The sequence below is a fragment of the Myotis daubentonii genome, chromosome 18, assembly GCF_963259705.1.
Source record: "Myotis daubentonii chromosome 18, mMyoDau2.1, whole genome shotgun sequence".
Classification (NCBI taxonomy): domain Eukaryota; kingdom Metazoa; phylum Chordata; class Mammalia; order Chiroptera; family Vespertilionidae; genus Myotis; species Myotis daubentonii.
In genome coordinates, this window is record NC_081857.1 from 30256523 (window position 1) to 30362051 (window position 105529).

General features: G+C 50.9%; 16 protein-coding genes and 2 non-coding genes across 30 annotated transcripts; 11 read left to right on the forward strand and 7 right to left on the reverse strand.

Annotated features, from left to right (window-relative positions):
• Positions 1-6917: 6917 nt before the first annotated feature.
• On the forward strand, positions 6918-9951 carry LOC132220456 (protein S100-A7-like). Of its 4 annotated transcripts, none has more exons than XM_059673572.1 (3): positions 6918-7074; positions 8639-8796; positions 9706-9951. In XM_059673572.1, exons 2-3 carry the CDS (start codon positions 8656-8658, stop codon positions 9886-9888), a joined length of 324 nt encoding a protein of 107 aa, XP_059529555.1. In that variant the 5' UTR covers positions 6918-7074; positions 8639-8655; the 3' UTR covers positions 9889-9951. The 4 variants fall into 4 exon arrangements, with proteins under 4 accessions (XP_059529555.1, XP_059529558.1, XP_059529556.1 ...); XM_059673575.1 differs by lacking the exon at positions 6918-7074 and adding an exon at positions 7079-7103; XM_059673573.1 differs by lacking the exon at positions 6918-7074 and adding an exon at positions 7399-7520.
• A 1400-nt stretch (positions 9952-11351) lies between these two features.
• LOC132220453 (ral guanine nucleotide dissociation stimulator-like) lies at positions 11352-18105 on the forward strand. 3 transcript variants are annotated; one of them, XM_059673557.1, is made up of 5 exons: positions 11352-13885; positions 15121-15314; positions 15893-15952; positions 16798-17392; positions 17662-18105. In XM_059673557.1, the coding sequence occupies exons 2-5, from the start codon at positions 15160-15162 to the stop codon at positions 17899-17901; spliced, it is 1050 nt and encodes a 349-aa protein (XP_059529540.1). In that variant the 5' UTR covers positions 11352-13885; positions 15121-15159; the 3' UTR covers positions 17902-18105. The 3 variants fall into 3 exon arrangements, with proteins under 3 accessions (XP_059529540.1, XP_059529541.1, XP_059529543.1); XM_059673558.1 differs by having other exon boundaries at positions 16798-17338; XM_059673560.1 differs by having other exon boundaries at positions 16798-16991.
• Positions 18106-19248: 1143 nt separating this feature from the next.
• Positions 19249-22418, forward strand: LOC132220530 (protein S100-A15A). Of its 2 annotated transcripts, none has more exons than XM_059673709.1 (2): positions 19249-20188; positions 22075-22418. In XM_059673709.1, exons 1-2 carry the CDS (start codon positions 20018-20020, stop codon positions 22249-22251), a joined length of 348 nt encoding a protein of 115 aa, XP_059529692.1. In that variant the 5' UTR covers positions 19249-20017; the 3' UTR covers positions 22252-22418. The 2 variants fall into 2 exon arrangements, with proteins under 2 accessions (XP_059529692.1, XP_059529693.1); XM_059673710.1 differs by having other exon boundaries at positions 19249-20167.
• A 2633-nt stretch (positions 22419-25051) lies between these two features.
• TRNAN-GUU (transfer RNA asparagine (anticodon GUU)) lies at positions 25052-25125 on the forward strand. The gene has a single exon. It is a non-coding gene; the product is annotated as a tRNA-Asn (tRNA).
• Positions 25126-31846: 6721 nt separating this feature from the next.
• On the forward strand, positions 31847-41152 carry FCGR1A (Fc gamma receptor Ia). 2 transcript variants are annotated; one of them, XM_059673782.1, is made up of 6 exons: positions 31847-31958; positions 32592-32612; positions 33366-33620; positions 38431-38673; positions 39694-39978; positions 40735-41152. In XM_059673782.1, exons 1-6 carry the CDS (start codon positions 31928-31930, stop codon positions 40914-40916), a joined length of 1017 nt encoding a protein of 338 aa, XP_059529765.1. In that variant the 5' UTR covers positions 31847-31927; the 3' UTR covers positions 40917-41152. The 2 variants fall into 2 exon arrangements, with proteins under 2 accessions (XP_059529765.1, XP_059529766.1); XM_059673783.1 differs by lacking the exon at positions 38431-38673.
• On the reverse strand, positions 35304-35494 carry LOC132221467 (U2 spliceosomal RNA). Its single transcript, XR_009450009.1, has one exon. It is a non-coding gene; the product is annotated as a U2 spliceosomal RNA (small nuclear RNA).
• LOC132220572 (histone H2B type 2-F-like) lies at positions 40441-51647 on the reverse strand. 4 transcript variants are annotated; one of them, XR_009449816.1, is made up of 3 exons: positions 42868-43658; positions 42321-42436; positions 40441-40781 (listed from the first exon to the last, which is right to left on the reverse strand). XR_009449816.1 is itself a non-coding variant. In XM_059673784.1 (3 exons), exons 1-2 carry the CDS (start codon positions 51493-51495, stop codon positions 44379-44381), a joined length of 477 nt encoding a protein of 158 aa, XP_059529767.1. In that variant the 5' UTR covers positions 51496-51647; the 3' UTR covers positions 40441-40781; positions 44333-44378. The 4 variants fall into 4 exon arrangements, 1 of the variants encoding a protein (XP_059529767.1); XM_059673784.1 differs by lacking the exons at positions 42321-42436; positions 42868-43658 and adding exons at positions 44333-44478; positions 51119-51647; XR_009449815.1 differs by lacking the exon at positions 42321-42436 and having other exon boundaries at positions 42868-43659.
• A 1703-nt stretch (positions 51648-53350) lies between these two features.
• On the forward strand, positions 53351-54093 carry LOC132220576 (histone H4). Its single transcript, XM_059673789.1, has one exon. The coding sequence runs from the start codon at positions 53473-53475 to the stop codon at positions 53782-53784; it is 312 nt and encodes a 103-aa protein (XP_059529772.1). The 5' UTR covers positions 53351-53472; the 3' UTR covers positions 53785-54093.
• Positions 54094-59472: 5379 nt separating this feature from the next.
• LOC132220578 (histone H3-like) lies at positions 59473-73152 on the forward strand. The gene is made up of 4 exons (XM_059673791.1): positions 59473-59846; positions 62684-62695; positions 64059-64075; positions 72607-73152. Exons 1-4 carry the CDS (start codon positions 59561-59563, stop codon positions 73033-73035), a joined length of 744 nt encoding a protein of 247 aa, XP_059529774.1. The 5' UTR covers positions 59473-59560; the 3' UTR covers positions 73036-73152.
• On the reverse strand, positions 61538-75152 carry LOC132220577 (histone H3-like). The gene is made up of 4 exons (XM_059673790.1): positions 74844-75152; positions 71995-72006; positions 70612-70628; positions 61538-62083 (listed from the first exon to the last, which is right to left on the reverse strand). Exons 1-4 carry the CDS (start codon positions 75127-75129, stop codon positions 61655-61657), a joined length of 744 nt encoding a protein of 247 aa, XP_059529773.1. The 5' UTR covers positions 75130-75152; the 3' UTR covers positions 61538-61654.
• LOC132220574 (histone H2A type 2-A) lies at positions 63122-63670 on the reverse strand. The gene has a single exon (XM_059673786.1). It carries the CDS (start codon positions 63596-63598, stop codon positions 63206-63208), a length of 393 nt encoding a protein of 130 aa, XP_059529769.1. The 5' UTR covers positions 63599-63670; the 3' UTR covers positions 63122-63205.
• LOC132220575 (histone H2B type 2-E) lies at positions 63897-64404 on the forward strand. The gene has a single exon (XM_059673787.1). It carries the CDS (start codon positions 63951-63953, stop codon positions 64329-64331), a length of 381 nt encoding a protein of 126 aa, XP_059529770.1. The 5' UTR covers positions 63897-63950; the 3' UTR covers positions 64332-64404.
• On the forward strand, positions 71021-71594 carry LOC132220573 (histone H2A type 2-A). The gene has a single exon (XM_059673785.1). It carries the CDS (start codon positions 71089-71091, stop codon positions 71479-71481), a length of 393 nt encoding a protein of 130 aa, XP_059529768.1. The 5' UTR covers positions 71021-71088; the 3' UTR covers positions 71482-71594.
• A 2801-nt stretch (positions 75153-77953) lies between the features above and the next one.
• LOC132220673 (histone H2B type 2-E) lies at positions 77954-80175 on the reverse strand. The gene has a single exon (XM_059674032.1). It carries the CDS (start codon positions 80116-80118, stop codon positions 79738-79740), a length of 381 nt encoding a protein of 126 aa, XP_059530015.1. The 5' UTR covers positions 80119-80175; the 3' UTR covers positions 77954-79737.
• Positions 80176-80377: 202 nt separating this feature from the next.
• LOC132220672 (histone H2A type 2-C) lies at positions 80378-80882 on the forward strand. The gene has a single exon (XM_059674030.1). It carries the CDS (start codon positions 80440-80442, stop codon positions 80827-80829), a length of 390 nt encoding a protein of 129 aa, XP_059530013.1. The 5' UTR covers positions 80378-80439; the 3' UTR covers positions 80830-80882.
• A 126-nt stretch (positions 80883-81008) lies between these two features.
• LOC132220670 (histone H2A type 2-B) lies at positions 81009-81754 on the reverse strand. The gene has a single exon (XM_059674027.1). The coding sequence runs from the start codon at positions 81447-81449 to the stop codon at positions 81009-81011; it is 441 nt and encodes a 146-aa protein (XP_059530010.1). The 5' UTR covers positions 81450-81754.
• A 5457-nt stretch (positions 81755-87211) lies between these two features.
• Positions 87212-88463, forward strand: BOLA1 (bolA family member 1). 2 transcript variants are annotated; one of them, XM_059674028.1, is made up of 2 exons: positions 87212-87362; positions 87720-88463. In XM_059674028.1, exon 2 carries the CDS (start codon positions 87728-87730, stop codon positions 88139-88141), a length of 414 nt encoding a protein of 137 aa, XP_059530011.1. In that variant the 5' UTR covers positions 87212-87362; positions 87720-87727; the 3' UTR covers positions 88142-88463. The 2 variants fall into 2 exon arrangements, with proteins under 2 accessions (XP_059530011.1, XP_059530012.1); XM_059674029.1 differs by lacking the exon at positions 87212-87362 and adding an exon at positions 87369-87622.
• A 914-nt stretch (positions 88464-89377) lies between these two features.
• Positions 89378-104184, reverse strand: SV2A (synaptic vesicle glycoprotein 2A). 2 transcript variants are annotated; one of them, XM_059674025.1, is made up of 13 exons: positions 104045-104184; positions 98654-99572; positions 97353-97533; positions 96368-96519; positions 96121-96254; positions 95395-95484; positions 95048-95158; positions 94786-94874; positions 93959-94123; positions 93620-93753; positions 92371-92577; positions 91618-91777; positions 89378-91204 (listed from the first exon to the last, which is right to left on the reverse strand). In XM_059674025.1, exons 2-13 carry the CDS (start codon positions 99273-99275, stop codon positions 91021-91023), a joined length of 2229 nt encoding a protein of 742 aa, XP_059530008.1. In that variant the 5' UTR covers positions 99276-99572; positions 104045-104184; the 3' UTR covers positions 89378-91020. The 2 variants fall into 2 exon arrangements, with proteins under 2 accessions (XP_059530008.1, XP_059530009.1); XM_059674026.1 differs by lacking the exon at positions 104045-104184 and adding an exon at positions 103467-103605.
• Between the last annotated feature and the right edge of the window lie 1345 nt (positions 104185-105529).

The window sequence follows — 105529 nt, forward strand, 5'->3', positions numbered from 1 at the left end:
CGTGGTGTTCGGCCCTCAGGCTAGTGTTGTTCACCGTGAGGTTACACACATCGCTTCCTCCACTAGGTTGTTTCTTTAGCAGAGGAACAGTGTCTCCCACGTCTTTCCATCACACAAAACCCTTGCATCATGAGCCTGGCACTTGGCACATGTGATTTTAAGATAGTGAAAACATTGGCACATCTGAGCTCCCTTCCAGGGTGTGTCTTCCAGAATGTTCTAATTATAATTTCTATAATATGTTCGAGCCCTGGCATCAGGAGGCCCAACTCTGGGTTTTTTCTTTCCTGGTGACTCCAGGGCAAGGATTGGTGCAGGAGACTCAGGGGAAGAGGTTGGTGGAAGGGAGTGTCATTCTACCAACACAGACGGATAGCTGGCCTCTCTCACTCCCAGTGATTTGTGAAGAGCTGTCAGCTCGGTGCTCTTGGTGTTTCTGGTGACGAGCACGTGGATGGGGTAAATACCCCATTCTTTAGATGAGATTTGCTTCCTCCTTGGTTTTACCTCAGAGACAGAGAAGGCAATATCTGTTGTAAGGTATACACGTGTGGATTTCTAGGTAGCAGCCCCTGAGACACTGACAAGGAGAGCGTGACCAGACCTCATCTCAGATGGTCTTAGAAAAGCAGGAGGAGCAAAGGAAGACGTATGCACACACCCACCACTCCATATAACAGATGACACAAGGATGCCCGGATTACCCACCAGCTTAAGATACAAACAATTTCCAAAGACCTAAATGCAAGTGCTGAAACGATAAAACTCGTAAGAAAACATGGGAGGAAATCTTCCCGACATTGGATTTGGCAATGATTGTTTGGATACAACACCAAAAGCTCATGCAGCAAAAGAAATAGATAACTGAACTACATTAAAATAAAACGTTGCCATGGTTGGTGTTGTTCACAGTGGTTAGAGCATCAGCCCACACAAATAGCCTCGGGTGAGGATTAACACACACACACACACACACACACACACACACACAACAATAAAACTGTGCATCAAAGGACACAATCAAGAGAGTGAAAAGGCAACCTATGACACAGGAGACAATATTTACAAATTATATATCTGATAAGGGGTTAATATATGCACGATATATAAAGAACTATCAGTTAACAACAACAAGATAAAGAAGCCAATTTAAAAAATGGGCAAAGGACTTGAATAGACAAGTCTTTAAAGAAGATACACAAAGGGTCAATATGCACATGAAAAGATGGTCTACATCACTAGTATTTAGGGAAATGCAAGTGTAAATCAAAACCACAAGGAGATATCACCTCACACTATTAGGATGGCTAATGTTAAAAAAACAACAACAAGTGTTGATAAGGATAGGGAGAAATTGGGACTTTTGTGCTCTGTTGGTAAGAATGTAAAATGGTGTAGCTGCTGTGGAAAACAATATGGCAGTTCCTCAAAATATTAAACATATAAAAACCATATGATTCTATAATAGAAAATAGTAAGTGTTGGGGAGGATGTGAAGAATTGGAACCTTTGTGCACTGCTAGTGGGAATGTAAAATCGAAACAGTATGGAGTTTCCTCAAAAAAAATTAAAAACAGAATTGCCATATTATCAGCAATTCCTATTTTCAAAAATAATTGAAAACATGGTTTCAAAAAGTTATTTGTACACCCATGTTCATAGCAGCATTCTCCACAATAGTCAAAAGGTAGAAGCAACCCAAGTGTCTATCAATGGAGAGATAAACAAAGCAGAGTACATACATGCAATAAAATATCATTCAGCCTTAAAAAGGAAGGAAATTCTGACACATGCTACACCATGGACTTTGAGGTCATTATGCCATTAGTGACCAGGAACGTGGTGGAGGACGAGGGGGTGGGAGAGTGAGGCAGTGAGGGAGCTGGATGAGAGAGCTGGAGAGATTTTTGTGCCGAGACTGTGAAATTTCCAGGAGAGGAAATGGCTTCTGGTAAAACTTTCTGGAGATTTCTTTATGATATTTTTATTAAATCCCTAGGTTGAGCCCTTTAAGAAAAGCTTAGCTGCCACTGGAGTCAGATTTGTGCCTCTTTTGACTGTAGCTACGTGCAAATCCAGCTAAATTGCTGAGGTGAGGTTGTGGGAAGAGTCCATATTAGTTGGATTAGACCTGGCTCTGAGAAGCTTACCAATAATTGCCAGTTGAGGAATCACACCATGCCAGCTCTTGGCAACACTTGAAAGCTGACCTGCTCATCTCCTTTCTTTGCTGGCTTGTTGGGATCCTCCCCAATCTTCGATCCCTGAGGAGCTGGGATGAGGGCACATGTCTCCCTTCCTCTGCATTCTGGGCCTGAGGTCTGAAGCAGGGTCTAGAGATAGACTGAGGCAGGAGAGGCCCCCAGGGAGCCCCCACTCTGAGTGGGAAGACTGAGCCCTGCCCTGAATCAGTGCCAGCGGTGAAAGTGCACAACCTCCTCCCAAGGACCACCCAGGGAGAAAGGAGAGCTCTCACCCTCAAAGGCGGTACAGTCTGAAGGAGGAGGACACTCACGGCCTCTGCTGAGAAGGCAGGAGACACTCTGGGTAGCAGATCGGGGGTGAAGTTCTGGGTGGCAGGGCTCTGAGATGGGGGTGGTGTGGAGGGACATCAGGGGTAGAGCTGTGGGGGGAGGGGGCAGAATTTGGGATGGGGAAAGGCTTGAGCAAGGCCTAAGCGGAGGGAGGAAGGGCCTGAGGCCGGGCTCCACAGCTGCAGGTTGTGCCCCGGCATATCTAGGCAGTAAGATCATCGGACTCACCTGCATTGGTTGGTGCCAACATCCAAGTGCTAACCGTTCGCAGGAACCCTTCCCCAGCGGGGCAGTGCCTATGGTATGGCAGGTGTAGCCAAGATCCTGGGCTGAGAGCAGGGGTGTGGAGGGTGAGGTTCCTGGTTCCCAGGGTAAGGAGGGGCTTTAAGACATGCCTAAGGCTGGTAGTGGTTTCTCTGGAGTCCTCCCTACAGGGGAGCTGAGGAGGAGACAGAGTATCACCTAGGACCTCTCCCATCCCTCCCTCCATCCAACTCCTCTTCAAATCTCACCTGTCTTTCCCAGGGCCTTGCTCTCAGCTGGATGCTAATTAGTCACCCCCAAGTGTCAGCAGGTAATAAAGGAGTATTTACATTGTGATGACTTCCTAAAATTGAATACAGTTCCTCATGTTGTGGTGACCCCCAATTTCATTGTTACAAATTGAACATAATTAAAGTATAGTGATTAATCACAAAATCAATATGTAATTATATATATGTGTTTTCCGATGGTCTTAGGCGACCGCTGTGAAAGGGTCGTTCGACCCCAAAAGGGGTCGCGACCCACAGGTTGAGAACCGCTGCTCTAGGGCATCTGAAAGGAACATGGCCCTGCTGACACCGTGATTTTAGCTCATTGGGACTTATGACGTCCTGAACTATTATATATTTGCATTGTTTTGAGCCATCAAGTTTGTGCCAATTTGTTAAAGAATAGGAAAGAAATACAGGGAGCTATGCTGTCTCTGGTCCCGACCTCTCATTCTCTGTCTAGTGTTACATTCCGTCCAGCCTTCCGTCACTCTCCTGACTCCCTCTTTCTACCCCGCTCAGCAGGAGCCCATTCTTGCCCCGAAGCAGTGAGACTTGAAGTTCTTTTCTGCTTATGGCATATCCCCTTTCATAAAACCACTGTCCCAGCAACTCCTCTTGTGGTTGGCCTCCTGCTCAGCTCTGAGGTTCAAGAGAGAAATGACACTCCCATACCAAGGCTGAGTAAGGTATTTTGTCCCTTCAGACTGATGGTACAAAAAACAAAACAAAACAAAACAAAAAACAGAAACTTCCATGAAGCAAATAAAGACACATCTGATGAATGCTATTATTGATGGCAAGGAATTAGAGGAGGCTCACGTGATAGGTGGGGCTTGATAGTGACATTACGGGAAGGAACATTTCTCTGATGACTGCCTGTGTCCCAGGCCAGCAACCCAGGCATGGATTGAGGCATGGCAGGGCCAGCTCTCCCTGTCCCCTCCTGTCAGAAAAGCAGAGTCCCAGAAGCCTGGCCCAGCATCACTCAGTTTCAATGGGCAGAACTGGTGGGACACATGTTCACTCTTGGTTGCAAGGGGCACAGGGAAGGCAAGGACAGGACTCTCCGAATGGCTTAGAGGAGACCAGACACACATGGGGGTACTGGGCATCCTAAACCCCAAGCAAACTGGGCTCTGTTAGTTCAGAAGAGGGGTTGGGTACTGGGTGGGTCATAGTTGGTGCCTGTCCCAAACCTCTCACTTTCACACTCTTGGCTCTAGACGTGTTTCTGTCCTGATGTCATGTCTGTTCTGTGCTGTAGTTTTACTCACATGTCATGGTCTGGAATCTCTTTCCCTGGTTTGCTTGCTTGAACACTAGGTGTTGACATTCATTCAAATGCCTCATCTAAGGTATCTCGGTCCGCCTCTCCTCCTCAGAAAGTTACCCCTCCCTCCTGGGGTTATACTGTGTGTCACTGTACACCTCCAGCATCCACAGTTTCTATTTTATTCTTTTTTTAAAAAATATATTTTATTGATTTTTCACAGAGAGGAAGGGAGAGAGATAGAGAGTTAGGAACATCGATGAGAGAGAATCATCGATCAGCTGCCTCCTGCACATCTCCCACTGGGGATATGCCCGCAACCCAGGTACATGCCCTTGACCGGAATCGAACCTGGGACCTCTCAGTCCGCAGGCCGACGCTCTATCCACTGAGCCAAACCGGTTTCGGCCTATTTTATTCTTTTTGTCTTCACTTCTAAAGTGCGAGCATTAAGAAGAGATACAGCCCTAACCGGTTTGGCTCAGTGGATAGAGCGTCAGCCTGCGGACTGAAAGGTTCCAGGTTCGATTCCGGCCAAGGGCATGTACCTTGGTTGTGGGCACATCCCCAGTAGGGAGTGTGCAAGAGGCAGCTGATCAATGTTTCTCTCTCATCAATGTTTCTAACTTTCTATCCCTCTCCCTTCCTCTCTGTAAAAAATCAATAAAATATATAAAAAAAAAGAAAAAGAAGAGATACATACGTAATAAAATTTTCTTGCCATATGTTCATCCTAAAGCACAGTGAGTGCTTAAATTTTGTACCTTGAACAAATGGTCCAGGTCTCAGCTCCAAACAGCCAAGGACAGCTGGGGTCCAGAATCCATTGGGATGAATGAAAGAGAGGCTCAGGATAAACAGTGAATGCTTGCGAGATGGCTCCAAGTGATGGACCTGGGTGTGTAGCCCATGTTGCCAAAGGACTTTTGGCTCAGGGAATGGAAGATACCTGCAGCCTTTCTGGTGGTGGTGACTGATAAGGGAGATGCTGGGGTGGGACTTGGCTGTTAGTCACAAGAGTTGGAAACACTAATGTCTCTCACAGCAAAGAGAGTTGTTTTGAAGTTGGTCCCTGGGACCTGGGCTCATCCCCCTCTCATTCATTAAACACCCAGGACGTACAGAACCAGGGCCTGCCCTGGGCCCTTTCCACATACCTCACCAAACAGGATGGCTGATCCCCAGGGGAACATGAGGTCAGAGGTCAAAATCCCCGGTCACCTGAGCTGGAAACCATCCAAAAGACAAGAAAATGAAGAGCATGTGGTATCTGAAGCAGAATTATAGAAAATTATGTCACATCCACACAAAGGAATACTACACAATTAAGCCAGTGACCAGAGAGGTCTGGTGCTGGTGCAGATGTGGACATAACTAGGGACAGAAAGGAGCTGCCTGGAGGCCCAGTGCATTGGGAGGGCCTGGCCTGGGAGCTCAGCAGGGGGCCTGGTCCCAGGGTGCCCGATGCCTGAGCAGTCCCCTCACTCAGGGGAGGATGTTCTAAGGGGAGCCGAGAGCAGGAACAAGAAGTCCTCAGTGAGTCAGCAGGGCCGTTCCCCAGAGGTTCCCAGGCCTCATCCTGAACTCCAAGCTCCTGTCTCCTGCACCTGAACTAGAGTTTCCACAGCAGGTTGGGACACAGCAGACCCCAGGGCATGGCCACTGACTCCTAAGCAGACTGTTTTGCATAAGGGAAAGAGGGACATCACTGAGGAATTTATAGGAAGGCATCATCATGGGTGGGGAGGCAACTTTGCCTAATTTCCTCCTGGCTCATTTCATGGTGGTCACCATCCCTGAGTCTCTAGACAGTGGCTTCCTTGGTGGGCCCAGGCAGCCCCTGGAGCTGCAAAGTGAAGTTCAAGAGTGTGGGGCTAACGCCAGAGCTCAGAGCTCTGACTTCGTGTCTCCCCTCACCTGCAGGTGACGTGCTGTTCTCTCTGTGTTCCCTGGTCTGTCACTATGGGTCATGCCACCTCTTTCCCTCCTAGTGCTCCAGTGAGGACCCCACACGAAGACAACCCTGCCTCCCTCTCTGGACTTGGAGTTCACCGGCCCTGCAGTGACCCTAGAGGTCTTGTAGTGGGGTTAGGAGTGAGGTTTTGAATCAGGCTTTTCTGGGATCATATCTTGACCTTGCTTTCTATTAGCCTCATGCACATAGGAACCTTGCTTACCTCAATTCCACATCCTTGACATGAGAGTAACAGCACCATCTCATAAGGTTATGAAGGTTTAAGAGGCATATCAATACAGAAGGTAAGGTGATGCCTGGCACAGGTAAGGACTTATTAACCACTGGAGAGAGTTTTGTTAGATGTCAGAATAAACTGTGGAAGGACTGGGTGATGAGTAAACACAGACCGTGCAGCCTTTCAGAGTCCCATCCTTTTTATGTTCAGAAACCCAGTTTTCTCTACCAAATTTTCTGTCCTATTATGACACATCCCACTGTGTTCCCCACCCTAGCCCCAGGTTAAGTGAGGGACAGAAGAAAGTTCTAGGTGTTGTCCTTTGGGAGTTGCCTGGGATTTTACTGGGACATGCTGAACACACACTCCTAGGTGTGTCACACTCACCTGAGTAGGGCAATGGTCCAGGAAGGAGACAGAAAACATGACTCCAGGGCTCCCAGATCCTGGGATGAGCCAGATGGAGCCTTATAAAAGGACCAGTCTTTGCTCAAATTCATAGCACGCTCATCCTTCTCCTCAGTGATACCTTGTCAGCTCTGGTAAGTATGCACCTGACTCGTTGCCGGGGGTAAGAGGGGGTGCTCAGGGCCCAGTGTGTTCTGCTGTCTGTAGGAGTAAGGAAAGCAGTGATGGGAGAGGATTCAGGAGCCTGGGTCCAGATGTAATGGGGCTCTGCCTGTTATGGGGCCGTGTGACTTCATCCCACGGGGTCCTGAGGTCCTCATCTATACGATGACTGCACCGATGCTCCCATTGCTCTGTTGGCTCCTCTGTGACAACTCTTTGGAAACGTCCCAGGTGGGAGCGGAGAACATGACTCTCCCTCTCCTCCTTGTCTTCTTTTCTCTCTGGACTCACCTGACTGTCAGGCCCCAGTTTGGTGAGGACCCACTGTGCATCCCAACCTTGGGAGAGTGGGTGTCTCTACCAAAGTCTTGAAGTTTCTCCTCAACCCAGGCCAGTGATACCCACTCACCTTGCCCTGGTGAGAAGACCTGCCACTACATGGTCAGAGACCCATCAACTAAGGTTTTGGACCTCCTCCTCAGCTGAGGGAATGACTGATGACCTTCTGTGCACAAGGCTCAGCTCTGGACTTGGTCAAGTTGACAGAAGGCCTCAGGTGGTTCCACTTAGGGACATAGCAGCAAGGATCTTTCTCCCAGATCAGGAGACAATGGTAGTTTTTGTTAGATGCCCACATGTGTGATCCATGCACATTTCTTGGGTGCTTTGGAAAGTCTGGGGTGTGAGGGCTGCACTGTCCCATTTCTCTGCTTGGGGTCCAGACTGTTGGTGGAGGTACAGGCTTTGAGAAATCAGACCTCTTTACTTAAATGTGGTCTAGCCTTGGGGTTCCAGAGAGCAGGGAGGTACAAAGGTCATCTGAAGGAGCCTATCTCCCCACATTCCCCCCAAGAGTCTAAAACTGAAGCAGGTATTTCTGTTTATTTCAAACATGATGCCAATTCTGGTCAGCAGTCCCTTCTTCCCACTGGTGGGTGTGGTCCAGAAAAACCTCGGTGGGAGCTCAGGACAGGGCTGTGCTTCTCTGCTCACACTCACCATCCTCCTCACACTCCCCGCTGGGAGCCTCCAGGGCCCGTTTCATTTAGAACTTGCTTTATGTTCAGGATGGACTCCTCTGGGATCTTGTTCCAAGAGCAGCCCAGGGCGAGTCAGACCAGACTCGTCAGGAAGTTATTCTGTCTCGGTGACTCCAACCCTGATGTTGACCCTGGAGGAGATGGATTTGATGTTCTTTGAAGAGTGGAGTCATCCTTAGTTGGCTCAGGTCCCAACTAAGACTTCAGTCCTTTTCCGTGTGGTTGACCCCTACCCTCTCTGCTTCTGCCTTCTGTGGTTCCGTCCACAGTGGGCTTCTGTGCTCTCCCCCATCTCTTCTGGGCCCTGACCTGCATGGCCTTGGTCATGCTCTCCTCCTTGTGAGTGTCTCATCCCACCTCCTAGAGTGATACAGTTCCTTCTGCTCCTACCTGAGCCTCACTTCACTGGATGCTCAGTTCCCACCCTGTTGTTCTGACTTAGGGTCCCTCACCTGGGGGGAAGGATAACAAAGGTCCCCATCTTTCTCTCTGGCAGCTTCCTCGAAAACCAAGATGAGCCAAACTCAAGTTGAGAAGTCCGTGATGGACTTGGTCGTCCTGTTCCACAAATACACCAAACCTGATGACAAGATTGACAAGCGGGGCCTGCTGAAGATGCTGAAGGAGAATTTCCCTATATTCCTCAAATCCTGTGTAAGTCTGGGTGACCTCTCCAGGTCCTGGCATGCCAGAGGACACTTTGCTGTGGGACCTTAGACAAGTCAACCCCATTCTCTGATCCTCAATATTCTCATCTGCAAAAAGGCCTAAGAGGACTTTCCTGACTTATTATCAGGATGAAAGAGATGGTACATGTGGCCAAGTTTAAAGGCATCTGGAGATGAAGGGTAGTTATCAGGTGGTGAAATAGGAGAGTAAAGAACGGGTCCCCTCCCACTTGTCACTCTCCATCCAGGAGACTGAAGCCCAGAGGCTCAGGCTCTGCCTCCAGAAGCCTCCATTCGGTTCTCTGAGATCCAAGGGAAGGTGATAGAAATTCTATGGCTGATAAAATTTAACACCTTTCATTACAATGAAAGAGCTCATTCAGAGACCTGATTTAGTCTGACAGTTAGAATGCACTGAACTGATTACAAAAAGAGAGGCTACTAGGTGACACAGAGTGTAGGTGAGCAAAAGAGGGCACTGAGCATGGAAGATTTGGGAAGGCAAATAGGAGATAGGAGAGGAGGGTTAGGAATGAAGAGATAAGGATAGGACCTATCTCTAGTTTCTGGATAAAACAGGTAGATGGGGTCCTGGAAGTGGATGGGGGGAGTGGGTCTGGGTCTAAAGACCACCCACCCACCAGCTCATTGATCAGAGCCTCACCACTACTAGGTCTCTCATTCATGTTGACACTTGGGCCAAGGAATCTCCCTCAGTGACCTTCAGGGTAATGCTAATGTGCCCCCCCCAGCATCCCCAGGACCCCCACTGACTCACACCATCTACACCTGTGCAGCCCCAGGTCTTCTCTCCCCCTCTCTGCCTCCTTCTCCTCCTATTCTACCCATAACACTTTTGGGATTGAATCAGTCTTGTTTCGTGTCTTCCCCACAGGACAAAAAGGGCAATGATTTCTTGGACCATATCTTTGAGGAAAAGGACAAGAATAAGGATAAGAAGATCGAGTTTTCCGAGTTTCTGTCGGTGTTGGGAGTCATAGCCACCGACTACCACAATCAGAGCCACGGAGCCCCACCCTGTTCTGTAACCCACTCCTGTTCCGATGGAGGACACTGAGCCCAGCCCAGCCTGAGGCCCCCAGAAACCACAAGAAACAATAAAGTGTCTCTTTTGCCCAGATACAGCCTGTTTCCTGCTTTTCTTTGGCTACTTATGCTGTCAGAACTGCCCCTTCTTGGTGAATGTAATTGTGGGTTCTCCATGGGGGGACTTTCCCAGGAATGTGCCAGGAGGGTGCCCTCCCTTTGGCCCCCAGCATAACTCACCACCTCTCTCAGCAGGGTCTCTGTCCACCTCTGCCCCTGCTCCCTAGTGCAGCCAGCGTGCCAGGTCCCAGGGTCCGCAGTGCAGAGCATTCTGCTGGCCCAGCCATGCTTTTCCTTCTCAAGCCGCGATCAGCATCGGGCGATCCAGGACCTGCAGGGAGCAGGAGCCGAGGGAGGTGTGAACACGGTGCCTCATATCCACGCACTCCTGCCCAGCATGACCCCAGGGACAAAGGGGAGATGGCACCACTGAAGTAGACACTCTGTGGAGGGCATTGGGGGCACATGGGCACTGGTCACTGAATGGGACACTCAGCAGTGCCCAGAGGACTGGATCCCTTGTCCTGTGTCCTGTGGCCTATCCCTGGGCGTGTGTGTGTGTGTGTGTGTGTGTGTGTGTGTGTGTGTGTGTGTGTGTTAGCCTGTGTGGTGTCCCTGTGGAGGTGATCCAGCCACCCTATCTGCTGAGCTGATCCTCTAATGGTTTGCTAAATGCTGGGAGCTGGGTGTCTGGGGAAAGCACAGAGTGATGGCTGCTCCAGGCATGAGGAGTAAAGCTAGTGCTGGAGTCCAGAGAGTGTCTGGGCAGCAAGTGAGAAGACAGGACTGAAGAGGAGCGGGGAGGAGAGGACACGAGGGAGGAGCGGAGAGCTCATGCTGAGTCATCAGCGACCGTCCACTCCACTAGCCGTGAAAAGAGACGTGCCGTTACCCACAGGCTCTTTCAGGCCAGGCAAGGTGGTAGAGGCCGAGCATTTAGAAAGAAGCAAGACACAGGGGCTGCCTGAGCAAGCGCTGGCTCTCCCACAGATGGGGCCTCTCCAGGTGCCAGGAGGCCAGTCAGCACTCACCTGCACATCCGGGGCCACCTCTAGGCACATACCTGCTGCTTCAGTAGCTCCCCTCCTTGAGGATCCCATCATCCAGCTGGGTCACTCCCTACCTCTACGCAGTCTCCCGCTAACCCCTCAATCAGGCCACATTCTTCAGGGAGAAATTAGGCAACTGCCTCCAAAATCTCCTCTGTCCCACCTGCAGGAAACTCGGTGGGCGAGTCATTTGTCCATGTGGATGACTCCTTCCGCGGCTCCCTGATACTCAGGCATATTTCTCCTGACAGAAGGCACAACTGTGCAGACACTTGCAGGCCGAAGGTGTCTGGACAGAGAGGAGCTTAGAAAGGAGGTGGGTGTGGCTGGAGGGAGCCTGGGAGGAGATAGGGGAGGGAGGGTGGGAGGGAGGAGGACTGGTCCAGGGCTGGTGCAGGGGCAACCGTATTAGTGATCTATTGCCGTGTGACAACGTTACCCATCACTTAGCGACAATCAGGAAACACTTATTATCTCACAGTTTCTTGGACGGGGAATCCCGAGTGGCTCAGCTGAGTATTTCTGCCAGTGATTCCCAGGAGGTTGGGGCTGCGGTCTCAACTGAGGCAGGATCTGTTTCACTCAAGATCTGAGCCCTTTCGGGGGGTCTTGGCAGGATTCAGCTTGGATTGAAGGCCCGACTTCCCCTCGGTGCGAGGCCATGTGGGTCTCTTCAGACAGCAAGTCATAGCACAGAGGCCGGGTCCCCAGAATGAGGGACCTGAGAGAGATAGAGAGGCACAGATCAGAGTGAGCAAGTGGTTAGGCACTGATATTTTATAAGCAAATCTTGGAAGTGACCTTGGGTCACTTTGCTGTCTCCTAGGGAGTCACTAATGGAGGCCACACTTAAGGGAAGGGCACCATCCACATCACAGGAGGATGTGTCCTCCAGGAGGTGTGAGTCGTGGGGAGCCACTCGGGGGAGAAGTGGACGGTTCTGAAAGGCCCCTGCTCTGCCCAGAATCACAGAGATAACGGTGTCCTCACATTTGGGGTCCTGGCTGCACCCAGGCTTTCTCAGGGGCTCTGGAAAAGACTGTGCTGATAGAACCATGTGCAGCCATGGAGATGGCACAGGGGAGAGGGTGAGCATTTGGCAGTCCAGACGAGCATTTAGCCAGTCCTTGTCTGAGGAGAGGCCCGGTCAGGGAATATGGGGTGCCTTCCTCTCCACAGTCACCAGGGTGGAGGAAGCTGGGGGCTCCTTTATGCAGAGCTCATGCTTATGCAGGTTTGAATGTCACTCTAAATTGAATGATTGCGGCCCATAGTGAGGTGAGACTGGCCAAGGTGAATGACAGGCAGAGTCCAGAGGTCAGGAGTATTGTGACCTTCCAGGCAAAGGCTCCAACCTGTCCCATAGGGTTGGTTTGAAAATTAGAAATCCTAACATTTGGGAAACTCTTGCCTATTCCTGCCTATGTGAGGACTGTGTTTTGTTTTGTTTTTCCTGGGATCCAGTAAGTGAACACTGACATGTGTGCGAGTGTATACACACACACACACACACACACACACACACACTCTCTCTCTAGGTCAGGGGTGGGGAATGTCCAGCCCGCGGCCTGTATAAGGCCCACGAAATCATTCGGCCTGGCCCTGCCAAGGCATGAGGGGCGAGTTAATTAAATGTTTGACCAAATACAGCAGGCTGATTTTTAAGGTGACATTTTGCATGGCCCTTGGATGGTGTTGTAAGTATCCAGATGGCCCTTGGCTTTAGCTGTAATGACTATGGGAGGGATACTAAGAAGAGCAGACATAGAAGAGGTGACAAGAGAAAGCAAAGACAGGTCGGAGGCACTTCTTCCACACGACAGCACTCCTCCAACTTTACAGCTGCTCTCCCACCTGTGCCTGACATTATTTCCAAGACGTACATGCTGCATAATCCATTGTGCCGGCAGGAGACAGACAGGCCCTGACAGCCACCGTGGCTTGTCCAGGATCAAGAAGAAGAAAGAATGAGGGGTTGAGTCTGAACCCAAGTCTATCTCCTCAAATCTTGGACCCTGGCTGTACCCAGGCCTCCTAGGGGGCTGTGGAGGAAGGCGTGTTGGTGTCAGTGGGGACCGGTATGTATTCCATGGAGAAGGGGTGTGAGCAGTCAGCAACCCTGAGGACTATTTGGATATCTGTTATTCGAGGAGGGGACTCAGGGAAGGGGGTCACAGGAAGTGAGGTCACTTCCCTAAAGAACTTAGAACCCCCCGTAACCAGGCAGCCACAGTCTAGCAGCAGCCCAACAGCCACTTCACTTGGCAAGAGACACTTGAGAGTTGAAGATGTCCTCTTGCTGGAGCTCTTGTTATCGGGGCTCTTGCTCCCGGAGACCCCACAGTGGGAGTTTTTCGAAATTCTGGAGACGTTGGTTCAACCCTCATCCCCGGCGTCTCTGGCCATTCTCCAGGAGGTCCCCTCAGGTAACACAGGCAGCCTCAGGCAGCCCAGTTCAGGCCGGGCCACCTCTGGGAGCCATCCCTGGGCAGCCCCCATCCCCTCCTCTCCACGTGGGGGAAGGGGAACCTGAAGGGAGGACCCCTGGGCAGGTTGCAGGGCGGGGCATATCCTAGTGAGGCTGTCATGACCACAGCCAGCACGGAGAGGGGCTTTCCAAGGGGCCTTTCTGTGCCAATGACAATCCTAGGCCCTCAGCCTGTCACGTCTTTTCTGTCCTTCGTGGGGGCCTGAGTAAAATGTGTATGTGTCTGGAGTGGAAAGAACCACAGGGTCTGCGAAGCACAGGCCGGGCTCTGAGGCTTTCCGCCTGGCGGCTGGGCACTGTCTCCACAGAGCTCCCCACAGGAGGTCAGACAGGAGGTCAGACAGGAGCCGACTGATGGGGTTCTCAATGCCATCCCCCAGCAGGAGGCACAGGGGCCCCACGCTGCCAAAAGAGTGCCGCTCGGTCTCAAGGTGAGTGCAGAGGCCCAGGTGGCCTGACCTCCAGGACCCCAGGAGTCAAAGGGGCCCGGGTTCCAGAAGCCACCCTGCTACCCCCGGAGCCCCTTCCTAGAGTCCTGCTCCCAAAGGGACCTGGGTTTCCATCTTCTCCCTCAACCTACCCTCTCTGTCCAGCACCTTCCTGCCAAGAGCAAAGTCACTGTCTGCATATTTGTAGGAATATCAGGAAGGAGGCTTTTGTATCATTTCACCTCACGTTCAGTCAAGAGTATTTCTGCATTTTTCTACAGATTTTCTTGTTTAACACCCATCCCCAAGTGTCCATGTTGGCCTGACAATCCTTGCATGCCTCTCTCAGCCTTACCCACCATCATGAGTAGTAGGGATGCTTGTCCCCAAAAAGACACAGGGCTGATGGTACCATGTCTTGTTGTGTTGCCACTTTCTGCCCCGGAGGAATATATCCTGGTGGCCCCTCCAGGGCAGGAGCTGGGGTCTCCCAGGGCTGTATATCATATCCCGAGGGGGACCAGTTACCATGGCGATCCAGCCCTTCACTGCTGTGGGGCCTGGAGTGATCCCCTTCTGTTGCCACGTCAACAGTGCTGCCTTGAACATCTCACATGTCCTAATATCCTGACCCCTCCCACTCCATGAAAAGCCTCTGTGTTCTCATCTTAGCATGGGATGCTCTGTCAGAAATCCCAGGGATGACACTGTTAACACAGGGACGTGCTGTCCATCCTCAGCTAGCAAAATATGACCTAAGATACTAATGTGCTTCATTGTCCCACACCTCCAGTTCTACTTTGCTGCTGTTAATACTCACCTGAGGATATTTTTTTCATTGCTTTTCAAAGAGAGTGGAAGAGAGGAAGGGAGGGGGAGAGAGAAACAATGATGTGAGAGAGACACATCAACTGGTTGCCTTCCACACATGCCCTGACCGACAGGGGGCATGGGAAGCAAATGCGCAACCCAGTAGGTGCCCTTGACCAAAATTGAACTGAGAGATTTCGGAGAGGCCGGGGGGGGGGGGGGGGGGACGGACTCTAACCACTGGGAATACCAGCCAGAGGCAATTCTACTTTTCATGCCAAGAACATTTTCCTTCCTGCAAGCATTGGTGTCCCCCCTTGCCACCAGTCACTGAGGGCTTGTGGGTTAGGTCTGAGCTGCAGCTGCCAACCCACCTGGTGGTCCATGATGCTGTTTTGACTGCGTGTCCCTCCTCTGTCCCACCCCAGGGGCAAACCGCATCCACCGGGAACACAAATAAGCTCTGTATGGTGCCGACCGCCCGGGCACACCGGCTGGCCAAGCTGGTGGAGTACCTGGTGCCTGCCTTCCTGGGCAGGGACCCCACCTTCGTCCCCACCTTTCTCTGGAGCTACAGAGCTTTCGCCACCACCCAACAGGTGTTGGACCTACTGTTGACAAGGTGAGCACCTGCCCCTCCACAGCACAGTGGTCATCCGGGCACTTGCTAGCTGTGAGTCTTCAGAAGGTCACTGCATCTCCCTGAGTCTGTGTGCTCCTCTGAACAGCGGGGTAAACCCAGGAGCAAACTCATAGGATTTTTATAGAAACCTGGTGAGGTCCTCCCTGTAACGTGCTCTCTGGGGGCCTGGCCATTGGAGAGGTCTGCGGGAGGGGTGGTGGTTGTGCTAACAGGTCATTTTCTCTTCCTCATGACGAAGCCTCTGCCTCATCCTTCACTTTCCTCAGGGCCTTGGGCTGAGCTGTTCTTTTCATTTGAAAAGGAGATTGGAGATTTCATTAGGGTTCTGGGTGAAGCCAGAGCAGGAATCCCAGGGGTGAGCAGCGGGCTGAGATACCTGTGATATATCGGCAGGTGCAGGCATGTTCTAGGCACTGACCATAACCCAGTGCACAGAGCAGACCCCAGCCCTGCTTTCCAGAGCTTCCTTGTAGTCGGAGTGAGACAGTCACACTAGACTTCACAGGCAGGTGGTGTCCACAGGGCAGTCGGTGTGACGTCCTCCTGGCCTCCTCTAGGTATGGCTGCATCTTCCCGTATGCTGAAGAGGATGGTGGGCCTGTGGACCAGCAGAAAAAGTGAGTGGGCTTTGGATCAGAGCCGGGAGGGGAGTACAGGGACTAAGAGTTGGAGGTGCTGGCAGAGCCCTGCATCCCACACATCATGGGATTTCTGCAGGAGGGCCCAGGTCTGAGGACTTTACCTAGAAAAAAGGGAAGGAGTCATAGCGTTGGATGTGGATTGGGTGGTGGGAGAGCATTGGGAGGTTAGTGGACAGAGTCAGCCCCTCAGAAAATCCATCCCCATCCCCTCCCCACCCAGCCCTGCATCCACTCCCCCACCCTGGGACCCAGAACAAGGGGTGTGGGGGGCACCCTGCTCACTAATCTGGCAGAACCTCCACAGTGGGTGCTTGGCTGGTGCTCCCCGCCTGTGGGAGTTGAGTGTCAGTGGGAGGAGAAGAAGTACACGGGGCACCTAGTGAATTAGCAGCATGTCGGTGCAGGAGCTAAAGTCTGAGGTGCCAAGACATCTCTAAGAGCCAGGGCTGGAAACAGAGACCTTTTGTTCTCCTACTGATCAGATATTTATGGAGCCCCTACTGTGCGCCAATGAGGGCAATGAGCAGAGGAGACACCACCCGTTCCTGCCCGCATGGAGTTGACATTCCGGTGGGAAGGGGCAGGGACACTGACTGTCAGGCCTCCCTGAAGAAGGGCCAGGTAGTCTCACTATTGATCAAGAGCTCTCGGTTACGAAGGCTTCAGCCAGCCCCTCCTTGGTGGCCAGGTGTACCTCTGCGGATTGAAGGGGGGCAGGAGCAGGAGGCACAGGACCCCAGGCTCCGAGCCACAGGGATCCTGGGGAGTTAGTGTGGAAGGAGAGGCCAGGCTCAGACTCTGCTGCCCACGTCTCTCCCCAGGGCCATCATCTCCATCCTGGGCATGTGGCTGGACCAGTTCCCTCAGGACTTTTTCCAGCCCCCAGACTTTCCGGGCCTGGTGACGCTGCTGGCCTACCTGGAGCTCAACTTCCCGGGCTCAGCCCTGGAGCGCCAGGCCCAGCTGCTCCTTTCAGAGCCGGAGAGCCGCGAGCCCACAGACGCGGAGGCGGAGGGTGAGGAGGACTCGGAGCCGGAGAGCCGGGAGCCCACAGACGCGGAGGGTGAGGAGGACTCGGAGCTGGAGCGCCGCGAGCCCACAGACGCGGAGGCGGAGGGTGAGGAGGCTCGGAGCCGGAGAGCCGGGAGCCCACAGACGCGGAGGGTGAGGAGGACTCGGAGCCGGAGAGCCGGGAGCCCACAGACGCGGAGGGTGAGGAGGACTCGGAGCTGGAGCGCCGCGAGCCCACAGACGCGGAGGGTGAGGAGGACTCGGAGCTGGAGCGCCGCGAGCCCACAGACGCGGAGGGTGAGGAGGACTCGGAGCTGGAGCGCCGCGAGCCCACAGACGCGGAGGCGGAGGGTGAGGAGGACTCGGAGCCGGAGAGCCGGGAGCCCACAGACGCGGAGGCGGAGGGTGAGGAGGACTCGGGGAGGTGATGGGGGCGTGTGGGGAGGTGATGGGGGCGTGTGGGGAGGAGATGGGGCTGGGCCACACAGAGAAGAGCGTTTAGAGGCCGGGGCAGGGCCGGCTCAGATCACTGTCCCCACGGCCTGCAGTCTGGGAAGACCTCCTGGGGTGGCTCTGGCACTGGGACTCCATGGATGGACAGGAGAGATGTTCCGTCTTTGGAAGGCACCTGGAGGCAGTCATGGGGGTAACATGTTCTCTTCTGGGACCTACAGAACCAGCTCCAGAGCCAGATAAAAAAAGACCTCAGGAGGCAACGCCGACACCCGTGGCCTCTCCGGAGCCAGAGTGGGCTCCGGGCACAGCTTTCACTGACCTTCACGAGGCAGAAGAACCACCTGCTGCGTGTGGGCCGCTCCCCTCAGCTCCTGCGAGGCCTGTGGTCCCCGGTCCTGGGCTGCAGCCTGTGTAGCTGCCACGGCAGAGGGGGCTCCCCCTGCCGCTCACCCCTTTAATTGCAGCTTTTACATTTTTGTGTTTATATTAGATATACTTAAATTTTTACTGTAGTTTCTGTAATATTCAGTTAAAATAAAATGTATTTCAAATATAATAAAATGTTAATAAAATTATATTTAATAAAATCTAATAAGAGATGTCAGTGTTAAGAAAGAATTAACCTTGAATAGTATGAACCTAACATAATTTAAATGGCTACTGGTAATGGATTAAAGAACAGATGTTGACATATGCAAGTAAATGATCACTATGCACTCGTTAAAAATCAGGCTACATTGACAGTGTGTGAGCAGATGTCCACAGCACAGTATTAACGGAAAGACTAGTTACAGCACAGCTGTGGAAGATCATCACCGTGTATTGGGACAGTGTGTGTGTGTGTGTGGCGGGGGTGTGTGGAACGCGGGGGTTGTTTTTGTCCCAGGTTGAAAAAAAGGCAGGGTGAAGGGAGTACAATATGAAACCTCTACGCCCAACAAGCTCTCTGTTGAAAATGAATTATTTTTAAGTGATAAGTTATATTGGCACACCAAATTCCTTAATTAGGTGGTTCCTAGGTTGTTTTTAAAAAATATATTTTTATTGATTTCAGAGAGGAAGGGAGAGGAGAGGGAGAGAGAAACATCAGTGATGAGAGAGAATCATCCATTGGCTGCCTCCTGCATGCTCCCTACTGGGGTTCAAGCCTGCAACCCAGGCATGTGCCCTGACCGGAATCAAACCATGACCCTCTAGTTCATAGGTAGGCACTCAAACACTGAGCCAACACGGTTTCTAGGTTTTTATCTTCCCTATATGGCTATAGACATTGCTGTGGTCAACACCTACTTATTGCTTTTTTACCAGATTTATTGCTGTTTAATTACTTTCTTGGGATAAATTCCCAGGGGAATGATGGCTGAATCTAAGGTAGTCCATAAATTCTCTGTGACTCTAGCTTGGCATTGCCAAATTGTTTGACCTCTTAGACACGTGAGCCATTTTTATTTCATTTTAGTGTATTGATGAACCAATTATTTGCCGAGGAAACCATTATGTTGGGTAGATGAAGGCTCACCCTGTAAACTGGAAGAAGTTTGGCTTCAGTATTTACCTGTTTCTCTCAAACCTTCAGGGATGTGGAGGCTTAATCTCTGGTTCAATAACCTGCCCTTTGGCGCCCCCTTCTGGGAGATTCACTCCCCCACTGCGTGCCCCTCCCAGAGGAGAAGCAAGGCAGGGGTAGAAGGGCTGGCTAGCTGACAGAAAGCTGGAGATGGGGGAAGGAAGGATAAGGCCCAGGTGGTAGCTGGATGGAGGCCAACCTTTGACCATGCGGTCCCTCGTCTGGAGTGCTGGTCCTCCGTGCTTCTCTTCGAAACAACCTCTTTTCTTCAATCCCACCTAAATGTTGCCTCCTAAGGAAGTCTTCCTCAACTCTCCAGGCAGACGGTGTCCCTTCCTGGGTGCCCAGGGTGCCCTGTTTGTGCCACTAAATCAGCAGTGTTCACAGTGTGTGACTGTCCCCTCCACTCGTTCCCGCCCTGTGAGCTGGCCACGTGTCCTACTCATATTGCCTGGAGAGCCCGCACGCCTGCGGAGCCTCGAGAAATATTTGTCGGATGAGTGACTGTCCTTCATGACTGTGGAGTCTGGGGGTTCACTGATTGAGGTAGGACATGCCAGGAGATGTATTGGAGCTGTGTGTGTAGCCCCACCCAAGCCCTGGAGCTGGGAGGATGAACTGGAGGCAGGGAGATGGATAACCTTGTGACCTCGTGTGGGTCTGAGATGCGTCAGATCAGGCTCTGAGGGAAGGTGGGTCCCTGAAGCTGGCTGAGTGCATCTTAGGGAGCAAGCGAGTGTGATGTCATCCCAGGAATGCAGTGAAGGCTCAGCCGTGCTGCAGGGGAACCTGTGAGGATCACAACACTGGCTGCCGTGATCGGAGGCACCGAGGATGGGCAGGGAGGGGCCTGAGACCAGGGGGGCAGGGAGGGAAGGGCAGAGGATTCTTGGGCCGGCCCAGAGGAGGTGCTGCTCTCTCCCCGGTTCTCCGCTGTCCGCAGCTGCTCCACGTCCCCATCTCTGGAGTTGGCCCTTGTCCCGCTGCCATCAGAGGGTCCCGCTGCCATGACGGACACGCCAGTCGAGGAATCCCTCTTCCAAATCATCCACAGCTACCACCAGTACGCGGCCCGGGAGGGGGACGTGGAGACCCTGTCCCTGGAGGAGCTGAAGGCCCTGCTCAGGGACAACGTGCCCCGCTTCATGGAGAGCCTGGTGCGCGGGGCCTGGGGGCAGGTGGGTGGAGTGGAGGGTGGGTTGTGGGGTTTGAAGTGAGGGTTTGGTACGGGGCGGGGTGGGGGGGGAGGCATCTCCCATGAGCATTTGAACTTAGGGGAGGGGAGGGCTGAGGCAGGATCGGCGGGCAGAGGGAGGACGGCCCTGGCGGCTTTTCCTCCTGAGACTCCCTGCCCGGCCCCGCTCCAGCCCAAGCATCGCTAATCCCTGAGACGCCATCCGAACCCCAAAGCCGGTTGTTGCTCTGCTTGTTTTGCTTCCCCTGAGAACAGGTCCTAACCCTTCCCTCGGCCCCTCGCCCTGCCCAGCCTGCCCCTCAAGCCCAGCCACTTCTCCTGGGGTCTAGCACAGCCTCCTCCTTCCCACCCCCACACTGGGGAGGATCGCTGGGTTAAAGGGGAGCCAGGATCGCTGGGTTAAAGGGGAGCCAGGAGGGACGAGGTGTGGGCAGGTTGGAAATGGAGCTTCCCCTCCCCCTCTTGTCCCAGGTTGTCTCAGACCAGCCTAGGGGCCCAGCCCCGAGTCTAGGCTGCTCAGCCCCCTGCTCAGGCCTGGAATCTCCTCTGCCATCAGGACCAGCCATGTGATCACCCGGCTCCTGGGGAGGCAAGGCCAACCCGAGTGTCTGCCCTCGGTGCCATGCCCTGCCCCTGGGTGTGCCAAGGCTGCTCATCCGGGACAAGCACCCCTCGTCCCTGCGGGTCTCCCTTGCCTCCCTTTGGGGAACATCAGAGGAGAGTCTGGTCCTGGGCTTATTGGAGCTCAGCCACCAGGTCACAGAGGGGGAACGGGGGGGCGGGGGACTGTGATTAGGCCCCTGTTTTTAGGGAAACCTTTCCACCTGGGTATGGGGCCCATGGGGCAGGCACCTGGGCACAGGGCGGAGATGGCGGCCTGGGCAGGTGGGCTGAGTGAGGGGAGCCTGGGAGAGCTGCCCCAGGCTGGAGGCCTGTGCACTGTGGGGTCAGCCAGCTCTGTGGAGCGGACAGATTAAAGGAAGTAGCTGGTGGTGGGTGTTGGGGGGGACAGAGGGTGCCAGTCTGCCCCAGGGTGGGAGCTGCCCTCCAGGCCCCCAGCTGTTTCCTGATGCAGTGACTTCCCTCCCCGGAGGCTTTCTGAGGGCTGCACCCTGGGTCCCCCGCCTCCAGCCCAATCCTGCTGAAGCCTGCTTCACTGCCCCTGCCCTGCCCGGGGCTCTTCTCATCGTTGCCTGTCCTGTCTCCTCCATCACTCTGACCATTGACCTCCTCCCTGCTGTCCCTTCCACCTCAAAGCTCCTTTGCTCTCCTTCCTACGCCACCCCCAGTCCGTAGCCCTCAGGGCCACTGCTCTGGGACATCGGACAGTCCCAGGGCCATGGCGGTAGCCTTCCCCCATTCTGCACTTCCCTGAGGACACAGGCCAGTTGCCATGAACAATCCTGGGTGGATGGCACGCCCTGCGGGAATCCGACCCACTGGGTGCCACCTGCCATGGTGCTGGAGGTGCAGGCCTGAGGGACAGGTGGGCGGTGACTGGCAGCTCCCCGTGTGCAGCCCCAGGCTGGGCGGCCCCTGCAGGGTGTATGTGCAGCTGGGAAGACGGCTTAAAAGCCCCCAGCAGAGGTTCAGGCGCTCAGCCCCGCTCAGCCACTAGCCAGCCAGCCAGCAAGCGGTGCCCAGTCTGCACCACCTGTCTGCCCATGCGGCCCAGGTCCAGGTGCCCGGCTCCCTGTGCCCCTTCTGCCTGATTCTGCCGCGCAGTGTCCTGGCCACCGAGTGAGCGAGGAGCTGTTTGCCGCGAGCCCCCGGCAGGCAGGGCCACGTTCCTCACCAGCTGGCGGTGGAGCCGGACCATCTGCCAGGGCCGAGTGCCTGGGGGCTGGCTGACCCTCCGCCCCTCCTCAGGGTCGGGAGAAGCCGTACTTCGTCACCGAGCTGTTCCGGGCAGCGGACAAGGACAAGGACAACCAGATCTGCTTTGACGAGTTCCTGTACGTCCTGGGCCGGCTGCTGAGGGACTACCACCTGCAGTACCACCGGCAGCTGTGCGCCCACTACTGCGCCCGGCACAGCCTCTACTAGAGGGAGCGGGCAGCCCCCAGGCCTGCCCCAGGAGCCACGTGACCCAGCCGGGCAGCCGAGTGGAGCTCTGCTACGCGTGTCTGCATGTGCCCGATGTGTGTGTGCACGCATGTACATGGGTGTGGAAGGACACCCGGGAGGGAAGAGAATAAAGCAACTTCGCAGCAGTTTCTGGTGTCTCTCTCTTCATGGTTAGGGCGTCAGCGATGGGTCCAGGAGGGGAGGTTTCGATCCTCCAAATAGGAGGTCGTCTATTTTGGGTGACAGACAGAACCCATGCCCCCAGGAGCCCCTGTCCGAGGGGGGGAGGCAGCCCCTGCTCTCAGCCTCTGTCTGAGAGAGAGGGGTCTTCTCTTTGGGGAGCTGACCCTCTGACACAAGATGCTGATCACTCCTTCAGGCACCTACATGGGGGGACAGGACAGGAGGACAGGGGCACCCTCGACATGGACCCTGGCTTGAAGGTCTCTGTCTTTGGATGAGAGCCCCAAGGATCAGTGTGCAAAGGGAGCGCCTGGGAAGGGGCCAGGACGGGTGGGAAGGTGATGCTGGCAATTGCCTGGGGTGGCGGGGTCAGGGCCAGTCTGGGAGGTGGACAGTGAGGTGGGTTTTGTGCCGCTGAGTCAGACGGGGACCAGGGCAGAGCCAACAATCCAGCCTGTTAGGGGAAGAGCGATGAGTGGCACTTGGGTGACTGTCAATCAGGGAAGTCTTCCTGGAGGAAAGAGGGCTGGGTCTGGTTTTACTAATAAAAAATGATGATAGATGCGGTGTCACTCCAGCTCAGGGCTGCTGGTGACTCACGGATCCCAGTCCTCCCTGGCCCCTGACCCCTCCCAGCTGAGCCCCGCCCCGCCCTGTCTGTGTTGTCTGTTTTTCTCCGAGAGCGCAGGAATCTGACGCAGGATCTCTCTGGGAGGGTCTGCTCTGCCTCGGGCCCTGCGAGGCTCATCTTGGTGGGTTTCTTCTCTGAGGATTGTCTGGGAACCACGCCCTAAAGTTACTGTGGTAGAAACAAGGAGTTTTAAGGGAATGATGGGCCGTCATCCTCGTTGCTCCCCGTGCAGATGATTGGGGCGGGGGTGGGGGGGTGGGGGGGGTGAGGGGTGGGGTGGGGGGGGGGGTATGTGTCATTTAAGGGCCTTGGCTGGCTCTCTCCCAGCTGGCTCTGTGTATCACAGAGGAGCAGGAGTGCCCTGCAGGTTGAGCGGGGACCTTTGTGTCTGGTCAGCCAAGCTCTGAAGGGGGGATTTGCCCTGCTGCTCCCTGGTGGGGCCCCGTCGCCATCCCTTCCACACTTGCCCGTCTGCCAACACTTGCCTTTTGGGACTCAGCTGGGCCCCCACCCATTTCCCTCTGGACCTTCCTGCCCCCTGCCTCCCCCCCGCCCCCGGCCTGAACTCCCCGTGGAGGTGTGTGTCCTGCTGCACCGAGGTGGGGTTGCTGTCTGTCCTCCACCAAGCCAGGGGCCACCCTTCCCACCGGGCCAGTGTCAGCACACAGCGGGTGGTCCGTGTCGGAGGGAGGAATACAGGAACCTGCTTGGAATCCCCGTGGGCCTCGTCCTCACGTCCAGAGACCCAGGCCGTCCTTCCCCGGGCCCAGGGAGGGTGCTTCCTGCCCGTTTCATCTGAACCGAGTTGGGTTTCACAGGCCATTGAGTACTAAGGGGGCATCTCAGCCCCGTCCTCCTCGCCTTCCTCCAGCCCTGCCTGCCGGTCCTGATTTCGTCAACCTGGGCGGGGCCTGCTCGGATCTGCTCGGACACACACACAGGAAGGAGCTCCTTCCTGTAAATGGGGCCCCGTCGCCATCCCTTCCACACTTGCCCGTCTGCCAACACTTGCCTTTTGGGACTCAGCTGGGCCCCCACCCATTTCCCTCTGGACCTTCCTGCCCTCCCTGGGGCCTGAACTCCCCGTGGAGGTGTGTGTCCTGCTGCACCGCGGTGGGGCTGCTGTCTGTCCTCCACCTGTCACCTCCATGTCCTCCCAACAGACCCAGTTGGGAGGCACTGTTGTAAGCACTTTAAATAGTTCGACTCCTTTAATGTAACAAAAAAACAACATGTGGTCACTCTTATTATTATCTCAATTTGGAGAAGTGGAGACACGGATATATTAACTAAAAATGTTTTATCGATTATTTCTTAAATCTATTTACATGGACACGTTTTCCTTTCTTTTTTTTATCCATCTGACCTTCTTCAGGTCCTTGATTTTTTATTCCTAAGAAAATATTTTCCTCCTTAAAAAAAAATCTCAAAAAAAAAAAAAAAAAGCTTCATTCACATCAGTTGACTCTGAAAGTAGCTTTGGGAGCTTATTTTGGAAGTCAAAAGCTGAGCACGGCCCTTTCTGCATCTCAGCACCCCTGGCAATGGATGGTGATTCTGGCTGTACAGGGGGAAAGTCACAAATAAGTGAGAAAAGTTCGCGACTATATTTCAAAATATTTCAGAATAGAATCTGGTTAATGAGATAAAAAACAACAACACACTAAGCCAAGTGCAGAAAGGACACGAGTACAGTTGGGAACAGGAACTGAAGTGCCACCAGGATTCTGTCTTTCCAGCTCTAAACGGTGAGCTCCCCTCGCACTGTGGTCTGGGTTCCTTCCCGCCGGGCGCCCCGGGGCGCTGGCATCTGAAGCAGAAGCGGAGCAAGGCCGGGCACCACCTGTCACGCCTTCGAGGTTTTAGAGTCTACACGGCATCGGTCCCGCAGCAGGGGCGGCTCCTCGTAGCGGAGTCTGAGAGTCTGCTTGCTCTATGCTGCCCTGAGGCCAGCTACTCCCGTGGGTCTCTGTGGCGCAATCGGTTAGCGCGTTCGGCTGTTAACCGAAAGGTTGGTGGTTCGAGCCCACCCAGGGACGCCTTTGTTATTCTTACATTAGGCCTTGCTGGCTGCCCTCCACACCTTCTCGCTCACCCATTACCCGATAGAAGCCGTTTGTCTTCTCTGTCTCTTGCACAACAGGACATCCGCAGCCAAGGTTTTTTTAAATTAAATTGTGTCCGTCATTGTGGGGTTACAAATAATGCGTCTGAGTCTCAGGCATCTCTGCCCCCCTCCCCACTAGACCCCCTCCCCCAGCAGTGTGGACGCCTCCCCTCCCAGGCTTCGGACCCGCGCCGCGAGGGCCCTCGGTGCTCTGGGGTCTGGACCAACGACCCAGAAACCGCTCTCCACGCCCTCCCTCCCCTCTGCGCCGATGTGCCCGACCTGTGCGCACAGGTCAAGCTCTTTTGTCTCCGAGCTTCTTCGGTGTCCTCCGGTTCCTGCTGTGGTCGCTTATTTTGTTCGATTCCATTCAAGTTTAACACTTTAATCACACTTTCACGCTTCAGCAGGTACCGTAGCAAAGGCTGACGTCTCCAGGCATTTTTCTGTTTGAAAATATTGAACGTTCAACACAGGCCCCAACCCCATGCTTTCTGAAATGAACTGTTGAGTTCACGTGAAGATCACCCAATATAAACCACCAGGATTTCAGGACCACCACCTGGTGGAGGACCTAGAGCAGTGGTTCTCAACCTTGGCTGCACATTAGAATCACCTGGGAATCTTTCTAAAATCCTGATTTCTGGGCCTCATCCTCCGGAAATTCTGTTTCGTTGTTACTCATGTTGTGGCCCCACCCCATAACAAAGAAACAGAATTTCCGGACGATGAGGCCCAGAAATCAGGATTTTAGAAAGATTCCCAGGTGATTCTAATGTGCAGCCAAGGTTGAGAACCACAGCCTTAGAGATAGATTTTAAAGCATTGCAGCTGCGGCCCTCAGTTAATTAAGCTCCACTTATTAGGAAGGTCTGCAAGGCAAATTCTCATGGCGTCACAGCAGCCAAACCCAGAAGAGATGTAAGGCCGCACAAAAGTATTAGCAGTCAGCAAGTATGGGGAGTAGAGGAAAGAGCAATGATGGAGCTGTTGCTTCTCCTTTCAGTTCTGTGAAAGCTCAGGTCACGCCACCGCTTTTCCCCTGTTTTCAGTTTGAGTCATAAGTGGCAATCAGGAATGAAGTGGACTCAAGAGCCACAGGTGTGAGTACCTCTGTGCCGGGGGCTTGTGAAAATGAGCGTCCTGCAAATGCTATTGGAAATGGTCTTTCCCCATCTGAGTTTTTTCTTCTTCTTTTTAAAAAAGTATACTTTTATTTATTTCAGAGAGGAAGGGAGAAGGAGAAAGATAGAAACATTAATGATGAGAGAGAATCATTGATTGGCTGCCTCCTGCACGCCCCACACTGGGGATTGAGCCTGCAACCTGGGCAGGTGCCCTGACTGGGAATCCAACCTTGACCTCCTGGTTCATAGGTTGACGTTCAATTACTGAGCCACCTTGGCTGGGCCCCATCTTAACTTTCTAAACTGAGCCAAATGCCCTCTGTTTGAGCTAGGATAACCATATTCCTAAATAAAGCCAGGAGAATGTGGACGAAAGGGGCCACATGCTATCCTGACAACCTCAGAGGAGGCCTGCATGGCAGTCTTGCAAACTCAGAGACCTAAATGAACCACAAAAGATGGTCTGGAAATTAAATATTTAACTACAAACAGGTTATAGTGGGTAGTCATGTCCTAGGCCAGTATTTTCCCTGACATGAACTTAGACCTTCACTGAGCCCATTTATCTTTTTGCCTCTAAGATAACATATCTGTCAAATGTCTGGGTAACTTGTAACTTCCCTTCCCCTCCCTCCCCCCGACCTCTCAGGGCACAGCAAATGGCACCAGGACATTCCCTCATTGTTATCAAGTTAATCATCAGCAACTGTTAATTATGTTAAACTAGCCTGTATCCATCTGTGTAAAAGAAGCATCTGTCCATCATTTCACTTTTTATCCCATCCCAGAGGTCTCTCCCCTGCCCCTTTGCTTTATCCCACCTCTTTAATCTGTTACCAATGAATTTCATGTAACCCACCTACGTATTTTCCTTTTGATGGTAAATTTATAAAAACAAGGTATGAACTCCCCATTCTCCAGAGCATTATCTCAATTCGTTGAGGTTCTGCTTCCTGGCGTATGTCGACAGTTTGGCTCAAATAAACTCACAAAAATTCGTTACAGGTTTCAATTTTTTTTTTATGTTAACAAAAATAATGATATGATCTTAGGAAATTCTTGAACTCTTAGACTTCTAATCTCATTTGTTTCATTTAGTCTCATAGACCATAGTTTTTGAAACTGTAGAGACCGGACTAAAGTGTGGGCCATGTTGGGGACTGCAATGTCTCTAAGATCAAAAATACCAACACTTGAATCTAGAAAGTGAAAAGTGGAATGGGAAAAGATATGGTTATGACTTAGGAACCACCTCAATGCTCCCTTCCTTCCTCCCTTCCTTCCTTCCAAGACAGTGTTCAACAGAAAACCTTGACATAAACCACGAATTAACACCTGTGTTGTAGCTTCCTCATGGAGTCAGGTGCGAAGGAGGGAGGTCAGAGGATCCAATCTGGAACGCTCTCTTGAACAGGGCCTTACGGAGTTCTACCCTGATGTCTTAAATTGTAAAGAAAATTTGTTCCTTTTGACTACACAAAGCCTGTGCTCACCCTCTGACAAGTCAGAAGATAATACAACACTTACTACCCCTACCAAGTGCTAAGCCACTGAATATAAATGCTTTATTTATTGCCTCTCACTACATCTCTATTGCCAGGAACAAATTTTCCCCAGAAAGAACCTGGCTTTGACTAAATTTCAGCTGCTTCCACTTCCACATGATAAAGCTGCTAATTACCTGAGAAAAGACTCCTGAGTTGCAGTGCAGAGGGAAGCATACTCGGGTCAATTAGCAATAATTCTGTTTCTATTAAATCTTATAGTTATTATATCACTACTGCACAAAACCAGACTTGGTTCTAGTTTATGTCTCTGCACCATTAATTAACTTTTTGACAATAATCAAGTTACTTGATCCCTTTTAGCTTTATTTCTCAAAGATAAAATGGAGGTAATAGTAAGATGTTCTCATCTAGGTAAAATGTTGGAGTATTCCAGCCCTGTTTAGATGGATGACTCTACTTAAATTTTTGTTATTCTGCCTTTAAAATAAGTTTTGTTTTCACTTCCTGCTAAGAATCACCCTAGAGGCTGTTTCAGGAAGAGAAATTAAGCTGTGGTGGCAAGAAACAAGTTACGCTATGAGTAAAAGCCAACCTTACCCATGTAGACTGGATACAACCATAAAAAACAAAGTCACTGTGCAGAAATTTGCAAGGATTAAGGCCACTTATGTGCTTCTTATGATTTTCACAAGTGTAAGATTTTCATTCAAATAACTTTTCCCATGACAAAATTTTGCTGAGCCCATCAATCCACACGCACCCACCCCTAGTATTTCTGTGAGTTGAGAGCTTTTGCAAGTTCAGAAAAACTGGTCTGACTTCCACAAACCTTGATCACAGAGTGAAGGTTACTTATTGTCTGGATGGTGTGGGAGGAACTGTAGTCACGAGAGTGGAAGCTTCCAGCTGAAAAATAGTATTGCATTGTAAAATGTTCTTCAAACTGTCCATTTTACTCACAGCAACATTTCCTTACCAGCACTCCAATATGCCACCTCTCATTGGTTATTACAAGGAAAATATCACCACTATTTTCAGCATCAATTCCTCAGAATATTGAGGGACAGAGCTATATTACTCACAGTAAAGTTCTTAGAGAAATTCTGGGTTATGTTGTTATAAAGGAGGTTATTATTATTTTTGGGGGGGCATATCTGTCCAATGTTGAAAGAATTGATAGTGTGCAGATAGTCAGCATATTCATAGATAGATTTGCCATAAGTTAAAATAGTTTAGGGGAAAAGATGACAAAACAGAGGTACAGAAAACATTCTACACGTTAGGATTCCACAGCCGTGAACTTTTGGTAACATGCCGTTGCTACTGCCGAGAGCGTGGAATTGGTGAAAGGATTCTCCTCTATTTCATCTTGGTGATTATCTTTATAATTTCTTCTATGAAAAACATATAAGATACACTTGTAGGAGAATCACTAAGAATAGAAATAGTGTGTAAAAATTACAAATGACGAGAAGAGGGAAATGGAAAAAAGAAAAAATCGCAAACAATATAAAAAACTTAATTTAAAAAGTCAAGGAAATTTAAAACACTTATTAGTAACCAATAATTGAGACATTATAAATCCAGATTTATGGGTTTGGCTAAAATAGTACTTAGGATAACAAAGAAACTCTTATATTAAAAGTGAATACAGGCTAAAATTGATCACCTAAGCATGAAACTTAAAATTAGAAAAAGGATAGAAAAAAATCCAAAGAAAGAAGAAGGAAGATAATAAAGATAAGAACAAAATAATGAAAATATAAAACACAAGATACAATATATGTAATCTGCAAAGTTTAAAGTTGGTTCTTTGAAAAGACTAATAGCATTGACAAATTCTGGTGAAATTTATGATAAATATAAGTGCAGAAATATTAAGTACAAAACACTAACAAGTCAAACCCATCAGCACTGAAAAATTTCTAATAAGTCATGATAAAATTAGATTTATTCAGAAATGTAAGTTTTTTTTTAATAGCAGATACGCTATAAATATAATTAGCCAGATTAATAGATTTAAGGAGAAAAAGTATCTTCTCAATTTTTAGAGAAAAAGCATTCAGTGAAATGATTTAGCAAACTGAGAAAGCATCATTTCCTAAAAAAATGTATCTTCCAAAATCCTACAGAAAATAGTCATATATGTATTGAAAAGGAAGAAATAAAGCTTTATAACAATTAAAGATAATATGAATGTCTACCAAAAAGACATGAGAATCTGCAATTAAATAATCTGAAAAACATTTTAAGTATTCTATATAGTAAAAGGCTAATATGCAAATCAACCTAACAGTGGAACAACCGGTCGTTATGAGGCACACTGACCACCAGGGGACAGACACTCAATGCAGGAGCTGCCCCCAGTGGTCAGTGTGCTCCCACAGGGGGAGCACCGCTCAGCTAAAAGCCTGGCTCACGGGAGCACAGTGGAAGTGGCGGAGCCTCTCCTGCATCTGCAGCAGCACTAAGGATGTCAGATGGCACTAAGCCGTCAGTCAGATATCCCTTGAGGGCTGCCGGACTGCAAGAGGGTGCAGGATTGAGGGGACACCCCCCCAGGGCACGAATTTCATGCACCGGGCCTCTAGTCTGGATATAAAATCATTGCTCCCTAAATCAACTGCATTTCCATTACACCATAAGCAGACATTTAGAAATTACAAATTTTAAATTACCATTTGAATTAGCAAAGATCACACACACACACACACACACACACACACACACCTCTAAGAAGAAATCCCATAAGATCTGTCCAAGACATATATGGAGAAAACTATGCAACTTATGAATGCTATGAAAGGAACACCAAAAAATTGATTAGATATACCAAATTTATGGTTTGAAAAACTCAATGACATAAAGATACAAATCCTCCCCAAATTAATTTACATATTAATGTTATTCTAATTCAAAGCCCAACAAATATGTTTAAATGAGCAGAAACACAAGAATAACTATGATACTCCTGAAGATGGGTAAGTTAGAGAGACAGGCACTACCAACCATAAGTTAAGTTGTCCTGTAAAGCCTGTCAACAAAAGGTCACTGCCACCAGCCCAGTGCCTGTAGGGAGCAGCTATGGGGTTAAGCCTCAGACTGACCTGTTGGCAAAGCCACAAACAAGTCCCAGCTTAGAGGGCACAGCCCTCTTAGCATAATTAGGCTTGACCTTATGATGCTCCCTAGATCTTATCTGGGCTTGATCTTATGATGCTCCCTAGATCTTATCTGGGTAGCTAATGGGCTGCCGGGTGAGGGGGGTGGGGGGAGGGTGGGGTGGAAGGGGGGGATGCAGCAAATGCTGCCAAAACAAGTGAAACTCACAAGACCATTGTAACTATGGTGACCACTACCTTGTTTACCTCTGGCTATAAAATAAAGGCTCAGCTTGCTGGCTGGGTCTCTCTCTGTGGCCTTAGCCAGGCACAGGAGATCCACCTAGACCCAGCTTATTCTCTTTGTCTGTCTTTTCTACATCCTTCACCGCCCGCCCCCCTCCTCCCCCGCAGGCTCACCAAACCCTTGGCTGTGCTGGCAAGGCACATGCCAACAGGAGTCCCCAACTTAGGACGCAGTAAAAGGAGAGACTTTGTTCAGGCAGGTAAACAGTTTGCAAACCCAGGAGGCAGCAGCCTCTGGTGTAAACTTTAAGTACCACCCCTTAGAAAACAAGGAGGCCCACTTATATAAAGTGCCCACCCTGGTGGACTTTTGGAGGGCTCAGCCAGGCTTAGAACCAATTTTAAAAATGGGGATTTGCTGTATCCTAGCCCCAAGAAACATAATTAGTAGAAGGAGAATATAATCAGAATAGAATGTCAATAAAACATTAGACCTTCCCTTAGATTCTTAGAGATTCATTAGCCCAAAACCGAGACTTTCTAAGTAGGGAAGGTAGGCTAAGAAGTGGGAGAAAGGGGGGAGCGTGCTTCAAGAACTCTGGATGTATTTCCCAGAAAAGGAACATGATGAACATGGTCGGGAGGAGTAACTTCCTTCCTCTTTTCTAATCGTGGCTCAAGATCGCTCAGCAGAGTCTTTTCAGTGTCTTACATGTTACAGTTTTCACTGCTCCCACCACCTTGGGGATAACATGTGGCTCTTAACAGCTCTGCTCCTTTGGGGTAAGTTGGGCATAGAGAGGGTAACTAGAAGGGTACAGGCACTGGCTAAGGGAACTTGGGATTTATGTTAAAATAAACTTTTATTGATTTCAGAGAGGAAGGGAGAGGGAGAGAGATAGAAACCTCAATGATGAGAGAGAATCATTGATTGGCTGCCCCCACAGGGGATTGAGTCCGCAACCCAGGCATGTGCCCTTGACCAGAATCGAACCTGCGACTCATTAGTCTGCAGGCCGGCATTCTACCCACTGACCCAAACCACTAGGGCGGGACTTGGGATTTTTTTTTTTTTTTAACTTTCTTTAGTATCTCAGCTAGAACTCATGAATATGGAGACGGCTATGGCTGTGCTTCCATGGTTTATTGGTGTTCATTATAACCAAAGGATGGGAAGAGAGACTCTGGGGTAACATTAAGCCTGGCAGCATCATTTCAGAATAAAGCCCCATCAATAACCACCTGTTGACTCTTCAGTACCATTGGTACCTGATTTTGGGAAAGGAAGTAGAGAGAAACTAAAGAAACCTAAGCTGGCCCCTTAGAGTTTTTATTAATTCTGTCTCTCTAATTCTCCCTTCCTTGCCATCTTCCGCTGGTGAGCTGATGATATCTCTATTGTTTGGTCTCTTACAGTTCCAGCTTGTGGGCAAACACGTGAGTAATGTCTAACTTAACTTCTCTTCCTCTGGCACATTTCTGCTTCCAAAAGATAGGTTTCATTATCCTAAAGAAGAGAGTATGGAGAGAGGATAGAAAGGAGAAAGATTTATAAATTATATGAAGTCCCCAACATTCAGAGTATGATTTTGATAAAATCCTGGTTTGTAAAGTTTCTCACTAAGATTTTCTAAGTGAGCCCTGACCTCTGGACTAAGTGCCTAAACAGCAGGAAATGGCCAAAATTGCAAACATACAGAAGTAGTTCTGCTGGGTTTTGCAGTATTCCCCAAACTAGTCCCTTTTATGAGAAAGCGAAGGTGTTTTTTTTCTTCTCAGAGAGAATCAGGCAGGCACTAAGAGGCTTTGAAGTGGGGAGTTTGAAACTTATTTCCAATATAGATGCTAATTAAGGCTTGAAATGAACCCTCAGAGACAATATAGCAAATCGGCTCCAATTGAGTTGCAACCAGTTTAAAACCCTGTTTTACTGTTTACCAACAGTGATCACTAAATTGGTCATTTAATTCTCAGGAACCCAAATCAGCAACACCCAGGTTTAATAACGACAGATCCCTCTGCAGTTAGGTCTGGACATTCTTAATGGCTCGCTTTTGTAGGGTTTCACTTGCCTGTTTTACAATCTAATCTAAATATACATTGTTTTCCTTGCGCGAGCCAGAAAACCTCGCCCAGTGTTCAGAGCCTTTCCTTTCACTCCATTTGTTTGCGATTTTGTTCCCTCCACAGACACTGCAAAGTCCATGATCACTTTGCAGCCCCCGTGGGTCAGTGTATTCCCAGGGGAAAGTGTAACCTTACGGTGTGAGGCATCCCACCTGCCTCGGGACAATGGTACATGGTGGTTTCTCAACGGCACAGCCATTGAGACCCTGACTGCCAGCTACGTCATCGCTGCTGCCGGCGACAATGATAACGGTGAATACAGGTGCCAGAGAGGCCTCTCAGCGCCAAGTGACCCGGTGCACCTGGAAGTCCGCAGAGGTACGTAGGGCATGGAGCAGGAGCGCTGGAAATTACGTCTTCCTTTGTGTGTTCTCCTTTTGGGATGTCAGGGGTGTGTGTGTGTGTGTGTGTGTGTGTGTGTGTGTGATTGGGTTGGTTTATCTGAATATGAGTCTCAGCTCTATGAGCCTATCAGGTGCAATAAAGTCAAGATAATGAAAAGATCACCTTAGAGTTCGTTACCTGTGTCCCCAAAGCACCCCAACCGGGGCAGGTGTGAGTAGGGTATCTAGAGTAAAACTCACCCTATGATTTTATCATTCAAAATTATCTAGTTTTCTTGAAAAAATGTTATACCTGCCCATAGCAAATGATACCAATTTGGAGAAATGTACAAGGACGAACAATAAAGTCTCCCTTCCACCCCAAACTCCTAGTCCTGCAGTCAACTTCCACAGAAACAAAATTGTTAATAATATAAACTTAAAAGAAAGTGGTTGGTAGAATGTTCTATAGACTATTCTACACCTTACTTTTATTGCTTAAAATACTGTGAAGGTCTGTTTATATTAAGACATCTACCTCATACTTTTCAATGTCTGCCACAAGGCTGTGCTATAATTGATTGAACCATTTTCCCTAAACTTCTAGTGTGTTTCCATTCTTTGCTTTTACAAGCAATGCTGCGGTAAACATCTTTATACAGATCATCTGGACATGGAATTACTGAGAGACTTTAATCATTATTATTATTATTATTTTTTTTTTTACTGCTTGATGAATAGAAGCAGATAAAACCCTACCTTCCGCTTTAAATCTGTAAGAAGTTTCTACTTGTCAAGAGATGGAGACTGCAATACTCCAGAGGGCAAAATGTTTCATTACTCAGTATAAACCGTTCAAATGGGTTATTTAGTTATTCAAAAGCATTAAGCTAAAACTTCTGTGTGATTGATAACCAAAAGCGAACCCATGCTGGTGGCAGAATTAGATTTCTGTGGACTGGTCTGCTTTTGGAGGAAATGTGGTTTAGCTAAGGAAATGTTGAGAATGTCAGAGGAAAAGCTCACTGTTTCTCAAGTCTCTTCGGACTCTAGGAATCGGTTCCTATGCTGGAGAGGCGAGGGGAGCTGGCAGCTGCTTAAACAAGAGACTTCGAGTAGTTCCAGCAGAAGCAGAAGTGCTTCTTAGTTTAGGTGACAAAAAACGAACTAGGGCTGAGTAGAGGTCATTTTCTTTGCCTCTCAAATCCCCAGTGGATTCCAGGAACTGCTGTAGATGGGGCCTGCTTAGCCAGCAGGAGCACCGCGCAGGAAGCTGGCACTCAGTCTGTGGCTTTCCCCTGAAAGGCAAAGAGTATGAGAGGCCCCCGTTCAGCAATGGCTGTTAGACCATGATTATGAATTGGAGCCCAATTAACCCCAAAGAGTTTTCCTGGGCAGGTATTTTACATTTTTATATGATATTTTAATGTGAATTTTAATATACAGTAAACCTTAGTGAATACCTTAGTGTATACCTTAGTGAATTTTCACAAAGTAAACTGCACCCAGATAAGTGTTTTCAGAATCACAGAAACTCCCTCTAGTTCATTTCTAGTCACTACTCCCAAACTGACTTCTAACACCATAGGTTTTCACCTGTTTTTGTCTGTTTTTGAACTTCATAGAAATGGGTATAGTATGTATTCTTTGTGTGTGGCTTCTTCTCCTCCTACTTTTTTGTGTGTGCATTGTTCCCAGAGGTACTGCAATACCGGGATGATGTGTGGAGTGGACGGTTCAAGCTCCTATACCATCTCCCTATCCCCAAAATACATTTCATATAATGTCCTCAGATAGAGGACATATCACGTATTAAACCGATAAGAACAGATACTACACTTGATCTTAGCCAAAAGGCCGAGAAGTGATGTGTCTGGCTTCTTTTACTCACGTTGATTGTAAGATTCATAAATGTTGTAAAGTTGCAGTTTGTTCTCATTATTGTATAATATTCCACATTTACCCATTTTATTCATGGACTTGGGTTGTTTCTAGTGTGGACCTCTTACAAATACTGTTAATGTGGACATTTTTTTGTACATTCTTTTGGTGCACATGTATACACATATTTGTTGGGATGTGCCTAGGAGTGGAATTGCTGGGTCACAGAATATGCAGCCTTACTTTACCAAGGTAGTTAGGCCACATCACACTCCCAGGGTGAGAGTTGTGGTTGTTCCTCAAGAGTAGGTGTTTTCTGTATTTTTCACTGGAGCCGTTCTGGTACATGTGCAGTGGTATCACACTATGATTTCAATGTGCATTTCCCTGATGACTAATGATATTGAGCATTTTCCACATGTTTATTATTTATTTGGGTATCTTCTTTTATAAAGTATTTGTCTAGTTTTTTTTTTTCCCCAATTAAAGAAAATGATGGTTGCCTGCCTTTTCCTTATTGACTTGTGGGAGCTCTTTATATATTCTGGCTATGAGCCCTTTTTCAAGTGTAACAAATAACTTCCACTCTGTGGCCTGCCTTTTTGCTATGTTATCATGTTGTTTCCTGTTGCAATGAGCAAAGGTTTTAAATTTTACTACAGTACAACGCATCAAGTTTTTTTGGTTGATGTTCTCTATACCTTATTTAAAAATGTTTGCCACAGTCAGCAATGGAAGATTTAATTGCAGTTATATTAGCTCTCAGTCACTTCCATTAAATCTGTGTGTGCTGAGACCAAGAGAATACAGCTGGTTCGTGGCCCCAAGTCCTAATTCTGTGGTTTAAAATGAGCGTTCCCATCCTACTGCAAAGTGATAAAAACAGGAAGAAGGCGTTTTTTATTTTTTTAAATATATATATTTTTTATTGAGTTCAGAGAGGAAGGAAGAGGGAGATAGAAACATCAATGATGAGAGAGAATCATTGATGGGCTGCCTCCTGCATGCTCCACACTGGGGGTCAAACCTACAACCAGGGCTTGTGCCATGACTGGGAATTTAACTGTGACCTACTGGTTCACAGGTCAGCCTCAACCACTGAGCCATGCGGGTCAGGTGAGAGAAGGGTTTTTGAATAGAAATGTCTGCTAAAAGCTGCATCCCCCAATTTTTAATATGTAATAGCCTTGTTATCTTTTAAGGCTAAATATTTTAAATTTCATTTATAACTTTCTTTCTTTGATTCATGATTTATTTCAAAGTGTGTTTGGAGGGTGTTTTTGTTATTGATTTCTACTTTTATGGTATTTTGGTCAGAATTTGTGTTAAATATATCAGTTCCCTGGTATTTGTTGAAAATCGCTTTGTAGCCTGATATGTGCTCAACTTGTATAACTGATGCACGTGTATTTGGGAAGTATGTGCATTTTCTCTAAGGTACAGCATTCTGTGTAAATCTATGAAATTAAGTCTACTGATTTCATTCAAATCTTTTATATCATCACTAGTATTTTGTATCTTAGACAGTTCCTGGTGGAGGTTAAAATTCCCCACTGTTTGTGAATGTATAAAGCAAAGGTGCCTGTGTTTGGGTAGGGCAGTCTTTGAGCACCTCTTGGTTGAGAACAGGAATAGGGAGAAAAGAGTATTCATTATGTTTGGAAGCAACTTATGACAGCATCCGAGACTGAAAATCATGCTACACGTAGCACTGAATGCCTGTCTTCCGTTCTTGGATGAGTTCTAGAGGAGGGGCAAGCACTACCGTCTCTTCTCCACTTTTGTCCTTTAAGAACCTCATTCTCACTTAGCCAAACCCACTGCCCAGGGAAGGAAAAAGTAAAGGAGGCATTTCTGGTTATGTGTAGAGGTATCCATCAAAAGTGAGCCCCCCCCCCCCCCCCAGGCTCCCGCCAACCCTCCCCGCCCCCCCAAAAAGAAAAAAAAGTGAGGGCCCATTTGACTTGGAGCTTGTTTTTATCAGCTATATCACTGATCTGCACATATGAGAATATTTCTATCAATTTAGAAGCATAAATACATCTGGATGTGTTTGCCATTTTGTGAGTTTGGTCTTAGCATGTATGATCCCATTAACGAATCAGTGAGGAATTAGTGTGTATCTGTTTTCTGTTGCTATATAACAAAACACTTAGCTTAAAACACTATACATTAATGATCTTCCCATTGGAGAGGAGTCTCTGTATATCCTAGCTAGGTGTTCTCCTGAGGCACCATTGGGTGTTGACTGGGCTGTGGGCCGTCCTGCAGTTCTTCCAAGCTCACATGGTCATTGGCAGAATGGAGTTCCTTGTGGTTATAAGACTGAAGTCCCTGCCCCCACCCCCATTTTTTTTTTTTTTTGAGGGAGGGAGATAGACGATAGATAGATATCTGAAGGCCCGCCTTTTTGCTGGCTGTCAGCTGGAGCCGCCCTGCCATATGCCTCTCATAGGCCTTCTCACAACATGCCAGCTTACTTCAAGGCCAGCAGGAGACTCTCTTTGTCCACACAGCCGAGATGGAGTCTTAGATAATTTAACATCATCATGGGAGTGACAACCCATAACCTTTGTCATATTCTGGTTCTGGAAACAAGTTATAGGTTCCACCCACTCTCGAGGGGATTATATAAGGGTGTGACTTGTTGGGGCCATCTTAGAACACTGCCTACCACGTAGGATAAACTGTTTCTGTCCCAACCAACTTCTAAGATCTGAAAAGGGGAGATAGCAGGGGCTGTGTACAGGGCTGCAGGTAAAGATTACTTTTCTTCCCAGCAAAGCTGAAGATATTTGAGGAATAGGAGACAGGCTTCTGATTCAGCAGGGCTGTAGGTTGGAATGTTCAAGGAGAAAAAGCAAGCTCTAGCTTCCTTGTACCTCTGTCACTGTACATGTACATGTTGGCTCCACATTTTCCAGATTGGCTACTACTCCAGGTCTCTAGCAGAGTCGTCGTTGAAGGAAAACCTCTGGCCTTGAGGTGTCATGGATGGAATAATAAGAAGGTGTACAATGTGCTTTTCTACCACAATAGCAAGACCTTTCAGTTTTCTTATCATTCTGAATTCACCATTCCGAAAACCAACCTGAGTCACAATGGCATCTATCACTGCACGGGAAACAGGCACTTCACATCAGCAGGAGTATCTATCACTGTGAAAGGTATGGTATCTGAATAATCACAGATCGATAGTTTTAAGGACCAGTGAAACCATCATCAATCATCCCTGTAATTTGCAGGTAAAGAAACTGAGCTCCAGGGAGGTAAACTGCCTTACCTAGAGGCCACAAGACGACCAGTGGCTGGGTGGGGACCAGAACTGAGGTTCCCTGGGTCCCAGGCCATTGCTCTTTCCAGCATGCCATGGTGCCGCTTTAATAATCCCAGGAGCTAATGTCAAGGCCAGGGCATAGTGAGGAACCATTTCATCAATTTTATTTTAGCTGTAAGGAATAGAGACTCACTCAAGGTAGGTAGGGAGTTATTAGAAAATCACCCATGGAATCTCATAAAAGCTCCATAAGAAACAGAGGCCAGGAAGACATTGGGACTTAGTTATATGTTCCATCTCTCTCTCAGGGAAAACGGCCTCTCTGGTTCCACTCCTTTCTGAACCTCTGCTAACTAATTAGCTTCCTGTTCCAGTTACCTGTGGCCTTTGTTGTGACTCTTTAATGGCCTTTCATCTCAGTACTCATAACCACTGTCTGAGAAAAAAAAAAAAAGGGCAAGAAATTATTGTCCTCCGTGGTCGGCAAACCACGGCTCGCAAGCCACATGCGGCTCTTTGGCCCCTTCAGTGTGGCCACGAAGTTTCAATCGCACTGTACGTGCGCACCCGCACGTGGTATTTTGTGGAAGAGCCACACTCAAGGGGTCGCAGTTTGCCGACCACTGGTCTACACGATCATTTGAGACACTGAACTGGCTAGTGTGTGGGTGTGTCCACAATAAGTCACAGTCAGGGAGGCATGAATCATGTGGAGGATTTTCCCCGGTAGGGTGTGAGCAAGCTGGTCGCTATATCTATGCGGAAACCCCAAAAATGCCTCTCTGCTGGAAGTGGGGAAAATTATGTTTGATGGATGCACTCTCCAGGGACTGGTTCCCAAAGGAGGGGGTGTATCTTCTGCAAAAAGAACCTTGAGTCCGAGTCAGGTAACTGTCAACGTTTTCTTTAGAGCTATTTCCAGCCCCCGTGCTGAGAGCATCGTCTTCATCCCCCCTCCTAGAGGGGGATTCAGTCAGCCTGAGCTGTGAGACAAGGGTGCTCCCACACAGCCCTCTGGTGCAGCTCTACTTCTCCTTCTACATGGCGAATAAGACCTTGGTGGACAGGACCACGTCTTCTGACTACCAGATACTAACTGCGAACAGAGAAGATGCCGGGTCCTACTGGTGTGAGGCTGCCACAGAAGATGGAAATGTCATCAAGCACAGCCCTGAGTTGGAACTTCAAGTGCTTGGTGAGTGAGAACGATGGGAACTGACAGGCACAAAAGATGCTTCCTTTTCTCCTATGGGACTGAGGTCTGTTTCAGGGGATTCATGGCCCGGACAGGACAAACCTATGAACAGGCCTTTCCACCCTTGATTCAAAACTTCACTATTCTCCTTATAAACATCATTGCAACCCCTCCCCTCCCCTCTCCTTCCCTTCCTGTTTATTTCCTTCTTTCTTTTCTCTCCTATATTTTCTCTTTCTTTCTCTCTCTGCCTCCCTTTTCTCTCCCTCTCTTTCCCAGACAATCGAATCAGCAATATATAGAGTCCCTCCTATTGTCACAGGTTTTGGAATACAGTTCTTACTTGAAGGAACTCACTTGATAGGTTGGCGGCTGGGGATTTCGTGGATTGCACACGAATTCCCAAATGTCTGTATCTTCTGAGGTGAAGGGATTGTGAGCTCCAGAAGAAAAACTCCTTGGGGGGAAAATGTTTATCTTCAATCCAAATTCATTTCAAGTATTATATAGAAATAGCCGTTGTCTCTGTCCACTGACAGGGCCCTGGCAGTTCAGGTCTTATGAGGAGCCTGCCCCTTGTCCCTATGCCATGTAGCCCAGCTGGAGCCACCTCCAGCTCCTTCCTGCCCCTGAAATGATCAGTGTCTCCACTGGGGACAGGCATAGCAGGTCTCAGCCAGCCTTGTCTTCCACATAACTCAGTCAGATCCCTCTGGTTTCTGAATGGCATTTCTTCTTTGTCATTTTCTTTTACAGGCCTCCTCCAGTCACCAACTTCTGTCTGGTTTCATGGTCTGTTCTATCTGTTAATGGGAATAATATTTTTGGTGAACACTGTTTTGTGTGTGATAATACATAAGAACCTGCAAAGGAACAAAACGTGGATTTTAGAAATTCCTTTGGACTACGATCATGGGAAGAAGGTAACTTATCGTTGAGAAGATAGACATTTGGAAGAAGAGCTGAAACAGCGGGAACAAGAACAGCTGCAAGAAAGGGCATTCCAGAAGCTCCAGGAGCAGCAGCAGCAGCTCAGCGGGTGCCCATAAACCAAGGCAGTCCCTACCTCTTCCTCTTTGTGTGACCATTGGGCACAACCTCCAAAAGTGAAAAGACACTAGAACTGTGAGTCCCATGGCACCTAACTCTTAAATAAAGCAAATAAATGAGCTGACATCAATGATGATAAACTCGGAAATTTTATAATCGGATGATTTGATGTGAGACCTCCTCTAAAGCAATCTTTCAAAACTAGAAGTCAAGTCTAACCCAATTATCCTATTAAGTATTTTGAGCAATATTCCTGGGGACAGGGTGAAAAGGTAAGTCTTTTGCACATGTACAAGAGATTAAGCCAGAAAGAGACAAAATGAGAGAGAGAGAGAGAGAGAGAGAGAGAGAGAGAGAGAGAGAGAGAGGGGATATGAGGGATACAAGCAGGAATAGTAGACCACAAAGGAAACATAACTTGCAAATGACTTCTGAGACACTGTGGAAATGAGAACTCACATCTCTGTGGGGCTCAGGATGGCTACTTGATACCTTTTCTTCTTTAGCGCGCCAGCAGGAAGGTGTCCATGCATCTTACAGGGATATGAGGGAGTAACCCATGAGAAATGGGCGCATTATTTTTGCCTTTTCATTTGAGGCTTTCTCATAACCTCCAAATCCAGAGATAACCAGGGTTCTTGCTTGTCTGTCCTCATTCCCTGCGCTGTGGAAAAGCAGAATGGAACGGCTGCTTTTCCTAATAAATTAAATGCAGAGCTCCAAGCTTGGCCCTGCAAGGAGAAGCTTCAAGTAGGAAGGGCCAGTGACATCAAGTCCCAATTCTTACCCCCAGATTTACTTTATCTTCCTGATTTCCTGGATGAGTACGAACTGGCTTCAAGATACACTGCTCTGACCATGGCCAGTGTGGCTCAGTTGGTCGGAGTGTCATCCTGGGCACGGGACGGTCGCTAGTTTGATTCTCTGTCAGAGCCCACACCTAGCTGGCTGGTTCAATCTCCGGGCGCGAGGCAACCGATCTCACACTGATGTTTCTCTCAAGCCTCTGCCCTCTCCCGTCCTCTCTCTAAAATTAAGATATGCTGCTCTCTCACTTGGGCTCTAGTTTTGGATACAAGATGTTTCCCTGCTACTCCACAGCACAGCTGAGAGAAAACTGAAATATGTGACTACGACTTAACTAAAGCTCAGAAAAACACACACACAGAAGGGTATAAACAAACCTAGCAACATAATTCTAAATTATTTGGTTGAAAAAAATGTAGCCTATCAGCCAAACAAGGACACATTCCTGCCTTGCCCCTGGTCTGGCTCCACCGGACAAGGCTCACCTCCAACACCCACCACCTGGCAGCACCTTCGAGCAGCTTGGGACGGGAAGTGGATGGAAGAGCAGCTGGGTCCCCTGCTTCCCTCACCTGTGGACGAGAATGTCCTCTCCCCTTCACTTTCAGAAGAAAAGTACGAGAATTATCATCTCCATCGAAGCCCAACGACTCCGACATTTTTATTAAAGGATATGGTCATATATGATAGCTGAGGTTTCACTGATTGCACGGAAGATTTTGTCTTGTGGACCAGAGAAACAGAAATGAGAACTGCTGGAAAGAGGCCTGCAGACGCTCTGCAGGGACCGTGTGCAGAAGACCAGCCCGAGGAACTGGGAAGTGGCGCCGGAAGTGACAGTCACACGGAGGCAGCGCGCCGCACCCTCACGGGGAGGAGAATTCCAGGGAAAGGGCCCTAGACCTGCTGATGCCGCAGCTTCTAGGGCGTTGGCGGGGCATCAGCAGGGCGGGCAGAGGAAAGCAAAAAAGGAAAGTGCGTGTCCGAGGCCCCCGGTACCGAAAAGAGCACCCCCCGGTGAGCGGGCCCCACCTCTCGCCGTGGGCGCCGGTGTGAGACGCTGGCTCCGCAGCGGGAGGAAGGAAGCATCGCCGGAAGCCAAAGGCAACGGCTGCAGCCTCGGGGCCGCGGAGTTGAAACACCCTCCCGAGGCCAGGGCGGGAGGTGGGTGGGAAGGGCGGAGGCGGACCGGGGGATAGAAACGGGGTAGGGCCGACCCGCCTCCTCACCGACCCGGCGGCAGCGCCACCCCGCGGCCGCCTGTAGAGGTTGCAGCCTCGGCCGCCGCCTCGCGCGCGGGGGCTGCTGGGAGGCAGGGAGCGCGCGGGATGAGCGCTCCGCCCGCCCCGACTCCGCGGAACCCCGGCCTGGCGATCGCAGGAAGGGAAGGGGCGCGGGCCCTCGGACCGGGCCCGGGGAGTGACCCGAGAAAGAGGCGGCAGGGAGAGAGCGAGATGGCGGTCAAGTACAGGAAGGGCGGCCTTCCTGCTGTTCTTCCGCCCTCGGAGCCGGGAAGGGACTCGGCTGCCGGAAGCTGCCGGCCCCCGTGCAGGGAGCCTCCAGGCTCTGCAAGGTCTGTTCCGAAATGCATCGGGGAACCCCGGGCCTGCACCCTCAGGGGCCCCAGGCCCATTTTATCCCGACGACAGGAGGTCCCAGGACTGAGAACAGGATCCTGGAGGGGACTGACTGATGCAACTAGGAGGGAGGAGGGTGGGTTTGGGTTTGGGGGAAGGAGGTGAGTTCTTCCTTAGCTGACAGATTTAGCAGGGCTTGCCAGGGCTTGCCAGGGTCTGTTGGACCTACCACGGCTTCATTGGAGAGGCTCTTGGGTCCCCTCCCTAGGGCCCCCTCCCCAGGGTGCCCAGGCCCAAGTACCACACCTCAGAGTAGACCGTTATGGAGAACAGGCAACTGGTTAGGAGGGCGGGTCAGGGGAGTGTGAGGGGTGGGAGGAGGATTTGTTTCCCATGTTCCAGGCCCCCTAGGGAGAGCCCTAAAACTCATTCCATGACCACCGGTGCTTCTGCAAGAGTCCATTGGGTTCTTAGCCCCAGGAGGAATCTCCAAAGTGGGATTCCTAAGAGAAGACCCTAAGAGAACTGTATATTAAGCTTTGGCAAGATGCTAAAAAAATAAAATAAAATGCTGGAAGCTGAAAATCTGGGCTGTCTTTTAGGTACAGACTTTGCTAATGCACATTAGCAGTAAAATGGGAGACAATAAAGTGTTTGCTGCGCTTCCTTTATTCCTTACTCCTTGCTTTGTTTCTAAATATGGGGTCAAAACCCCCAAAGGGTAAGTAAGCAGCTCATCTTCATGCCTTCCCCTTTCATCTCCATATCACACTAAGCACTTACTACTCTTTAACCCTTAGAGAGGATAGGAAATAAATTGTGGAGAGGGAGCATAGGCTAACGGGAGAGATTCCCAAACATGTTATGTGAGTTAATGGAGGTATAAAGTCTCTAAGAACCACTAGAAAGAATTGGCTCACACATTCTGGAGAAATACATTTCCCAAATGTATTCTCCGATAAAAATTTAGTTTTGAGGAAGCACTGACATGATCCCCAGGGAAACAGCAATCATCTGGAGTCTGGCTGTGACTTTGAGGCCCACTTCTGGAAGGGCAGAATAAAGCCTTGAAAAGAAGAAATAGGCATTTACAACAGGTTTGTATATTGTGACCTATAACATCTTTTATCATCTTGATCAATTTATATAATACTAGAGGCCCGGTGCACAAAAATTTGTGCACTCGGGGGGTGGGGGTGGGGGGGGGGTCCCTCAGCCCGGCCTGTGCCCTCTCGCAGTCTGGGACCCCTTGGGAGATAAGGACCTGCTGGCTTAGGCCTGCTCCCGGGTGGCAGAGGGTAGGCCCAATCCCTAGGTGGAGCCCCTGGTTGAGCTCAGAGCAGGGCCGATTGGGGAGTTGGGGCGCTGCCCCCTGTCATGCACAGAGCAGGGCGATTGGGAGGTTGTGATGCCACCCTCAGTCACGCTCAGGGTAGGGCCGATTGGGGGGTTGGGGCACCGCTCCCTGTCACGCTCAAGGCAGGGTCGATGGGGAGGTTGCGGTGCCACCCCCTGTCACGCACAGAGCAGGGCCTATCGGGGTTGGGGCACCACCACTCTCACACTCAGGGCAGGGCCGATGGGGAGGTTATGGCTCTACCCTGTCACACACAGAGCAGGGCCCATGGGGGGGTGGGTTTGGGGCGCTGCACCCTGTCACACACAGAGCTGCAGGGCGATCAGGGGGTTTGGGAGCTCCCCCCTATCAGGCACAGAGCAGGGCTGATCAGGGGGTTGGGGCGCCTTCCCCAGTCACGAACAGAGCAGGGCTGATAGGGAGGTTGTGGCCCCGCCCCCTGTCACACACAGAGCCACAGGGCGATCAGGGGGTTTGGGCGCTGCCCCCTGTCACGCTGATCCTGGTGCCGGGAGGCCTCTCGGCTCCGCTGATCCCGGTGCTGGGAGGCATATTACCCTTTTACTATATAGGGTAGAGGCCTGGTGCATGGGTGGGTGCCGGCTGGTTTGCCCTGAAGGGTGTCCTGGATTAGGATGGGGGTCCCCACTGGGGTGCCTGGCCAGCCTGTGTGAGGGGATGATGGCTGTTTGCAGCTGGACACACACCCTTCAGGGTGGGGGTCCCCACTGGGGTGCCTGGCCAGTCTGGGTGAGGGGCTGAGGGCTATTTTCAGGCTGGGGGTGACTGAAGCTCCCAACCGCTCCTTTTTTTCTTTTTTCTTTTCTTTTTTTATTCTGGGCCAGCTTTAGCTTTGAGGCTTGGCTCCAGCTCTTAGGCCTCCGCTTCTGAAAGTAGGTTTCTGGCCTTTGCTTACAATGTTGCGATCCTGCTGGCTGAAGCCAGGCGTGGACTAAAGTTTAGCTTCTATATTTGTTACAATGTTCAAACTGCAGGCTCAGAGGCAGGCGGGGAATGTTGGAGTCCTCCGTCACTGAAGCAAGCAAGCCTCATGTTAGTTTCAAGCTGCCTGGCTGCGGGTGGCCATCTTGGCTGTCAGTTAATTTGCATATCTTGCTGATTAGCCAATGGGAAGGGTAGCGGTCGTACGCCAATTACCATGTTTCTTTTTTATTAGTGTAGATAGTCTCTCCCCTTAAGGTCTGGTAAAACTATCTGGGTCTGCTTTTTAAAAAAAGTATTATTTAATCCTCACATGGGGACACGCTGAAAGAGAGAGAGAAGGAAACATCAAAGTGAGAGAGAAACATTGATTGGTTGCCTTTCGTAGGCACCCCAACTGGGGATCAAGCCTGCAGCCAGGTATGGGCCCTGACCAGGAATTGCTGGTTCAATTGGTGCATGGGAGGACACTCCAATGAGCCACTCGGGCCAGGATTAAGGGTAGATATTTGCCTATCTTTTCAGTTTCTCCTATAGTTATATTTTATTCAGACAGTCTATTTTCCTTACGTCAATTTGATCATTTGTATTTTAAATTAAATATTTTGTTTATATTTGCAAATATATCAAAATATACAGTTTCAGTATTTTCTATATCTAATGCTGCTGTAATGTTTCTCTTTCAGTACTCAATTAACCGAAGGATTAACCTTTTTTCTTTTTAAAGAACCAGATTTTGGTTTAATTGTTTAATTCTATTTTAGGAGCATGGGAAAGTATGATCTATTCCATTGATTTCTGCTTCTTTCTTAATTCATTTCTTCTACTTTCCTCAGGTTTTGTTGTTCCTTTATCAGCTTTTAAATTAAAAGCTTAATTCATTACTTTTAATAGTTCTATTTTCTCATAATTATATTTTAAAGCTATGATTTTCCTCTGATTTCTTCATATAGGTTTTAATATATAATGCTTTATTTCTAAAAAGTATTTAATTTTATTTTGATATCTTCTTTAACTCATGTTTCTCCCTGATAGTATAGGTCAAGGAGAACATTTTCAATTATTTCATTACATTATGATTAGTAAATATGTCTTGCATGGTTTCAGCTTTTTCAACACTTGTTGAACTTTCATTTTTCATTTCCCACATGGTCAGTTTCCACCTGTATTCCATGTGAATTTCAAAATAATGTTTTTTTTCTATTTTAAATATGGTTATGATTAATCTTGCTAATTACATTCTTCAAATCCTCTATATCCTCAACAATTTCAGTTGACTTGATCTAATAATCCCTGAGAAAGGTGTATCTATGTTAACAATCACCATTATGTTTGATTAAAAGTCTTTGTATGTACAATTCATGTGAGTATATGCATGTATATGTCTAAGTTAAGTGCAAACAATTTATGATTACTCCTTACTGGATTGCTGCTTTGGGGAATTTGAAATATCCTTCTTCTAGTGATTTTTATACATATACATATTTTTATGTATACTAAAACCTATGCTTTTCAAAGAACTTCTAGAGTAATAATATGTGTATTCTCTTTCTGAATATAATATAATGTAAATTTTACTAGTTTATTTCTCTTCATCCTCTCCGGGCAGAATCACTGGCTGGGCAGAATCTTTTCTTATTCTTGCTGGAGTATAACTCCAGAAATCCTTCCATAAGGGTTTTAAGTGCTACCTACACTTAGATGATAGTTTTATTGGATATAGAAATTTAGTTTCAAAATTATTTCCCCTAGATTTTAAAAAACATTGTTTCATTATCTCCTTATGTACAGTGTCCCCAAATGAGAAGTCTGATATAAATTTGATTCCTATTTCTAAGAATTTTCTCTGGGTGTTTTCTCCTTAACTCTTGTGTTCTGAAAATTATCATTATATCTGTGGTGAAAGTTGTTTTAATCCATCTTTATATGCTCAGCATTTAATGGGACTTTGCAGTCTGAGGATACTGGTATATTGTCGTACTTGATCCTACCACCCTCAGATCAATTTGGTTTGGGCTATCAGTCAACAAACTTTCACTGAGAAGCTTGTTTATCTCTTCTCCCCCTCCCCCCTTTTTAATGTTTTTATTGATTTTTGGAGAGAGAGAAGAGAGAAACATCAAGGTGAGAGCAAAACATGGATCTGCTGCCTCCTGCAGGAGCCCCGACCAGGGATGGAACCCGAAACCCAAAACAGGCAACCTTTTAGTGCATGGGACAACGCCCAACAGGCACTCGGATAGCCTTTGTGGAAGATCCCAAGTACAAAAGACAAAACAAAAACACCTCAAAAAACCCACACCACAAACACTAGAAAATTTTAAAACAATGAAAAAGAAGGTAAGGAACAGGCTGCACAGTTCACAAAGCTACACGATTATGAAATCATTGTGCAAGGAACAAAACCTTAAGAGAAAAAGAGAAAGACTTCCTTGTGAAGTAGAATGGATGGGAAGGCTTATAGAGTAAGATGTATTTTTTAATCCTCACCCAAGGATATGCTTTCCGGGAGAAACATCGATGGGTTGCCTACCCTATGCACCCGACCAGAGGATCAAACCCTCAACCTTTTGGTGTACACGCCAACCAACGGAGCCACCTGGCCATGGCCAGAGTGAGATTTCAGTAAGATTTCAAAGAACTAGCAGGTTGGCAGGGTTTGAATAGTCTAGAAAACAACTGAGAATACGATAACAGAAGAATGATATAACAAAAGCACAAAGGAAGAGAAATTTAGGATGTTATCAAGTATAACACTGGTGAAAATGAATAATTGAAGAAGTTTAAGTTTTGGCCAGATGGTAGATGGCCTTTATAGTTTCAGGACAAGGAATTGGGGTTTAATCCTAATGGATAATTAATGATAGCTTTTGATTAGGTGAGCAAATTGACAATGCTGTAACATTTCAGAAGACCTTGAGAAACAATTTCCCTATTCCTCAAGGACAAGGGAGCAGAGCCCCTGGACTTCAGGGTCCTAGCTGAGGAGACCAGATAGATTATTTGATAGCTTCACTGGGTAGAGGACAAACCTATAAAGCATGTGGCTTTATTGGGTAAAATGGGTTAAAGACAATTAGAAGCTAATTTCCTCACTTACTGAGTAAATTTCCTACCATGAAATGTGCTGTATATAACTTCTTTCACTGGAGATTTTAGATTCTCAGTGTAGTCATCTTGCCCTTGCTTCTTGTGGTCTGGTTCTGGCCCGGGAAAGATGACTCACTGAGAATGTGATTTATCAATGAAAAATATAATATTATGGCCCAATTTATACAAGTTTTAACTAGATATAAGTTTGAACTCCTTTAATAAAATGTTAGAATTCATTTAAAACAGAAAGTTATGTAAATTCCCCCAAATTGATCAAGAATGGCTTAATTTCAAAGCCTGATTCAAGTGAATTGGAAACAGATTTTCCTTTTGCCTCAAAGATATATTTTATTTGGTAAAACATCCACCAGCCTTTGTCATGATTAGTCTTGAATTATTTTTATGCAGGTTTTGAACCGAGAGGTCCTTAAAATCAACTGGTATACAGATGTAATAAGACAATAAAATACAGAACCTGGCTGGAGAACCAGCGTGGTTTGTGCAGGAGGCAGCCAATCAATGGTCCTTTCATCGTTGATGTTCTCACCCCTTCCCTTCCTTTCTGAAATAAAATGTTAAACACACACACACACACACACACACACACACACACACACACACAACACCTGGGAGCACTAAAAACCACCTCCCCAGGAAATTTAGGAACGTCACCTGGAAAGATCTCACCAAAGTGGTTCTTAGAAACCAGGAAAGTTTGTTGCAGAAAAGACAATTTTCCTGTGGGGGTGTCCAAGTCTGTTTACTGCTCAGCTTCCACTAAGAGCAATATTGGTTGGGTAGTGAGGAAAGGTTTGACGGAAATAAGGATTAAATAAATGCTCTGAAGGTTGTTTGGTCTGTGGTTTCTCTCACTACGCAGGAACGGCGACATTTTGGGCCAGGTGATTATTGGTTATGAGGCTGATCCCTGGCAACTAAATGCTAGCACCCACCAAATCAGTGGTTCTCCACCTTGGCTGCACATGAGAATCACCTGGGAATCTTTTTAAAATCCTGATTTCTGGGCCTCATCCTCTGGAAATTGTGTCTTTGTTAACTAATGTTGTGGCTTCACCCCATAACAAAGAAATTTCTGGAGGATGAGGCCCAGAAATGAGGATTCTAAAAAGATTCCCAGGTGACTCTAATGTGCAGCCAAGGTTGAGAACCACCTCAATAGATGCTAACAGTATCCCCCCCTCAAGTGCTGGCAAGCAATCTCTGGCTAATTGCCCAATGTCCCATGGAACGGGGGACAAAATGGCTGGTTGATGTTGGGGTCCAGCCCCAGCAGGTCCAGGGGTTACCCATAGGTGTGGAGTCGGCGAAGAATGAATGATATGGAGGCAGCGTTCAGTTGATCAGCATAGTTGGTTCTCCAGCCAGGTTGTGTTTTATTGTCTTATTACATCTGTATTTATACCAGCTGGTTTTAATCCTGTCAATTTCTATTCCAAAGGTTAGGGCGTTTCTGATCTCCATTCCAGGGAGTAAAGATATATAGCTTAAGCGTGAGTGTTCGTAAAGTGATTAACTACCCGCCTGGCACTTAGTTAAGGGGTTTTATTCCCTCCCTAACTTCAGGGAAAAATCCCTACCTGGGGAAACCACCTTTCTCGGAGAGGTGACCTTGGTTAGAACACACAGCGCCAAGAAAGGGAGCAAACATATAACAGTATGCCATATAATACGCCAGGTCCCTGGAAACTTATGCTGTGCAGGTGTTTCTTCCCTGCAGCGACTGTGTCAAGCAGCAAGGATGGACCGGCTTCTGGCAGGTTGAGTTACTAGACAGGAAAGTGGGAGATAGCCAAGTGTGGACTTACTTTGTACGCCAATAAACTAGAGAATATGGTTTTATTGGATAAAATGAACTAAAGACGATTAGTAGTAGCTAGAATAAAAACCAGTGGAGAGTAAATCTTCCTGTCCATACACGCTTGAGTAAGAGCCAGTAAGTTTATGTCAAAACACTTGGGGGGAAAAGGAAAAAATCCTACTCCGTGCCTGTGCACTTAAGCGCCCATTGAGAACCATGGAAATAGGGTCGGTAGAAGGTAAACCTGTTACCACGCAGGGTCCCGCCAGTTACAGGAGAGCCTCAGGAGGTTCGTGGTAACCTACAGCCCCAACCTAGCCCTGGGCCCCAATACACACGTGACCGTGGGCAACCCCCCCCCCTCGCTCCAGGCAACCAGAAGCTTACCGGCCTCGCAACAAGTGCTTACAGCTGCTTCTCCAACAACTGAAGTGGCTCTGAAAAGAGCCTTTGGGGTAAAGTGGTTGTTCTATCGCGTCTCCTGTGCGTTCTTACTTGGAGCTGGTGTACTTGGTGACGGCCTTGGTGCCTTCGGACACCGCGTGCTTGGCCAGCTCGCCGGGCAGCAGCAGGCGCACGGCCGTCTGGATCTCCCGGGACGTGATGGTGGAGCGCTTGTTGTAATGCGCCAGGCGCGACGCCTCGCCGGCGATGCGCTCGAAGATGTCGTTGACGAAGGAGTTCATGATGCCCATGGCCTTGGACGAGATGCCAGTGTCCGGATGAACTTGCTTCAGCACCTTGTACACGTACACGGAGTAGCTCTCCTTACGGCTGCGCTTGCGCTTCTTGCCATCTTTCTTCTGCACTTTGGTCACAGCCTTCTTGGAGCCCTTCTTGGGAGCAGGAGCAGACTTCGCTGGGTCCGGCATCTTCGGAAGGAGGAACCTCTCACGAATTGAACCAACCGCGATTACCAGCGACTTGGTTGTGAGCTACTTATAGGGCCGATATGCAAATGAGACTCGAACAGTACTGCGTTTTCATTGGTTAATTTCCAACAGTGACGTCATAGAGGCAGAGCCCTTGTGAGTAAGACGCTGCTCACGCTCTCTCAGTGGTCATTAGAACTAAAGCCTTGCGAGCCAATCAAAATGTCCTACTTCACCTAACCAGGAAATTGTATCAAGCTGTAGTTTCCAGTTTGGGATCTGTTTTGCTGTTGCTTTTCCCTTTTCTTGTAGTCGTGTGTGGAAGAGATTTGCAGCGCCAGCTGAATACAAGTTAAACTTTCTCTTATTTTTCCATCGTTTCGTCCTGTGCTTTGTGGAAATCGGTTTTTATTTTTGGAATAATACCTTAGCTCACATTAGAACTGCCCCCGCCCCCCCCGTATTCCCCAGACATTCCCATTCCGGTTTACGCCACCTGTGTTATGCAGTGAAAATACTGAATTAGAAATGGGATTTATGTAGTTTTCAAATACAAAGCAAGGAAAAGGGTTCCTAATTTTTTAAAGAAAACTTGCCTCTACTCCCGCCAGTCCTCGGGATCTTTCACATCTCAGGACTCGGCACAATGTCTCTTAACCCCCCACCTTTTTTTTTTTTGACGCGACAAAAGCGTGCATTTAATTCGATGCTTTGCAGATACATGACTACAGCTGTGTGCATGGCTTGTCTTTGGGATGGTCCCGGCTGTTTATTGTTAAAGAAGAAATTAAAATGGAGCCAACAAAATGCAATTAAGGAAAAACAACAACCTTGAGACACAGGGGCCCGACATGCTCTGACTAGGGAGCGGGCAGGCCCCACCTTCCTTTTTTAAAATGAGTTAAAATCCTGGCGAACTACCTGGGAATTGAGCATTTTGCCTAACGTCCGGCACGATTCCAGGAACCAGAACGAGTTGAAAGCTAGCATTGGGAATTACTTATGACCTTCAAAAGGCGCCGCCAGTTTGTGTTCAGATTTGTAAAACCACCTCTGAATATATTGTGAACGGCTGGTAGCCGATTCTACCCTTTTTCAAGTTTTTAATAAGAATGGTGTTGCAGCCGAAACCGGTTTGGCTCAGTGGATAGAGCGTCGGCCTGCGGACTGAAGGGTCCCGGGTTCGATTCCGGTCAAGGGCACATCCCCAGTGTGGGATGTGCAGGAGGCAGCTGATCGATGTTTCTCTCTCATCGATGTTTCTGGCTCTCTATCTCTCTCCCTTCCTCTCTGTAAAAAGTCAATAAAATATAGTTAAAAAAAAAAAAAAGAAAGAATGGTGTTGCAGGCTTGAAGTCAACCAGCAATCTCGCCTCTGCTGTTCCGTCTAGTCCCGGTCAGCAGGCCAAAGGATATTAACTGACAAATACTAATACACCCTCCGCCCACAACACCGATGTACGATGCGAGATGGCTCAGTGGAAAGATGATACGGTGCTTTTCTAAAGGTGGGCGGCTCTGAAAAGAGCCTTTGAGTCGTCTCCTTAAAGCCGTCCGCTTTAAGCCCGCTCCCCGCGGATGCGGCGGGCCAGCTGGATGTCCTTGGGAAAAATGCTCGATCCCCAGGTAGTTCGCCAGGATTTTAACTCAGAAAAACCTTTCCTCTTCGCCTAAATTTAACTCCTTGGGGGAGCCCAGACGACTAGAAAACGACGAAAACAGCTGTGGAATCCGGAAGCCTGGCTTTGGAATCAGAATTCTCTCGGGACTGTGGCAGGTGGTGTCCGTTGGAGGGCGGCGTGGGGCGTGGAGAAGGGGGTGGGGCACGTAGGAAAGAGAAAGGGGGGGGGCGGGGACAACCTCGGCTGCTTCCCGCCCGCGCGCTTGAGGTTTTCAATCTGGTCCGATGGTCTTGTATATGAAGGCCTGAGCTGGGCGCACCCGGACCAAGGCTTGTGTTTCCAGGTCTCCGTAACGATGTCTGGGAGAGGCAAGGGTGGTAAAGGCTTAGGCAAGGGTGGTGCCAAGCGTCACCGCAAAGTCTTAAGAGACAACATCCAGGGCATCACGAAGCCCGCCATCCGCCGTCTCGCTCGGCGCGGGGGTGTCAAGCGGATCTCGGGCCTCATCTACGAGGAGACGCGGGGGGTGCTGAAGGTGTTCCTGGAGAACGTGATCCGGGACGCTGTCACCTACACAGAGCACGCCAAGCGCAAGACGGTCACCGCCATGGACGTGGTGTACGCCCTGAAGCGACAGGGCCGCACCCTGTATGGCTTCGGAGGTTAGAGCTCTGCTGCGGCCTCACGTACACCAATCCTAAAGGCCCTTTTTAGGGCCACCCATAGAGTCCTAGGAAGAGCTGGACATTCGTTCGGGCAGTTTGGATAGCTGCCTTTGCCACTTGGGGTTAAAGGGGTGTGTGTGGGGGGGGGGGGGGGCAGAGGGGAATAGGAGTACTGCCTGAAGCACTATCCGCATTTTACTAAGACCTTAAAGTTTGGTTCTTCCTTTTCCTCAATTTCAAATATTGTTCTCCAGGCTAAATCACTTGTTTGCGTGTTATTTAGTCACTGGGTCCAGCTGTGGAAAGTGGAAAGCGGCCTAGTAAAGTTGCTCCACGTTCTCGCTACAATTGTTTGATCAAAGTGGGAAGGTAGCCACTTTTTGCACGGCAATTCTCTCCCCCTGGTGATTTTTGAGCCTCTTTTATTGGTGCTTCACTTCCCACCTCTACAAGGAAGGGAGTGAGCCCGGTGGCTTTAGGGACCTGGACACAGGCTGGTGTTTTGTGATGCTACACTGCTCTCTTGAAAAGGTGCAAGTGCAAGAGTTCTCGCAAAGTTAAATCCAGTCATCAATCATCCAAATACAGGGTGGGGTGAAAGTAGGGTTTAGTTGTTCGTATAGAAATCAATCCAGTAAGAAAAAACACAAGAATAAACTTGTGTGCTAAACTGTAAACCTACTTTTACCGTACCCTGTATGTTACTAGCGCAGTTGTGAAATAATTGGCAGTTGTCTAACCGGCGTATGAAAATGTTCTTGGTTTCCTGTGTTTTTTGTTTTCCATAAAGAGGCCCCTCGTGGGGATTTGCTGTACCTTGCATGTTTTAGCTTTTCATTTTTTTGGTACTACATTCAAGAAAACTTGTCAGGGACCTATGAGATACTGTTTTTCAGTGACAATATTGTAAAGATACAGATGCAGAGACAATATGCTGTAAAAGCAAACTAATAACCTTAATGTCTTGAAAGCAAGTCTTCAAGTAACAATTCAGGCATGTGACTTCTGTAGCTTAGAATGAGAGGCCTGTGGGCACATACCCACCATCAATAAAGAAAGCACAATTGAATCACTGAGAAGGCAAAAGCTATTTATTCTATGTTAGCACAGTAAAGAATACAGCGTCATTCTCTGTACTACTGCTTCTAAATTTTCTTGATTTGAATTGAAATGTACACCCATACCTCTAATTCTTAAGCCTAAGTTTTGCAGTTACTACATTTTCAAGTAAAGACTTTCTCTGCATTCTATGCTCATAAGTTTACAGCTAAACTTAGCATATATATAGTGAAGAGGAAAAAAACTCAGTTCTCAAAAGAAAAGCCAGCTATTGCTTTATTGGTCTCTACATTTGACTTGTCAAACACTTTGAAGGGGAACTAGGTTTAAAACATGGGGCTTGGCAATGGAGATGTCAGCAAGTCTACTGGCCCCTTAGGAGCTAATTAGAATGGGAAAGAAAAAGAATACATAAAATACATACATACCTACATACATATATACTTCTATGTATGGTTAAATACCACATGGCAGCATATTCAGTATTGCTAGAGCCACCTCTCACTGACACCAGAGAGGTGTTATCAGTCTCCCCCCAATCCCTCAGTCAGATAGGGCTGTCCCCAACCTCAATCCTTGTCTTCTCATATAAATGACTTCTTTTTCATACGAGAGAACTTGATTGAATTGTGATTAAGCCAGTTTATTAAATCAAGAAACATTATTAAAGAAGCAAATCTATACATCTGGCTTATGAAGCGCCTCCAGGCTCTCGGCTAATCTGAAGAGCAAGGTGGGTGGGAGTCCAAGGGGTTCTATATCCTCCTGTCTGTAGGTCTCAAAACTCCTCTGCTGGTATAGATTAAATTCTCAAGGTCTCGTTCTACTTTCTGTGGCCTTCCCAGAATTCATGAGAAGCACCTGGCAATTTTACCTTGCCAATCCATGAGACTGCTGGCTTCTCTGCTTAGGGCAGTGGTTCTCAACCTTCTGGCCCTTTAAATACAGTTCCTTATGTTGTGACCCAACCATAAAATTATTTTTGTTGCTACTTCATAACTGTCATGTTGCTACTGTCGTGAATCGTCATGTAAATATCTGATATGCAGGATGGTCTTAGGCGACTCCTGTGAAAGAAAGGGTCGTTCGACCGCCAAAGGGGTCGCGACCCACAGGTTGAGAACTGTTGGGGTCCAGCCCCAGCGGGTCCAGGGGTTCCCCAAAGGTGTGGACGGAGTCGGTGAAGAAGGAATGACACAAAGACAGCGTTCAGTTGATAAGCATAGCCAGGTTCTCTTTTTATTGCCCTGGTACATCTGTATTTATACCATTTGATCCTATAAGCATGCCTCTATAATCACATCATGGTATGTTTTGGGTAACCTTCTACAATCCCTTGTTTCATTTCCATAGCTTCTTTTCTGACCTTTGCCAAAAATCCTGTCTCTATCTAGTTCTGTTGATTTTAATCTTGTCTAGGTTAATCGCTGTGTTCCATTTTAAGGGCTATTCCAAGGTCACTATTCTACTGCTCTACTGATAAGCTACGAGGAAGTGACTGAAGGAGATTATCCTACCCAGTAAAGGTCATGTCCTCCCAGCCCCCTGCTTGCCTTCCCTGGGACTGCCCTGTGTGGGTGGGTCTCCAGGGGTATAGGCTTTGGTGCTTTCCCTGGTGGGCAGACCCCTGGGGATGTGGGCCCAACAAGTCTCAAATTTATTGCCAACAGTCTTAGTCCAAGTTCTTCATAAGTAGTACATGGTATTTCTGTAACACTAGGGGGTTTTACTGATTTATTTTCTTCCTTAGTCCTGTTAATCCCTAACTCCAGGGAAAAATCCCCACCTGGGGAAACAACCTTTCTCAGGGAGGTGGTTCTAGTTATAGAGCACATAGTGCTAAAAAAAGGGGGAGCAAACATATTAAGAACAGTATGCCATACGCCAGGTACCTTGAAACATATGCTGTGCAGATGTTTCTTCCCTGCAGCGACTGTGTCAAGCAACAAGGATGGACCGGCCTCCGGCGGAGAACCACTGGCTTAGGGAGTAAAACTGCCCCTTTTTTCCTCTTTCCCCTTCCCCCTCTATTCCTGCATTCTCTTGTTAGGGAGGCTTTTAATCATTTGCTCTCAAGTATCTTTGGCTGGGGAAGATAATGGCTTGTTATTTACAAACTGGCTGCAAATTTCCCATACTGTTTGGCCTTAACTTTCCTGTCTCAATTCCCTATTCCTATTGCCCTGGAATCCTCTCACAGTATGATAAAAAATGTAGACAACAATAAAAATAAAAGAGTGAAGAAATGTAGATAATAATTACAATAGGAACCTTAATGACACAAGCAACTGCCTGCTGGGAATCTGGGAAGGAGAACATGGCTGTTGAGGTGGGGCTTGTGTCAGGCTTTTGTGCTAGGGTGAGGGACTGCAGCATGGAAGGGTTACAAAATGTTAAAGAATGTGCTAAGGGAAGGAAATGAGACATAAGAAATTGAATATACTGGAAAAGGGGAACTGACGTATGGAGAGGAATTATGCCAGGATGTGAAGAAGGACTGTATTAGGGTTAGGAACCATGGAAGGATAATTGCTAGATTGTCATAGAAAAACAATGTGCTATGATACGCTCCAGCCAGGTGTGACTCTGTTTACCCCCCTTTTGTGCTTATGAACTTCTAATGGAATGCTTTGTAGTTGATTTTTCCTAACACTGATTTGCTATAAAAGATCATACTGCACTCTTGGTCTTTGCCACATGCTCCGAATCTCCCAGAGGGGGAGATAGGCGCTGTGGTTGAAAGGACAGAGCAGGACTGATGGAAGCCGCAGGGTGTATAAGTTACTCAGCCTGCCCTTATCTCGGCCAATGGGAAAGCGGGGGAAACTAGCCCAAGGCCAAAAGTATGCTGGCCACCCCCCCTGTCTTTGTGTAACCAGACCCTAGCTGCACCCTGCCCCAACCCCCGACCCCAAGCCCTATAAATTCTTTGTTCTCTTGGAATTCGGGGCTCTCTCTTGCACCCAGTAATGGAGGCAAGGGGGGGACCAAGCGAGCTTGTATAGGAGACCCTCTGCTTTTGCATCGGACTGGCTGGTTCCCTGGTGTGGTTTCCTTGGGGATCTTGAAATCTGGGCATAACAGTGGTCAGCTGGCCAGCTTAATAAAAGGCTCTTAAATTTAAATTCTGAGTCAGTGGTCTATCTCGTTGAGCCAACCCATAACACTTTGAATACAGACATCTGAATATAGAGAATGTCTGACATCCTATTGATACACAGTGAAGGGGTGGGGGAGGAGGACCAGGGGAAGTGAGCGGCAAGAATGACGTTTGTGAAGCTGTTGTCCAGGTGAGAAATAAATCAGAGGATTCAGTGTTCCAGATATTTCATTTAAATTACAATCTCAGTTGCAAGTGATAGCATTTCTATTGCAAATATCACCATTGTCTGATGTGTGTTTTTAACATTAAAAGCAAGGTAGATTTAAAATATCTGATCCTCGCTGACTCTGGAGAACATTAAAGATTGAAAGCGAAATCAAATAGGAGAAGGGGTGGGGGACGACGTGCCCACCGACTAAACTAGTGGTTCTAAGTGTGAGCTTCAATCTAGGAGAACGTTTAAAAAGTATACTCCCCAATGCAGAGCGGGAAGGAGGGGTAGTGATAGGCACTTATTTCATTTCTCAAAGAGCAAGAGATATCAAGAAGAAACACCAAAAATTGGCAAGACGACCGGAAAAGGGCCCCTCCAAATTTAGGTTCCTCCTGAGGTCGCTGCTTGGCCTGCAGATGGCTACGTTCTCCCTGTCCCCCCACAGTTGCCCCACTGTGTTGTCTGTGCCCGGATCCCGCCCCCCTTTTTTAATAAATCTTATTGGTTTTTTACACAGAGGAAGGGAGAGGGATAGAGAGTAAGAAACATCGATCGGCTGCCTCCTGCACACCTCCTATTGGGGATGTGCCCGCAACCAAGGTACATGCCCTTGACCAGAATCGAACCTGGGACCCTTCAGTGCGCAGGCCGACGCTCTATCCACTGAACCAAACCGGTTAGAGCCGGATCCCCTCTTTTCATAAGGACAGGACTCACGCTGGATCGGGGCCCACCCTAGTGACCCCACTTTCACCTCATCGCCTTTTTGAAGGCCCTGCCTCCAAATGCCGTCACATTCGGAGGAGCCAGGCGGTAGGTCTTGGACGGATGGGCATCCGCACCACCAAAATGGAGAGGACACCTGGGCGTTGGGACGACGTCCGCCTCCCGCTCCAGCCCAGGTGCCGGCCGCCCTGGCGATGGGCTCGTCCGTCCGTCCGGCCGTCGGTCTACTGACCGGAAACAGCTTTTGTTGCCGTTTTCTGTGCTTACTGTTTGGAGCCTGGGATCCTCTTGTTGGGATGAAGCCCGGAGCTTGCGCCCCCTGGGCTCGTATTTGCTCCTCTCCTGGTCTCCCCCGCCCCCCCACCCCGCCCCCCCGACCTTTTCTCTTCGCCCGTGTAATGCCTGGGCCGGGGGAGCCCACAGACGGCGAGGAGACAGGAGACGAAAACAGCTGTGGAATCCGGAAGCCTGGCCTTGGGATCCGAATTCTCCCGGGACCGTGGCGGATAGTGTCCGCTAGAGGGCGGCCTGAGGGCGGGGAGAGCAACGGCGGAGGGGCGGGGACCGTGGCGGCCGCTCGCGGTTTTCAATCCGGTCCGACGTCCTCGTATATCAGGGGGCCGAGCTCCCCTCCCGGCACGGCGCCCGGTGGGTTCGCCTCGTGGTAGGAGCAGCCATGTCGGGCAGAGGCAAGGGCGGCAAAGGCCTGGGCAAAGGCGGCGCCAAGCGTCACCGCAAAGTCCTGAGAGACAACATCCAGGGCATCACCAAGCCCGCCATCCGCCGCCTCGCTCGGCGCGGGGGTGTCAAGCGGATCTCGGGCCTCATCTACGAGGAGACGCGGGGGGTGCTGAAGGTGTTCCTGGAGAACGTGATCCGGGACGCCGTCACCTACACGGAGCACGCCAAGCGCAAGACGGTCACCGCCATGGACGTGGTGTACGCGCTGAAGCGGCAGGGCCGCACCCTGTACGGGTTCGGCGGCTAAGCCTGTTGCGGGCTCACGCGTGCGGCAACCCTAAAGGTCCTTTTTAGGACCACCCAGAGAGTCCTTGGGGAGCTGGGCACCTTTAGGACACGGGCACGAGAGCGCCCCCCAAGCCTCCTTTAGGGCAGGGCGTTCTCCAAGCTGCCCCTCTGTTTTAGCAGTGACAGGCTTAGACAGGCAATGCCGGGTGCTTCTGTTCCTGCTTGCCGAGCCGGCCCTTCTCCGTGCCGGCCTTGCGTTTTGGCAACCAGACCGCAGCCTTCCCCGTCCAGGGGGGTCCGCGCAGCTGTATCCGCATTTGGACAATTACTGACCAATCCGCAGGGTCCCGCAGCGGTCGGTGTGCGGGCCCAGCCAATCAGGACAGTGCTGGCATTGCATTATCTGGATGCCCATTTTTACAGGAACGGATCCGTTGGACAGGAATGAAGGGTGGGGGTGGGGGTGAGGGTGGGGTGGAGGCTGAACCTTCTCTGTATATAAGTTAACCATAAGGGACCTCCAGCCTTAACCAGGCTGTCTCCCCTCTCACCCCTTTATAGCAGGGAGGACCCTAGAGCTCTGTCACCCATCCCCTTTTTCTTCTGGGCCATCCTTCCTCCTCTTCCTGCCTTTCTGTATGTGCCTCCCACTCAGTCCCTGACCACACCCCAAGCCTCTACCCCATCCCCGGAAAATTGTCAGCACGGCCGGATGGGACCTCTTTGGGGATATAAAAGCAGTTGGTCCTCCCCAGATTATCTGAATTCAGGAACAGACTGGGGACTTCATTCCGAAGGGAATTGGGAAGGAGGTTGGAAATTTTTCAGCAAGAGAGTGACAGGCTCCTTGACTGTGACAGGAGCACGAGGACGGGGAGGCTTCCTGTGAGTCAGCGGGGAGGGGGGGAGGGGGTAGTAGAGGCTGGTAGACGAAAGCAGTGGCCTCTGGGGGTCAGGCAGAGGATGTGGCGAGGACGGATACCTGACAGGGGCATCTCAGGGTTTAGGGCCTGCTCAGCTACTTGGCTCCCGGACCTGAGATCCTGGGCAAGTCACGCACCCGAGAGCCTCAGACTGTATCTCCGAAAGGCCCGTGTGGGTCTAAGTCCCCGCAAGGTATGCCTTGAGGTGCCCCCCTGAAGCCACACCTCTGAAGTCACCAGTACTTGCTAACCCCGGGGTCCAGACCCGAGCCAAGAGACGCAAGCCTGCACTGAGGCCTCCCCACGCAGGTACTAAGGGACTGGGCCGAGAGCGAGGGGCGCGCTCTGGAAATTGCGGTGATCCTGAAGCAGGGGGGCCCCAGTCCCTTCACTGCTCTCCCCTTTGCGGGCACATCGAGAGGCACAGGGAGCTTTAGGGAAAGGTGGAGAAACCACGTGTGTGCAGAGCAGCCGGACACAGGTGGAAGCCTTCAGGACCTCCTTGGCGGTGGGTGTGCGGGGAGCCTCGCTCTGCGGACCTGGTCCGTTGCCAAGCCAGCTCCCAAGTGGCCCACAGGCCGTGTCCACACAGGCTTCGCCCCGCCCCCACCTAGGGCCGGGGACTTGCTAAAAGGAGCACAGCCCTGGGAACAGAGGGGGCGACGTTTACCCCCGATGGCGACCGGCAGAAGGGACTAACTAGGCCTGAACGCCTGGCTGGAGCTTACCGCCCACCCTCCGTGCCGCCCCTCCCACTCCCCGCCCCGAGCACGGGTACACGGAGGCCCAAGCGCTACAGCTTCTCAGTGCAGTTGTGGGTGGCTCTGAAAAGAGCCTTTGGGTGCGATGGAACCTGGGACCGAGCGCGCACTTGTTCCTTAGGCCCGCTCCCCGCGGATGCGGCGGGCCAGCTGGATGTCCTTGGGCATGATGGTGACGCGCTTGGCGTGGATGGCGCACAGGTTGGTGTCCTCGAACAGCCCCACCAGGTAGGCCTCGCTCGCCTCCTGCAGCGCCATGACGGCCGAGCTCTGGAAGCGCAGGTCGGTCTTGAAGTCCTGCGCGATCTCGCGCACCAGGCGCTGGAAGGGCAGCTTGCGGATCAGCAGCTCGGTCGACTTCTGGTAGCGCCGGATCTCGCGCAGGGCCACGGTGCCCGGCCGGTAGCGGTGCGGCTTCTTCACGCCGCCCGTGGCCGGCGCGCTCTTGCGGGCCGCCTTGGTGGCCAGCTGCTTGCGCGGAGCCTTGCCACCGGTCGACTTCCGGGCGGTCTGCTTCGTACGGGCCATGGCGATGCGAGGCGCAACCTGCACGACACGAAGGCGGGAGCGGTAGCGAGGTCCCGGGCCGCCGCAGCCGCCTTTATAGCCACAGTCCTTTCCCGATTGGGCGGGACGGTAAAGTTGAAAGTCCCGCGCCGCCTGTTCATTGGCTGTGACGTCACCCGCCCCGGCGTGCCCGATTGGCTGGGGCAGAATCTGCCCTGCCCCCACCCCATCGCCTCACTTTCTGCTTTCGGGGTTGCCAACAGCTTTTTCTGCCTGGTTTTTCCTTTCTTTCAGGCCGAGTCCTTTTTCTTTTTAAAATCTCAACTGTCAGGACGCCCCTCCGCAGCCCTTCACTCCCTAAGACACGCTATCCGCAATGCCCTCTTCCTTTCCGCCGGAGTCGAGCTTCCATCTTCCTTCTGCCCCCTCCGCGACCCCCCTGCCCCCCCGCCCCCCCGCCCCCCCGCCCCCGGAGGCCCCGTTTGTCAATCTGAAGGACCGCTTTTCCCGCCTTTCGGACCGGAAAATTGTCCGCCCCCGCCCCCGCCCCCGCCCCCGAAAGCCCTAACCCCCGCCGGGGAGGCGTCCTCTCGCTTGGAAAAAAACAACAGGGAACCTTTAGATAGTCGGCTCAGTTAGGCCGAGCTCCAGGTTCGCCACAGTCCCGAAAACGGGTCGACCCGCCCTCCTACCGACTGGGTGGGGTGTGTTGTGTCGGTGAATGTCCCCTCCCTACTGGGCCTCCCTACACGTGCTGGGCATAGGTCTCGGGGGTGAGGGAAATTGCGCGCCGGGGCCCGCCTCTCAGAGGCGCTGTTGTAACCGAGGCGCCCGAGAGGCTCGTTACCCTCACCTGCCGTCATCGTGTCCATAAGGTTTACGGCCCGGCCCATCCCATCCCATCCCGCCCAGTCTAGGTGGCGAAGTGCTCGAGGCGGGAGCAGGGAGGGGCGGTTGGGAGGCGAAGGCAAATGGCTGGCCCCGCAGCCCTGCGCATGCGGGCAGGGTTAGCACTTTCCCCTGCGGGCGTCGGGACGGAGGAGACTGGGTACGATAATAACAGCTCTTTTATTTGAAAGAGTGGGTGGCTCTGAAAGAGCCTTTTGATTTCACAGGTGCCCCTTTCGAAACGGGGGGCTGGGTGGGAGCCATGGCACGGCCTCACTTGCCCTTCGCCTTGTGGTGGCTCTCCGTCTTCTTGGGGAGCAGCACGGCCTGGATGTTGGGCAAGACGCCGCCCTGGGCGATGGTCACCTTGCCCAGCAGCTTGTTGAGCTCCTCGTCGTTGCGGATGGCCAGCTGCAGGTGACGGGGGATGATGCGCGTCTTCTTGTTGTCTCGGGCCGCGTTGCCCGCCAGCTCCAGGATCTCGGCGGTCAGGTACTCCAGCACCGCCGCCATGTAGACGGGCGCGCCGGCTCCCACCCGCTCGGCGTAGTTGCCCTTGCGCAGCAGCCGGTGCACACGCCCCACCGGGAACTGGAGACCGGCGCGGGAAGAGCGGGACTTGGCCTTAGCGCGGGCCTTGCCTCCCTGTTTGCCACGACCAGACATGACGGCGACACAAGTACTGCGAGCAGCCCCCGACTGACGACCGAGAAAGTCGCCCTAAACCGCTCCCTTTCACCTTTTTATAGGCAGAACGGCGATTGTTCACCGAGCACTCTGATTGGCTAACGCACAGCTTTGTCCTGATGGCCAATAGGAGAGCGCAGGCAGAATACACTTATTTGCATAATCTCGCCCCCACCCCAAAACGAGCGCCCACTGAAAGCCCGCCAATCACAACGCCGCGTACTCGGGACCTTAATTTGCATACAGCCTCTATAAGTACCGAGCCGCTTCCGGTAGCCGCTGTTGTCTTTGCGTGCCTGGTCTCTTTTTTCTGCCGCTGGTGCTTCCCGCTATGCCTGAGCCGGCCAAGTCCGCTCCCGCGCCCAAGAAGGGCTCGAAGAAAGCGGTCACCAAGGCCCAGAAGAAGGATGGCAAGAAGCGCAAGCGCAGCCGCAAGGAGAGCTACTCCATCTACGTGTACAAGGTGCTCAAGCAGGTGCACCCCGACACCGGCATCTCGTCCAAGGCCATGGGCATCATGAACTCCTTCGTCAACGACATCTTCGAGCGCATCGCCGGCGAGGCGTCGCGCCTGGCGCATTACAACAAGCGCTCCACCATCACGTCCCGGGAGATCCAGACGGCCGTGCGCCTGCTGCTGCCCGGCGAGCTGGCCAAGCACGCCGTGTCCGAGGGCACCAAGGCCGTCACCAAGTACACCAGCTCCAAATGAGTCCCGCCCGGGACGCGGCGCTCGCAAGAGTCGTCGGACGCATGGACCCCCCCCCCCACCCCCCCAAAGGCTCTTTTCAGAGCCACCTACCTTCTCAGTGAAAGAGCTTGTCACGTCTCTCACCCCTAGCCTAGCCAGTCCCCGCCTGAAGAAGCCCTCTTCTTTATTGCCAAGTACGTAAGCTAAGGCAGCATCTTCAGACCAAGACCTTCCTGAAGCAGGTTTCTCTGTCTGAAGCTCTTGGGCAAGAAAGGGAGGGACAAAGTTTGGGTCCTTTGTTAATAAACAACTGAGTATCAGTGTCCCAAAAAGCAGCTACAGGGTGACAGAAGTTTGGTCCCTCGAGTGTTGAGGCTCCTTGTAATTATCCAAACGAAATAGCAAGTTTCCCGGTAGGAATATTACATGACGAGTTTTGCAGTTAAGGGAGAGGGCTTAGATTTCTAAAGCCTGACCCTCGCTCTGCTGTTGGTGATGGCACCCTTTCTGGAACCGTTTGGAATCACTATGAACGTTTTGTTGTTTCCATAGGAGTGACTTCGCTTTAGTCCAGTACTTAAGTAAAATGCCCTACCCAATTTTAATTTCAACCTCAGGCTTCAAAAGGCAGAATAGTCTAAGTAAATGCGACTGGGTATCCCTAGACTAGGCTACTCACCCGTGTCACCGTTTCCTCTAATGACTTTAGCAGGCTCTTAATGTACAGCGATACCATTCAGACTTCTCGGTCATGTATGCTCACCCTCAAACAGGTAAGCTTTTTCAACACAAAAGAGTGACCGATAGCCCTAGCAGGTCGGGCTCGGTGGATAGAGCTTGGGCCTACAGATTGAAGGGTCCTGGGCTCAATTCCGGTCAAGGGCATGTACATACCTCGGTTGCAGGCTGGGTCCCTGCCCTGGTCGGGGTGAATAGGGAGGCAGGCAATGGATGTGTCTCTCTCATATGCATGCGTCTCTCTGTCTCTCCTCCTAGTGAATGGCATTGAGAGTATGGGCATATCTAGTCTCTGTCCTACACGGTCAGACTGCTAAATTTATCTTCCTTATTATTCAAGCAGGCTAGAAAGCAAAGTTATTTATTAGAATACTAGGGGCCCGGTGCATGAAATTCGTGCACTGGGTGTGTGTGTGGGGTGGGGTGGGGGGGGGGGGGCGGCGGGGGAGTGTCCCTCAGCCCAGCCTGCCCCCTCTCACATACTGGGAGCCCTCAGGCGTTGACCCCCATCACCCTCCAATCGCAGGATCGGCCCCTTGCCCAGCCCTGACGCCTCCGCCAGAGGTGTCAGGCTTGGCCAGGGGACCCCCATCCCCCCCCACCCCCCATCACTGGCTCTGACCCCCGCCCAGGCCTGAGGCCTCTGGCCCAGGAATCATGCCTGGGCAGGGGATCCCCATCTCCCTCTGATCGCTTGCTCCACCCCCCACCCAAGCCTGACGCCTCTGACCCAGGCTTCAGGCCTGGGCAAGGGGACCATCATATCCCCCCCAATCCCCGGCTCCGCCCCCCACCCAGGCCTGATGCCTCGGCCAGAGGAGTTGACCCTCATCACCCTCCGATCACCAATCACCGGATCGGCCCCTTGACCAGGCCTGAGGCCTCCGGCAGAGGTGTCAGGCCTGGGCAGGGGACCCCCAGCTCCCCGCGGTTGCAGGCTCCGCCCCTGCCCAGGCCTAACGCCTCTGGCCTAGGCGTCCGGCCCGGGCAGCGGGGACCCGCAGCGGCAGCGGCCCCGCGATCGTGGGCTTCGCTTTAGGCCCAGGCAAGGGACCCCTAGCTCCTGGGACTGCCAGCTTCGACCGTGCCCAGCTCCCATCGCTGGCTCCACCCCTACTTCCTGCTATCACTGGCCAGGGCGGCAAAGGCGCCTGATTCTCTGATCATGGCTGGGGGGCAGGGCAAAGGGAGAAAGCAAAGCAGGGAAACCCCTGGGATTGGATTAAAGTAAAATGATAGATGCATGCTTTGGTGGATGCAGGATCCTTACCAGTTGACAATTAACATAATAGCAAGGACGGAATTTGTGGTATCTGCCTGGTGCCCAAGCACGTTAACTTGTGCCCCAAGGGGTCTGGAAAAAGGGAAGTTACAAGTTACCCAGACATTTCAGGGATATGTTATCGCACATGCAAAGAGACAGATAGGCTCAGTTAAGATAAAGGTTGACCTTATCAGTGAAGATACTGGCCTAGCATGTAACTACCCACCATAACTGCTTTTAGTTAAAGTTTAATTTTAGACCATCCTCTGTGGTTACTTTAGGTCTCTGAATTTGCAAGACTGCCATGCAGGCCTTCCCTGAGCTTGTCAGTTTAGCACATGGCCCCTTTCTTCCACAACAGAAAGTGCCGGCTGGCCTAGGGCCCTCTCTAAGCATCTTGGGAGAACTGTGGCAACCCTTGAGGGAGCGGACACAAAGAGTGGTTGGGAAGACAGCTTTGCTTTCCCCAGATCAGCAGCAGCACCATTCCTCTGGAGGCCACCTTGGCAGTCAGCCAGTTTGGAAGCACGGGAGGATCCGTGTTTGGAGGCCTGGTCTCCAACAGGGGCCTTCAGGGGTCCCACAGAAGGGAGGAGGAGGGAAGGGCTTGCCCCGTGCAGGACTAAGTTCTATCAGGGTCCCAGTGGGCAAGAGCAGTAAGGGTTCTTTACCGCTTGTCAGCCAATCAGCTTCCTCAGAAACGCCTCCAGCTGGTCCTCATCCTTGATGCCCAGAAACTAGGTGCAACAGTTAAGAATGCGGATTTTTTCAACAGATAGTTACACATATGTTGATATATGTGCAATTTGATATGCTGTTTTGTTGTAATGCTCCTTTGGATGACCACTTGTTCCGATTGATGGCACACACGCTTTCTGAGCAGCACTTCAAAACGTACAAAGAAATGGAAAATTGGGTCACTGAATGGTCTGCCTCAAAACAAGAAACGTTCTATTGGGACGGAATCCACAAATTACCTGTAGCTAGCGATGGACATTACTTTGAATAAAGCACTTTTGATGTTTCTCTTGAAATTAGCATTTCTTTGATTACAAAATCTGCACTAGTAAAGGGTCAATCCGCATTATTAACCAGTAAAGGATCAATCTGCATTATTAGCCGCTATCCACACTAGTAACCGGCACACCCTAGTGTAACGTTAACATGTTAAGCGCCATGTCATTCACCAGTGACCAACAGTATACTTTCGGTCTGGACCTGGTCGATCACTGGTGCAGCTAGCATATTGGTGAAATCAGATATCATGGGCTAAACGGAAAGGAAGACAAAACAGGCTTGGCATTTAACCTGTTAAAACTGCTTAGCCTTAAAAACTTTTGTCCTGAGAAGTGGCCTTGACATGCTGGAGGTCTGAGCTGTGCATCCCTCCGTTCAGAAGGTTCCAAACCCCTCAAGATCAGTGGGTACCCCTCATCTCCAAGGCTCTGCAAACCCCACCACGCAGTCCTAATGATTTGGCAGTACAATCCAGCCAGACCAGGTCATTTCATATCACCAGAGTCTACAAGTTTTAACATCCAGGATGGACCTGACTTTCAAGACAGTGTTGTCAACAGTAAGAAACCAGTGGTTGTAAATTTCCATGCACAGTGGTGTTGTCCATGCAAGATCCTGGGTCTAAGATTAGAGCTGGTGACCATGCAGCAAGTACAGGTGGTGATGGCCAAGATAAAGGTAGATATTGATGACCACACAGACCTCGCCCCAGAGTATTGGCTGTGCCTCTCATGCTGGCCATCAAGAATGGGGACACGGCAGAAAAGTTTCTAGGCATCGAGGATGAGGAACAGCTGGTGAGAAGGCTAACCCCTGTCTTGTGAAACTACTGTTTGGAATTCTCTGCTATTTTTTAGATGGCCTCATCTACACTAATAAAAGAGAAAAATGGTAATTGGCGTACAACGCTACACTTTTCATTGGCTAATCAGGGCTATATGCAAATTAACTGCCAACTAAGATTGACAGTTAACTACCAGCTAAGATTGGCAGATAACTGCCAACAAGATGGCGGTTAATTTGCATATGTAGGCACAATGCAGGGAGGCGAAAGGGAAAGCAGGAAGAAGCCCCCTGCCACTGACAGTGATCGGAAACCCAGTGGGGAGCTAAGAGCTGGGGTTTGCCCTGCCCCCCAGCCATGATCAGAGAATCAGGCGCCTTTGCCGCCCTGGCCAGTGATAGCAGGAAGTAGGGGTGGAGCCAGCGATGGGAGCTGGGCACGGTCGAAGCTGGCAGTCCCAGGAGCTAGGGGTCCCTTGCCTGGGCCTAAAGCGAAGCCCACGATCGCGGGGCCGCTGCCGCTGCGGGTCCCCGCTGCCCGGGCCGGACGCCTAGGCCAGAGGCGTTAGGCCTGGGCAGGGGCGGAGCCTGCAACCGCGGGGAGCTGGGGGTCCCCTGCCCAGGCCTGACACCTCTGCCGGAGGCCTCAGGCCTGGTCAAGGGGCCGATCCGGTGATTGGTGATCGGAGGGTGATGAGGGTCAACTCCTCTGGCCGAGGCATCAGGCCTGGGTGGGGGGCGGAGCCGGGGATTGGGGGGGATATGATGGTCCCCTTGCCCAGGCCTGAAGCCTGGGTCAGAGGCGTCAGGCTTGGGTGGGGGGTGGAGCAAGCGATCAGAGGGAGATGGGGATCCCCTGCCCAGGCATGATTCCTGGGCCAGAGGCCTCAGGCCTGGGCGGGGGTCAGAGCCAGTGATGGGGGGTGGGGGGGGATGGGGGTCCCCTGGCCAAGCCTGACACCTCTGGCGGAGGCGTCAGGGCTGGGCAAGGGGCCGATCCTGCGATTGGAGGGTGATGGGGGTCAACGCCTGAGGGCTCCCAGTATGTGAGAGGGGGCAGGCTGGGCTGAGGGACACTCCCCCGCCGCCCCCCCCCCCCCACCCCACCCCACACACACACCCAGTGCACGAATTTCATGCACCGGGCCCCTAGTATTCTAATAAATAACTTTGCTTTCTAGCCTGCTTGAATAATAAGGAAGATAAATTTAGCAGTCTGACCGTGTAGGACAGAGACTAGATATGCCCATACTCTCAATGCCATTCACTAGGAGGAGAGACAGAGAGACGCATGCATATGAGAGAGACACATCCATTGCCTGCCTCCCTATTCACCCCGACCAGGGCAGGGACCCAGCCTGCAACCGAGGTATGTACATGCCCTTGACCGGAATTGAGCCCAGGACCCTTCAATCTGTAGGCCCAAGCTCTATCCACCGAGCCCGACCTGCTAGGGCTATCGGTCACTCTTTTGTGTTGAAAAAGCTTACCTGTTTGAGGGTGAGCATACATGACCGAGAAGTCTGAATGGTATCGCTGTACATTAAGAGCCTGCTAAAGTCATTAGAGGAAACGGTGACACGGGTGAGTAGCCTAGTCTAGGGATACCCAGTCGCATTTACTTAGACTATTCTGCCTTTTGAAGCCTGAGGTTGAAATTAAAATTGGGTAGGGCATTTTACTTAAGTACTGGACTAAAGCGAAGTCACTCCTATGGAAACAACAAAACGTTCATAGTGATTCCAAACGGTTCCAGAAAGGGTGCCATCACCAACAGCAGAGCGAGGGTCAGGCTTTAGAAATCTAAGCCCTCTCCCTTAACTGCAAAACTCGTCATGTAATATTCCTACCGGGAAACTTGCTATTTCGTTTGGATAATTACAAGGAGCCTCAACACTCGAGGGACCAAACTTCTGTCACCCTGTAGCTGCTTTTTGGGACACTGATACTCAGTTGTTTATTAACAAAGGACCCAAACTTTGTCCCTCCCTTTCTTGCCCAAGAGCTTCAGACAGAGAAACCTGCTTCAGGAAGGTCTTGGTCTGAAGATGCTGCCTTAGCTTACGTACTTGGCAATAAAGAAGAGGGCTTCTTCAGGCGGGGACTGGCTAGGCTAGGGGTGAGAGACGTGACAAGCTCTTTCACTGAGAAGGTAGGTGGCTCTGAAAAGAGCCTTTGGGGGGGTGGGGGGGGGGGGTCCATGCGTCCGACGACTCTTGCGAGCGCCGCGTCCCGGGCGGGACTCATTTGGAGCTGGTGTACTTGGTGACGGCCTTGGTGCCCTCGGACACGGCGTGCTTGGCCAGCTCGCCGGGCAGCAGCAGGCGCACGGCCGTCTGGATCTCCCGGGACGTGATGGTGGAGCGCTTGTTGTAATGCGCCAGGCGCGACGCCTCGCCGGCGATGCGCTCGAAGATGTCGTTGACGAAGGAGTTCATGATGCCCATGGCCTTGGACGAGATGCCGGTGTCGGGGTGCACCTGCTTGAGCACCTTGTACACGTAGATGGAGTAGCTCTCCTTGCGGCTGCGCTTGCGCTTCTTGCCATCCTTCTTCTGGGCCTTGGTGACCGCTTTCTTCGAGCCCTTCTTGGGCGCGGGAGCGGACTTGGCCGGCTCAGGCATAGCGGGAAGCACCAGCGGCAGAAAAAAGAGACCAGGCACGCAAAGACAACAGCGGCTACCGGAAGCGGCTCGGTACTTATAGAGGCTGTATGCAAATTAAGGTCCCGAGTACGCGGCGTTGTGATTGGCGGGCTTTCAGTGGGCGCTCGTTTTGGGGTGGGGGCGAGATTATGCAAATAAGTGTATTCTGCCTGCGCTCTCCTATTGGCCATCAGGACAAAGCTGTGCGTTAGCCAATCAGAGTGCTCGGTGAACAATCGCCGTTCTGCCTATAAAAAGGTGAAAGGGAGCGGTTTAGGGCGACTTTCTCGGTCGTCAGTCGGGGGCTGCTCGCAGTACTTGTGTCGCCGTCATGTCTGGTCGTGGCAAACAGGGAGGCAAGGCCCGCGCTAAGGCCAAGTCCCGCTCTTCCCGCGCCGGTCTCCAGTTCCCGGTGGGGCGTGTGCACCGGCTGCTGCGCAAGGGCAACTACGCCGAGCGGGTGGGAGCCGGCGCGCCCGTCTACATGGCGGCGGTGCTGGAGTACCTGACCGCCGAGATCCTGGAGCTGGCGGGCAACGCGGCCCGAGACAACAAGAAGACGCGCATCATCCCCCGTCACCTGCAGCTGGCCATCCGCAACGACGAGGAGCTCAACAAGCTGCTGGGCAAGGTGACCATCGCCCAGGGCGGCGTCTTGCCCAACATCCAGGCCGTGCTGCTCCCCAAGAAGACGGAGAGCCACCACAAGGCGAAGGGCAAGTGAGGCCGTGCCATGGCTCCCACCCAGCCCCCCGTTTCGAAAGGGGCACCTGTGAAATCAAAAGGCTCTTTTCAGAGCCACCCACTCTTTCAAATAAAAGAGCTGTTATTATCGTACCCAGTCTCCTCCGTCCCGACGCCCGCAGGGGAAAGTGCTAACCCTGCCCGCATGCGCAGGGCTGGCGGGGCCAGCCATTTGCCTTCGCCTCCCAACCGCCCCTCCCTGCTCCCGCCTCGAGCACTTCGCCACCTAGACTGGGCGGGATGGGATGGGATGGGCCGGGCCGTAAACCTTATGGACACGATGACGGCAGGTGAGGGTAACGAGCCTCTCGGGCGCCTCGGTTACAACAGCGCCTCTGAGAGGCGGGCCCCGGCGCGCAATTTCCCTCACCCCCGAGACCTATGCCCAGCACGTGTAGGGAGGCCCAGTAGGGAGGGGACATTCACCGACACAACACACCCCACCCCAGTCGGTAGGAGGGCGGGTCGACCCGTTTTCGGGACTGTGGCGAACCTGGAGCTCGGCCTAACTGAGCCGACTATCTAAAGGTTCCCTGTTGTTTTTTTCCAAGCGAGAGGACGCCTCCCCGGCGGGGGTTAGGGCTTTCGGGGGCGGGGGCGGGGGCGGGGGCGGACAATTTTCCGGTCCGAAAGGCGGGAAAAGCGGTCCTTCAGATTGACAAACGGGGCCTCCGGGGGCGGGGGGGCGGGGGGGCGGGGGGGCAGGGGGGTCGCGGAGGGGGCAGAAGGAAGATGGAAGCTCGACTCCGGCGGAAAGGAAGAGGGCATTGCGGATAGCGTGTCTTAGGGAGTGAAGGGCTGCGGAGGGGCGTCCTGACAGTTGAGATTTTAAAAAGAAAAAGGACTCGGCCTGAAAGAAAGGAAAAACCAGGCAGAAAAAGCTGTTGGCAACCCCGAAAGCAGAAAGTGAGGCGATGGGGTGGGGGCAGGGCAGATTCTGCCCCAGCCAATCGGGCACGCCGGGGCGGGTGACGTCACAGCCAATGAACAGGCGGCGCGGGACTTTCAACTTTACCGTCCCGCCCAATCGGGAAAGGACTGTGGCTATAAAGGCGGCTGCGGCGGCCCGGGACCTCGCTACCGCTCCCGCCTTCGTGTCGTGCAGGTTGCGCCTCGCATCGCCATGGCCCGTACGAAGCAGACCGCCCGGAAGTCGACCGGTGGCAAGGCTCCGCGCAAGCAGCTGGCCACCAAGGCGGCCCGCAAGAGCGCGCCGGCCACGGGCGGCGTGAAGAAGCCGCACCGCTACCGGCCGGGCACCGTGGCCCTGCGCGAGATCCGGCGCTACCAGAAGTCGACCGAGCTGCTGATCCGCAAGCTGCCCTTCCAGCGCCTGGTGCGCGAGATCGCGCAGGACTTCAAGACCGACCTGCGCTTCCAGAGCTCGGCCGTCATGGCGCTGCAGGAGGCGAGCGAGGCCTACCTGGTGGGGCTGTTCGAGGACACCAACCTGTGCGCCATCCACGCCAAGCGCGTCACCATCATGCCCAAGGACATCCAGCTGGCCCGCCGCATCCGCGGGGAGCGGGCCTAAGGAACAAGTGCGCGCTCGGTCCCAGGTTCCATCGCACCCAAAGGCTCTTTTCAGAGCCACCCACAACTGCACTGAGAAGCTGTAGCGCTTGGGCCTCCGTGTACCCGTGCTCGGGGCGGGGAGTGGGAGGGGCGGCACGGAGGGTGGGCGGTAAGCTCCAGCCAGGCGTTCAGGCCTAGTTAGTCCCTTCTGCCGGTCGCCATCGGGGGTAAACGTCGCCCCCTCTGTTCCCAGGGCTGTGCTCCTTTTAGCAAGTCCCCGGCCCTAGGTGGGGGCGGGGCGAAGCCTGTGTGGACACGGCCTGTGGGCCACTTGGGAGCTGGCTTGGCAACGGACCAGGTCCGCAGAGCGAGGCTCCCCGCACACCCACCGCCAAGGAGGTCCTGAAGGCTTCCACCTGTGTCCGGCTGCTCTGCACACACGTGGTTTCTCCACCTTTCCCTAAAGCTCCCTGTGCCTCTCGATGTGCCCGCAAAGGGGAGAGCAGTGAAGGGACTGGGGCCCCCCTGCTTCAGGATCACCGCAATTTCCAGAGCGCGCCCCTCGCTCTCGGCCCAGTCCCTTAGTACCTGCGTGGGGAGGCCTCAGTGCAGGCTTGCGTCTCTTGGCTCGGGTCTGGACCCCGGGGTTAGCAAGTACTGGTGACTTCAGAGGTGTGGCTTCAGGGGGGCACCTCAAGGCATACCTTGCGGGGACTTAGACCCACACGGGCCTTTCGGAGATACAGTCTGAGGCTCTCGGGTGCGTGACTTGCCCAGGATCTCAGGTCCGGGAGCCAAGTAGCTGAGCAGGCCCTAAACCCTGAGATGCCCCTGTCAGGTATCCGTCCTCGCCACATCCTCTGCCTGACCCCCAGAGGCCACTGCTTTCGTCTACCAGCCTCTACTACCCCCTCCCCTCCTCCCCGCTGACTCACAGGAAGCCTCCCCGTCCTCGTGCTCCTGTCACAGTCAAGGAGCCTGTCACTCTCTTGCTGAAAAATTTCCAACCTCCTTCCCAATTCCCTTCGGAATGAAGTCCCCAGTCTGTTCCTGAATTCAGATAATCTGGGGAGGACCAACTGCTTTTATATCCCCAAAGAGGTCCCATCCGGCCGTGCTGACAATTTTCCGGGGATGGGGTAGAGGCTTGGGGTGTGGTCAGGGACTGAGTGGGAGGCACATACAGAAAGGCAGGAAGAGGAGGAAGGATGGCCCAGAAGAAAAAGGGGATGGGTGACAGAGCTCTAGGGTCCTCCCTGCTATAAAGGGGTGAGAGGGGAGACAGCCTGGTTAAGGCTGGAGGTCCCTTATGGTTAACTTATATACAGAGAAGGTTCAGCCTCCACCCCACCCTCACCCCCACCCCCACCCTTCATTCCTGTCCAACGGATCCGTTCCTGTAAAAATGGGCATCCAGATAATGCAATGCCAGCACTGTCCTGATTGGCTGGGCCCGCACACCGACCGCTGCGGGACCCTGCGGATTGGTCAGTAATTGTCCAAACGCGGATACAGCTGCGCGGACCCCCCTGGACGAGGAAGGCTGCGGTCTGCTTGTCAAAACGCAAGGCCGGCACGGAGAAGGGCCGGCTCGGCAAGCAGGAACAAAAGCACCCGGCATTGCCTGTCTAAGCCTGTCACTGCTAAAACAGAGGGGCAGCTTGGAGAACGCCTTGCCCTAAAGGAGGCTTGGGGGGCGCTCTCGTGCCCATGTCCTAAAGGTGCCCAGCTCCCCAAGGACTCTCTGGGTGGTCCTAAAAAGGACCTTTAGGGTTGCCGCACGCGTGAGCCCGCAACAGGCTTAGCCGCCGAACCCGTACAGGGTGCGGCCCTGTCGCTTCAGCGCGTACACCACGTCCATGGCGGTGACCGTCTTGCGCTTGGCGTGCTCCGTGTAGGTGACGGCGTCCCGGATCACGTTCTCCAGGAACACCTTCAGCACCCCCCGCGTCTCCTCGTAGATGAGGCCCGAGATCCGCTTGACACCCCCGCGCCGAGCGAGGCGGCGGATGGCGGGCTTGGTGATGCCCTGGATGTTGTCTCTCAGGACTTTGCGGTGACGCTTGGCGCCGCCTTTGCCCAGGCCTTTGCCGCCCTTGCCTCTGCCCGACATGGCCGCTCCTACCACGAGGCGAACCCACCGGGCGCCGTGCCGGGAGGGGAGCTCGGCCCCCTGATATACGAGGACGTCGGACCGGATTGAAAACCGCGAGCGGTCGCCATGGTCCCCGCCCCTCCGCCGTTGCTCTCCCCGCCCTCAGGCCGCCCTCTAGCGGACGCTATCCGCCACGGTCCCGGGAGAATTCCGATCCCAAGGCCAGGCTTCCGGATTCCACAGCTGTTTTCGTCTCCTGTCTCCTCGCCGTCTGTGGGCTCCCCCGGCCCAGGCATTACACGGCCGAAGAGAAAAGGTCGGGGGGGCGGGTTGGGGGGGCGGGGGAGACCAGGAGAGGAGCAAATACGAGCCCAGGGGGCGCAAGCTCCGGGCTTCATCCCAACAAGAGGATCCCAGGCTCCAAACAGTAAGCAAAGAAAACGGCAACAAAAGCTGTTTCCGGTCAGTAGACCGACGGACGGACGGACGGACGAGCCCATCGCCAGGGCGGCCGGCACCTGGGCTGGAGGGGGAGGCGGACGTCGTCCCAACGCCCAGGTGTCCTCTCCATTTTGGTGGTGCGGATGCCCATCCGCCCAAGACCTACCGCCTGGCTCCTCCGAATGTGACGGCATTTGGAGGCAGGGCCTTCAAAAAGGCGATGAGGTGAAAGTGGGGTCACTAGGGTGGGCCCCGATCCAGCGTGAGTCCTGTCCTTATGAAAAGAGGGGGTCCGGGCACAGACAACACAGTGGGGCAACTGTGGGGGACAGGGAGAACGCAGCCATCTGTAGGCCAATAGAGACCTCAGGAGGAAGGTAAACCTGCCCAAATCCTCATCTCTGACTTCTAGCCCCTGGAATGTGAGGATATTAATTCCTGTTTTTTATGCTTCCTCGCCTAGGGTGCAGGCAAATACAGGCCTCTGATCTCTGGCCGGAGCCTCATTCCCTAGCAGACCCACAACGCAGAATGGGATCCTGGGGTCTGCATTTGGTGAGTTAGAAGCAGAAACAACAGTGACTCTGGGCTGTGCAGGGCCAGCACCTTGTCACCCGGCATCTCATCCACTGAAGTTTTGTTTTCAAACTTGCAGCCTGAAGTTCTCAGAGTGAGTGACATTCCAGCCTGGCAGAGCCATCTTTGGCTGGGCAAACCCCTGCCGGAGTTTGTAGATTTCCACCTCAGGGCCCTTCCTCCCCAAGATCGATCATACTCCCTGGACTGATACTAAATCGGGTTTTAAAGCCAAACTTATCACGCCAAAGATATCCAAGACCTCCCTGTGGACCTGAGATTTAACAACTGCCTGTGCATCTGTCATGGCTAAAGGCAGTTCAGGGGTCCCCGGCTTAGTGGGAATCCAGAACCCCAAAATTAAGTTAAATAAAAAAAGTTTTCTAAATAATTAAAGTTTAAAAACATATGCTCAATAAGTAGAAACAATTATTATTATTATAACAATTATTGCTATTAACCCCAACATCAGCCAATGTATACAGGTGTTTGAGCAGGAGAAAGACGAGATCAAACATGTTCCTTAGGATTCAGCTCATCTCACCATTAATAATTGCCTTCTCAGAAGTTAAAATACCAAGCTCTCTCACCTCTCCCCCCTTCCTCACTCTGTTAACTTCCTTCCTGATAAACATGCCCAGGAGGAGCCCATAACCAGCAACTAAGGTTCTCTCTGTTAGTGAAGGGATTCCAGCTGATGAGCCCTACTACTGTGAGGACAAAGTAAACTGAATTGAGCTATGGCCTCTGGGATGGAGAACCAGAGCCCCCAATCCCATTCTCAAGGCCACCGCACCATAGATGTATATTCAGGGTACATCCTGGAGGGAATAAAGTAGGTGATATTTCTTTTGATTTTTATTTTAAAGCATACATATTCCCCTCCCTTCCCCCCACCCCCCAATCCAGAGAGGCCCAGGTTTTCAGTTAGTTACCTTACTTCCTCAAGGCCCTTAAACACAACGAGGAGTTTATTCTCTGGAGAGTGTCCAGGGAGAGTAAATGAGTCAGTATGTATAAAGGATTTTGAACATTGGCTGGAACATCTCTAGATGTTAGCTAAAATTTTGTAAGGACTTTATTTCTTCTATCTTCTTATTTTATAATGCTTCTTATTCGTGGTCATGTATTTTTCAATTACTAAGCATTAACAAAGTCCTCAGTGCACCTCTGAGCTAGAAGTGTGACTAATCCTATATAATAAAAGGGTAATATGCAAATTGACCCTAACAGCAGAACGACTGCTGGATGTCATTATGAGGCACACTGACTACCTCTTGGTGCCTTTCCCCAGCCATCAGGTACTGATCACCCAATGATGAACAGGGAACTAGAGGTGGGTGGCGGTGGGAGGTGGGACCAGCTTCAGACAGCTGGGGAAGATGGCCTTGATAGCAGGCCAGGCCTAGGGACCATATCCACGCATGAATTTCATGCACCAGACCTCTAGTCCTATATAATAAAAGCCTAATATGCAAATCGACCTAACAGCAGAACAACTGGTGGAACAACTGGTCACTATGCCACACCCTGACCACCAGGGGGCAGACACTCAAGGCAGGAGCTGCCCCTAGCCCACAGGCCCTAGGCCAGCCCTGCCCCCCTATCTCATCGCCCCGCCAGTCACCCCACTAATGGGTCCTGATCCCTGGCCAGGCCTAGGGACCCTACTCGTGCACAAATTTCATGCCCCAGGCCTCTAGTATCTTATAAATATTCATCCTTCAAGTCAGAGGTACCATCTTTTCCATAGACTCAGTAGTAGTTGTATATGCTACCTTCACTTAGTTAGAAAACATACCACAGATTTAAAAAAATACACACCTTAAATTGACTGGTAGCTTTATTAACAATACCATCTGCACCCATTTGAAAACACACATGTAGGAAACATAAGATTTATTCAGTGTATAATAATGTCTAGTGTCCATTTGGATTCATAAAACCCCTGCAATCGACTCCAGGACTCCTTAGCCAAAAGCAGAGTTGAATAATTGATCAGACCATCAGTGTATTTATCAGCAAAATCAAGGCTTGGACAGAAAGATTCAACTAAATAAAACTAAAATGCAACTGTCCTCACATCTGAGGGTACAATGGTGGACAACGTCAGCTGCATGCATGGCCAGTGGACCGATCACTTTGCTTCTCTCAATCGTGTTTATAAAAGGGTTATTAGCCTTGCATATCTTACAGGGTCTGTCTTACATGGTCTCCTAAAAAGCAAATGAGACTGGTAAGTGTAAATTAAAGCTCATCTCAGTGTGGAACAAAGGGCTAAAGTATGGGAGGGGGAGGCAGAGGGCATGGAGGGACAAAAAGAATCATAACAGGGGCCTCCTCCTAGCTGTTGCCCTGAGGTGTGACCACCAACAGATTTGGGAAACTCCACAAAACAGTTCCATTTTCATGTTTTCACATACAACTAATGGAAATGAACCACACCCATCCTTCCATGGAAATGATTAAGGGGTGTGATAAGAAAATTCAATAAATGTTAAGTACTTAAGTGTCCCTCCACTATGTGCCAGGCATTTAATAGTGCTGATGATATAACGGAAAGCCAGACCAACAAAGTGTGAAGGGCTTGAGAAAAACTATAACAAAATAAACAGATCCAATTTCTGATGGCTGCTAGGAGGAAGATAAAACCAGGAGGGACCAAGACAGAAAAGGAGGAAAAGTGCAAATTCTTGAGTGGGTGACTTGGAAAATGAGGTGTCTTTGAGCCTGGACCAAAATGACCAGTGCCTTGAAGTAACCTAAATTCAGATCTTTCTAAATGGGGGAGGAGGGTGGAGGGATTGAGCAAGAAAGAACTCATGGACAACAGTGCAGTGATTTTAGGGGAGGGGAAGAGTAGGGAGGATAAATGATAATTAAAAAAAGATAGTTTGGAAACAATATTAAATGTAAAAATTACCCACAAAAATGAGAATAGGGACTTCAAAGCCAAGTGAGCAGAGGAAACCAGAACCTATGAATTTCAGAACGGCGAGTAGTTTTGAATGTTAATGTAATCCACCCAGGAAGAGGAGACCCTGCGCCCGGGCTCTGCTCCAAGTGCTCAGAATCGCTGGTGTCCCCAGGCCACATCGCAGGGCAGAACTAGTTGCCGGCACCACCGCAGCTATCAGATTCTCGGGAAAATCCTTCAGGGTTGTGACGCAGTGTTCGAGGAACCTGGGCTCGGTCGTGTGCTGGTGTCCTTTCTTATGAAGATGGCAGAAGTCACTTCGTTTTAAAAAGCCGATGAAACATACCCGAGGCACCAGGCCACCAGTCCAGGGCCGGAGGGTGGGAGGAGCCGACTCTAACCTCATTTAGAACGGACTCCGGAAAACAAAGAGCACAGGAAGAGGTTAAAGACGCGCCCTCAATTCAAAGAGCAAAGCCTGTCACGGATCAGGAACCCAAAGCCAAAGGTTTGAAAAGCTACGTGTGCCAACCCCGTAACCCTTGCCAGGAAAACTTACTTTGGGGAAATAAACCGAAGGAAAATTAACGTACAGCTACAGCTCTTTCTGGTGATTAGGTGGGTGGCTCTTAAAAGAGCCTTTGGAGTCAAGCAGCTGGCTACTCCGAGGAGCGCCGCGTCCCGGACGGGACTCACTTGGAGCTGGTGTACTTGGTGACGGCCTTGGTGCCCTCGGACACGGCGTGCTTGGCCAGCTCGCCGGGCAGCAGCAGGCGCACGGCCGTCTGGATCTCCCGGGACGTGATGGTGGAGCGCTTGTTGTAATGCGCCAGGCGCGACGCCTCGCCGGCGATGCGCTCGAAGATGTCGTTGACGAAGGAGTTCATGATGCCCATGGCCTTGGACGAGATGCCGGTGTCGGGGTGCACCTGCTTGAGCACCTTGTACACGTAGATGGAGTAGCTCTCCTTGCGGCTGCGCTTGCGCTTCTTGCCATCCTTCTTCTGGGCTTTGGTAACAGCCTTCTTCGAGCCCTTCTTGGGCGCGGGAGCGGATTTTGCGGGCTCCGGCATTGCAGCAAAGCACTACAAGGGTTAGCTGGAAAAAGAAGTGAGGCGCTGGGCGGGCCTGAGCCTTTTATAACCACCGTATGCAAATTACGGCTTCAGAAGTCTCTCGTTTCCATTGGGCCACGTAGGAACCCAGTAATAAAATCGTGACAACACCAACTCTTGATCTTATTGGTCATTCCTGGAGCCCGTTTAGGACCAATGAAAAATGCGCTCCTGACCCCACCCCTAGGAAAGCTTATAAAGGCTTTCTACTTGTTTACCTTTCAATCCTGCTCCGCTGCGACATTCTGAGGTTGGGGAGCTTTCATCTCATTTGTAGTCATGTCTGGTCGCGGGAAACAAGGAGGCAAAGCTCGCGCTAAGGCCAAGTCCCGCTCGTCCCGCGCCGGTCTCCAGTTCCCGGTGGGGCGTGTGCACCGGCTGCTGCGCAAGGGCAACTACGCCGAGCGGGTGGGAGCCGGCGCGCCCGTCTACATGGCGGCGGTGCTGGAGTACCTGACCGCCGAGATCCTGGAGCTGGCGGGCAACGCGGCCCGAGACAACAAGAAGACGCGCATCATCCCCCGTCACCTGCAGCTGGCCATCCGCAACGACGAGGAGCTCAACAAGCTGCTGGGCAAGGTGACCATCGCCCAGGGCGGCGTCTTGCCCAACATCCAGGCTGTTCTGTTACCAAAGAAAACCGAAAGCCACAAGGCCAAAAGCAAATGAATGCTGGCAAAAGACTAAACCAAAGACCAAAGGCTCTTTTTAGAGCCACCCAAGCTTTCAAAAAAAAAGAGCTAATGCGCTGTTTTGTGGTCAGCCCTTGATTTGACACTTTGTTGGCTCTCAAAAGAGCCTTTGGCGGGGGGGTGGGGGAGTGGGACGGGTTGTGTCAAGCGTTTTAATTACTTGTTTTTGCCAGGCTTATGACTCTCCGTTTTCTTGGGCAACAAGACGGCCTGGATATTGGGTAAGACACCGCCCTGGGCAATGGTAACACCCCCAAGTAACTTGTTGAGCTCTTCGTCATTTCTCACGGCCAGTTGCAAATGGCGGGGGATGATGCGCGTCTTCTTGTTGTCTCGGGCCGCGTTGCCCGCCAGCTCCAGGATCTCGGCGGTCAGATACTCCAGCACCGCCGCCATGTACACCGGCGCGCCGGCCCCCACCCGCTCGGCGTAGTTGCCCTTGCGCAGCAGCCGGTGCACGCGGCCCACCGGGAACTGCAGGCCCGCGCGGGACGAGCGCGACTTGGCCTTAGCGCGGGCCTTGCCTCCCTGTTTTCCGCGTCCGGACATCACGGCCAAAAAAGAAAAAAAAAAAAACCAGCAAGACTGTTTTACCATGAAAAGGATGTGGAAAGAATTACCAATTTGATTTAATTTATAAGAGCTGTCGGGAGGGGGTGAAGGGAGGAAGTTTGATTGGCAAAGACGGGGGCCTATCAAACAGCCAGTAGGAAAGCAGAGAAAGCAGACCTTCCGGTCGCGTCCGGCACTAACAGGAAATGACGGGCTTCGCCACTACCTACCAATCGCTGTGGATGATATTAAAGTCCCTGGTTTGCATGCCTGGATTTTTAAAGAGACAAGGTTTTCAAATAAAGTGTTGTCTTGTTTTTCCGAGTGGCACTTTCTCCAGTTTAGGTAAATAAATGGTGGCAAAAAAAAAAACAATGATGGTAGTTTTCCGCAGGTTTGTTTGTTTAGAGCTGAAAGGGAAATCCCAAGAAGGACCCCAAAACGACTGCGGGGGGGCCTCAAGCATTTACTCCCACTCAGGGGCACGGGATTATGAAGCCTTTTATCTCCTTGAGCCCTAACTTACCCTCAAAGTCCTGCCGATTCTGTCTCCTCAGTGCCAAACTCCCCTAAAGAATATATACTAAAAAAAAGAAAAGAAAATGTACTAGGGCGGCTTCCTTTCTCCAATTGAGTCCCTGTTAGCAATGTGGCTTGACCCGCCCCCACCGTCCTCCGCTGCGCGGAATCCGCAGTGACTCAGGGCTACAACGGATTGATCTTCCTCCTCATGACCTTCAGGCGGCGTCCGATACCACCTTCAAACTTGCTCCCTGGGCTTTCAACATGTCCTCCGGCTTTCTTTATCCTGCATCTGTTCCTCTGCCCAGCCCTGAATCGGGGTGTGCATCCAGGCTCTGCCTCCCTCCCCACCCTTTCCATTGTTCACTCGTCCCGAAGTCTTACCCATCTCCATGCTTTCGATGAACATCCAAATTTGTTGCAGGAACTCCAAGCCTTATACCAAACTGCTCACTGGATATTTCAACCTATTTGTTCCAAATACTGCACCTGTACAAATGCCTACCCTCACCCTCTTCTCTGTTGTTTTCCTGAATTGCACCAACAATCTTGCAGGCACGTAAGCCAGAATCTACTCCTCCCTGCATCTCAACGGCATATCCTGCTACTTCCTTGACATCTCTTCAGCCTTTCCCTCCACACTACTCTTGAATGCTCATTATCCTCTCTGAGATCAGCAGCAGCCCCTACAGATTCATTTGTAGATTCCTAGTCCTCCATCTGTCTTTTATAAAAAATCTTTCCTGAAAGTTCTGTTTCTTCCTCCTCAGTTCCCCATCTCTGGGAGTTCTACATCCTGCACACCATTTTCACCTTTTCCTGAGTATCCCATCAGGACATAAGATAGAATGCTCTAGAGCAGTGGTTCTCAACCTTCCTAATGCCGCGACAGTTCCTCATGATGTGGTGACCCCCAATCATAAAATTATTTTTGTTGCTACTTCATAACTGTAATTTTGCTACTGTTATGAATTGTAATGTAAATATCTGATATGCAGGATGTATTTTCATTGTTACAAATTGAACATAATTAAAGCATAGTGATTAATTATGCTTTAATTAACATAATTCAAGCATAGTGATTAATCACAAAAACAATATGTAATTATATATGTTTTCCGATGGTCTTAGGCGACCCCTGTGAAAGGGTCGTTTGACCCCCAAACGGGTCACGACCCACAGGTTAAGAACCGCTGCTCTAGAAAAAAGAATCAACAAATTCTATTCCTTGAGACCTTTTCTGATGTTCTATTTTATCTTCACCTTTATTCAACCAATATTTATAGAGTACATGCTACCTATCAGGCTATGGGTATACAGAATACAGACTAGTACAAAGAACTCTGTAATAAGATGCCTCTAGAAAATGGAAGAATTCTGAACTCTGGAAGTTAAATTAGCTAATATTGGCTATCTATAGAGATTCCCTCTGGTAAGAATGCTGGTATATATCTGTGAAACACCAAATTCAATTAAATGTGATGGGACTATTTCCTCAATAACAGAATATAACTGAAGATAATTCTAACCCAATCCATTACATCATTTCAGAAGATGCATGTGGTAATAGGAAGATCTGGCCCACCAAGAGTCAAAACAGGGCAATTACAGTAGAAATGGTTGTTTCTGAGTATATGTCTGCTAGACACAAAGGCTTGGGCTGTTACAGAAGGGACCCTAGTTGTGAAAGGATGAAATATTTCTGAACTCTATCTAACTCTTAGCTCAGATTCCGTGCTCAATTAACAATTTTCTGATTAGTCTATTTGAAGATGAAAATAGGAGGCTGAGAATGGGAGAGCCAGTTATGGGAAAATACATCTATCTCTAGAAGTTACATTTGCATATTGAACAGTCATAAATTTCTTATGTATTTTGTTAGTGTGAGTCTCTCCCCAAAGAGCTAATCAACTCTAGAAGTTCTCATAGTTTCAAATTTTCAGATAGTGGGGACTCCCCCACACACAACTCCGGCACCCAGAAAGGCCCTGATTGGGAGACAAACTGACTTCCCCTCTCTGAGTTCTGATGTGTGTTTTTTGTGTGTGTTTTTTTTTACTTCTATCACAGTGACCCTGTGCTGATAGGGAAAAAGGAAAAGAGATTATACTTAACTCTTATTTTGTGAAAAATCCTATGCTGGGACCTACCTAGGAAGTATATATAATTGTTTATTTCACAAATAAGGAGTTAAAGGACTTGCCATAAATCACACAGCCACTTACTAAGACATGATTAGAACCTAGGTCTGCCTGAGTCAAAGACTGTGCTCTTTACCACTTCATTCACACTGCTTCACTAACTAGATGTTAGGCTAAGGGACTACTTCACCTACCCAGCACTGCTTTCTTCCTCTGTTAGAGTGAGAGATAAACAATACTTCAGATTCCATCCAGCTATAAAACTGTATTAGATAAGTCTAGATAGGCCAATATCCTTCAAATTATCCCAGGCTCAATTATCATCTATTGCTCCCCAGAGGTCCTTTCCCAACATCCTTACAAGAGCTATTAAAAAATAAAACAGAGCAGGCCATTTATAAAAGTAGTACAGCATCACAGACAAACAGGCCGGATCTTGTTTCCTTAGCACCTCTGGGATTTCGAATCAACGGCAGCTGAGTTCCCTCCCAAGCAATCTAGTTAATCAAACATTTATTTTGCACTTTAGCTCCATCCCACCATTCAACCATAGTCCTCTCCCTTCACCTTTCCCTCCGCCTCACCCCACCACCACCCAGCCTCCTACGTACTGAGCTGGTCACATTCAGAGCAGCAAGGCCTTTCCACTGCCATTGTCCATAGCTTCCTCTGGCTAGAATGCTTCATCCTCTTGACCTGCAAAATCCTCCCCATCCCCCAGTTTCAGCCCAGATATTATCACCTCTTCCTTCGTGAGGCCTTTCCTACTCCTACACACACAGCCTCAGTATACCCTCATCTCTTTGTTCACATCCTGGTGACGGCACCACTCTGTTCTGTGCTTTGACACTGGTCTCATTTCCTTTCCATGACCACCTCAAGGGAGAGACCATGTCTTGATCTTTGAATCGGGGGTCCTTAATTCCCTCTACCTGACCCTTAATAGGGTAGTTAAATGTTTTTGGCACGATTATATAAAACAATACTCAGAGAATTGGTGTCATCATTTCTAAAATAGTTCTCTTTAGTCAACAACCACGCTCCAAATGCCCACTATAAATAATAGAGTGTAGTGGCCAGAGTGATGGAAGATATAATAGGAGCCTGTCAATTAACTGAAAATAATATATACTAGTACCTACCATAACAGAGTGGTTAGAATAAATTACAATAAGTGTAAAGAACCTGATGCAGAGCCTAGAGCCTGAGAGGCTCAGTGCTGGATTAGGAGGAAGAATAGCTTACTGGTTAATAGCCCAAATTCTACAGCCTGACCCGGTTAGGAACAGACCTGGCACCAACAAAGCAGGGGCATCCTGAAAATTCTTCCAATGAATTTGGAATTTCAAAAATAAACACTGGAGCCTGGCCAGTGTGGCTCAGTGATTGAGCATTGACCTATATGAACCAGGAAATCACAGTTCTATTCCCCATCACAGCACATACCCCGGTTGTGGGCTCAATCCCCTGTAGAGGGCATGGAGGAGGCAGCTGATCAATGAGTCTCGCTCATCATTGATGTTTCTATCTCTCTCTTCCTTTCCCTCCCTCTCTGTAATCAACAAAAACATATATTTTAAAAACAAATAAACACTGGATTTATCCTATGACCCAACAATTCCACCCTGGATAATGCCAAACAGAAATGAACGTTTGCATCCAACAAAAAGCATGTACAAGAATGTACAAGCATGTACAAGTATATTCATAGAACTGCAATACTACACAACAATAAAAATTAACAAATTAAATCACTGCCACACACATAGATGAATCTAACAGACAATGTTGAGCAAAAAAACAACACAAATGAATTCGTACTATGTGATTCTATTTACATGACTTTCAAAAACCGACAAAACTAGTCTATGGCGAGAGAGGGGTTAAACTAACAACTACTATGACAGGATGATATTGACTTCCCAGAGCCTTCCAAGGTGCTGGAAATTTTCTGTACCTTGATATGTGTGTATTTACGTATAAATTTAAGCGGTACACTTAAGATTTATAAATTCCCCATGTGAAAATCATATGCCAATAAGCACAAATTAATTTTTTTCTAGTGAACAAATATTGAAGTAATCATGGTGGGGGAAGGATGAGTATTTTGTTGGCCATCCCAACCCTCATGTTACAGATTAGTGTTTACTGTTGTTTTGTTTTCATTACACATAAGGTGACCACCATAATATCTAGGTGCTTAAAGCCTCTAAAAATCTTAATGTGGCCATGATAAACCTTCACTAAATGGTAGGTATTATTATGATTGTTTTTACTAGAAATAAAAACTCTAGGTGGCCCTATAGAGCTTGCCCCTTGCAATGCTTTATCTTTGCAAGAGGAATAATAATGTCAGCCTTCTCTATTCATACATTATTTCACTCATCCATTCAGTAAATTTTATTGAACACCCAAGTATGCCACAGCATCTAGAACAGTGATGGTGAACCTACGACACGCCTGTCAGAGGTGACACGCGAACTCATTTTTTTGGTTGATTTTTCTTTGTTAAATGGCATTTAAATATATAAAATAAATATCAAAAATATAAGTCTTTGTTTGACTATGGTTGCAAATATCAAAAAATTTCTGTATGTGACACGGCACCAGAGTTAAGTTAGGGTTTTTCAAAATGCTGACACGCCGAGCTCAAAAGGTTCGCCATCACTGATCTAGAATGTAGTGAACACATTCCCTCTGCCTAGATTTCTCTTTCCACAGGGTTAATTCCCTCATCATTCAAAGTTTTCTCAGTGCCCCTAAGTCTGGATGGCATGCCTCGTTGGCATTATGACAGTTAGCAATTGTCCGCTCGCTTGTCCATCTTCCCCAGTGTTCTGTAAACTCCTTGAGAACAGGGTCTGCTTTGTTCCACAACCTGCCTAACTGTTCTGGAGGACAATAATTATGTGTCCAATAAATGGGAGTTCTCTTTTCTTGTACGTAAAATCAAGGAGTTGGGCTACATGTTTGGCAATAAAATGTATTGAATAATTCCAATCCCAACTGAGCAGGGATTTCTTGATTTTTATTGGATTGTTTGTTTGTTTGCTTTTGTTCTTGGTGGAAGGGGGTTGCATTCCTCTGCTGAAGAACCTCCGATGACCTCACGAGTCTGGGGAATCAGACTACAATTCCCGTGAGCCCTCGGGGCATCACGTAGCACCGGCCTGGTCCACTATCGCGCAGTGAGGACTCCATTTCCCAGCGTGCCTCACTCAGGACCAGAGGAAGCCTAGAACGCCAGGACTCGGGTCTCTGAACCGAAACTGCTGTAGCCAAGGCTGAGCGGAAGGTAGAAAGGGCCCAGCCTAGGGTGCAGAGGGGACGCTGGCCCAGCCGAAAGCCCGGCGTTGCACATACCGGCTTTGGCAACCTCCGTCCCAGTCCTGTTAACCCCCGAATGAACGAACGTACCTGGCGCGCGGGCCTCCTCTAATCCTCGCGTGGCCGACCACCGCCAAACCCCCGACGTCACCCACAGGAAAGGGGCGGGGCCTCGGGGCCGGGCCTCCAGGCGGGTTTCCTGCAGCTGCGGGCGGTGGGCTCGGGCCGGTGGGGGTGGGGGTGCGGGTGCGGGTGGGAGGGTGGAGGGATGCGGCTCTCCTCGGGCGGGAGCCCTGACCCGCCCTGCTGTGGCCTTTGTCTCCAGGGTGACGGATGCTGAGTGGACAGCTGGTCAGGCGCCTGTTCTCCATGGCCGGCCGCGTCTGTCTGTCCCGCAGCAGCGCGGGACCCGGGGCCGTAGGTCCCGTCGAAGCCGTCATCCGCACGAAGTTGGAGCAGGCCCTGAACCCGGAAGTACTGGAACTGCGTAACGAGAGCGGCGGCCACGCGGTCCCACCGGGCAGCGAGACACACTTCCGCGTGGCGGTGGTGAGCTCTCGCTTCGAGGGGCTGAGCCCCCTGCAGCGGCACCGGCTGGTCCACGCTGCTCTGGCCGAGGAGCTCGCCGGGCCCGTCCATGCGCTGGCCATACAGGCGCGGACCCCTGCCCAGTGGAGAGAGAACCCTCAGCTGGACGTGAGCCCCCCCTGCCTGGGTGGGAGCAAGAAAACTCGAGGAATCCCCTGAGCCCCAGAAAGCGAGGGCCGGGATCTGAATGGGGTGGGTGAGAGTAAGCTACGGGGGCCTTCTTTCCTTCAGTCCAGTCCAGTATTTGTAAGGGAGGAGGGTCGCCGGCCCCTCAGACAACCCGCCCGTACATTGCCCTCTGGAGGCAGCACCTCCTTTCAGATCAAAGCTAACCCAAGGAGAGAGCAGAATCACTCATGACTGCTTTTGCCCTGGACTCTTCAGGAGAAGCTGCCCGGTCGCTTTATGTTAAACTGTGACTAAGGAACTACAGATCTGATGAGCAGAAATAATCCTATACATTAAAAGAGAAAGTATCCTAGGAGGTGTGTTGCTGTGTTGTTAATTGCACATTGAATCGGTGCCACAGATGTTCTTGAGAGAAGAAAGATACCCGAAGCGCAGGGTAGTTAGGGAGGGCTTCATGGGGGAAGTGACGTAGTTGGATATTTAAAGAAAAGCACGGAAAGGAAAGGTGTTGCAGGCAAGGGGAAGAGCCCCCACGAAGGCATAGAAACTAGACCGGGCAGGGACCAATTGGCCAGCACAGGATGTAAACCTCGCATTTTCTTTATCCACTTATCTGTTAGCGGGCATTTAGGTTGTTTCCACATCTTAGCTGTTGTAAATAGTGCTCCCAGATTCTGATTTCAGTTCTTTCAGTTAAGTACCCTGAAGTGGGACTGCTGCGTTATATGGTAGCTCTATATTTAATTTTTTTTAGGAACCTCCATATTTTCCATAGCAGCACCAGCTTGCATCACCACCAAAAATGTGCAAGGATTCCAATTTCTCTACATCTTTGCCAACACTTTCTGTCTTTTGGGGAGTTTTTGGTAATAGCCATCTGATAGGTATGAGGTGTTATCTGGTGGTTTTGATTTGCATTTCCCTGATGATTACTTACATTGAGCATTTTTTCATATACCTGTTGGCCATTCGTATGTCTTCTTTGGAGAAATATTTGTTCAAGTCCTTAGCTCATTTTTTAAGTCAGATTGTTAAATTTTTTTTTGCTATTGAGTTGTAGGACATTACCCCAAGTCTTCAAATCTGGGAGACGGAGAGGGCCCTCCATCTGTAGAAATGGAAAAATCAGAATAGAGAGGCCAATTGAGGAAACGAGTGTGATACCTCATGTTCTTCTGGCTTTCATTTTGGAGAGAGGAGTTTTCCCATCTCACCATCGTCCCTTCCAGCAGGCAGAACAGAGAGGCAAGGAAGCAGACATAGTCATTTTGGATTTTAAGGATTGGTTGTTTTCTTTTTATTTTTCATCAATATTTTTCATCTCATTTTTCACATCAATAGAGTTGGGTTTTGGGTTCCCCAGGAGAACAAGGGAGATGGATGGGTCCCTCCAGGGGGTGCAGGAGAGAGGGCTGCATCCAGCAAGTGAAGGGTGAAGGAAGGGCACACACTCGTACACTGGGCACTGGAGGAGAAGGCAGTCCTTTGAGCACAAAGAGTTCAACAGTCACCACCTCGTTCAGCGTTACAAAATGGGGGGGAGTGACCACAGAGGTGGGGGCACCAGATGCAGCATGAGAAGGATGAGTCTGGATTTTCTTTTTGTTGTTGTTGTTTTTACTTTTTTCCTTTTAACTTAACATTTTACAAACAGCTAAAAACTACAACACATCACAGCTACACTGGTGGGGAGGGGGGCACCAAAAAAAGCAGCCACACAAAGGGGTGGAGCAGGGGCAGCTTAACCTACAGGGGCTATTGTGTGGAAAGGCTGAGATGGGGAAACTGAGGCTCTGGTCCCTGCATTGGGGGGTCCCTGGCTTGCTACTACCCACCCTCTTTCCACTTTAGAGGAATTGCTGGCCAGGCCCCTGCTCCTTGTGCTTTTTGATCTGCTGGTTTGACCTTATGCCTGGTTTCTTCCCCTCCCCTGATCCCCGGCTGAAGGGATCGGCTGGGGATGGGAGGGCAGCTGTGCTGTAACAATCTGTGCTATAGTGAGTAGAGCCTCTCACTCCAGAGGCCTGTGCTCCTTGAGAGGAAGGAAGGGACCCTCAGATCTCCCGGGACTGGTCTGGTACTCATCCCAGCCTGGCCTCGGGCCCCTCCCTCCCAGGCCTGGCACAGAAATGAGATTAGGGGAGGTGCTACGGAAGGCAGGGTTGTGTGTGTCTGCTGAAATTACCCTTGGCTTGTATTGTAGGACAGTATAGTGACACCCCACCCCATGGCACATACACACACGCAGTGTACACACGCAGTCACACACACACACATAGTCCTGCTGAGCTGCTTCAGAACTTAATACATAAATAAGAATCAGAAAGCTAATTTCATAAAATTCAGGCTTCTTACAGCCTATGTTGAGGGGGAAGTAGAGGCTAGGGGTCTGAGGTTTATTGCTACTCCCCCAGCATCCAACAGGAGGCATGAGAGAGCACTCGAGGCCCTTCTGACTCTTAAATTGAAGTTCTTTTGGTCCGTGGTCTATACACCAAGCCGCAGCCCCCAGCATAACCACGCGTCCATGATTTCACCAGGGCATGGGCCGAGGAAATGAGGGGGAAGGCAGGAGCCTGTTCTGGAGACCCTGGAGCTAGGAAGAGCAAAGGCCCCCCCAACCCCCCTCACTCACAACGGGGAGAAGAGTGGGGCCAAGCCTTCTCTTGTGCAAAGTCAAGGGTGGTAGGAAGTGGGGAGTAGAGCTGCATCCCAAAACTGGGATGAAGGAGCCTTCCCTATAGTGTTTGCCCACGGGGTCACACACATGCACACGCACACATACACAAGGCTAAGACACCAAACATGGGCATGGGGAGGGAGGGCTCGGGACCAGGATGGCCGGGCAGGGGAAGGGAGGAAGTTGGTCTCACAGTGTGCCTGCCACCCCCAAGGTCCCAGAGAGCCCCTCACTGCAGCACCTGCCCCCGGGTCTCAGGCAGCTTCAGGGCCAGAGAGCTACCAAGGGCAAGGGCAGCAGAGGCAAAGAGGATGGGGGCAGCCTTGGTGATTCCCACAAAGGACGTGAAGATGCTGATCCCCAGCACGGCGGCCAGCTTACACAGGGCGTTCAGGAAGCCGAAGGCTGTGGTCCTGTTCGGGGGTCCCCCCGGGCAGCACGGAATGGACCAGACCAGGAGGGAGACAAAGAAAGAGGCAGGGAGGGTTGGTGGGGGCAGAGTAGGCATGAGGAAGTAAAGGAGAGATGGCAGGCAGTGTCCAGGAGGGAGAGGAAGGACAGAGGTCAGAGAGGTGAGGGACGCACAGCAGGGAATATAGGTAAATTGGGAGGCGAGGGGTAAGGAGACGGAAAGTTAGGTTAATCATTACGATTTCAAGGAGTGAATTCAAAGCTAACCAGCTCTTAGAGGAGAAACTCAATGGAAACGTATATCCTTTTACCCCCGAAAGATGCTTTTTCCATTCAACCCCTCTTCCTCGCCCCACTTCTCCCCCACCTTCCATGCCCTCACACAGCTGTCCTGCCCCCACCACATTCCAACTACCTCTTGTCCGAGGGGTAGAGTTCAACAGTCAACACGTCCAGCGCGTTCCAGGATGCGATGCTGACCCCCCCAAAAAGGCAGAGCAGAGCGATCATAGCTGACTCACTGTTCCCAAAAGACAGGAAGAAGCAGGAGATGCAGGACATCACACTGGAGCCAGCTGGAACCGGAAAGGAGAGCAGCGTGAGCCTGGCCACAATGGCACCCATCCACTGCCCACCCCGTCCCGTCCACTGGTGTTGAGTGCAGCCCAAGATGAGACTTTTTCCAAGGTTCCCGAAAAGGAAGGCTTTTCACTCATTCCCAGCCTCCCTCACCATTGTCTCCTTAATCATGTCAGTACCAACCACTTCTCCATGCCAGCTGTGGGCCCAACGACCTGATGCCCTACGTGCTCTGGTCTGATATATCAACCCTATGAAGCAGGTTCTGGCATCACCCCCATTTCCCAGAGGATACAACTGGGCTCGCAGAGGTTAGTGGTGGAGCTGAGATTCAAAACCTATAACCTCAAAGCCTGTGCACTTGCTATCCCGTCCACTGCCTTTACTCAGCGGAGAAGCTTCCGGGCCAGGCCGGGCCCCACCCCACCCTGCAGCCACCCCCCCCGCACCCCCCCAACCAAGCAGAAGACATGAGAGAGAACCTCCTCTGGCTAAGGTGAGAAGCCTGTTGACACTCTCCGCCCCGCAGCACCCTAAGCAGTTCTGACACCACCGCCCAGCCCCCCACCCCCCCCCCCACCCCCCGTACCAAGCATTCGGAGCCTCCCGATCTTGTCCATGAGCAGGGCAGACACGATATTCCCCGGAAGCACAGCCAGCGTTCCCAAGAAGCTGACGAAGTACACCATGTAGGCCCCTTCTCCCGTCCCCGTCACATCTAACGGGCAGCCCTCCTTGTTGTGCAGGAACGTGCTGTTCACCAGATGGCTGTTCACAAACTTGTACTCAAACAGGTCTGGGGGTGAGGGTCAAGACAGGCAGGCAGTCATGTCAAATGGGAGAAGGAGGCTGCTGCTGCTGTGGCTCAGGCTCGGGCTCTGCCTTTGTGGAGTTTGGCACTTATTGCAAAACATCAAACAACATCACCATAGGAACTAGAAATCTTTTTTTTTTTTTTTTTTTTAGACATCTTTATAGCAGAAAATGTCCGTAGTCTATTACATGAAACACTGCGACTATCTGTTTCCAAGTTTCTTAATCAATAATCGGCTTCCCCTGTCTACACCTTTTCCCTCCTCTCTCCCCTCCCCCCTCCCCCTCCCCCCTCAGACACATCACCTTTACCCTCCTCACTCCCAAGCTCCCAGGGCCCTTCCTTTGCCTCTGTAACTTGTTTCCTAAGCCCATTTCTTCTAGGAATTGCTTCTACCTCTGTGATTTTCCAAATAAATGTTCTCTTATAAAAAATGAAAAATAATCTGCTTCCTATTGATTCTTTTTGTCCGCCTTGCTATTAGCAGTGGCAAAAAAATACTGGGGGGGGGGGGGGGGGGAATGTAAGACCATTGAAAGTCCTATCCATTATCTTTTCCTGCAAAGTGGGAAAAGCTCACCCAGTACTCCATTTAGAGGTGGGAAACCGCAGTCTAACAATCCCAGCATTTCATGTGCATATAGTTTGAGAATCACTGTTAAAGAAACGGACTGATGCAATAATTTCCAACCTTTCCTCACCAAATATCTCTTTTGTTTTTATTTTTCCCAAGAGCCCTGTTTTGAACGATTTTTGTCCTCCTCAAAAGGGCATTATTACGGCCACATTGAATTGTTTTAATTCTAGGCAAAGGCAAAGAAATTTGGTATTTTTGTCATATAGACTAACTATCACAGGAAAATGTTCAATTTCCATTAGAGTTTTGGAATTATTGGTGGTAGTTAATGTGCCCCATCCTTCCTTCAAGGCTCCAGAGAGCTCAGCTTGAGAACCTGAGCTAGGGACCCCCTCCTCCAGTGCACCCAACCCTTTGGTCTGACAGCCACCGGCCACTCCACCTTACCAGTGTTATAGAACACGGTGTTGATGAATGTGCAGTTGCGGAAAAACGTGTTGCTGGATGTGACATCCTCGAAATAACACTCCTCAAACAGGGAATCCTCAAAGGTCACTGACTTCAGACGCAGCCCAATGAACCTGGAAGACAGGCTGGTGAGAGGCACTCCCCCTCCTCCTCATCCCCTCCTCCAAGGCTCATTCCCTTCGTGAAGTAACGGGAAGCTGAGGCATTGAGGAGAAACCACAGATCTTTGCCCCAAAACTACGTGTCTCAAAACGCCCAGATTCATAAAAGAGACAAGGGGAAGAGGGACAAGAGTGCAGTGTAAAGGTCCCCACATACTTGTCATTGAAGTACTGTCCCCCTCGGTGGATCTGATTCTCCAGGGTGAAGTTAAAAGTCACATGCTCTACGCGCTCCCCAGGGAACACTTTGGTGCGGGCGGCGTAGTCCACCGCCTGGAGATGGCGGATCGTGTCGGGAAACCAGACAGTCAGGCCATAGTAACTGAAGAGTCAAGGGCGATGGAATCAGACAGGGCTCAGGGATTGGAACCAGGCATTCCAGAATGAGGGGGAGATCGAGGACCATCAGCCCATGTCAGGACCTTGCTCACCTCTCCGGTCTTACCTCTCATCACTCCTCCCTTCACCAATTGTAGTGGTTCTTCTAACCCTCCCACCATGTTATCTTCCAGGCATTTGCTCTTCCCTCTGCCTAAAACATCCTCCCTAACCCACCCTCAGCCTAACTCCCATTCATCCTCCAGAACTCACATCTGGACTGGGAAACCCCTCTCCTGTGCTCCCAGAACATCTTGTACTTCCCCCTCCACCCCCCGCCCCTGCCCCATGTGGTACTCATCACACTGCCTTATGCTAGTTTTGTCTAGCTCCCTGCCCAAGATGTAAACTCTGTGAGGACTGGGACTACATTTATTTCAGCCCAGCACAGTACCTGACACAGAATAGAAACTTAATACTGTCCAGCCTATAATACAGTGTGTTGGATTAATGAATGGAGTAGAGGAGCAAGGTGAAGGATCAGAAGGGATCTGAACAGCACCTTCCCTCATTATTTGCCCCCTTCATTTCCATTTTCTCCACCTCTCTCCCAACCCACACGTCATCACACCCACTACATACCATCTACCCCACCCACCTTCTCACCTGAAGGACATGGTGAACCACACACCCATCATCATCAGAGTGATGCGCCGATATTCTGGACCGAAACAGGAGAGGAAATTCCCCCAAACCTAAGCGAAATAGAACTAAGTCAGACAGTGGCCGCACTAACTTCTAACACCCCCATATCCCCATGTCTCTACCCTACCACCTCCCTTCAGTTTACCTATCACCCCACACACTGCCTTCCTCTCCACTCCTCCCACTTCCTTCTCTCTCTCTCCACCATACAATCCCTTATTACCTGTCCCCCCAGGTTCGATGCCCGGACCCCCCAGCGCTGGTACCAGGTCCCTGTGTCTGACTGGATTTCAATCAACTCATCCTCCTGATGAATCGTCTTAATGTGGGTCACCTGGGGTCGAGAGAAGGCGCGAGCAGTCACCTATCTGCATTTCCCAATTCCTTCCAGGTGTCTCAGTTTCTCCCACACTATCGAAATGGGAGGAAGGGGTGGATAGGATACCCTAAGAGATGTCATTGAGAGAGTGTTGTCAGAGATGCCTCGGAAGGTTGGGGTACCCAGAGAGGGGCCAGGAGGGGGTTGGGGTGCAGCAGCTTGGAGGACTGGAGGGTAGGACGGTGCCTTACTGAGAAGACTCGCTCAGGATGTCCCTTGGCTCGCATGTTGGTGTCATGAACTTGCTTCAGCACCATCCAGGCCTCATCGTGCTTCCCATTCTAGAGCCGACAGAATCCCCGTATCCAGGTTAGCCCCTCCCTGACCCTGGGTTGTAGACGCCCCTCCTCCCAACCTGGCTTCTGGAGTCATAGAACACGAAAACGTCCCCACCCCCAACCCCTGACCTATGGGTGGGTCCATCGCCCACTCTAAAAGGACCCCAAGCAAGACATAATCAGACTTGGGCAACAGTCAGGGAGTCCAGGAGATAGATACAAGCATAGATCCTAGGGATCCCTTGGTAAAATGGTAAAAAAGGAAACAAAACAAGCAAATGGTGATGATGGGCAAGCATGTAGTCAGACAGTCCTAAACCTGTTGGACCAAGATATAGTTGGAGGGGAGAACTGGGGAGGGGGAGAGGGAATAGAACTTTTCTGGAGCTGTGAAGTGAGGGCCAGGGCCTCTGCCTGTAAAATGTTAAACCACCCATGGTTGAACAGGTCCCCTGGCTTCTCCACCCACAGAACCCTCCTAGAGATGCATTCCATACAAAGGAAGGAAGATAACACCCAACAGAGCAAGGACCCTGTGAGGAAGGCAGGCAGCTATATAGGATCAAACCAAACCCACAGTGGTGTTTGAACACAGGAGCCCCCGCTGCCCTACCCCCAGCCCAGCCCCAGCCCAGTCACCTCCAGGAAGAAGCGGGGACTCTCAGGCTGGGTGGTCAGAGCCCCGATGGCAAACACAGAAGGAAAGGCGCAGACGAGGACAAAGACCCTCCAGCTGTGGAACTGGTAAGCAGACCCCATCTGGAAACTCCACCCTGGCAGGGACAATCATAGATTCAGCAGAGAGGCCATTGGCTGGGGGTGCCCACCACAGGGAGCACAGGAGAGGAGGGAGACATCTGGGGTGCACTCCCTGCGGGCTGCTCACCATAGTGGGGGATGATGGCCCAGGCCATAGCCGCTGCGTAGACTCCACCAATCATCCAGAACATGCAGAGCCAACTCAAATGCTCCCCGCGTTTCTCCTGGGCCAGGAACTCCGAGAAATAGGAGAAGACGATGGGGATGGACCCTCCAATCCTGGAGGGCATTGCAAGAATTCAGCGTTGGAAAGGGCCCTATTCCTTATCTCCTGCCCCAGTGCTCTGCATCACCCAGTCCTGTCCATCATCCAGACCCTTCTAAAGAGACTCCTTCTCACACCTAGAGCCCTTCAAACTCCCTCACCACCATCCATCAAGCACCCATCCATGGGACCCTGGGAACCAAGCAGCAGGAAAGGTGGGAAGCCAGCAGGTAGAAGGCTAGCAGGTCTCAGGGAAAGGGAAGGGACAAACATTGAATCTTGAAGATACTACAGAGTTGAAAGGAAGGGAAGATGATTACAGAAAAAGGGAAAGTCCCCCCTCCCCCCCCAAAAAAAGTCAAAGAAGAGTCTGAGAGCAGGTATGAGGGAGCAGACCAGAAAATAGCTTGGAAACGAGGAGAAAATACATGCAGGTAAAAGTGCGGGAATAGGCTGGGTCAAGGTTTCAGAGTTCAGGTTGTCAAATGCAGGAAAGATGCCGGCTCTGGGAAGGGAATAACTCGAGGGTCCACAGATAACCAGATGTGAGGATGAGACCACTAGGCCTCGTCATGGAGCCAGGCTCAGAATGGAACTAAAGGGCGGGGTGGAAGGCTCAGGAATGGGACAGGCATGGAATGGCATTCCGGACAGACGGTAGGCAGGTCCTGGACAGGGAGAAGCTGGCCTAAAGATGGTGGGAGGAGAAAGGAATCCATTCATCCAACTCATACATACTAGTACTTAAAGTGCTGCTGGTGTGCCTGGCACTGTGCTGGGCCCCAGAGATATAACAGTGACCACAGCATCGTCCTGCCCTCCAGGGGCTGAGGAGGTGGACACTCACCCAACCCCAGAAAGGAGGCGGCAGAAGAGGAAAGTGCCATAACCCTGAACAAAAGATGAGAAAAAGGCGAAGACGCTGTTGACTGAGAGAGAGATGAGCAGACACTGTCTCCGACCCAGCCGGTCAGCCAGACCGCCCCAGAGGAAGGCTCCCACCATCATGCCCAGGTAGACGATGAGGCCTGGAAGGAGGAAGAGGCAGGAAGGGTATGAGTCTATAGACCCACTCAGTTTTTCCATTCACTGAACATTAAATGATCTGAAACTGCAGCCGAATAGATCAAGGACTCGAAGGTCTTCTAAAAGCTAAATCCACCCAGAGGTGAGAGCAGGTGAGAGAAGATGAATTGTGGAAGCAAAGATGGGAAGGCCATCTCTGCAGGCCAGTGGTTCAAAGGCAGGAATACAGCTACAGGAGAAACCCAGAATTCTCTTTTCTCTCCCCTCACTCTCTCTTGCTCACTCTTACTTATCTCTCTCTCTTGCTATCACACAGACACACAATACCCCCATCTCTGGCTTGCCTGGAATGAGGAATGAATTCCTCAACCCGCCCAGGAACCCCTCCATCCTCTCTGCCTTGAGGCCCTCAAATTAGCAGGTCTCTCTCATGTTCCCTGGGAAAAGAGCTCCAGTCCTGTACTCCACCCACAAAATCCTTGTAATGCCAACACTTCTGGCCCGAAAACGCTCCTGTTTCTTACTTCATTCATAAATTCAGAATTGGAATCGATCTTAAAAATCATCTACTCCAGACTCTACATTTTACCCAGGCCGAAGCAGGGCAGGGGAAAAGGAACCTGCCCAATAAATAGCTCATGGTAACTTGGTGGCGGAGCAAGACTGAGACCCTTTCTGAGTGAGTCTGGGAGTTCCCTTCCTCGCGGTCCCCATCAGGAGAGACCACCCACTGGCCCCTGACTCCCAAGGCTGACCAAGAGCTTCTCTGGCTGGAGGCAGGCCTAGGATTCTTCCCCTACTCCCACCACCCCAAACTGATCCTTCCCGTATCACCTAGGGAGTTTGAATACTGACTTTTTGTTGCCGCAATCAGGGAAAGGGGGCAGGAGAGCAAGAGGAGAGGCTCTGAAGAGACATTAAATAGGGTCCCTCCCACTATGGCCACCTCCCAACCACCGGCCCAAGCCCCAGCCCAGCTGTCCTCCCCGAGGCCCTCCTTGCACAAACAACCTCACTGTGACCCGAGCCCACGGGAGGGTGTGTGTGAGGGGGAAGTGCAGAGGAGCCCGTTTACAGAGTTTGGAGCAGAATGGAGGCTGGAGTGGCCCCAGTGTGTCTTACCCAGCATGCCTTTGTTGGAGTCAGACAGGCACATGTCTTTCTCAGCGCTGGGCAGCACGAAGCCCACCACAAAGACCTCCACACCATCAGCCATCAGCGCCAGACCAAGCACGAAGTAGAGTGTCCACTGGAAGCGGCCGTGGCCACACTCCCGGAGGATGGTTTCATACTGCTGGGCCAGTTCTTCCCGATCTTTCCGCCGCTGTGCCTCCCCCCGGCCCCCAGGCGGGCCCTCCCCATCATCCAAGCCTCCCCTCACTCCAGCCAGGGGTGCTCCATCTGCCATCTGCTCGCCTTTGCCCCCAGACTCTGCCCGGGGGATGCCCTGATATTCCCCCTCATAGATCTCATCATCCTCATCGTGGCCCTCCGTGGCATCACTGGAGACGCCACCTTCCTCCTCCTCCTGGGCCCCTTCCCCACGGTAATAGCCATCAGCTGGAGCAGGGTAGTCGTCGTCATCATCATCCTCCTCAAAGCGGGAGTAGGATCTGCGGGAATATTCGTCCTGGACTCTGTCCAGGCCCTTCCCCACCTTCTTGGCTGCATGCTTCTTGACTTCCTTGGCAATGTCTTTGGCCCCACGGATGAAAGCTGCCCGGTCTCTGAAGCCCTCTTCCATGACAGGTCTCCCCCACTCCCTGCTCCTTATTCAGCTTTTGCTCAAGAATGTGGAGTCAGAAAGACCCTTCTCCCCGTATCTTTGGGCACAGAATAGGACCTGGCCAAAGAATGTCTAGGAGAAGAAAAGAGGGAGGAGAGGTGTGGCCTACACCCAGTTCAGCTGGGTACATAGGGAAGGGAGAGGGGAAGTAGGGGAATGAGAAGGAGAGGGGAAGCCAGTTTGGGGGCGGCTAAGCTGGGGAGCCAGGATAACTCAGGAAAAGCGCCTACTTCTCTTCCAGGCACCTCTGGATATCTAAAAATAAGAAGGAGAAGAAAAAGGTTATAAGGCTTAAGATGGTATAAAAAAAATAGCCAATACAGAACTCTTGTCGACCCAGAGCCCCACCGGCACCATGTGGGACAGAGATGGCCTCCTTGCTTCAAGCTCGCGTTCGATAAGAAGGAATGACTGCTGGGACCAACTGCAGGTCACTCAGTATAAACCCCCTTACTCTGACCTTGGAGACTAGATCCATGGGATTTGCTCCCCAGTAACAGTCACCCACACAGAGCTCTTCTCCTGGCCCTAGACCCCACATCCAGATCAAACCCCTTCCTTTACCACCAACCTGCAAAGAATAAAACAGGAAATACAGGAAGCCAGAATTCCCTGCGCTCGCCTGCCCTAAGGTCAGAGCTTTGGGAGAATGTGTAGAAGGAGCACCAAATCCTCCGACCTGTTGCCTTCGGGGCACTGATGGCATCTGAAGGTGGAGCTTCCAAAGTCCTCCCCTCCGGTTCCATGTTTATACGCCGCCCAAGGAGAGGCCTCCCCCCAACATCGCCCCGTGAGTAAAAGCTCAGCTTCCAGACCGGGGTGTGACTTCCTGCTTCAGCACCTACTAGCTAAATGACCACAGGAAGGTCTCTGAACAGCCATGCCTCAGTTTCTTCTTCGGGAAAAATAAGCATTAAGTAACATAATGCACAAAAGTAAAACAAAACAAACAAAAAAAAAAAACAGCACATAGGCTCCTTACCATAGTACCTGGCACATAAAAAGTGATGAATAAAGATTAGTTCTTACTCATTGTGGCAATAATGATATAGTGAGATGCCCTCTGCTCCTAAGACCCCAGAAAATGCTCTTGAGGGTGAGCAGCAGACAGGGAAACTGGCAGGGAAAGCTGATTCAGCACAAAGCACACACAGCTATGTGACCGAAGATGAAATCCCAAGTCTGCTATTTACTTAACTAGTCAATCTTGGGCAGGTTGCTTAACTTCCCTAAGCCTCAGTGTCCCTAGATTTAAAACTGGGGATAATCATCTCTATTTCTCCGAGTCCGTGTGAGAATTTAATCTCACAGTAGATATCCTATAAATATTCATTTCCTTCCTATTCGATTGGACAATGGGAACGAATCAGGAACCGGCAAGAATAAAGCGGGGGTCATACTTGGGTGCTGTTGTCCAATGTCCTCCCAAAACAATCGCAAGACCCGTCTGTGTTCAAACTAATTCCAGCAGCTTGGCCCACACTGTCCCCGCCCCACACTCTCCCCAGCTAGACAAACAAAGGGACACTTGAAAAAAGGGAGCCCTAGAACCCGAGGCCGTGGAGAAGAGGGCAGATCAAAAGCTAAGAAAGAGGTAATGACTGGCTGCTGTCACCTTCCTTCAGGATATCAGCACTGGTGGGGTGGGAATGGAGGAGACTGATCTAGCATACACTTCCAACATGGGGGGTCTGAAGTCCAGAGTAGCCCTAGCTGGTTTGGCTCAGTGGATAGAGCATCAGCCTTTGGACTGAAGGGTCCTGGGCTCGATTCCAGTCAAGGGCAGATGTCTGGGTGGCGGGCTTGATCCCTATTAGGGGGCATGCAGGAGGCAGCCAATCAGTGATTCTCTCTCATCATTGATGTTTCTATCTCTCTCTCCCTCTCCCTTCCTCTCTGAAGTCAATACATATATATTTAATAAATAAATAAGTAAATAAAGTCTATAGTAGTAGCATCCCATTGCTCCAGGGCCTCCCCTCTTAATCCCCCTTAATTCTTTCTGTCCCTCCTCCAGCAGTCTAGGGAAAAGGAGTCCACAAATACCGCATTGCGTAGGAGGCTGGTATGGAAGGGGGCCTTCAGCCTCCCCCCAAAAACATACATCCTCCAGAGGGAGACATGGGAGAACCCCTACTTCCTTCACAAAGCAGAGGAAGCAGGACTAGATTCTCACCAGAGATCATTCCCCTAAAATATCCTGCCTCCATCCAAGGCCTTCATTAAATGTCACACACACATACACGCGTGCGCGCGCGCGCACGCGCGCGCGCGCACACACACACACACACACACACACACAGGGAGAAGGGGTAAGTAGTGCTATGTGGTTCAGAGAGAAGCACTGGCAAGCAGAGCCTTACCCCCTCAAGGACAGATGTGAGCAGTGGACCACCATGACCAGAACCAGTGACCCCTATGCCACCTCCTTTTCTTTGTGGATCAGGGTCCAAACCACCCCCTATGAAAGAGAGGGAACTGTGGAACCCCCTCACTGCATGGCAACTTGCTTTCCTCTTCTTTCTTTCCCAGCTAGGATCTCTCGTCAAACCCTGAAGGAGGCAGATGGACCCACCAGGAGCCATACCCAGTGTCTGTTAACACTATTTACCCCTGAGGGTGCATGGAGGGTAGAGAAGGCCCCTAGAGCCACAGCAGGATATGAGATGGCTCAACAGCCAGCTCCCCCAGGACCAACAAGCCCAGGAGGTCAGGAGAGAGAGAAAGAAGACAAATTCTTTGTGCTGGTGAGAAAGTGATGCTATTTTTAGCTCCAACAGCAGCACAGGGTGGCTAAGCCTGTGGGAGACAGACAAGACTTGGAGAGGTGGAGGCTAAAGAAGACAAGATTCAGGGTTACACAGCCCTTTAAGGCTGGCTGGCTTCACCTGCCTGGACAAATGACATTCTTGGCAGAGGAGTGGGGGACTGGGACTCCTGAGCAAATGCTGCCTTTCAGAGTAACTCACTCAACCCTGGATCAGAGGAGAGTCCAGAAGCCACCTCCCACCCCATTCGAGCACCTGACTTTCAAAGCCACCTTGACGCCCCAGGCCACCCTAGCCCAGGTGACAAGGTCATTAAGAAGCAGCCATGTATCAAAACATCCACGGGGGGGGGGGGCGGGCGGGGGGGGGGGGGGGTACCAGGAGGGAGGAGGTACTGGAGCACCCCTCCCTGTTACAGCTGGGGACTGAGCCTCGCCCCCACCCCAGGATAGCCAAGGCTGCACCTCCCCTCCCTCCATCCTACCCCAGGAAGATGGAGCAGCCACATTTCTGAGGGGGGCAGAGGGTGTCGGCTGAGAATGCCCACGTTGGAATACCGAGGGCAGAGAGGCAGGGATGAAGGAAGAGACCTCTATACAAGCACAGGCACAGGCACAGAGACCTTCTCTACCAGCATTTGTGGCGAACCCCCCGCCCCCCGATCCCACCGCTGCTCTGCTGTAAGGGAGCAGCCCCTAGAATTGACTGAACCGATTCTCAGAGCCTCCCCTCACCCTTGGTCCTGCTGTTGGACCAGTGCCCACCATCACTCAGTACCCCTTCCCCCCGGCCCCATCTGGGAGCAAATGCCTCCAGACCAGCCACCCACACCCCAACCCTGGCAGTTTACCATCTCTACCTACCCAGTATTTCCATTTTCACCCCCTTCCCTCCCTCCTTCACCTGCCCTTCCTCCACTGCCCCCCCCCCCCAAGTCCAGGCGAGCAGACTGAGGCAGCATCCATCCTCTGGCCTCAGCCAAGGTCATTTATCAATCATTGGGGGGGGGGGGGAGGGGGCGGGTAGTCGCCAAGGTGAGGAGGGGATTGGAGTTTGAGGGGACCCTATTCCACCTAACAACCCCCCACCCCGGCAATATCTAAGGAGGGGAGGAGGGGAGTAAAGAAAACATCCTCTTCTCTCTCTCTCTCTCTCTCTCTCTCTCTCTCTCTCTCTCTCTCTCTCTCTCTCTCTCCATATATATTATAATCAGCACAGCAGCCGAAATAAATGTCCATTCAAGCCAGTACCAATCCCTTCCCCCTAAAGCGGGACGGCCACCCTCCCCATCAGCAGAGCATAGGTGGGTAAAATGGCTGCAAGGCAAGGATGCTCCTGCCCCGGGCGGGTGGAGGTGAGGGGCGGAGAGGAGGGGTCTCACCTGGGCTAGGCCCCCCGGGAAAGGGAATCCCGGGTGAGGGCAGGGGTCCCGGCCGGGCGCGGGGCTGGCGGCAGCAGCAGCAGCGACTGCTCCGGTACCGGGGGAAGCGGCAATGCAGACCTGCCCCCCCACACTCTCCGGCCCCGCCTCCACCCCCACCCCACCCCACCCCCAGTGCCTCCGAGCAATGGGAGAGACCATTGCTGGGGGTGGGGGGGCAGAAGGAAAAAGGATGTGGAAGGACCCAGGGAACCAGGGAGACATGGTGAAGGACAGGGGGGTGGTCACGGGAACAGCTGGAGAGGACACAAAACCCTTCCCAAGCCCTTCCTAGTAAAAGATGGAAGCAACTGAGGAGGGAGAGCTCAGGGAGACCGGTGGGAAGACGGAGCGAGCGGCAGGTGGGGAAGGAGGCAGCGGCCCCCTTCTCGGTGCCCCGGCCCCAGAATGGCAGGACCCGCAAGCTTCAGGGGCTCTCGCCGCCGTCCAAGCACCTCCCTTCCCCTTCTCCGCTGCTCGCAGCCAGAACCTTTCCCACCCCCTCTCCCAAAGGCCGGGTGCTCAGACTCCCAGTTTACCTGGCCACTTAGAGAACGCGGGAATAACAAGGGGTGGTTTCCATCCCGAGCCGGCAGAGACCCCTGGGGCCCTGCCGTGTCTGTCCAGACTCAGTCCAGGTGGTTAATGTGCACGCAGACCGCCCCATCCTCCATTCGGGGGCTGGCCGCAGAGGTGAGTGCTGGAGACGCTGGGCTGCACAGGCCTGACCCACTGGACAGCCCCCCTTCTATTCCTTGGCTCCAGTGACTCCAAAAGGTGCTCCCTCAGAACCCTTCCCCACTTTCTTTTCACACACACACACCTACCTTCCAGGGCAGGAAACGGGGCATTGATTCCAGTTATCTTTCCTTTGTCCCTGTAACAATAACCTGGGCTCAGAGACACAAGACATACCACGCGGTGACATCCAGCTCCAGGGGTGAGGGGCTGTGTGGTGGTTTGGGAATGTACATGCAGAAGGTGCCTACCTACTCCAGGAAAGACTGAGGATATGCTGGGCAGAGCACTGACCAGGGGCTCTGACCTCGGTTATCATTTCTTTTCTTTTTTTTAAATATATTTTTATAGATTTCGGAAAAGAAGGGAGAGGGAGAGAAACATCAATGATGACAGAGAATCATTGATCGGCTGCCTCCTGCACGCCCCCCACTGGGGACTGAGCCCACAACCCAGGCATGTGCCCCTGACCAGAATCGAACCGAGACCCTTCAGAGACCCTTCAGTCGGCAGGCCAACGCTCTATCCACTGAGCCAAACCAGGTAGGATGAGGGTTATCATTTCTAACAAGCTCTGGGCTTTGGTCACGTTCTCTGCCTCCCTGAAACTCAGTTTTCTCATCGGACAAATGGTGGGCTGGATGAGATGCTGCATCAGCTCCCTTTCGGATCTAACACTGTGTGGCTCTGCTTTGCTAAACATGGAGGTTTCCTAATGCTGGGGTGTGTCACATGGAGAGGACGGGCAGGCTAGGTCCCAAGAGACCTCACAGGTGGCATTTGTGGTGTTGAATTTACCACTGATAGGGATGTGGGCCTGGGTTTCGAAGACTCCAAGGCTACATCTAGGAAATACTCATTGTTAACAATTTAATGAAATATAAAGCCATAATACATACACATTCATTGGCCATAAGAAATTTAACTGTCACTCAGACTGAATGAAAACTCATGCCTGCATATCCGGCACATTCTCCTCCTTTAAGCTAAATCAGAACCATAGTGTCTATGTGTAAATGCACAATGACATAACCGAACAGGAGTATTTGTATCTTTAATGGCATCTGGCCATCCCCAGTAAGGAGTCGCGCCAATGGGTTCAGAAAACTCTTCTTGGCTACAATCCTCCACCCCCATCTCTATGTTATGGGCAGCCTGGCTACTCCAACTGTTGGCAAACGCACTCTTTCCAGGATGGTACTTACAACAGCTGTGCCCATGTGGTTCTCAAGGACTTTCCCTTTACGAGGCTTCTATTGCTGACCTTTTTCCAAGGCTGACACATT

Bases quoted from the DNA above. Each gene is read 5' to 3' on its own strand.
- LOC132220456 (XM_059673572.1), top strand. From the start codon at position 8,656: ATGAGCCAAACTCAAGTTGAGAAGTCCGTGATGGACTTGGTCGTCCTG. The intron at 8,797-9,705 runs GTAAGTCTGGGT...TCTTCCCCACAG, and splicing joins CTATATTCCTCAAATCCTGT to GACAAAAAGGGCAATGATTT.
- LOC132220453 (XM_059673557.1), top strand. From the start codon at position 15,160: ATGGTGCCGACCGCCCGGGCACACCGGCTGGCCAAGCTGGTGGAGTAC. The intron at 15,953-16,797 runs GTGAGTGGGCTT...GTCTCTCCCCAG, and splicing joins CCTGTGGACCAGCAGAAAAA to GGCCATCATCTCCATCCTGG. The intron at 17,393-17,661 runs GTGAGGAGGACT...TGGGACCTACAG, and splicing joins CACAGACGCGGAGGCGGAGG to AACCAGCTCCAGAGCCAGAT.
- LOC132220530 (XM_059673709.1), top strand. From the start codon at position 20,018: ATGACGGACACGCCAGTCGAGGAATCCCTCTTCCAAATCATCCACAGC. The intron at 20,189-22,074 runs GTGGGTGGAGTG...GCCCCTCCTCAG, and splicing joins TGCGCGGGGCCTGGGGGCAG to GGTCGGGAGAAGCCGTACTT.
- FCGR1A (XM_059673782.1), top strand. From the start codon at position 31,928: ATGTGGCTCTTAACAGCTCTGCTCCTTTGGG. The intron at 32,613-33,365 runs GTGAGTAATGTC...TTCCCTCCACAG, and splicing joins TCCAGCTTGTGGGCAAACAC to ACACTGCAAAGTCCATGATC. The intron at 39,979-40,734 runs GTGAGTGAGAAC...TTTCTTTTACAG, and splicing joins GTTGGAACTTCAAGTGCTTG to GCCTCCTCCAGTCACCAACT.
- LOC132220572 (XM_059673784.1), bottom strand. From the start codon at position 51,495: ATGCCGGACCCAGCGAAGTCTGCTCCTGCTCCCAAGAAGGGCTCCAAG. The intron at 44,479-51,118 runs GTAAGAACGCAC...CTTCTTTTCAAG, and splicing joins ACCAAGTACACCAGCTCCAA to GCTTTATTCTGCCCTTCCAG.
- LOC132220576 (XM_059673789.1), top strand. From the start codon at position 53,473: ATGTCTGGGAGAGGCAAGGGTGGTAAAGGCTTAGGCAAGGGTGGTGCC.
- LOC132220578 (XM_059673791.1), top strand. From the start codon at position 59,561: ATGTCGGGCAGAGGCAAGGGCGGCAAAGGCCTGGGCAAAGGCGGCGCC.
- LOC132220574 (XM_059673786.1), bottom strand. From the start codon at position 63,598: ATGTCTGGTCGTGGCAAACAGGGAGGCAAGGCCCGCGCTAAGGCCAAG.
- LOC132220575 (XM_059673787.1), top strand. From the start codon at position 63,951: ATGCCTGAGCCGGCCAAGTCCGCTCCCGCGCCCAAGAAGGGCTCGAAG.
- LOC132220573 (XM_059673785.1), top strand. From the start codon at position 71,089: ATGTCTGGTCGTGGCAAACAGGGAGGCAAGGCCCGCGCTAAGGCCAAG.
- LOC132220577 (XM_059673790.1), bottom strand. From the start codon at position 75,129: ATGTCGGGCAGAGGCAAGGGCGGCAAAGGCCTGGGCAAAGGCGGCGCC.
- LOC132220673 (XM_059674032.1), bottom strand. From the start codon at position 80,118: ATGCCGGAGCCCGCAAAATCCGCTCCCGCGCCCAAGAAGGGCTCGAAG.
- LOC132220672 (XM_059674030.1), top strand. From the start codon at position 80,440: ATGTCTGGTCGCGGGAAACAAGGAGGCAAAGCTCGCGCTAAGGCCAAG.
- LOC132220670 (XM_059674027.1), bottom strand. From the start codon at position 81,449: ATGGTAAAACAGTCTTGCTGGTTTTTTTTTTTTTCTTTTTTGGCCGTG.
- BOLA1 (XM_059674028.1), top strand. From the start codon at position 87,728: ATGCTGAGTGGACAGCTGGTCAGGCGCCTGTTCTCCATGGCCGGCCGC.
- SV2A (XM_059674025.1), bottom strand. From the start codon at position 99,275: ATGGAAGAGGGCTTCAGAGACCGGGCAGCTTTCATCCGTGGGGCCAAA. The intron at 96,255-96,367 runs GTGAGCAGCCCG...TGTCCCTGCCAG, and splicing joins GGCCATCATCCCCCACTATG to GGTGGAGTTTCCAGATGGGG. The intron at 91,205-91,617 runs GTAGTTGGAATG...ACCCCCGAACAG, and splicing joins CTCTACCCCTCGGACAAGAG to GACCACAGCCTTCGGCTTCC.